The sequence below is a fragment of the Lontra canadensis genome, unplaced genomic scaffold, assembly GCF_010015895.1.
Source record: "Lontra canadensis isolate GAN:19392208 unplaced genomic scaffold, GSC_riverotter_1.0 scaffold115, whole genome shotgun sequence".
NCBI classification, from domain to species: domain Eukaryota; kingdom Metazoa; phylum Chordata; class Mammalia; order Carnivora; family Mustelidae; genus Lontra; species Lontra canadensis.
This window is the reverse complement of record NW_022631109.1, coordinates 227,068-371,246: the sequence shown is the minus strand read 5'-3', so window position 1 is coordinate 371,246 and position 144,179 is coordinate 227,068.

Below are 144,179 nucleotides of genomic sequence, written 5' to 3'. Positions count from 1 at the left end.
ATGCATACATGCACAGATATAGTTCTGTTGCCTTGCCAAACATTGCACATCAGCTAATCTTCTTTATAGAATATGGAATTAAAGCCATCAGTAAATGTTAGTAAGGCGCTAAACTTTAGCTTATGAATAACAATTTTAATAATCCTTCTTCTAAGTAACTAGTAAACTAGTAAACTTCTTCTAAGTAACTAAGTAAACTAGCAATAGCCAGAAGTTCAAGATACATATTTACAGTTTATGGAAATAATGGTTAGCAACAGTTAAGAGCCACTGGGGGTGGGGGGCTCAGTTTGGAGCCCATTTTGATGTCCTTCTACCTCTATGGAACCTCAGGTCATATTTGAGATTCAATTCATTTGGCAACCCAAACTTCAGAGACAATTTCAAACCAATGAACAGCAATTTCCACAAAAATTCCTTTCAAATGGCTCATTATTTTCTTTAGGTGCAAGGATATTTATTACTTCCCACCACTCTGCCACCATCTGATCCTTATCTCATTAGATACAATTTATCCTGTTGATTCACATCTCAGGATGACTGTGGCTGAAGAGACACAGAATAACTTGGGGTAGGAGAAACTTCCGATAATCCACAGAGTGTGTATATATACATATACATATACATATATGTATATGTATATGTATATATACACATAATATATATATATTAGAGGAATATTTTGCATGCTAATTTAAAGGTATTCTCCAACCTCTCCATGCTATTCTGAGTTATAGAGCCATTATCAGTTAAAATACTTGAAGCCAGAACTAGGTAGAATCAAACAGTATGCTCTGGCTTACTCCTTTTAAGATGATCACTTTCTGCTCTCTCCATTCAGGATCTCATATCGAGTCCTTGGGCATTTTGGTTGTCCTCCTTGGCTTCTCCCAATCTGTAGAGTGAAAATCTTATGCACCTATATTGCCACCCTTCTTTCTTTTTCATGAGTTCAATTAAATAATGAAATGAATTGATTTGAGTTTGAATCCCAATTATGTGACCTTGAGCCATATTCAAATTCTTCTATCCTTGATTTACTCACTTGTAAAATAAGAACAATACTTTCAGAGTTGTCAGTTTTTGTGTACCATGTTCCTTTCAAGACAACAGCCCCCAAAATTTTCTGTGAAAAGAGAGGGTCCAGATAGAACAAAGTTGGAAAATTCTAAATATTATGTCTTAATTTTTATGTATCAAAATCACATTAGCATATTAATGACTCTGAGAAATACTAAAGTAAGAAAACCTGTTTATATTAACTCAACATTTCCTAGAAATTTTGATTACATACGCTGGGTATTTATGATTTATTAACCTGGTACAGACTTTGAAGAATATGGAATGCCCTTTAGAAAAATGCTCTTTTAAGGACTAAAGAGTCTATTCTAGATCACTTTGCTAAATTTCAGGCTCCAGCTGCATATTTGATATCCTCACTTAGGTGTCAAGGACACAAGCTGTTCAGAACTGAAATCTTGGTTTTCTCCCTAAACCTACATTTTATGCAATCATTCTAAGCTCAGTAAACCTCAAATCTATCCTTTGACTCTGGTCAAAGACATTGAAGGTATTCTTGATTTCTTTCTGTCTCCTACCCTATATGATGATCATTAGGAAATCTTATTGGAAATGCACATGGAATCTGGCTGGTCACTTATTCCACCATTACCACCCTGGCCCAAGCCACTCTCTCACAGAGATGAAATAATATCCTTTATATTGGTTTCCATGCTCCTCCCCTGCCCTTGTACAGGCTTGTGTTAATATATAAATCATACTGTGTCCCCCTTCTACGCAAAATTGTCTAACACTTTTTAACTTACCAAGAGTAAAAGCTCAAGTTGTGTGAATCCCTCAAAAGTTCTTCAGGATTTGCCTCATTGCTTTAATTCTCAGACCTCATTTCCTACTACTTTGCCCTTTGTTCCTTCTCTTTAAGCTACCATGGTTTTTTGGTGATTTTCAAATAGAGGAGGCATGTTCCTGCCTTAAGGTCTTTGCACATGCTGTTCCCTCTCACTTGAATGCTCTTCCCCCAGATGGCTACATATATCTTGTCTTTCTCACATATAGAAAAATTATCTGCTGCAGTGCATTTTGGAAAATGCATTTCAGAACAGTAAATATTAATCTGGATATCTTCCAAGAATTCGTATACCTTTCCTGTTCATGGAAGAAATCCAGGCTAATATTTCAGTGAAAACTGTCATAACCATTCTATTAAACAATGCAGTTAAAAACAAGTCCCTTAACCGTGCAGTATCTTTTCCTATTTTTTAATTTATTTTTCCATAAAGTCCTCATCTATTACACCATAAATTTTACTTGTTTGCTATTTTCCATCTCTCTCCACCAGAATGTAAGTAATAGGAGGTCTCAACATTTAATCTCATCAATAAATAATGTATGATTTAATAAATAATATTTTATATAGAAACTTATAACTCTCTATTCTTATTAATTTTGATACTATTGATGCTATTAATTTTGTTACCCTCCGCAATGTCTTCCAATTGCTAATAAAATGTCTCTAAAGAAAACCTAAAATTTTAATTTGAGAGAAGTAGATCCAATATATTCTTAATTTTATAGAAGAGATATCTGGAATCTGTGTGTGTTGGTTCCCTTTAATAAGGAATGTTGTGATTATATTAACTACACCCAGATAACTAAGGAAGAGAGAGAGGAAGATAGATGGCTCCATCTGAGCATCACTGAGAATGCCTTCAACATCCATACGTGACATAAGTTTAATCCACCATGATCATTATTTCATTCTGAGCCTTCACGAAGGGTCTTCAACCTCTATATTTCTACTAACAGACTAGTCATGGCAATTTAGGCTCTTTGTGTGTGTGTGTGTGTGTGTGTGTGTGTGTGTAATTATAGCAAAGTTCTTCTAGGCCCTACCTATTAACCAATTTCAAAGCTATTTCCACACTTCTTTGGTATTGCAACAACAACACCCCACTTAGCACCAACATATAACAATATCTAGTTAATTTGTACATTAATATAGTCTTCAAATCAGCAATTCCATTTTGTTTATTCACTAATATGAATATGCATTAACTTTACTAAAAAACTAGAAAAAAATTGATTTCTCATCAAAAAGAGAACTCAATAATATCAGGAATATTCCTGTAATAATATACCATACATGGATTAGAATAAGTAAATTAAAGCTGCATGCTTCAATATGGACAGATCCTAGAAATTAGTTGTTTAAAAACACAAGGTAAAGTTACTATATATATATATATGTGTATATGTATATACATATATATGTATCAGAATATATGTATGCATAAAATACTACCTTGGCTAAAAATAATATTAAAACATTCAAACAATATAGATAAGAAAATTATAAAGGTATTCAGGTAATGATAAGCACTTAATTCAAGACTGAATTTCTCTGGGAGATGTGAAGAAGAAGTAATAAAGAGAGAGCACATAGTAAGGCTTCAGGTGCCGTGGAGAAGTTATGCAGATGTAGAATACATAAATTGTTTGAATTCTTAAATGTTATCTGGTAAAGTGAAACATGATTAGATGAAAGGGGATTTTATAGGGTTATATCATTTTGAAGAAAAAAACGAAGGCTGTAACTGGAGTGGAGTGTATTTAAAAAATATTAGCTACATCATCATTTTAAATTTCCCTCAGATTCAAGGAACATAATGCAAGAGAAAAGACTGGGTTGCCATCAGGCTGCTCTTTACCAACTGCTCTGTAAATAGTTATAAAAATTCTTAAAATACTCTCTCATTCTATTGGCATTGATCGTTTCTTTCTGGCATTTTGTAAAACACTTATTTACATGTTGCACTTATACTCTAGGGGCTAATTTTGTGAACTTCAGAACAAAATTAAATATGTTGGAAGATTATGTAAGCTCAAATGTTATATTTAAATGATTGAGAGCCACGAAGGCAAAATGTCAGCAGTATTCACAATGCTTTGCAAGGAAACTAGTTCCATATAATAGAAAATATAGCCTCAGACCCATATCCCATTAAAATGTAAATAGACAGGCATCCCAATGTGTTTCTTTCAAATTTTTTTTTCATACAAATCAAGCTGTACTTTATGCATGAGGCTGTAGCTAAAATTGTCTTGTTGTACATCTGCATTGTGATTACTGGAGGTTTTAGCATTTGATGCTGAAAGAGATGAAACTCATATCCAGAAATCCATCTGGAGAAAAGTGAGGGTAAGCTTTTATTCCTTGTATTGTGCATTGTGGATCACTGGATCAGATCCAGAAAGTTCACATTGGTTTGAACCAACTTGGAAAACCTATTGGAAGAAAGAAAGGAAGAGAGGAAGAAAGAAAGAAAAAGAAAGAAAGAAAGAAAGAAAGAAAGAAAGAAAGAAAGAAAGAAAGAAAGAAAAGGGCGCAGATTATTTTGTTACTGTGAGATGCTTTAGATGGTGTAGACAACACTCGCATTTTTGAAAGTTTCTTTATACCTGAAAGATGCTTCATAGTGAAGCATCTGCATAAATTTAGTGAAAAATGTCCTCTAGTCAGATATCATTATACTTTCTGAGGGTTAGGAGAAAGTGATGGTTCTTCTACACCAGCAGCTCAGAATAGTACGGCCTAGAGTAACTCTGTGCTCAGTCAGTCATAAACTATATGCAGACCAAGAAGTAAATTCCCTACCCTCTTGGAGTTCATTTTCATTCTCTGAAGTGGGAACAAGAATATCTACCTCGTGATATTTTGCACTGGTTAGATGACAGAAAGTACCTAGGATGATATCTTTGACGTGCTAGGAATGAAAAAGTCAGAGTTATTTTTAGCAATAGCCTTATTATTTTAAAGTGACCTAAAATTTAAAGAAGTACAAATTTTACCAAATCATAAATCTTTATTTTATATATAGATAAGATGTATTTATATTATATATCTATCATATTTGTAAATTACATATATTTAATTATAGATATAATTACATATATCTAACTATATATTATGTATAATATATATATATTTGCCATTATTGATTTTTTAGGGGAAAAAACCCTTTTTTTAAGGAAGTATTCACAGAGCCATCACCTCATATCTCATTCCAACTATCTGCCTGCATTCTCCCCTTTATTCTCTGAAGAAAGTCTTTTCTAGTCACAAAAAGTCTACAGAGTTATTTGAATAATCTTCACATTTTCCTAAGTGATGAAATCTCTTCCCATCTCTGAATTTCCCTATGTCAACTTTTTAAAACCGTTAACACTTTCTTATTTATATTATGGTTATTTGTATTTATTTATTTTTTACTCACAATGGTAGCTTCCAAACTCTTTTGACTGATATTTTCAGTTAAAAAAAAATATTTACAGAGTTATCCAGTGTATATATACTTATCTTTGCCTTTGTCATTCAAGCTGCTCTAATGAGTTTGCTTCTATTCTGTTGTATTCCATTCTAACCTTCCACCATTACCCTCTCTATTCTGTCCTATCCCAATCTCTTATTTTCTTCCACCTGTTTTGTCATATAACCCAGTATCTTAATATATCCTATCTTACTCTATTTTATATAAGGGTGTGTGTGTGTGTGTGTGTATTCTTTTTTTTTTTTTTTTTTTTTTTTTGAGAGAGAGCGAGCGAGAAAGAGTGTACATGGGGGTGGGAGGCAGAGGTAGAAGGAGAGAGAGAATCCCAAATAGGCCCCACAACACAGTGAAGAGTTCCACCCAGAGCTTGATCTCATGACCCTGAGATCATGACCTGAGACAAAATCAAGACTGGGATGCTTAACAGACTGAGCCATCAAGGTACCCTTATTTTGTATTTTTAAAATGCTAGACTGAACCTATAAATTGACTGCATGCTCAATAAAGTTGTGATCACAGTCTGAAAGCATTTCCTCCCCTCCTTGACTTAGGATCCATGTTGAACTCTCCTTGCATCTTCAGCATGATGATGCAAAGAGATTAGCATGATGTATCATATATATATGCACAGTAAAAAAAAAAAAAAAAATATATATATATATATATATATATATATATATATATATATATAAACATACATATATGTTTTTAACTTGGAACGCTGATCTACGCACAGAGAAGTTTACTAAATCTAAATCTAAAGTTAATCCCTAACTCAGAGCTTTGGGCAAAAGTATTATTCTCTATTAGAAACTTTACTAGGCTCTCTGTGGGATTTTCCAACATTAAGATATTATCTCAAATGTATAGAACTTATAATGGAAAAAAGTTTGAGAGGAAAAATTGGGATAACAAATGGTTATTCATATTGTATTGGCATAGCATCTGAGTTGAATTTAGTGAAAGAAGCTTGATTTCCTGGTTATGGATTGAAGCATATTTCTTTTGATTAGCCAAGATTTTAACCCGCTCTGCTTTATTAGGATGGGGGTAGGTAGGAATTGGGAAGAATAAGTGGAAGATATATGAGAATAAATTTGGACAATTTATAAATAATAGAGTCCAAAATTATATCAGTAAAGACTTTTTCTTTAACTTGTAGTAGTGGTATTTGAAACAGGATGTATATGATATTTACATGTTTTGTCTGAAAAGGAAAAATACATGCATTATCCCAAAGGATTAAAGAAACTGATTCACCATAGAAGTTGCAGTGCAGGTATGTCCCAGAATTCGAATTACATTTTAAGATTAGACTAACACCAAGATGATTTTAGAACGGAATATACATGTACACAGACAAAATAAAATTGTCCCAGCTTTATTTCTCTAGGATGCATTTAGAAGGTAAATAGAGGATACCATTGAGGATAGATCAACCAGAACAGTTTTATAAAAGCTATGTAAGTATTTTCTTCTTAGAATTTGTGGTAAAAAAATTATTAAGTAAAGGCCACTTCAAGTATAATGGAATCTATTTGCAAGATCTTCCGTTTTTGTTGTATAACAACCAAGAAAGTTAAAATCATATGCCATGAATCATGTAATTGGTGATATTACAGTGGAGTTATTTAAGGAGCTGAGTACTAAAGAAAGGAAAAAAAGAAAGAAAAATAACCTTAGATTAAGCCTTTTTTCCCCCTGTAATTCTCTCTTTGTAAAAATTGTATATGGGTGACTTCATAGTTGCTAAAGATAAGAGATTGTTTCAAATTTCACTTAGCTGCCAAACATCTGGGCAAAGCTGTGACCCATGAGGAATGATATTTAATGAAAGATGAGCTATGGATTTTATACTAATTTGGGTCCCACCAGTGCCAAGGTCAGCTCCTCAGGGTAACAGTACCGAACTATTCATCATGCTTTGTCTTCACAGGAGACCTTGTTCTCTGATGAAAATCTGCAGTTCAGTGGACATTGCTCATGACTGAGGGGCTCAAACTTAATCAGATGACAGGGACCAATTGACTTCATGTCTACATACAAAACACTCCCTTCAGAGAAACAAAATCAAAGAAGTGAATAAACTTACACATTCCTCTTAACAATTGTTTTCTTAATTCCAATTAGGTCCAAACATGGCATTCTAGTAACTCATGAAATTTTCTCTCAGGTGGATGAGCTTGAAAAATGTATTTTCAGAGACTCCTTTTTGAATTACCCACTACCCTTTGTATTTCAAACTAGAATTCTAGGAAAAAATTGCTCAGTGTAGTGCTCTAGGAAGAACTTTTGGCCACTCTGTACACTGTATTCCAATGGAGAATGCACTACAATAATAGATTCAGTGATAAAATTATGCCCTGACAATGAAAAGAAAAAAGAAAATTAGAAAATATCCTAAAAATATATATGTATGTATATATACACACACATATATATATTATTTAAGCAAAACTTTCTATCTTAAGAGAGGGAGATTTGAATATATGAGATTTTAATGAATTTTTACAAACATATTTACATTTCTCATTAACATTTTACAGAAGAACTAGAATGAGTTAAAATTTCATGTTTTACTGTCTACACATGCAATTGCAAAAGGCAACTATAATAAAGCTTGAGATAAAATGATTTCTTTTCAAAGCTAAAACTGATTATCTTCAAATAAGTCATTTAAGTTTGGGGGAGCTATGTTCTCTAATCTCTAAAGTATAATGCTGTCTTATAAGGTGATATTATTACAATTTCTCTCACTTTTGCCTTAGCCTACAACTATAATAGATGCCTACCTCAATGTAGTACTTTCTAGTCAATGTGGGGACAGGGTCCAAGGCTAGTGGTTACAAAGCTAATTCTGTACTAGCAGACAGGGTCTAGAATCCATTTGGGATAGAGTTTTCCTTTATCAGACAGCACACAGCCAATATTTCTTTTTTATTATAACATATGAGTTATTTTAAAAAATGAACTCAAATTATTTCATAGAAATAGATTATTAAAGTCTGCCCATATAGCTATGATTCCAAAACCAGGAAATACACATCCCACTATATAATTCCAAGCACAATTTAAAATGACATTATATATATATATATATATATATATATATATATATAATTATAGCAGATAAATCACATAGAATTGAATTTCAAATATTCACCACCAAAGATATATGATAAAACAGATAGAATCTGAATCTATGAAAATTTATATCTTATTTGCTATTTCTTTCCATGAATAGTGTTTTTGCATATTTCTAAGAATTATGTAAATGACACAGAAGTTGTGTTTTTCTTGACTTTCTGTTGCAAGTTCTCCATCTGTGAGACTTTATACAATAATGTTATTAATTTTACTGTAGGAGCAGATATGTATATGTAATTTCAGTCTTGAGTTACTCTAATGTGATTATAGGATTATAGAGCTGTAACACATCTACTGTAAAGAATTGAGGTAAAGAAAAAACTTTTTTGTATCATCCTCTTTTATCTTCTCTTTAGTTTTTAGGAGACAACATTCCATATTGTCAAATGGATAATATACAACTATGCTTAAAATGGATCTTTAAAATTAAATATTTTCTTCCAAATTATAGTTAACATCCAGATTGAGTTCTATGGCTAAACAGCTTTTTTTTTTTTTTTTTTTTTTTTTTTAATATCAGACAGTTCTCTATTCAACAAATAAAGACCTTTTTGTAGGAGTTGAAGAAGAGGCAGCTTACTAGTTACCTACATGTGAAAAAAATACCAGCAGTATTAAAAGGAATATTAAAAAGGCATACACAGATCTTTCCTGTCTACAGGTCATAGCCAAAGGCATCCAGAGAGTAGGACAGGCTGTGAATGTAACAAAAGATTTTGGGATCCAGGGACCAATCCAGCCCACTGGAGATGTCCATCTGATCAAAGTACTTGTGCACGTGGTGGTCAGGCAAGAGGTAGTACAGGGACCCCTGGTGGGGCTCCAAAATGACTGGGGCTGTCTCCTCCGCCGGGTTGCCCCCAAAGTATGTCCCAGCAAGATCTACCTTCCTGTCATTGACTCAGTTGTTTTTTTCTTGTCTTTATCTACTGTGCCCAGGATGACTACAGACCAATCTACCCAGTTCAAAGTGCAGAACTTTGTTCTAATGGTGGTGATCTACATCACCTCCTGGCTGGTGAAGGGCCACAGAACTGATGGGGCATCCACACTCACTTGCTGCACTCGTATGCTGAGCGAATCCCACTGGCAAACCTTTTTTGCAGGAATATCTGGGAAGAACAGAGAGTTGGACGCTACCTCCTGCATTGGAGATTCAAAGCACCAGCAGTTCTCTGGCAAAACTCAATCTTCGTGGAATACGTTGTCACAGGGGAGATCTTGGTGCTAGTGATCTTCGGAAAGCTGGCTCCTAGTTGGCTTTTGAATTCTCGTTTATGTGTTCTCGTAAGTCTTTGCTTTAACTTCCACTGTCCATCTTTTTGTACATGCCAGCAAATGAGGGTTGAACCCCCTAGCTGTATTATATAGTCCACAAACTGTTTCAATTCCATTACGTTTTCCTCTCCAATTGTTAGATTTCAGCAGGTAAGAAAGCTATTGAAATTTAAGGTCCTCTCAAACCTCTCTGCCTCGGTTAATTCTTCGAATCTGAGTTACAAAGGCTATTTACCAGGCTTTTCCTGTTACCTATATTTTTAGTCCCTTTTGGAAAATTCAGGATTAACTTCCCAATAATATGGGGATGTAATGGTAAGTGCTGGAGAAACTCCATTTTTACTTTAGAAGCAGAGAGCAAGTGAGCATTAATTTTGCACCCAAACAGCTTAAATGTTGTGTTCTATGACTGCCCTTCTTTGCTGACTGGGTAAATTTTGTGCTGGGAATTTTTTCCAGGAAAAAAAAAAAAAATTGAGAAGATGATACTTACCTGTTTGTAGTAGAAGAATGTAAGATATTCACGAATCACCAATGAGGAAGGCATTGAAAAAAATAACCAAGAGACTGACATATATATCCCAAACAATCTTGGGATCTATCTGCTTGGATCTATCCACTTAAAAACTTGCAACAAGTTTGGATCTTTTTAAAAACCTTTGTCCCTATGTGAATTCTTTCCTATGAAAGCCCTTTTATGTGGTTACCATGGGGATTACATTTTATAATTACCCAAGTATATACTGTTAAAAAAAATTCAACCAAGTAAATATTAAAGATGTAATTGACTTTATTAATCGATGCATGAATCAAGCAGCATCCCATCCAGCAAGTAGTGGGAAGCATCAAAGGGCTACAGAGAAGGAAAGTTTTTTAAAGGTAGAGAGTGTAAGGGCCTACTTAGCCAGAGCAATTCCATCTTGGATTAAACCGCCATTTTGTTGTTTATGCAGTAAAACTCAAACTGACCCTGCCTCCCCCCAGGGGACTTACTTAAAAGCAAGTCCGGGAAACCAGTAGAATATGGTCGACCAGTCCCTGATAACAGAGCCCAAATACAAGGGCGGGTCAGGCCAGGTGGAGATAACAGAGCCCAAATGCAGGGATGAGTCGGGCCAGGTGGAGACATCCAATCAGTGGGGTGCGCACACTGTCTCCCTAGCTACCAAGGAGTGTGGGCCCTGCCTTTTGGGTGCCTTTTGGGCCCAAATCTGACCAAGATGATAGGCTGGTTCAAATAGCTACTATAGTGTGAATTGTAATTCAATTGGCCACCCGTGTGTGACCTAGCATGACTATGCAACTTTCTCTGTGTTACAATCTCATTGGCCACCTGTGTGTGGCCAGGCTCAACCACGTGGCCTTTGCTCTATAAAAGTTAATCTGTGAGGCGGGGAGGGGTCGCCTTCTCTGTAAGAGGCGGCCCCAAACGGTTGGTTTGATTCTCGATGCTTGGCGGGAAATAAAGCTTTGCTTGACTTTCGCTTTGTAGCAGTCTCGCTCCTTTGATCACGGACCTATTATTGGGGGGCCTTTCAGAGAGGAAGTGAAAAAAGGAGTTTTTAGCAAAAAATGTGTTGTTTTAGGCACAGTTGCCCTCCTAAGGGGTTTATCAGTAATAATCAGTAATTTCCTAGGGCTGACCAGGAAATTCCCATGTTGACACATCAGAGGTCACATTTCTGGGAGGTTGAAACTGCAGTCAGGTTAGGTATGAAGTCTTGGTTTATTCACTTGGGATCTTAACTTAAGTCATGCCATTTTGGGCCTGTGTTTTTTGTTTAATTGTTCATGCATTCATTCATTCATTTATATTCTTCTAGGCTGGTGTTTGCAGAGGGAGTGGCTCTGCTGACCAGTGGAGTGGGGAATAATGGGTGACTATTATTGTGCTGAGCCTAAATTGCCCCAAATTAACCACTATTTACTAAGTCTTCCCTTGGAGGTTGCAAGCCTTTAATAGAGTCACGAGTTCCTTACATCAGACAGATTCTGCCATGTAATAATTTTTGTCTAGGTGGGGTGACAGATCTCTGGTGCTTCCTACTATACCCTCTTCCCAGAATCTTCTTTTGCATTTCTTTTTAACAAGTATATTTCGAAATGATTATAGCACAGGCATTACAACTAAATTTCTAGCAAGAATTTGATTGTAGAGGGGCACCTGGGTGGTTCAGTCAGTTAAGCAACTACCTTTGGCTCCATTCCTGATCCCAGAGTCATGGGATCAAGCCCTGCATCAGGATCTTTGCTCAGCAGGGAGTCTGCTTCTCCTTCTCCCTCTGCCTGCCGATTCCTCAGCTGGTGTGCTCTCTCTTGCTTGCTCACTTGCTCACTCTTTCTCTCTCTCTCTCTCAAATAATAAATAAAATCTTTTTAAAAAGGTTGACTGTAGAATATAGTTTAAATTATTTCTCTAATGTTCAGTTTTTAAGATTGCATCATCTTGAGAATGAGAAATTAATTTCTTTTTTTGAAATAGCAGGAAGGATGAAAGACACTGCTAAAAACGATAAAACCAGCTCCTAGACTGCTTAGATATGGTCTCTCAGGAAAGCAATGTGAGGCACAACTCTCTGTAGGATTGTTGTGGTTTTAGACCATAAACACAGAAAGCAGAAGAAGCAGCATACAATTAAAGATATGATGGGTATATTAAGCAAATGGGAAAAATCAATCACAATCTTGGGGAGTCTACAGAGGCTGAAGCTCCCTGTTTTCTCTCTACATCCAGGTTATGAACCATGCAGTTAAGTCCATGGACTATCTTCCCTTGGTCCTCTAGGAGAGCTGCCAGCCAATGGCTGCTCTTTGATGAATAAAAAGCAGCTGTTGTCTCAAGGATGGCTATTAATCTCCTCACAAGATGAAAGTAAGTGGGAAAGCTGAGAAATGCTTTGTAATTAGTGATTCATGCACTCCTTCCCTAAGAATAAAAAATCTTTGAAGCAGTTTCTTCTTGGAAGATGGATAAGCTTTAATTGATATATAGTTACCTTAAGAAATCAAGACATACCAAATGGAATCTAAACTCAAAAGCTTCTGATTTAGGGTAACTATTACTTAGAGACGTATATTTGTTTGGATTTCTTTTCGTGTTGGGTTATAGAAAAGAAAAATACAATCCAGTTTATTCTAGAAGGTGCCCACTAACTGAATTTTTTCTTCTTGGTAATTATTTAACTTAGCTTATGGCATCTACTCAGCTGTACTTTAGGGATAAAAGACTGCAACATAGCGATTTAGGTTTTAGGAAATGAATTTCTTGGACATTAAGAATGTAAAGTGATGTAATGAACACTCAGTCTTATATTAGACTGGGTATTATATAAGACTGATATATCACTGAGCTCTACCTCTGAAATGGTAATACATTATATGTTAATTAATTGAATTTAAATTTTTAAAAAAGTTTAAAAAATGAATTTCTTTGAAAGAAGTTGTATTTCTTTCATGTACCTCAAATTATAGCAGCCATTGGACAATTCTAGTACTTTCCAATATATTGAATATGAGATTCCTTTCTTTTTGTCATGCATATTATTTAAAGTCATTTATATTATTTTCATATCCATCAATAGAAAAATTAATGATCCAAAAGTTCTCTGAAACCACAGTTAGAAGAACATGTATTGTATTAACCAAAGTAACCATCTCTCTAAATGAATTAAGTTAATTATGTAACCATATAATAATGTATAGCACATGTTAATGGCACAATAAATATATATTTTTTTATTATTTGGTACTTGAAGAAATGGTAATATGGGTAAAATCATATTTAGTCCACAACTCTTGCCTATGAATCAATGATCATAGCTCTCTTCTAAAACCCATAATCAGAAACTCAGGGCCTCATATAGCAGAACTTGTAAGGGACAAGTATACAAATGTGTAAGTTAAGAAAGCATTTCCTCTAAGAATTTCAGACTACTTTATGAATCTGTGTCGATAGAAATCGTTTGGGATTAATTCACACTGGAATTTGGAATGCCTTTGTGTCCTTGTAATTGTATCAACTGTCTCTTTGGGTTATCCAAACTAGATTATAACAAAAATATTGATTAATTAAATCCCATATATGTTTAATGAGCAACTACTTTGTGCAAAGCACAGAAGTACTGTTACTACATTTGTGGAGCTTTTAATCCAATGTAAGTAGATAGAAGCTGAAATTATTAGTTGTTAGAATATAGATTTAAAGGAATCCGGGCACCTGGGTGGGTCAGTGGGTTAAGCCTCTGCCTTCGGCTCAGGTCATGATCTCAGGGACCTGGGATCGAGTCCCGCATTGGGCTCTCTGCTCATCAGGGAGCCTGCTTCCCACTCTCTCTCTGCCTCCTCTCTGTCTACTTGTGATCTCTGTCTGTCAAATGGATAAATAAAATCTTTAAAAATAAAAAAATAAAGGAATCCAATGGGAATGTAAGGAAAGGGGAGGTTAATTAATATGAATTCACGCAATAATTGGCATATGGTCCTTATTTTTACTATCATTTATAGCTAATCAAGAGACTAAAATTTTTGGAGGTGGAGTCAAGATGGTGGAGAAGTAGCAGGCTGAGACTACTTCAGGTTGCGGGAGATCAGCCAGATAGCTTATCTAAAGATTGCAAACACCTACAAATCCAACGGGAGATCGAAGAGAAGAAGAACAGCAATTCTAGAAAGAGAAAATCAACCACTTTCTGAAAGGTAGGACTGGCGGAGAAGTGAATCCAAAGCGACGGGAAGATAGACCGCGGGGGGAGGGGCCGGCTCCCGGCAAGCGGCGGAGCAACGGAGCACAAAATCAGGACTTTTAAAAGTCTGTTCCGCTGAGGGACATCGCTCCAGAGGCTTAACTGGGGTGAAGCCCACGAGGGGCCAGTGTGGCCTCAGGTCCCGAGGGTCACAGAAGGATCCGGGTGTCTGAGTGTCGCAGAGCTTGCAGGTATTAGAACCAGGAAGCCGGCTACAGAGACGGAGCCGAGGAGTAGCTCACAGCTTGGGGTTACCTTGAACCGGTCGCAGGCTTGGTGAGCTCGGAGCCCGGCTGGAGGCCAGGCAGACAGGAGTAATTGGGCGCTGTTCTCTGAGGGCGCACTGAGGAGTGGGGCCCCAGGCTCTCGGCTCCTCCGGGCCGGAGACTGGGAGGCCGCCATCTTCATTCCCATCCTCCGGAACTCTACGGAAAGCGCTCAGGGAACAAAAGCTCCCGAAAGCGAACCCGAGCAGATTACTCAGCCCGGCCCCGGGTAAGGGCGGTGCAACTGCACCTGGGGCAAAGACACTTGAGAATCACTACAATAGGCCCCTCCCCCAGAAGATCAACAAGAAACCCAGCCAGGACCAAGTTCACTTAGGAGGAGTGCAGTTTCAAAATCAAGGAGAGCCGCGGAATTCCAGAGGGGGAGAAAGCAAAGCACGGAACTCATGGCTTTCTCCCCATGATTCTTTAGCCTTGCAGTTAATTTAATTTTTTTTCTTTTTCAATTTTTTTCTCTTCTTCTGCTAAATTTTTCTTAACTTTTACCCTTTTCTTTTTTAACGTTTTTTTAGTTTATCTAATATATATATATTTTTTTCCATTTTATATTTTTTAATTATTGGTTTTCTTTTTTTATTTGTTTCTATTTTCTTTCTTTTTCTTTCTGAACCTCTTTTTATCCCCTTCTCCCCCCCCCGTCACGATTTGGGATCACTTCTGATTTGGCTAAAGCATATTTCCTGGGGTTGTTGCCACCCTTTTAGTATTTTACTTATTCCTTCATATACTCTTATCTGGACAAAATGACAAGGCGGAAAAATTCACCACAAAAAAAGAACAAGAGGCAGTACCAAAGGTTAGGGACCTAATCAATACAGACATTGGTAATATGTCAGATCTAGAGTTCAGAATGACGATTCTCAAGGTTCTAGCCGGGCTCGATAAAGGCATGGAGGATATTAGAGAAACCCTCTCGGGAGATATAAAAGCCCTTTCTGGAGAAATAAAAGAACTAAAATCTAATCAAGTTGAAATAAAAAAAGCTATTAATGAGGTGCAATCAAAAATGGAGGCTCTCACTGCTAGGATAAATGAGGCAGAAGAAAGAATTAGTGATATAGAAGACCAAATGCCAGAGAATAAAGAAGCTGAGCAAAAGAGGGACAAACAACTACTGGACCACGAGGGCAGAATTCGAGAGATAAGTGACACCATAAGATGAAACAACATTAGAATAATTGGGATTCCAGAAGAAGAAGAAAGAGAGAGGGGAGCAGAAGGTATATTGGAGAGAATTATTGGAGAGAATTTTCCCAATATGGCAAAGGGAACAAACATCAAAATCCAGGAGGTTCAGAGAACCCCACTCAAAATCAATAAGAATAGGTCCACACCCCGTCACCTAATAGTAAAATTTACAAGTCTTAGTGACAAAGAGAAAATCCTGAAAGCAGCCCGGGACAAGAAGTCTGTAACATACAATGATAAAAATATTAGATTGGCAGCAGACTTATCCATAGGGACCTGGCAGGCCAGAAAGAGCTGGCATGATATATTCAGAGTACTAAATGAGAAAAACATGCAGCCAAGAATACTATATCCAGCTAGGCTATCATTGAAAATAGAAGGAGAAATTAAAAGCTTCTAGGACAAACAAAAACTGAAAGAATTTGCAAACACCAAGCCAGCTCTACAGGAAATATTGAAAGGGGTCCTCTAAGCAAAGAGAGAGCCTAAAAGTAGTAGATTAGAAAGGAACAGAAACACTATACAATAACAGTCACCTTACAGGCAATACAATGGCACTAAATTCATATCTCTCAATAGTTACCCTGAATGTTAATGGGCTACATGCCCCAATCAAAAGACACAGGGTATCAGAATGGATAAAAAAACAAAACCCATCTATATGTTGCCTACAAGAAACTCATTTTAAACCCAAAGACACCTTCAGATTTAAGGTGAGAGGGTGGAAAAGAATTTACCATGCTAATGGACATCAGAAGAAAGCAGGAGTGGCAATCCTTATATCAGATCAATTAGATTTTAAACCAAAGACTATAATAGGAGATGAAGAAGGACACTATATCATACTCAAAGGATCTGTCCAACAAGAAGATCTAACAATTGTAAATATCTATGCCCCTAACGTGGAAGCAGCCAACTATATAAACCAATTAATAACAAAATCAAAGAAACACATAGACAATCATACAATAATAGTAGGGGACTTTAACACTCCCCTCACTGAAATGGACAGATCATCCAAGCAAAAGATCAACAAGGAAATAAAGGCCTTAAATGACACACTGGACCAGATGGACATCACAGATATATTCAGAACATTTCATCCCAAAGCAACAGAATACACATTCTTCTCTAGTGCACATGGAACATTCTCCAGAATAGATCACATCCTTGGTCCTAAATCAGGTCTCAAATGGTATCAAAAGATTGGGATCATTCCCTGAATATTTTCAGACCACAATGCTCTGAAGCTAGAACTCAATCACAAGAGGAAATTTGGAAAGAACCCAAATACATGGAGACGAAACAGCATCCTTCTAAAGAATGAATGGGTCAACCAGGAAATTAAAGAAGAATTGAAAAAATTCATGGAAACAAATGATAATGAAAACACAACGGTTCAAAATCTGTGGGACACAACAAAGGCAGTCCTGAGAGGAAAATATATAGCGGTACAAGCCTTTCTCAAGAAACAAGAAAGGTCTCAGGTACACAACATAACCCTACACCTAAAGGAGCTGGAGAAAGAACAAGAAAGAAACCCTAAACCCAGCAGGAGAAGAGAAATCATAAAGATCAGAGCAAAAATCAATGAAATAGAAACCAAAAAAAAAAAAAAAAAAAAAAAAAAAAAAAACAATAGAACAAATCAACGAAACTAGGAGCTGGTTCTTTGAAAGAATTAATAAGATTGATAAACCCCTGGCCAGACTTATCAAAAAGAAAAGAGAAAGGACCCAAATAAATAAAATCATGAACGAAAGAGGAGAGATCACAACTAACACCAAAGAAATACAGACAATCATAAGAACATATTATGAGAAACTCTATGCCAACAAGTTTGACAATCTGGAAGAAATGGATGCATTCCTAGAGACATATAAACTACCACAACTGAACCAGGAAGAAATCCTGAACAGACCCATAACCAGTAAGGAGATTGAAACAGTCATCAAAAATCTCCAAATAAACAAAAGCCCAGGGCCAGACGGCTTCCCGGGGGAATTCTACCAAACATTTAAGGAAGAACTAATTCCTATTCTCCTGAAACTGTACAAAAAATAGAAATGGAAGGAAAACTTCGAAACTCATTTTATGAGGCCAGCATCACCTTGATCCCAAAACCAGACAAGGATCCCATCAAAAAAGAGAACTACAGACCAATATCCTTGATAAACACAAATGCAAAAATTCTCACCAAAATACTAGCCGATAGGATTCAACAGTACATTAAAAGGATTATTCACCACGACCAAGTGGGATTTATTCCAGGGCTGCAAGGTTGGTTCAACACCCGCAAATCAATCAATGTGATAAAACACATTAATAAAAGAAAGAACAGGATCCATATGATACTCTCAATAGATGCTGAAAAAGCACTTGACAAAGTACAGCATCCCTTCCTGATCAAAACTCTTCAAAGTGTAGGGATAGAGGGCATATACCTCAATATTATCAAAGCCATCTATGAAAAACCCACTGCAAATATCATTCTCAATGGAGAAAAACTGAAAGCTTTTCCGCTAAGGTCAAAAACACGGCAGGGATGTCCGTTATCACCACTGCTATTCAACATAGTAATAGAAGTCCTAGCCTCAGCAATCAGACAACAAAAAGAAATTAAAGGCATCCAGATCAGCAAAGAAGAAGTCAAACTATCACTCTTCGCAGATGATATGATACTATATGTGGAAAACCCAAAAGACTCCACTCCAAAACTGCTAGAACTGGTACAGGAATTCAGTAAAGTGTCAGGATATAAAATCAATGCACAGAAATCAGTCCCATTTCTCTACACCAACAACAAGACAGAAGAAAGAGAAATTAAGGAGTCCATCCCATTTACAATTGCACCCAAAACTATAAGATACCTAGGAATAAACCTAACCAAAGAGACTAAGAATCTATACACAGAAAACTATAAAGTACTCATGAAAGAAATTGAGTAAGACACAAAGAAATGGAAAAATGTTCCATGCTCTTGGATTGGAAGAATAAATATTGTGAAAATGTCTATGCTACCTAAAGCAATCTACACATTTAATGCAATTCCTATCAAAGTACCATCCATTTTTTTCAAAGAAATGGAACCAATAATCCTAAAATTTATATGGAACCAGAAAAGACTGCAAATAGCCAAAGGAATATTGAAAAAGAAAGCCAAAGTTGGTGGCATCACAATTCCAGACTTCAAGCTCTATTACAAAGCTGTCATCATCAAGACAGCATGGTACTGGCACAAAAACAGACACATAGATCAATGGAACAGAATAGAGAGCCCAGAAATAGACCCTCAACTCTATGGTCAACTAATCGACAAAGCAGGAAAGAATGTCCAATGGAAAAAAGACAGCCTCTTCAATAAATGTTGTGGGAAAATTGGACAGCCACATGCAGAAAAATGAAATTGGACCATTTCCTTACAGCATACACAAAAATAGACTCAAAATGGATGAAGGACCTCAATGTGAGAAAGGAATCCATCAAAATCCTTGAGGAGAACACAGGCAGCAACCTCTTTGACCTCAGCCGCACCAACATCTTCCTAGGAACATCGCCAAAGGCAAGGGAAGCAAGGGCAAAAATGAACTATTGGGATTTTATCAAGATCAAAAGCTTTTGCACAGCAAAGGAAACAGTTCACAAAACCAAAAGACAACTGACAGAATGGGAGAAGATATTTGCAAACGACATATCAGATAAAGGGCTAGTGTCCAGAATCTATAAAGAACTTAGCAGACTCAATACCCAAAGAACAAATATTCCAATCAAGAAATGGGCAGAAGACATGAACAGACATTTCTGCAAAGAAGACATCCAGATGGCCAACAGACACATGAAAAAGTGCTCCATATCACTCGGCATCAGGGAAATACAAATCAAAACCACAATGAGATACCACCTCACACCAGTCAGAAGGGCTAAAATTAACAAGTCCGGAAATGACAGATGCTGGCGAGGATGCGGAGAAAGGGGAACCCTCCTACACTGTTGGTGGGAATGCAAGCTGGTGCAACCACTATGGAAAACAGCATGGAGGTTCCTCAAAATGTTGAAAATAGAACTACCCTATGACCCAGCTATTGCACTGCTGGGTATTTACCCTAAAGATACAAACATAGTGATCCGAAGGGGCACGTGCACCCGAATGTTTATAGCAGCAATGTCTAAAATAGCCAAACTACAGAAAGAACCTAGATGTCCATCAACAGACGAATGGATAAAGAAGATGTGGTATATATACACAATGGAATACTATGCAGCCATCAAAAGAAATGAAATCTTGCCATTTGCGACAACATGGATGGAACTAGAGGGTATCATGCTTAGCGAAATAAGTCAATCGGAGAAAGACAACTATCATATGATCTCCCTGATATGAGGGAGAGGAGATGCAACATGGGGGGTTAAGGGGGTAGGAGAAGAGTAAATGAAGCAAGATGGGATTGGGAGGGAGATAAACCATAAGTGACTCTTAATCTCACAAAACAAACTGAGGGTTGCTTGGGGGAGGGGGGATGGCAGGGGGGGTGGGGTTATGGACATTGGGTAGGGTATGTGCTTTGGTGAGTGCTGTGAAGTGTGTAAACCTGGAGAGTCACAGTCCTGTACCCCTGGTGGGAAAAAAAATATGTTTATAAAAAATAAAATTAAAAAAAGAAAAGACTAAAATTTTTAATTCCATGGATTTGATGGCTAGATAGCATTCTAGTGGATCAACTTCCAACAAGGTTTAAACAAAAAGTGGTACCAAAAAAAAAAAAAATTCCCTAGAAAGTACAACAAAAGCTTTAAAATCTGAGAGGTTTTGCCCTTCTTAAAAACAAAACAAAAACAAAAACATCTTAACAAAGTGCTTTGGCATCCAACCTAAAAAAAGAGCACTTATTTTTTTAAAAAAATAACAGATCATCTCATCATTTCAGCACACTGTTCCTCTTGGAGCTAGAAATACTTGTTTCCAAACCAAGTATAAGTGCAAAATTGCCAACAATTTGTGGGAAAATTAAATATCCATTTGGTATTGAGTGATCTTTTGTTTTTAAAGCCCTAAACTATTCTTTTCCAACATTTTGACAGTATTTACAATATTTCTGATGAAAAATATGTCTCATAATATATTAAGATGTTCCACTTAAAATTTTCTTATATAAGCCAAAATATAATGTTAGGTAAGTAGTTTGAATATAAGAATAATATTTTTCTCTTAATTCTATAGAGAATTCTACACTTTGTCTTATGAAATTGTATGTTTTTACTGATTACCTGTACATATGTGTGTGTGTACACTGTTGTTTTAGCTCATTGATGATATGACTCACTATTCTCCTCCAAAGTTTTGGACCAGTTGGTAAAAAGTTATAATTTTCATGAAATTAATATTGATAAATAAGGAGGCAACAGTGCTTCTGCACTGATTTTTATCATTCTTCTACACAGTCACTTTCATTTACCCTAATTACAAAAGGTAGAAGGGATTTTGTTTCTATAGTTTGGGGTACTGAGTATCAAGAATATTTTTAGGTTCAATAAGCTTTTGTCTATTACATAAATCTTCTAACATTTTATATATCTAAATGATATAGTTACTATTAAAGTACAATTTTACTTGAAAGGACTCCTAAACATCTAGTAGTTTTGGTCATTTTACATTTTCCAAAGTTAAAAAATGCTGAAATGTCTGTTGGGTACACATATGGAAAGCCATGAATGCTTTATAGTAAACAAATCCTTAACTATGCAAAGGATGGGACAATCATCCAAGTTTCTCTCTTGTAATGTCATTTTTCAAAGCTTTTAGGCAGCATGCGTGTTTATGGGGGAAAAGGAGGAGAGATCGGCTTATTCTTCATTCACTAGAATGTCCTTATCGATTCTTAAATTCCTGAGATTGGCACACAAATTAAATCCTTTCTAGAGGAATTGGACATTGATTTCATATGAAGCTATAGGACTCTAATCACAGGCCTGTCTTTACTATCGGTAAAATAGTAAAGAGAATGTGGATTATTGTATACTTTTGGAGGACATGTAAGATGTATTCTAGCTATTCTAATCAGGGCTACTCTTAATTTTAGAACTCTGTAATTTTACAACATATGCAACATGCCCTCTGTGATTGTTAGGATTGCAGTAATTAAACCTAAAAGCCCTGCCTGATGTAATTAGGAGGTTGGGTTTTTACTTTTTGTCTTGAAGTTCAGTTGCACAGTTTGGACTAATCATAATTATAAATTAACAACACAACATGCATGACACTCTCTTAAGATGACTTAATTATTTATATATATAAGATCATTTTTTAACATGCCATCCAAACCAAGAGCTAGACTATTGCAAGGTTTCTGTTATAAGAAAGGTTGGAAAAGCACAAAACTAAACTAAAAAAAAAAAAAAAAATTTACACATAAGGTGAAGGCAGCAAGTGCTTCTGGGGCATCTGAGACAGGAGGTGCCATAACTCTTGAAAGAGGGGAAATTTATTGAGATGAATGCAAACAACCCATCTCACTTTTCTCCTTAGGGCCCTTTTTAAGTCTGGCATGGCATAGAGTGATTGGCTAAAAAGTTTGGTAGAGGACAACCAATGTGATGCATACAAATGTGAAGCATTTGACAATTTCAGAAAACAGAGAAAAATGGAATTTGGCCAGGCTGCCTCAGCGGACAAAACCTGTGTAACCAAGATCCTCAAGAAAAGAGCTGTACAGAGAAGGTTGAACATGACATTGTCTGGCTTTCTCCTCGCATTATTTTCCAGTTCTTATTATACACTGAGACAGATGCTAAAAATCCTAGTGGAAAGTGGGTAAGGTGTTTAATGGGGATTTTGACAGTCTCACAATGTTGAATATTTAGATTTTCTGAAAATAAATTGGAGTTCAGGACCTGGCAAGTTGGAAAGGGTAAGCCTGAAATAGATCAAGCATTGATCCATATGACAAGCAGGCTCCAATTAACGAAGCTGATTGTGGACTAAGGTGATCTTCCCCTACTGCAGAAAGTAGCCTGAGACACGACTGGGTGAATGTTCTTGGGAGGAAGATATCCAAAGCCTCTATCATGTTTTATAACACAGTGTCCCACACATGGGGAAATGCTAACAGACAATCTAAGAGAAGGACTAGGAAAAACAATTGATAACAGAAACAGATTTAAGATGGCCCAGATACTGAATTTTTCAGCCATGAACTTTAAAATAAATGTAATTAATACATCAAGGAAAATTAATGACAAGATGGAGAAATTTACCAGATTACTGGAATATATATATTCCATATATAAAAATAATCAAACAGTAATTTTAGAACTGAATAAATGAATACTATGAAAATAAGAAATTATAGATGAGTTTAAGAGCATCCTGGAAAAACTGAAGAGCTGACTGGTAAACATGTTAGTAGAAATTATCCGGATTGAAACACAGAGAAAGAAAACAAATCAAAACAAAAAATGAAAGAAAGAAGAAAGAAAGAAAGATTAAGAGAGAAGTATAAGAGACATACAAGAAATTGTAAAATTTATAACTTAGCAAAAGAATTACCAGAAGAGAAAGAGAGAGAACTGATGTTCAAAAAGATAATGGCTACAATTTTTTTTTTACATTGAAAAAAGATGTCAAGCCCTAAGCCACATATTCAAGCAGCACAGCAAATTTCACTTAGAGTAAGTACAAAGAAAAGCAACAAAATAAAGAGATAAAATCTGTCACCAACAATCCCATACTAAAATAATACTAACATGAATTATTCAGGCATAAAAATTATGCCAGATTGATTCATGGAAATGTAGAAAGGAAGAGACAGTAATGATAACTATGGTAAATTTAATGGTAACTAATGGTAAATCTAAATAAATATTGACTGTAGAAAACAATAATCATAATGTACAATGGAGTTCAAAATAAATGTAGAAATAAAATGCATGAGAATAGTAACACCAAAGGTAGGAGGAAGAAAAAAAGAGGTATGTGTCCAAATGTATTAAAATTGGGATGCCTGAGTGTCTCAATCAGTTAAGCATTAAACTCTTGATTTTTGGCTCAGGTCATGATTTCAGAGTCATGGGATTGGGCCCTGCTTCAGCTCCATGCTGAACATGCCTGCTTAGGATTCTCTCTCTCCCTCTCCCTCTACCCCTCCACAGGTGCTTGTTTTCTCTCTCTCTCTCTCAAAACAAAACAAAGCGAAAAACAAAACAAAACAAAACAAAACAAAAAAAAAAGAAAAAGAAAAAGAAAAAGAAAGAAGTTATACAATTGTCTGGGAAGTAATAATAATACTTATTTTTAGGAGAAGCTAGTAAATCAAGAGTGCATATTGTACATTTTTAGGATTACCATTAAACAAATAGGAAAATATTTTATAACAACCTAATAGTTGAGAAAATGAGAAAATTATGATACTTTGGTAGAAAAAGGAAAGGAAAGAACGTAGAATATGTGAGAAAATAATAAGATGTTATTTATAAATGTAAATACATCAATTTATATTAAATGTAAACAACCAAAATACTCTATCATAAATTTAAAGATAAGGATATATCTTATGTGGAAGAAAGACATGTATTTTTTTTAATTTTTTAATTTTTATTTTAATTCCTGTATAGTTAACCTACAGTGTTGTACTAGTTTCAGGTGTACAACATAGTGATTCAACAATTCTATTCATTACTCAGTGCTCATCATTTTAAGTGTACTCTTAATCCCCTTCACCTATTTCACCCATTCCCTTGTCCACCTCTCCTCTGGTAATCATCAGTTTGTTCTCTGTAGTTAAGAGTCTTTTTCTTGGTTTTTGTCTCTTTTTCTTTGTTCATTTGTTTCTTAAATTCCACATATGACTAGATGCATATGGTATTTGTCTTTCTCTCCCTGACTTATTTCCCTTAGCATTATACCCTGTAGATCCATCTGTGTTGTTACAAATGACAAGACTTCATTCTTTTTTATGGCTGCATAATATTCCACGGTGTATGTACACACACACACATACACACACACACACGACTTTATCCATTTATCTTCAATGGACACTTAGGTTGCTTTCATATCTTGGATATTATAAATAATACTGCAATAAATATATGGGTGCATATATTTTTTCAAACTAGTCTTTTTGTATACTTTGGGTAAATACCTAGAAGTGAAATTGCTAGATCATATAGTAGTTCTGTTTTTAATTTTTCAAGGGACCTCCATACTGTTTTCCATAGTGGTTGCAAAAATTTACATTTTCACCAATAGGGCACAAGGGTTCTCTTTTCTCTACATCCTTGTCAACATGTGTGATTTTTTTGTCTTTTTGTTAATAGCCATTTTAACAGGTATGAGGTAATATCTCATCATGGTTTTGATTTGCATTCTCCTGATGATTAATGATGTCAAGAGTCTTATCATGCACCTATTGACTACCTGTATGTCTTCTTTGGAAACATGTCTGTTTAGATCTTCTGTTTAATTTTTTTTTTAATTTCTTTTCAGTGTAACAGTATTCATTGTTTTTGCACCACACCCAGTGCTCCATGCAATCCGTGCCCTCTCCAATACCCACCACCTGGTTCCCCTAACCTCCCACCCCCCACCCCTTCAAAACCCTCAGGTTGTTCTTCAGAGTCCATAGTCTCTCATGGTTCACCTCCCCTTCCAATTTCCCTCAACTCCCTTCTCCTCTCCATCTCCCCTTGTCCTCCATGCTATTTGTTATGTTCCACAAATAAGTGAAACCATATGATAATTGACTCTCTCTGCTTGTCTTATTTCACTCTGCATAATCTCTTCCAGTCCCATCCATGTTGCTACAAAAGTTGGGTATTCATCCTTTCTGATGGAGGCATAATACTCCATAGTGTATATGGACCACATCTTCCCTATCCATTCATCCATTGAAGGGCATCTTGGTTCTTTCCACAGTTTGGCGACCACGGCCATTGCTGCTATAAACATTGGGGTACAGATGGCCCTTCTTTTCACGACATCTGTATCTTTGGGGTAAATACCCAGTAGTGCAATTGCAGGGTCATAGGGAAGCTCTATTTTTAATTTCTCGAGGAATCTCCACACTGTTTTCCAAAGTGGCTGCACCAACTTGCATTCCCATCAACAGTGTAAGAGGGTTCCCCTTTCTCCACATCCTCTCCAACACATGTTGTTTCCTGTCTTGTTAATTTTGGCCATTCTAACTAGTGTAAGGTGGTATCTCAATGTGGTTTTAATTTGAATCTCCCTGATGGCTAGTGATAGTGAACATTTTTTCATGTGTCTGATAGCCATTTGTATGTCTTCATTGGAGAAGTGTCTGTTCATATCTTCTGCCCATTTTTTTAATAAGATTGTCTGTTTAATTTTTAATCAGAATGTCTTGTTTTTTTCTTTTGCCACTGAGTTATATGATTTTTTATATATTTTAATTATTATCCCTTTATTAGATATATGATTAGTAAATATTTTCTCCCATTCAGTAAGTTGCCTTTTTCATTTGTTGATTTCCTTTGCTGTATAAAATACTTTTAGTTTAACATAGTCCTAATTTCTTATTTTTGGTTTTGTTACTCTTGCTCTTGGTGTCAGATTAAAAAAATAATAATAATATTGCCAAAATTCTGTCAAACAGTTTATCACCTCTGTTTTCTTCTAAGAATTTTATGATGTCAAGTCTTAATTTCAAGTTTTTAACCCATTTTGAGTTAATTTTTGTGTACGTTATAAAATAGTGGTGGTTTCATTCTTTTGCATGTGGCTGTCTAATTTCCAATTTATTGAAGAGACTTTCTTTTCCTTTTGTATATACTTGGCTCCTTAGTCATAAATTAATTAACCATACATGCATGGGTTTATCTGTGGGCTCTCTATTCTGTTCTACATATCTGTTTTTATGCCAATACCCTACTTTTTCTATTACTATAGCTTTTTAATGTATTTTTAAATTAGGGAGCATAATGCCTCCAGCTTTGTTCATCTTTCCCAAGATTTTCTTTGTTATTCTGTTTTTTGTTTGTTTGTTTGTTTTATGGTTCCATACAAATTTTAGGATGTTCTACTTCTATAAAAAATGCCACTGGAATTTTGACAGGGATTGCATTAACTGTGTAGTATGGACATTTTAACAATATTGATTCTTCCAATTCATGAGCATAGAATATCTTTCCATTTATTTGTGTTTTCTTCAATTCCGTTCTTTAATGTCTTGCTGTTTTCAATGTACAGGTCTTTCATCTCCGTAATTAAATTTATTCCTACACTTTTTTTTTTCTCTTCAAAACAATTGTAAATGGGATTTTTTTTAATTAATTTCTCTTTCTGATAGTTTACTACTAATGTACAGAAATGCAGTAATTTTTCTTTTTCATGTTGATTTTGTATCCTGCAACTTTACTGAATTCATTTCTTAATTCTAACACTTTTTTGATGGAGTCTTTGTAGTTTTCTATGTATCATGTGATCTGCAAATAGTGATAGTTTTAGGACTTCCTTTCCATTCTAGATGCCTCTTATTTATTTTTCATCCCTTATTGCTCTGGCTAGGACTTCTAATAGTAGATTGAATAAAAGTAGAAAGAATGGGCATCTTTGGCTTTTTCTGGATTTAGAGGAAAAGCTTTTAGCTTTTCACTGTTGAATATGATGTGGGCTTGTCAAATATGGCCACAATGATGTGTAGGTACATTCCCTTTATACCCATTTTATTAAGACTTTTTTTTTAATCATAAATGGATGTTGAATTTTATCAATTTTTTCTGCATCTATTAAAATGCTTGTATCATTTTTATCTTTCATTTTATTAGTATGATGTATCACAATGACTGATTTATGAATGTTGAACTACTCTTGAGCATCCTTGAAATAAATTCTACTTGACCATGGTGTATGATCCTTTCAATGTATTGTTGAATTCAGTTTGCCAATATTTCATTGAATATATTTGTATCTATGTTCATTAATGATATTGGCCTATAATTCTTTTGTGTGTGTGTGTATGTGGCATCCTAGTTTGGCTTTAGTTTTGGGGTAATAATGGGCACATAAAATGAATTTGGAAGAGTTCCTCCCCTTCTATTTTTTTGAAAAGTTTGGGCAGGATTGGCATTTTAATTCTTCTTTGAATGTTTGTTAAAATTCACCAGGGAAGCCATCTGGTCCTGGACTTTTGTTTGTTGGGAGGTTTTGATTACTGATTCAATCTCTTTCCTAATAATTGGTCTGTTCAAATTTTCTATTTCATCATGATTCAGTTTTGGGGATTGTATGTTTCTAGGAATTTATTCATTTCTTCTAAGTTGTTCAATTTGTGTGTGTATAATTGTCCTAGTTGTGAGGATATAAGATCCTTTATGATCCTTTGTATGTGGTATGATTTGTAACATGCCCTCTTCCATTTCTGAAATCAGAAATAGAAGAGGAGTTTGTTTTTTTTTTTTATGTGAGTTCTTTAAAAAAGTAATTAATATTGTCTGTTGCAGACATTAAATTAAAAAGAGAATGAAGTTGTAGCATTGATGAAAAAGAGGAAAATTTTTCCTAGATAAATATACCTAATGCAATACTCAAAGCTATGAAATCTCAGATTGCTCTGAGCTCCTTTTTTTAATCTCCATTATTAATTAACTGCCTCAACTTATTTTTTCCTAGGAGAAAGTTGAAGAGGGGATAATCATACTAAGGTAAGAGCACAATTGTCTGGAAGTTTGTACTTTTTAAATCAAAGTTAAGATAAAAACTGGTATTTATCTAACTTTGGTTACCTAAACTTACAATTTGATTTTCTAACCTTTAGGCTTTTTTTTCAGTTGCTACCCTACCATATATTTAAAGTCATTGTAAACTATCATCAGAAACATTTAACTTCTAGCTGTGACACTGTGCTTTATTTTATTCAATATGATATCTATTCTAAGTGAAATATAAGACTAAAGTGTTTTCTTACCTTGAAATCAGATTTTCCTTATAAAGTTGACCTTTAAATGTCCCATTTTGTTAGGCAAACAACATTATTTGAAATTAGTCACAGGTTTCTTGTTTTGTGCAAGCAAAGCTTGATTACAAGCCTTTCTATAAAGCTTCTATTCAGTTTAATAATTCATACCTCTCTGCTTATCAGCTTTAGAATTCTAAAGGAGGAATTTGCCTATAAATCTTTCCCACTGCTGCATTTTATTTTAATGCACAGCAACATAACACTAACATAATTGGTGCAATCTGTTATTTACAGATATGTGGTGAGACGCAGGTGGCAAACTCTTTTTTAGTGTTGTAAGGAAAAGTAAGACCTTCTTCACAACTTGAGTTATGTGAAAAAAATTGTGGCTGGGTTAGGATAGCAGCCATTGTCACTATGGGTGTTCTCTAATTCCTGCAGTAAATCTTTTCCATATGGAATACTTTTCAATTCCACTCTACACCAGAATGCTTATTTTGTGTTAAGAACATTTATTTTCTTAAAAAGTAGATCATAAAGGAATATTGTTGTGTACAATCTTACTCAAGTGTCCAGAATAAATTGGCTTATGATTTTTGTTCTAATAAAAATCATCTATAAATTCTTTCTGAAATCTAAAACACATACCATACTTTTTGTGCATCAACCATAACCTCTAAGTTTAAAAGCTTCCAACAAATTTCAGTTTTAGAAAACACATAATCACAGAAAACAAAATTCAACAATATGGCTTCATTGACCGCATATCACCTCTATAGCTCCATTTATATATTTCCCTTTATATAAAACCTATGAATGGAATATTTAATATTTTCTATATCTATTTAATCAAGATCACCAATGATAACCATTTATCAAATTCAGTGATCAAATCTTAGTCCTTGTTTTACCTCTTAGTAGTATTCAATAAATTTGTTGACATTGTTCTTAATATACTTTTTTTTCACTTGGCTTACTCTATGCCTCTCTCCGATGCGTTTTTATCCTCCATCTTCCACTCCTTCTTCATCTTTTTTGTTAGAGTCTCTCTTGTTATCTGTAAATGCCAGAGTCGCTCATGCTTAGTTTTATAACTACCTTCCTTCTCTAGTTTGATCTTCCTTCTCTGCGATTCTGTTTGGCTTTATTACAGTTGATTCTCAAACATATAGCCTGATATGCTATAGGACCTTACAACTAAGAACTTGAAAATTAACCTTAATTGTCTGGGTTTTGTTTTTTTTTTTTTTCCCCTAAACTGGTCCAGTCTCCTTATGTAGCCATCAGAGTCATCTTCTAAAACATTAGAGAAGATCATACCACTTCCATAGTCAAAATTTTCTGGTGATTTCCATCACAGTTAGAAAAGAATCAGCTTCCTAATTCAGGTCTCAAGGCCTCATTGATTTAATATTAATCATGGATTCCTTCTGCTTCAGCTATTCTTACTCTGTTTGGATTACATGGAACTTCCTGCAATTCCTTAAAACACATCTAGTTCTTTCCTGCCTCAGAGATTTGCACTTGTGTTTCCTACACTAGAATGTTCTTCTTCCTCCCCACCTGACTTCCTTCTTTTCTTTGCCTCCTTCAGGGTTCCACTTAAATATCACCTCCTCACAGAGACCTTCCCTGACTACCTTAAACAAAATAGAAAACCCACCACAATTCCACCACTCTGTTTCCTTACTTTGCTTTGTTCTTTTCTTGTATCACTTATTATGACTTTAAATTAGCTGATATATTTATTCATCCAGAAGTGACTCCTGATCATCAGGGAGGATGTCCATACCTTGAGAGAGAAAAATATTCTGGAAAATGTTTTTGGAATATTTGCCATTAAAACTATCAGATCAGGGATGCCTGGGTGGCTCAGTCGGTTAAACATCTGCCTTTGGCTCAGGTCATGATCCCAGGGGCCTGGGATCGAGTCCCGTATCAGGCTCCTTGCTCAGTGGGGATCCTGCTTCTCCCTCCACCTGCCACTCCCCTGCTTATGCTCACACTCTCTTTCTCTCTCTGACAAATAAATAAATAAAATCATTAAAAAAAAAACTAGCAGATCAATAATATGAAGGATTAGCTGTGCCTTGACCAAGACATAGGGTGACATCAGCTTTCAGAACATACCTACTTTTTACTAACTGTATGTTGATTAAATATATATATATGAATAAATATAGTGTAAATATAAATATATATAGAATTATCATGAAATGTTCAGTGTTTTAAAGACGTATAGTTTCCTCAATTTTTATAACTTTACTATTGTGCATAAATGAACTAATTGTAACATTGTTGATTTCATTTCAATAGCTATTACACACCTCAAATGCCAAACAAGAGGATAGGTCTTAGAAGAAAAAATCAGGGGCACCTGGGTGGCTCAGTCATTAAGTTTCTACCTTGGGCTCAGGTCATGATCCCAGGGTCCTGGGATCAAGCCCCACATCAGGCTTCCTGCTCAACGAGAAGCGTGCTTTAACCCTCTCCCCCTTCCCCTGCTTGTTCCCTCTCTTGCTGTGTCTCTTTCTGTCAAATAAATAAATAAAATCGAAATAAAAAAAAAAAAAAAGAAAGAAAGAAAAAAACAGGCTCCTTCCCCTAGGGTGCTCTTAGGGGAATAGGAGAAAACCATTGAACACAACTGACAACTAATGATATGAACAGAGCTATAAGAAAACATATATATTTATATACAAATTTTAAAAGACTGTGATTGTGGAGACCTTGATGATTAGGTATAATGAGAACTCTTAATTGCAGGCTTAAAAAGGACTTGCAGTTTCTAAAAAAATAGTTCTCAATTTAGAATGAGAATTTTGAATTTAAATAGGAACATCTATTTATACTAAATTTTATAAGTATATGTGAACTTATATTTTCAAAACATATTAATTATGGCACAATTTCCCAGTAGTAGCCCAGAAATAATTATGATCTTTCATGGAAGAACTGCTCATTTTTGCAGGCCACATTCAGAACAACTTGGAACAATTGCCCTACTGCTTAAAATCAGGAAGTATCTTGAATTATCTATTGCAGGTCGGCATCTTTGCTGATGTCTATCATGGACAGAGAAGTGATCAAAGTACTTAACAACAGATAATTAACATTCTCTTGTTCTGTACAACTCACAGAAGAAAAGATATTATTTATATTTTAAGTCTATTTTGCAAAATGTGTTTTATGTATACAAGGTGCCATTGTAAGAACAGTCATGACCATAATAAGATACATCTTAAGGTTCTGCTATTATTCTCATACAACGGTTTCTTGGAAGAATCTGTTTTATTTCTCTAGTTCTTTCAAAAGCAAACAATGCCTGAGCAGTATGTCTGTATTTCTTCTATTGTGATACTTGTGTCTGTAAGAGTTGAATAGAGCTCCCCTTTCTGTAAAATAATTAGATAATGAAAAGTTTCAGATAAGTTCATATTCCAAAGAATGGAAGCTGACATTTTTACCCACCAAATTATTTTAGAACCAATTTGAATGGGTAACATTTAAAATAAATATGGATCATTAATGCAATTTCATCTTTTCACTTTGTCTTTGAGCAAATAAGTTATTAAAATAAGAACTATAAGTAAAAATAAGATCAAGCACAAGGAAAATAATGATAATTGCAGCTATTTAATAAAGCACTTTCTACGTGCCCAGCACTGAATTTGTGCTGTATATTCTCCTGTCCCCCCTTTAAGCCTTGTACCAATCTAGGATGTATCTATCATGTTTATCCCTTTTGGATGGGCTAGCAAACTGAGGCACAGAAAATTATGTAGATGCCCATAATCATTTAAGTAACAAGGGCTCTGGTAACAAATGCAGGCATGTGGGCACAAGAGCATGTGCACCCTTGTTAAATTCTCCTCTGTCCATTTACCTTTTCCTTTTGCTAAGAATGTAATTTTTTAAAAAAGAAAGAATGAGAGAATATAATTAAGACCATGCTTTCATGTTCAGATTGTCAACATGTCATTCTGTACACTGCCCCATTTTTAGCCATACTATTTTGGACAGATTACTTACCCTTTCTCTGCCTCAGTTCTTCCCACAAAATGGGTTTAGGAGAAGGAACATACTACAGGAATAAATAGTGCATGGCATAAAGAATTAGTAAATGAAGGATAATATTTTTCGCTTAAATGATTTTTTTTAAAGATTTTATTTATTTATGAGAGAGAGTGAGAGTGAGCACAAGTGAGGGGGATCGGCAGAGGAAGAGGGAGAATCTGGCTCAATTCCAGAACCCTGAAATCATGACCCGAGGCAGAGGCAGCTGCTTAACTGACTGAGCCACCCAGGCACCCCAGGAAATGTTTATTGAGCACCGACAAAGCACGTTGCTTATTACCGGACAGGATATAGCTCTCCTGTCTTTCTGCTTACTATAATCACAATTGTGTATTTATTAATGATCTATATTCTTTTTGCATGTTTTGATGCTTCTGTCTGTACTTATCATGTATTCAATAAAAATCTCCTGAGCACTTACTATGTGCTAGCTGCTAGGTACTGAAAGTTTAGAGATATGTATGTCGAAACCTACTATTAAGACATACCTAGTCATGTCTGGCAAACTGATGGAGTAAGTCTAATTCACATCAATTTGTATGAGATAAGGACATATCTAAAAGGAAAAATAATACTAAAACCTACTGAGTGTTTAATAATGCCTGTTTTAAATACTGCTCATGTAATCATGCTAGTCAATTTAATGGTACCATTGGTGGTACCATTATAATATTGATTTTAGGTATACGGAATGTGAGACCCATGGAGATTGAGTAATTTGCCAAAGATCATTCAACAATTATGTTGAGGAGCCAGTGTTGAAATACAGTCAGTAAGGCTGAGAACCTACACTCTGAACCACAATTCTGTATCATTTTGGACCTGGAACAAGATGTCATAATCCAGGGTTGAATAAAAGGTTTTTTAGATAGTATAGATAATTTGTTCTTTCATTATCAATGGCCCATAGACTTCTACTGAGTTCTAGTGAGAGGGGAGTATGAGTAAAAGCAAGGAGTTTTGTTTTGTTTTGTTTTTGTTTTTGTTTTTTTACTGAAAACTTTATAAGACTGGTATTCAGGGAGCAATTCTATGTTGCCTTTTTAATGAAATGTAGAAGCAAAATGAGAAGTGTATTCTACTTCCCGAACCACAGAATACCACTCAACCTTGACACGTAGAAGACAGCTGTTGGTGTAGTGTCTGGCCGGAGAGCGGTACATGGAATATAGAGCAATAGTGTCTAACACAGAGAGTGGCAGAGGGTTTGGGCCAATTCATCAACAGTGCCCAGGGTGGGGGGACTACTGCCCAAACCAAGCAGCGCCGGTGTCAGATATGTCAGTAAGAATCCATAGTGATGTGTGGAAATTTAGCAGAGTCAAGAGAAGGTGTGGTCCACAGGGAAAGAGGATCAAAGCCACACAAGTGAACAATAAATAAATTTGGCCTCATGGAAACTCAAGTGAGCCAGAAGTGTTAAGGAGCTCTTGCTAAGTGACTCCATATCCACTAGGAGTCTCAGAAACCCTGGAGGGATTATTTCAGCAAGACATAGAAGAGCCATTGCAATATGGATGATGACCATAATTTTGCCAACATCATTTATGTCTTGGCTTTGTATATACTCAGATTTTCTAAGTGAGGCATGGTCCCCTTTCTTAAGAAATCCATGGTCTCTTAAGTGAGACAGACAGGCAAAATACTTACTTAAAACAGGGCTCTGTGCTTGAGTTCTACACAAAGTTCACCTGGAACTCAATCAGTGACGAGGAGGTTACATTCCTCACTCTCAACACCCTACCTTTGTTCTGCTCTTTCCATCTCACCCCCAAATTTCCTTTTATTATTACTGTGGTTGCCATTATATAAATTAAGCTTAAGTCTTAGTTCATGATGGCAAGTTCATTCAACAAATCATTATTTGCTTACTCTGTTATTCTGTGCCATGCAGGAACATGCAGTCAATGAAATCAATATAGTCAATTTAAAAAACGTGTGATAGTTGTGATCTATAAAAGTCACTGCGAACAGTGACTCAGTGAATGCTGAGTCATTTATGCTAGGGAAGATACGGGATTAGTTTCCTGTGAGGCTCTGGTCATATTTTCATCAACCAAATAATATGTAACCTTATTTTGTATGTGTTTCTGCTTAAAGACCCTTATTTAATATGTGGTTGACTCATTAACGTTGAACCTAGAGCCAAGGGTGCTGTAACTCATGCCTGAACAAAGTGGATCCACATATTCATCTAGAAGGCACATCACAGACACCCTATGCTTGGAACAGTAGCTAGCTCCTCAGTGCTACACAGGAGGGCCACTTTAAACAACAAAATTACCAAGAGGAAGCACAAACAAGCAAAATACGTGGCAACAAATAAACAGCAAAATGACACTTGGTCACCCAGGAGAGCTGAAACAAGAGGGCAGAGCCTTGTTTGACCTCAGCTGGAAGCGCATTCCCCCCAGGGACAACTCAAAAGCTTCCTTACTCTGGGAACACTTGCAAGTGACTTGAGAGTAACTCATGTGTTCAGGGCGGCGGGTGTGGGGGTGGTGGGGAAGGGAGGGAAGTGTGAGTTCCACATAAATTTTAGTGAATAGATGAATTTGCAAATACAGAAATCACGAATAAGGAGGATTTACTACATTGGGCAAATAACATCACATAACTGATTTCCATAAAATCTTTTTCACTTAAAACGTGACTCTAATTGGGATCTTAATAATTAAGATCAAATATATTTTAATCCATTAAATGAGATTCTTTGTTTATAGCTGATAATACATTAGAAAACACACAAAACTCTTAAAAATCTCTTGTTTAGCATGATGTAATAATCACTCATATCTCCCCTAATATTTTACAATTAAGTATATATGCATTATATATGTATAATTGTATATATAAACCATACATATAAAATTTTATATGTAAAATTATATATATGTATATATAAAAATATATAAATATCAATGGCCAACCTATGAGTTTGGTACTTTTATCAAAAGGAAAACATACTCAGTCCTTTCTGAGGAAACTACCCCCAAATGTTTTTTTTTTTCTGAACAAATTACAATGACCTATCAGCTTCAATTAGTGAATTTGAAGCTACTGTTCTGGCCATAATTGATTATAGGAAGAATATATTTGTGAGTCAAAGGCAACCTGTTTAGACAGATCATAGTAAAAGCCAATAGCCTATGAGATGGCTTGGTATAAAACCATCTCTGATGAGGATGGTCCTACTGCATGGTGATAAACTTACCTCGCCACATCATATGTCTTGACAATATTAATAATAAGTATTAATAATAAGAATACTGGTTTCATCCTATGTGATGTTTAATTATTTTTCTATTCCTCTCACAGCTACCTCATTCTAGTTTTGAAACTCCAGAACTGGTGCTATTATAAAATTGCTAACACAGTTTCCCATTCCATGACATTTCACCACATAGCTTTATACTAAACTCCCATCATCAAAGAGAAACTGTGTCTGTCTGTTTCTGGCAACAGGAACATAGTTGATTATTGCCAAGGCATTTGAGGCTCGAAGCATTTGAGTGAACTGGCTAAGATCACACAGGTAGAGGTGACAGTAGTCACAAACCTAATAACTTACAGGACTTCTGTTCATGCATATCATACAACAGCTACTTACCCTATCAAGATGACAATTTTGGGACATGCTCCACCTGGCTTCAGTGACAGATTACAATTCCTTGCATGTTAAAAATCCACCCTAGAAAAAGAACTCAATTTCACTCTTAGATATGGACACCGAATATAAATTATTTTATCTTCATCTATAATTTTACTGAATTTATCTTGTTCATCTAATCCTTTTTAGTAGACGACTGTTAAATCTAAAGAGGTTTAGCATACTGGAATTTTCTTGTGGGAGAAAAGACCTTCCGTCTATAAATGAAGGATAAAATATTCACAGATAAAAGGAAAAATCATCTTTAACCTCAGGCTTACTAAGTAAAACCTTACAAGGACAAAACACTTGACTTGATATTAATCAAGAACCAGCCTCCCTAGGCAGGAGAGACCTGAACAGGTTGGACTCATGACATGATGCTTGTGAAGTGTCTCGAAATGCTGTCACCCCTGCTGAGACTCCTGATGCTGCCACTTCTAATGCCAGACCTGCTGTCTCTCCATGTTACCCTCTTGTTCGCACCACTTCATGCTCATGTCCAATGAGCCAAGGAACACACTCATAATCTACCTGTTCCAGGGGAATAAAAGAATTTTTAGCAACCAAATTATGGAATGCTGGGGCTAAAGATCAGTAACCATGATTGATTACACTCTAGCTCTTGCATCTGGAAAGGGGAATCCAGTAAAAATAGAAAGCCATGAATTTGGAGCTAACAGAAAGTCATTCTCTAAACCGTTAGTATAAAAGAACAATTGGAGCCTGGTGTCATATTTTAATGGTGGTCATCATTGTATAGATATTCATGAACGAGATTAGAATGAGAAATAGAAAAGTACATCTTATTTCAGATGGGTAAATATGTTTTAAATTGGTTTTTGCAACTTATTGATTTATACACGTAGAGATATGCCTATCATATTAAACATTTCTGAAATTTCCTTAACTTCACTAATATTTGCTATTTATGCTGTTATTGAAAAATCAACACTGCGATTATTTTGTGTGTATATTTATTATTTAAATGACTTATTCAGCCATCCTAGTTGAAACCAATTAAAGTTCTATATTTAGCACGTATTGTGGAACGTACACTGTATAAGACATTAATAATACAATGATGAACAAGACAGACACTACCCTGCTTTTGAAGAAGCTACCATTAAGAGGAAGGAGAATAGGATTCCTAGAAGAATGTATAGGGAAGGTATAGTATTAAGCATAGTAATAGGTGTAAGTACAAGGTATATGGGATTACCTAAGAGGCATACATTTAGTTTTTTTGAGAAATGGAAGCTTTCCTAGAAAAGGAAAAATCATCACTAAACCCGGGCCCATGAAACGATGTGCCTGAGTGAAGAAATGGAATGAGGAAGTACCAGGGACTGGGTTACCAGTGTGCACAAGTACCACCAGCTGGGAGTAGGGTGCATTCAGAGGAACGGCACGTTCTTGTGACTGGTTGTCGTGCAGAATGATAAAGTGAGAGGGATAGGGATAGAAGGAAAAGTGGGGAGAGAGGTTGCTGGTGTAGGAGGCTGGAGAGGGTCCAGTGAATTCATCAGCATTATGGTGTTTGGTCTTTGCCCTGTGAGCCATAGAAAAGCAAGAAGAGGTTTTGAGGAGGGGAGGAAGATACCCAGATTTGATCTTTAGGGTAACTACTCTGGTTTCAAATGTGAAACGGGCTGGAGGGCAGCAATGTTGGAAGTAATTAGGTTAGAAGAAAATTGGAGGATGTACTGGGGAAGCCCAAACCAAACTAGTAGCCATGGAGATGAAGGAAAGGAGACGTTATTTAAGAAATACTGAGGATACAGGGGCATTTGGGTGGCTCCATTGGTTAAGCAACTGACTCTTCGTTTTGGTTCAGGTCATGGTCTCAGGGTGTGAGATTGAGCCCTGTGTAGTGCTCTGCACAGAACATGGAGTCTGCTTAAAATTCTCTCTCTCTATTAAAAAAAAAAAAAAAAGAAGGAAAGGAAAAGAAAGAAAAAGAAAGAAAAGAAAAGGAAAGGAAAAGAAATACTTCAGACACAGATGAACAAAATTTGGTAATTGATTAAATTGGTTTGGTCTGGACGGTATTGGATGACTTAACCTTTTGAACTTCAGTTTCCTTATTTGTAGAATCCATATAATAACAGTACTATGCCATGGGATTACTATGAAGGTAAAATAGGAAAAATCAGACATTTCACATTCTATAACCAGAATGAGTTATACCAGGGTAACATCCGGTTGCCCAGTTTTGGCAAAGAGCTGGCACTTTCCTATAAAGGAGAAATTGCCAAGAGAGGAATGCATTATAATGGAAGATGTCTTGTTTTGTTTCACATTTCATCTCTGTTGTAGCCATTCCTGTCCAATATTCAACATTTTGATGTCCTAACTGATCTTGCCAGGTCTTCTTTTGTACTTTCAAAATACTACCCAGATTTTTTTTTTTTTTTTTAGATTTTATTTGTTTGACAGAGAGAGATCACAAGTAGGCAGAGAGGCAGGCAGAGAGAGAGAGAGGGAAGCAGGCTCCCCACTGAGCAGAGAGCCCGACGCGGGGCTTGATCCCAGGACCCTGAGATCATGACCTGAGCCAAAGGCAGAAGCTTTAACCCACTGAGCCACCCAGGCGCCCTAGACGGAATATTTTTAAATTAAGTATCAGACCATATTACTGCTGGGTTTTAAAACTGTTAAAAGGCTGGGGTGCCTGGGTGGCTCATTTGGTTAAGCATCTGCCTTGGGCTTAAGTCATGATCCCAGAGTCCTGGGATCTAGCCTGGCATCTGGCTGCCAGCTCAGTGGGAAGCCTGCTTGTCCCTCTGCCCCTCCCCACCACTCATGCTCTCTCTCTACCAAATAAATAAATAAAATCTTAAAAGAATTTTTTTAAAAAGTGTTAAATGGCCATCCTTAGGATCTTTTATATTTGTTTAGGATAAAATAATGCCCTAGGCCAAGGCATTGCTATAAGGCCTTTCTAAACTCTGCAGCTTCATCTCAGAATTCTCTTCTCTCTGCTCTATCTCCCACCATTCCAGCTTTCTTTCCATCTTTCAAAGATAACATGAATCCTACTACTCATGATTCCTAGGCCTATCAGAATTTTTGTGCTCTTGTATTTTTTAACTTTTTTTTATCCTTCAGATTAAACAACATTGACATTTAAAAGAAAAACAATGAATGCTTATTATGTGCAGAACATTTTTTCTAAGCTCTTTATATGAGATGCTTTATTTAATATTTATAAAACTCTATGTGATAATTATTATCTCTATTTTAAATATGTAGAAACTGAGGCAGTGAATTTAAGTAACTTATCCAATGTTATGCACATGCTAAGAGATGGAGATTTTGAGGAAAAATAGGATATTTGCATAGTCTCAAAATATCTTCTTCCAAGATATTTATTTCTTTTAAGATTTTATTTATTATTTTAGAGAAAGAGAGCACAAACAGGGGGAGGGGCAAAGGAAGAGGGAGAAGAAGATTCCCCTCTTAGCAGGGAGCCCAATGTTGGGCTCAATCCCAGGACTCCATGATCGTGACCTGAGTTGAAGGCAGAGGCTTAACTGACTGAGCCACCCAGCTGCCCCACTCCCAAGATATTTATTAATAAAAAAGGGAATATAGAAGCTTTCAGTGGAGAAACCCAGAAAACAATACTTTGATATACCAAATACTGAATGATAGTTTAGCGAAAAGATACTAAATGATCAAGCTTAACATCATGAGTAGTAAGACATCTGATATGATGTAGTGAAAAGGACGAAACATCACATCTTTTGTATTCTTATTCAAATGTGTAAAGCCAGTCTAATCATGAAAAGGACATCAGACAGACACAAATTGTGGAATAAATTCTACAATATAGAATTTGATATCTACCAGCGCTCTTCAAAAGCATCAGCGTCATTTGTGAAAGACAAGGAAAGCTGAAGTATTATCACAGATTGGGGTAGACCAAAGAGACATGAAAACTAAATGCAACGTGGGATCCTGAAATAACAAAGAAAGGAATTATTGGAAATACCAGGGAATTTTGAATAAGATCTGTAGTTTAGTCATGAGCAATACTGTACATTACTTTCCTAGTTTTGATCCTTGTACTACAGTTATGTAAATGCTAGCATTAGGGCAAACTGAGGGAAGCATTTGTAGAAACTCTGTTTTCATGAACTTTCCATATTTTAAAATTACTGGAATATTAAAAGGTGAGAGAGCGAGGAAAAGAAGTCAGAGCAGAAGCCCAATAGAAGATTAAGTGAAACCTTTCACATTGTACTCAAAGATGTAACAGAAGCATAAGTGTTCACATTGACAAACATTCCCTTAAGACATCTTAAAAATCCTTGTTAGTATTGACATGATTAACCAATATGGTAGCCTTCCTATATCTGGCAGTGCCAGAGGGAAAGGTATTCTACTTAAGTGCATTTTTCTGATAACGACAAACACCTAACAATTCCTTACTTCCTTTTTAAAAAGCTATAGTGCTCAAGGGATAGAGGCTCTGAAATTAGAAAAGTTGGGTGTTTGAAAAGTTGACCATCCTTTGTAGTTTTGAGACTTTAGCTAAATTTTTTAACCTCTTTGAAACTCAGTAAATTTGAGAATCAAAATTCTGTGCTAATAGAGTCTAATTAAATGCAATTTCCCTTACACATTTATATTAAGTTAATGTAAGGCTAACAACTGTTTGAACACATTTTTATATGAAAGTTTACCCTCACAATATATTGACATGTGAACACCTTTTTTGTCCTTGTACTAAGCACTAAGCACTCTGTTTGTTACATTCTTTGTGTCTTGTTCCTAATTTTAATTTTTTTTTGTCTCTGTTCTTTTGCTATCAGCTTTCTTTTTTCAGAATTGCCAATGTGCTTTTCATCAAAGAAAACATATTATTCAGTTTTCTATCAGTGACAGCACATGGTGAGCTCAAGATTTTGGCAAGTGACTGAGTGAATGAAGAAGCATATAAATGAATGAATGAATTAATACTCCTAATATTTCATGGATTGTGAAACTATTATGAAGAAAATTCAAAGTTCAATGAGACATTGAAAAATTTTCAGTTATGCTTTTTAGAGGGTTTTTGTGTTTTTTTGTGGATCTTTTATTTTATATCAGAATTTACCTTTGCTCAGTAAGGAATCACTATGATAACTAGCAAATATATTAATATTTAAAACTGAGGTTCAACATTATATTAAAGATATAAAAATTATGTCATTTAATTATAAGCATATCTTTGCACATTCTTAGTATCTACAATATACATGCAGAGATAAATTGTTGAGCTAAAATCAATCACATTAAGATTTACGGATATGTTTTTTGTGCTACAAAATAAATGATGTACAAGTATCTCTCTCTTTCTCAGAGATACAAAGTTAGAAAGTAGAAGACCAGATTTAGAACTATATGCAAGTCTTCTCATTGATTTTTTCCATTACATTTAGTAATTTCCAAAATATTGAAAGTCAGTAATATGAGAAATTTTTCAGTATGATTCTTGGCTCACACCTGTCTTCATGTGAGCTATCAGCTCCCTGCCCCCATGTTGTGATGGAATTCTTAGTGGAGTAGTCAGACACCTATCATCTGGAAATATGTAGGTTATTTGCTTTCAGTGAGAGGGAAAGGAGCAGGTGTGATCAAGAGTAGGGCCAAGGCAGCCCCTCTCCCACTACCCCCCATTTAAGAATATTTCAGCATTTGTTGGGGTACCTGGGTGGCTTCATCAGTTAAGCATCTGACTCTTGATTTTGGCTCAAGTCATGATCTCAAGGTCCTGAGATCGAGCCCTATGTCAGGCTCCGCGCTGGGTATAGAGCCTGCTTCAGATTCTCTCTCCCTCTCCCCTGCTGACTCACAAGCTCTTGCTCTCTCTCTGTCTCAAAAAAAAAAAAAAAAAAAAAAAGAATTCCAACATTTGTTACAGCTTTAAGCTCAGTGCAAGATTCAAAGGACCTGAAAATGGATTGTTTATGTATACCATGCCTCAGTGCAGCTTTTATCAACTCTCTTCTGGGCTGAAGGCTCACTTAGTTTACAGTGACTTTATTTTTAGAAAGAAACACTGAAATCTGATATTCTGAAATTAATATCTTTTTTTTTCTTAAAGATTTTTATTTATTTATTTGACAGACAGAGATCACAAGTAGGCAGAGAGGCAGGCAGAGAGAGAGGAGGAAGCAGGCTCCCTGCTGAGCAGAGAGCCCAATGCGGGGCTCGATCCCAGGACACTGGGATCATGACCTGAGCCAAAGGCAGAGGCTTTAACCCACTGAGCCACCCAGGCGCCCCTGAAATTAATATCTTTTATGGCATTTACTCAATTTCCCCCTCTTTTTTGTTCTCACTTCTCCCTTTTTGGATCTTTGCTTTCCTAGACTGAATACCAGGTGTCTACTGCATTATATAGTAATCATTTGTGTTTTGATGAAAAACCACTGCCATAGTCTGACTACTAAGAAGGACATTCTGTTGTTATTTCTACAAGTTAACGTTTGGATTGGCAGATGACGAGGAAAAGACTGCTTAGGGTGGGGTTGTATGATATATTGATTCCTTGAACTTCCCATGCAAGATTGTAAGACAAAAATAAAGATTATGAGACATGTTGCAATTATCATACCACACCCCCAATATTAGTTCTTAATACGGTAAAGCACTTTTTATAATTAACTCCATCTAAGCTGATGCCATGAGATTTGTATCTTATACAGGTTACCAAGCAACGCATTTTTTTCCATGAGCCATTGGAGTGAAGTGTAACCATGTGAGAGAGTCCTTAAGATTATTATTATTGTTGTTTTTTATGATACGCTCTATGGCCATTGTGATGGTTGTAAATAAGCCCAGTGTCGTCTTTAAGGCTAATGAGGTCATGCATAAGACTTAACTGGATGATTCCTTCCTTAAGCTCTTCTAAATACTGACAAAATCATCTTTCTAAAATGCAAATCTAATTCTGTTATTCCTTTCTTATATCAGGCAATGGTTTCCCATCACATTTAAGATTCAGCTGCCTTGGCAAGTCAGAGATATTTAGATTACCATTCTGGTTTTTCAGACTCAATTCCCAAGAGTCTACTTGGCTTTTATTCCCAAGCACACTAGTCCATAATAATTAATAATAATAGTAGTAGTAATAGTAATTTGCACTGCCTAAAATTACTTGGCTATTTAATTCTTTTGTTGATCCAGTTATGCAAAACAGTCTCCTAGGCATCTTCCTGGTGAAGTTCAGCAGAGCCTTCAAAATCATCTCCTTATAATTGCTTCTTTGAAGCTTTTTTTTTTTTTTTCTACTTTGAAGCTTTCATTGGGTTGTTTCTGCAGACAAAGCTTATAACAATTAGCTCTGTTTTACTTGGTTTTAAAACTATTTTTATCATTATACTGATTGTACTATATTAAAATTTTAAGTTTTTTTTTCAATTCCGTATAAATATGTTAATTGTAAGTATTTTCTCATATTAAACAGAAGAAATCTATTCTTTGATAATAGTTGTATCTTATTAACTTTCTATTTTGAATGCCTATTGCAGAGCCTGACACTTGGTGAGCTCCTAATAAAATATTTTTCCCTTTATTCAACTCTTAAAAATATATATTTTCCATCGAGTTGCCAAAATTTACATATTTGCCATGTTGATTTGCCTCAAGATTTCCAGGAATGGCCCTCAATCCCTGCGCTGATGGACGAAAGATTACCCTAAACTCTGCTGTGAAAGAGAGGAGGAGGCAAGGGGGTCAACGCTCAGAGATAAAGACCCTTTGCTCTTCTTTACTCCTACTTTTATTGGTCATTCAGGATAATCACAAATCCTTATCAGTGTTTCTCAGGCACCAGATGTGTGACAAGGGGTCTTACTAGAAATTAGGTCATCTGTTTATGAGAAGCTAAAATATACTAATCTCCATGTTCTACCAAACATAGCCTAAGGGACAATGCATATCTCTCTTAGATCACAGGGTGGCCCTTTGGGCTAAGAAAGTTTCTTTGGGAAGGAGTGGTCAGGCAGGCTCCAGCATTCCAAAGGCCTATGCCCTTCTCCAAAACCTTCCTCGCCCCCAGCAGCCTCCGAGTTACATTTTAGCAAGCCAGATACTATGGCTGATTTCATGCTCTCCATTAACCCCAATACGAGATTATCCAGATTTGGGGGAAAATATCTTAATGACTCTGTAAGCCACTATCTCATTAATATGGTAGGTGTTTATTTACCTAATACAGATGTTTACCTACTACAGTGATTTTTTTTTTTTCTTAAGAAAATTAACAATTAAAACTTGATCTCGAGGGACGCCTGGGTGGCTCAGTTGGCTAAGCCGCTGCCTTCGGCTCAGATCATGATCCCAGCGTCCTGGGATCGAGTTCCACATCGGGCTCCTTGCTCAGCGGGAAGCCTGCTTCTCCCTCTGCCTCTGCTGCCACTCTGCCTGCCTGTGCTCTCTCTCTCTCTCTCTCTCTCTGGCAAATAAATAAATAAAATCTTTAAAAAAAAAAACAAAACTTGATCTCGAAAACTCAATCTCCCCAGCTAAAGCATTCTACATTTGGTTAATAGAGTACGGTTCCTATTTATTACAGATTAGCCTATAATAAAAATACACAAATCATTTTTTCTTTATTTCATTATGGATTTTTAAAATTGTGTTTTAATTCCAGTGTAGTTAACATACAGTGTTCTACTAATTTCAGGTGTGCAATATAGTGATTCAACACTCCCATATATTACTCAGGGCTCATCAGGTAAGTGTACTGTTTGTGCCCTTCACCTATTAACCCATTCACCTTTGGTGACCATCTGTTTGTTCTCTATACCAAACTCCTGATTCTTTTAATAATTTTATCATCATTTCCATCCCATAGAGCACGTTGAGAAAATAGAAAAAGAGATTTTTGAGACAAAGTATTTACGAAAAATGGAATGACTGAAAATGTCTTCAAACTGTGTAATTCCATTGATTCAAGCTGCTACCTCACTACTTTTATATATCATTGTATAGGTCTATGTGTGTTTTTCTAGAAGATATAGTGTATGATGTTGATATATACCTGAAAGATTCTTTACCAATTATTATGAAATACTAGAAAAAGAACATATCTTTATAGATCTCATCATTTTGACCAATGAAAATGAATGTCTTTATTTCATTCAAATATAAGATAAATTAAATCCAGTCTTTTCACCAATTATCCAAAATGACTTTGTGCACATAAAAGTTATATTGTTATAGTGTTTTGTGATGAGTACAACTTATTAAAACAGCATATGCGTCCTCTTGAGTCAAAAAATATTTGTGCATATCACAAAGCCTCAAGATTTACCAAATTTTCTCCTATGACTTGAATTTCATCTTATAGCTAATTCAGAAAGTGATATTAAAAAAAGATCAATGTTTATATGTTAGTTTTAATATCTTTACTTTGTCCCTAGCCAAAAATTCTCATTTTAGCTGCCAACAATTCTAATAATTTTTATTCAAAATGTGTATATGTGATTTTTAAATGTCACTGCAGGAGAGATCACAAAAATTGGCGAGATTTAGACTCACTTGAATATTCTCAAATATAAAATCCATATCTAAAATAAGTAGACAGGTATATCCTAAGCTTTTGGAGTGACAGCTAGACTTAATACAGACTTATCTCTGGTGAATACCATCATTTCATTATCTAATCACTGTGTGGAGTCTCAGGGACAATGCCATGCCTATCAAAATTCTCCCTGCTTTCAGATTATTTTTTTTTGTTTTGTTTTGTTTAAGACTTACTTATTTATTTTTAGAGAATGAGCAGGGAAAGGGGCAGAGGAAGAGAAAGAATCTCAAGCAGACTCCCCACTGAGTGTGGAGCCCAAGCGGGACTCAGTCTCAGGGCTCTGAGATTATGGCCTGAGCCAAATTACAAGAGTCAGGCACTCAACAGACAGAGTCACTCTGGTGCCCCTGTTTTCTTTTCCTTTAAATTGGCTTCAAACTTACACTATTATCTTTCTGTTTTCTCTTCCCTTTGCTTTTCAGTGTTTCTAACTGAAATTAGAATTTAAGACATACTGCTCTATAAATGGTTAAATGAAGAATATTACAAAAATAAATAACTCCTAGAACTTATGTGTTTTTTTTTTTTTTTTTTTATCAAGGAATTCACTATGTTGGGAGATGGAGCTATATAGTTAGCCCCATCTTTGTAAGCCAATATTCAATCAAGCATTAGTTCAACAAGAAAATAAATTGGTTTCTGAGGAGCAGTAGATTTTGTGTAATAAATAATTAATAATTCACAGGTTAATAAGGTGACAAGCTAGATGAGCCTCTGAAACTGTTGAGGCACATTATCTTCTCTATGAGACATTAGCTCCAATGGGTTCCCCAAAGGCATAGAAGTACCAAATTTACCATTACTCATGATATATACAGACAACATCTATCCCACCATACCCTCCTTCTCCCCAAAAAAGAAGAAGAAAACTTGACTAGTTTCAACTCCTGATTTAATTTTAAGAGTACAGAAGTCCAGAATTTCATCACAGAATCATTGAAAATCTGATGTTCCCAGCTGATACTCCATATTGTAATTTAATGTTCCTTCTGGGGATGTTGCCCCAGTTTGAGATGCATGACATTAAACTATTGCCAAAATGTCTACTAATGTTCATAATATTTTGATGAGAATTGAAAAGTGCCACATTTGGTTGCTAGTATAGTTTTTTGTGTTTTTTGTTTTGTTTTGTTTTTGATTGATATTTCCATTTGTGCTTTCTTACATGTTTCCTCTCCAGGTTTGTTCACTAGCATTCAGGATTTAAACATGGGATATCTTTTGCAATGAGACACAGTATCTCTGTCTTTATAGGAACTTGAAATCAAGTAGTTTTATTAAAAGGGAGAAGCAGCTTGTGGCAGCAGTGTCACAACTGTGAACACAACACATTACTGATGTTACTTTGTTTCTCATTAGGCTGATCTAATTAGCTATCTTGATATTTTTTTTTTCACCTGATACATCTCCTATGAATCTGTAGTGTCACAGAAATATAAATCTGCAATAAACAAAGATCATTCAGTTCAGTCCCCTCAAACTGCAGGTGAAAAAGTTGACTCCTACAGGGGTCGAAATTAAAGCTATTTGCCCAAAGGCTCACACTACCCTGTAGAGGTACGATCAGGTCTATAAAAAAACCCCAGATACCCTGGTTCCAGTCTGTCAGTTCTCAAACTCAAAAGACCCATCTATCCCATGTATACCTTTGTCTCAGTAGAAAAATAAATTAGAAACATACATGAATTGTTAAATATGTATACTGTTAGAAAACTTGAATTCATATATTTACATGTAAACAATGCAATATAAACAACAACCACCTACTAATTTTATTAAACTTATATTTGTTGTAAGGTAACATAAGTTATATAGTGGGCTTTATATTATTTAAAACACAAAAATAATCATAAGCACTTAATTGACTGTGTTAGCTTAAGAATACTATATTTTAGCAACCATTAACTGTTTAGTTCACCAGAAGGTAGATCTTTGTAATATGATGAATGGATGACTGTAGAATTATGCATAATTTCCCAGTAAAAATGAAAAAGATATGCTTATTTATCCAATTGGAGTTTTATCAGGAGGGCATTTGAAGTCCACCTATGGGCCTTTATATTACTTTGAAAATCACTCTTTTTTTTTTTTTTCCCAGTGTTCCAAAATTCATTGTTTATGTGCCACACCCAGTGCTTCATGTAATACGTGTCCTTCTTAATACCCACTGCCAGACTCACCCATTCCTCCACCCCCATTCCCTCTAAAGCCCAGTTTGTTTCTCAGAGTCCACAATCTCTCATGGTTTGTCTCCCCCTCCAATTTTACCCAATTCACTTTTCCTTTCCTTCTCCTAATGTCCTCCATGTTATTCCTTATGTTCCACAAATTAAGTGAAACCATATGATAATTGACTTTCTCTGCTTGACTTATTTCACTCAGCATAATCTCCTCCAGTCCCGTCCATGTTGATACAAAAGTTGGGTATTCATCCTTTCTGATAGTTGTGTAATATTCCATTGTATATATGGACCACATCTTTATCCATTTGTCTGTTGAAAGGCATCTTGGCTCTTTTCCACAGTTTGGCAACTGTGGCCATTGCTGCTATGAACATTGGGGTCCAGATGGCCTTTCTTTTCATTACATCTGTATCATAGGGTAGATCTATTTTTAATTTTTTGGTACATCTGTTTTCCATAGTGGCTGCACCAACTTACATTCCCACCAACAGTGTAAGAGGGTTCCCCTTTCTCCACAACCTCTCCAACATTTGTTGTTCCCTGTCTTGTTAATTTTGGCCAGTCTAACTGGTGTAAGGTGGTATCTCAAAGTGGTTTTGATTTGAATTTCTCTGATGGCTAGTGATGTTGAACATCTTTTCATGTGTCTGTTAGCCATTTGTATGTCTTCTTTGGAGAAGTGTCTGTTCACGTCTTCTGCTCATTTTTTGACACATTATCTGTGTTTTGGGTGTTGAGTTTGGGGAGTTCTTTAAAGATCTTGGATATCACTCCTTTGTTTGTATTGTCATTTGCGAATATCTTCTCCCATTCCGTGGGCTGCCCCTTTGTTTTGTTGACTGTTTCCTTTGCTGTGCAGAAGCTTTTTATCTTGATAAAATCACAAAAGTTCATTTTTACTCTTATACGGGATTTCAAACTATTCTTAAATTCTTTCTTTTTCAGTGTCACTTTTCTCACTAAATTGACCAAATATTTAAGAAAATTGATTCCATACTTAGAGATCCAGGGAATGTAAAATTATAAAGGTGGATGTCAGTTTAAGAAATTATCATTCACAACCCCATGATTAGGTAGAAACAAGCTAATGTACATACACAAAAGTAACAATTCATTTTATATATGAATAGCAAGGAGACTCCACACCCACTTAATTATTTACACTAAATTTTTGAGACATATTTTTGTCACTTGAACCCCCTACCATGAATCTTAAGACCATTTTCATTTTCCTTTAACTTCAAATACAAGGAAACACAGGAAAGAAAAAGTGTTTGATGAGTATTCTATGATTCTATGGAACTTGTAATATTTTCTTGGAGTTACCAAATTCTATTATTATTATTGTTGTTGTTGTTGTTGTTGTTGTTGTTTTGCATCAGAGACTAAGTGCTTTTTTTTTCTGGAAGGAGGAGTCAAGGTGATTGTTGATGGTGAGATTTATAATCGTTCATAAATACTTCATAATGCCTACTGCTAATAAACACATGGGAAAGATGATTAAAATATTTTTCCCTATATTGTTAAATTTTCAGTGTTCCCAAACATGTTGAACATAATCTAATTAAACTTCAGATCTAAAATTCAGTTTATAAGAATCCCTACAGGTAGAAGGATATGATAAGTGATACCTAGAAGTTATGCTGAAAAGGAATCAGGCAAACTCAGGATATGGGTTTGGGGTAGAATTATATCCTCCACGTGTCCTCTTTTTCTCCTTATTTTTTGTTGAACAAAGTTGATCCACCTATGTTCATAGCTATCTATAAAATAATGTAGACCAGAGTGCCTGGATGGCTCAGTCTTTAAGCTTTGCCTTCAGTTCAGGTCATGACCCCTGGGTCCTGGGATCAAGACCCATGTAGGGACCCAGCCAGAAGCCTGCTTCTCTCTCCCACTCCCCTTGTCTGTGTCCCCTCTCTTGCTGTCTCTCTCTGTCAAATAAATAAATAAAATCTTTAAAAAAATAATAATAATGTTGGGGCACCTGGGTGGCTCAGTAGGTTAAAGCCTCTGCCTTCAGCTCAGGTCATGATCTCAGGGTCCTGGGATCGAGCCCCGCATCAGGCTCTCTGCCCAGCAGGGAACCTGCTTCCCTTCCTCTCTCTGCCTGCTTCTCTGCCTACCTGTGATCTCTGTCTGTCAAACAAATAAATAAAATCTTTAAAAAAAATTTTTTTTAAATAATAATAATGTAAACCATATTCCATGCCGTGCATGTATGTCACCTAACTTCACCATTAAAATAATGAAGCAGTTATTATTTAACCTATTTTATAGTTAATGAAAATTATTTAGAAAGGTCCCAAATCACATATATATTTTCTTAATTTTATCTTTTTTAAACATATATTTTTATTCCCAGGGGTACAGGTCTGTGAATTGCCAGGTTTACACATTTCACAGCACTCACCATAGCACATACCCTCCCCAATGTCCATAACTCCACCTCCCTCTTCCAACCCCCCTCCCCCCAGCAACCCTCCCAAATCACATATTTAATAGGTGGTGAAATCAAAGTTCAAAGGCAATCTGATCTCAAAGTTTATACCTTTATCAATGACACCATTTTTTCTCAGTATAGTTGATGGGAAAATGGCACCGAGAATGTTAAAGACTTTATTAAATAAAAGGCAGATTTTATGTTGAATTAAAATCTCTGGAGTTAGGGTACAGGTATTTGTCTTTGTTAAAGGCTATTCAGGTAGGTCTATATAGGATACAATTCTAGTGCCTTGATATGTTAGGATGCTGGAGCTGACTGAATTAAGAATATGCAATTATAATTAAAAACATTTTCAAAAAGGGAGGGGTTTGGTGCCTGGGTGGCTCAGGCAGTTAAATGTCTGTCTTTGGCTCAGTTTGATCCCAGAGTCTTGGGATTGAGCCCCTCATGGGGCTTCCTGCTCAGTGGGGCATCTGCTTCTCCTTCTCCCTTCACCCCTCCCCCTCGACTTGTGCTCTCCTTCTCCCTCTCAAATAAATAAATAGATAAACCTTAAAAAAAAAAGAATATGCAGATGATGAACAGCTGATTAAGTAGACACAAGCCATCCAGAGGTGATTGGCAGGTATCTTCCTCCGCATCTGAACTTCCACTCTAGAGAAGTGAAAACCCTGGGAGTCCTTTTGATTGAAGGCACAGTTTCAATACATCCGCAGACAGGAAGTAAAGTCACAAGTGTTATTACTTACGAATTACATAAATGGGGTTGGGTGGGGAGGAGTGAGCAGTGTCCTGGAAAAAGGGCAGTCCTCCATCCTAGGTCATGAGCCATCTGGAGATAGAGAGCAGGGTAGCAAGGATTTATTACCTCAAAGGTGGATGGGGTGGAGGTGATTAACTTTGTGTGGGTTTAACTCTAGGCAGCACCTCAGAAAAAACAAAAGTTGTCTTTCTCATCACAGATGGCACTGCACTATAGTGATTCTAACAAAAAAACAAACATCCCAAAAGAAAACACAACAAAACTTGTTCTATTTAGTTCAGCTTAAACACTTAAAATAGATCATAAGGCAATGGAAGAAATGAGCTTGAAAGACTTCAGCCATGTTTAAAACAGTTGGCTTTGATTTTATCCACATTCTATTTTTTTTTTTTTTTTGAAGTATTGCCTAGAATTCAACTGTTTTGACCATGACTTTGATACTTAGCTCTTCTTCCTCATTTAGGCTTGATGATTAGAGTGATGTTTTTAGTGTCAGAGTTCATGCATTCCCTTCCCAAATTCACTCAACCTCTGATTCTTTCCATTTTTAGCCACTTTTGGATAATGATTCCACCTAACTTAGACCCACAATCTAGAGTACAAACCTTAAAGCTCATGCTCCTGGCCCCTGTTCTGACCCAAACTGCCTGATAAAGGAAACTTACTACTCTAATTGTGTCTTCTGTGACAATTATACCTGCAAGTGGGGAAAATTATACCTGTAAGACTAGATAGAACATGCTGATAGAATTAAAAAGGAATGTGGATAACTACTACTGCAGAAAAAGTATTAAAATACTTTAGAGTTTTTCATCCACATATTCAAGAAATTCAACTGTGGTAATGCTATCTGATTATTTCAGACTCATAAGAGATGTGTAGCTTTCTTGAGTTCATTTATTTTTATATATCTAAAAATACACCATGGAAACCTTCTTCCTTTCCTTTGCTAATAATTTTCCCATATGAGTTTCCTCATTAATTTCTATTTTAGCCCATGCAGAAGTTAGCTAGAATCCTCGGCAGTGTCTCTTCAAATGCCTGGAAGCATCTGTACTCTGACTTGCTGCCGCCGTTTAGTTCTCACTTCCAGTGTTTATCAGGAAGAATGTCAGTGGTCAGCACTATCCTTTAGCATTACTAAGCTCGCATAAAGAAGTAGACATTCTTCTTCTACTCCACATATTTTTTTTTCTTCCTGAATCATGGTGTTTCTCTTTTCTGTTTTTTCCCTACACACTGTCTCTACATTTTCTTTTTTATTTAAATTCCAGTTAGTTAACTTACAGTCAAATACTAGTTTTAGGTGTATAACACAGTGATTCAAGACTTCTATACAACACCCATTTCTCATTACAAGTGCCCTCCATAATCCCCATCACCTATTTTTTCTCATCTCCCCAACCACCACCCCTCTGGTCACCATCAGTGTGTTTTCTATAGTCAAGAGTCCGGTTTCTTGATTTTTTTCTTTTTCTCTCTCTCTTTCCTTTGCTTATTTTTTTTTCCTTAAAATCACACTGTGTTTGTCTTTGTCTGACTTGCTTTGCTTAGCATGATACTGTCTTGCTCCATCCATATTATTGCAAAAGGCAAGACTTTTTTATGGCTGAGTAATATCATATAAATACATATATATGTGTATATATATGCCACTTCTTCTTTATATATGTGTGTGTGTGTGTGTGTGTGTGTATACCACTTCATATATATCTATATCTACATATAGATATAGATGATGATATAGATATAGATAGATATAGATATCTTCTTCTTTATCCCTTCATCGGTTCATGAACACTGGGGCTGGCCTCTACATCTTTTTTCTCATAACCTTTACATTAGAAGGTTACCTCACACATCTAATGAATCCTTAAGACCCAAAAAAGATACATTGAGGAAAATATAAGCAAAGATGCCATCTCCATGTTCTCATCTTTATCCCTGTTGCTATGTGTCATATAGTATATAGAAGTAAATGGCCGTTTGTCTTTCTGGCCAGAGAAAACAAATTTTAGATAAGAATTATGGCTAACATATTATTGAGTTTATGAAAATAGTTCCATTTTGCCTTTCAACCAACATTCTACTTGAGTGGGGGAAATTTAAACCCGCTGGCTTGGGGACACACTGTGAGGTTATGTAACACACATGACAACACAGGTGACTACTTTGATGTGGGATGGCGAAGCTGACACCACTCTCAACTTGTGAAGTATGAGGGAGTGTCAGTTGTAGTTAAGAACATCTGAACTCACAGATGTACTCCACCATGATTATCAGGGGGTATTGCCATTATCCTTCTGCCAAGACTCAACATTCAGAGAGAAAGAAAGAAATTCTTCTAAACAGCAGCTCACCATAAAGAACAGTACATTCTTAAGGAACTGTGCTGGGTCATTTGAAGAGCATGGGGATTTTGTTTCTATTTTATGATTTTTTTTTTTCAAAAAAAAAAAAATGATAGATGGGCAACAAACACCAAAACCTAAAAGGAAAACTTAAAAGCAAACACACTGTGTGGACACCCACAGTTTGGGTTGAGAATCTGAGTGTTTTTGTCTCCACCTGAGGACACACTAGAGCTCCTTGGATATCATCACATTGAACATTTTAACCCCCTGAGAGTTATGTCCATTCCTTATTTCTTTTCATTTGAATGAATCTCTTAACTTGTAAGGCACAATGAAAGCAAAACATAGTGTATGCCTCATTTTGTTTGAACTCTATAATGCTACTTTTATCTCCTCTGTGAAAAATACATTATTCTTTGAAAAAAATTAATTATTGCCATTTACCCAGACAGAAAAGTTGTTACTGTTGATACAGTATAGGAATACTCCCATTTAAAGATATTAATTATAATGGCTCAAAACACTTAACGTTTACATTTTACTGCTTAATCTTTGATCTAATTTTGATTTAACTCAAGTTCTGCAGGATGAACACCATTGCGATTATGTTTTTCATTTAAAATTTCCTGTATGTTGTACAACATGACTCTCATTGGTTTGACATATTTAAAAACATTTCGGATAGTAAATATTGTTCCCCAAATAACATAATAGCATGTAAAGCATAAAACACAAAACAACAGCTTAAGGACTTGTCTTGAAATGGAACAAATCTGGACCTGGGACAAAAGTTTTAAGTTTTTGACTCTGGCTTTAAGCAATTGATGTTCCAACTCATAGATAGTTCCCTTTGCTGTGAATCAAGGGCATGCAAAAAACTGATGTCATAGGTTGAACGTAATTTTTTTTTTTAAAGATTTTATTTATTTATTTGAGAGAGAGAGAGAGAGCACAAGAGGGGGGAAGGACAGAGGGACCAGCAGAGTCTCCCCTGAGCATGGAGACTGACATGGGGCTTGATCTCAGGACCCTGGGATCATGCCCTGAGCCAAAGTCAGATGATTAACCAACTGAGCCACCCAGATACCCTTCAATGTAATTCTAAAAAGAGTTTTTATTTTTATTATTTTTTTTAAGATTTTTTATTTATTTATTTGAGAGAGAGGCAGTGAGAGAGAGCATGAGCGAGGAGAAGGTCAGAGGGAGAAGCGGACTCCCCATGGAGCTGGGAGCCTGATGCGGGACTCGATCCCTGGACTCCGGGATCATGACCTGAGCCGAAGGCAGTCGTCCAACCAACTGAGCCACCCAGGCGTCCCAAGAGTTTTTGTTTTTTTAAGGATTTATTTATTTATTTGAGAGAGAGAGAAAGAGAGGGGTGGGGAGAGGAAAAGTGAGGTGAGAGAAACTTCAGCAGAGTCCTTGTTGAGCTTGGAGCTTGACACGGGGCTTGATCTCAGGACCCTGAGATCATGACCTGAGCTGAAACCAAGAGTTGGTCACTCAATCTATTGCACCACAGGGGACCCCTACAAAGAGTTTATATTTACATGTCCAATTATTTTTCCCTAATCTTTATTAAAACTCAATTTACCTTTCACCAATAACTTGATATGTTGATCAAAAAAATTTAAAATCATCGGTATTTCCTCAGAGGAGATCAATGCTTATTAAATAAAAGGATTCAATATGCTCACAATTTTTTAATTAATTAGTCATATATTTATGTCATCTTTTGCTCCAAAACAATATTTAGTGGCTTAAGAATAGTAATTTTTATTTAGATTGCAGTTCTGGGTTAGCGAGTGGGGCTGGCCTCAGCTGGGTTGTTGCCTGGATAGTTTCTTGGATGGGCTCAATCAAGTCTGGGGTCAGCCATCAGGTTAGATGGGGACTGGTTGGCCTAGGATGCACTTCTCCGAATGCTTTTCTCTGCTATACTTGGTTTCTCTAACATCAACCAGCAGGCTCTTCCAGGCTTATTTAGATGGCTTCCGGGCTCCCGGAAACATCAAGAACGAAAGCTGCAAAGCTTAAAAATAAAATGTATCAAGAGTGATGTTGTGTAAACCCAATGCAAGTCACAGACCAGGCAGTATAAGAAATGGGGAAACAAACAAAACTCTACTCTGCAACAGGAATAGTTGCAAAACATTGTTGCCAATTTGCAAACTTCCAGGACAGTTAGTAGGAGCGTTAAACATCCATATATCACCAGGATTTAGCATTAGTATATGGGCCGAGAAGTTCTGTTTTCTTTTCTCTTTTTTAGATTTTTATTTATATATTTGACAGAGATCACAAGTAGGCAGAGAGGCAGGCAGAGAGAGAGAAAGGGAAGCAGGCTCCCTGCTGAGCAGAGAGCCCAATGTGGGACTCGATCTCAGGACCCTGAGATCATTACCAGAGGCAGAGTCTTAACCCACTGAGCCATCCAGGTGCCCCTGTTTTCTTATGTTTCTATATTTTGCAGAGAATTTGGAGGGAGAATCAGTTCAAGTTAAGTGGCCAGGAATAATAGACTGTGCCATTGAAAACCTGTCACGTCTTCCCTAGTTACCCCAAAAAACAGCTTCAACTCCTTTTTTGTTATATTTAACTTAACTGTGTTTTTGTTATTGTTCAGTAAAGATGATTACCTCTAAATTATGTTACCCTTTGGGTCAAATTGTGTTTCCTAAAATTTATATGTTGAAGTCCTAACTCACAGTAATACTTCATCATGTGACTTTATTTGGCAATAGAACTTTTGAAGAGGTAACTAAGTTGAATGAGGTTACTTTTGTAACTAAGTTAAATGAGGTTTTATTTGACTCTAATCCAATATGACTGATGGCCTTATAAGAAAAGATTAGAACACAGGCACACACAGAGACCATGTGATGACACAGGGAGAAAATGGCCATCTACATACAAACTCAGGAGAAATGTCTCGGAAGACCTCAACTTTGCCACACCCAGATCTCAGATAGTTAGCTTCCAAAACTGTGAGAAAACACATTCTGTTTATTTTTATTAAACACAGAATAGTTTCTTTTCTTTTTTTGTTTTTCTTTGTTTTTGAGGTCTTATTTAAATTTTAGTTAACATACACTATAATATTAGTTCCTGGTGTATAATAGAGTGATTCAACACTTCCATACAACACCTGGTGCTCATCACAAGTACACTCAGTCCATAATTGTCATCACCTATTTCTCCCATCCACTTACCCACCTCTGCTCTGGTCATCAGTTTGTTCTCTGTAGCTAAGAGTCTGTTTCTTGGTTTACTTCCCTCTGTCTCTTTTTTCCCCTTTGTTCATTCGTTTTGTTTCTTAACTTTCATATATGAGTGAAAGCATGTGGTACTTGTCCTTTTCTGACTGGCTTATTTTGCTTAACATAATATTGTCTCACTCCATCCACATCATAGCTAATGGCAAGATTTCATTCTTTTTTTGTGCCTGAGTAATATTCCATTGTGTATATATATACCACCTCTTCTTTATCCATTCATCACCCGATGGACATTTGGGGTGTCCCCATAGTTTGGCTATTGTTAGATAATGCTGCTATAAACATTAAGGCGCATGCGTCCCTTTGAATTAGTCTTTTTTGTATTCTTTGAGTAAATAAATACTTGGGAGGGCAATTCCTGGGTCTTTTTTTTTTTTTTTTTTTAAATTTTGAGGAACCTCCATACTATTTTCCAGAGAAGCTGTACCAGTTTGCATTACCATCAACAGTGCAAGAGGGTTCCTCTCTCTGCACACCCTCCCCACTACCTGTTGTTTCTTATGTTGTTGATTTTAGCCATTTTTACATGAGGTGATATATGATTGTAGTTTTGATTTGTATTTCCCTGATGATGAGTGATGTTAGGCATCTTTTAATTTATCTGTTGGCCATCTGTATATCTTTTCTGGAAAAATGTCTATTTATGTCTTCTGCCCATTTTTCATTGGGTTATTTGTTTTTGGGGTGTTGAGTTTCATAAGTTCTTTATATATTTTGGATATTAACCCTTTATCAGGTAGGACATTTACAAATATGTTCTTCCATTTCAAAGTTATCTTTTAGTTTTGTTGATTGCTTCCTTCACTGGGCAGAAGTTCTTGTTTGTTTATTTTTGGTGAAGTCCCAATAGTTTATTTTTGCTTTTGTTTCCTTTGCCTCAGGAGATATATCTAGTAAGAAGTTGCTATGACCAATGTCAAAAAGGTTACTGCCTGTGTTCTCCTCTAGGATTTTAATGGTTTCCTATTTCACATTTAGGTCTTTCATCCATTTTAATTTATTTTTGTGGATAGTATAAGAAAGTGTTCCAGTTTCATTCTTTTGCATGTTGCTGTCCAGTTTTCCAGCAACATCTGTTGAAGAGGCTCTTTTTTCCATTGGATATTCATTCCAGCTGTGTCAAAGACCAAATAATTGTGGGTTCATTTATGGGCTTTCTGTTCCATTGATCTGTGTGTCTATTTATGTGCCAGTACCATACTGTCTTGATCACTACAGTTTTGTAATATAACTTGAAGTCTGGAATTGCGATGACTCCAGCATTGCTTTGCTCTTTCAAAATTGCTTTGACTATTTGGGGCCTTTTGTGGTTCCATGTATTTTTTTCTAGCTCTGTGAAGAACATTAGTGGTATTTTGATAGGGATTCCATTAAATGTGTAGATTGCCTGAGTAATATAGACATTTTAATAATGTTTGTTTTTCGAATCCATGAGCATGGAATGTCTTTCCATTTCTTTGTGTCTTCTTCAATTTCTTTCAACAGTATTGTACAGTTTTCAGTGTAGAGGTCTTTTACTTCTTTGGTTAGGTTTACTCTTAGGTATCTTACTGGTTTTGGTGCAATTGTAAATGGGATTGACTCCTTAATTTCTCTTTCTGCTGCTTCATTGTTGGTGGACAGAAATGTACCAGATTTCTGTACATTGATTTTTTATCCTATGACTTTACTAAATTTGTGTATTAGTTCTAGCAATTTTTGGCGGAGTCTTTGGGTTTTCTAGATAGAGTATCATGTCATCTGCAAGTAATAAAAGTTTGATTTCTTCCTTGCTGATTTGAATGCATTTTATTTCTTTGTATTTTCTGATTTTTATGGCTAGGGCTTCCAGTACTATGTTGAATAAAGTGGTGAGAGTGGACATCTTTGTCTTATTCCTAACTATAGGGGGGAAGCCTTCAGATTTTACCCATTAAGGATGATACTAACCGTGGGTTTTTCATATATGGCCTTTATTATGTTGAGCTATGTTCCTTCTAGCCCTTTTTAGAGGGTCTTTGTCATGAATGGATGTTGTACTTGGTCAAATGCTTTCTTTTTTTTTTTTAATCTATTGAAAACATCATATGGTTCTTATCCTTTCTCTTATTGATGTGACATATCACATTGATTGATTTGTGAATATTGAACCACTCTTGCAGGCTAGGAATAAATCCCACTTGATAGTGGTAAATAATTATTTTCATGTATTGGATTCCATTTGCCAGTATTTTATTTAAAAATTTTTCATCCATGTTCATCACGGATATTGCACTGTAGTTTTCTTTTTTAGTAGAGTTTTTACCTAGTTTTGGTATCAGGGTAGGCTGGCCTAATTTAATAAGTTTGGATGTTTCCCTTCCTTATTTTTTGGAATAGTTGAGAAGTTATTCAATGTTTGATAAAATTCACCTGTGGCACTATCTGATCCAGGACTTTTGTTTATTGGAAGATTTTTTATATTTAATTTCTTAATTTCTGATTTAATTTCTTTGCTGGTTATCAGTCTATTCAAGTTTTTATTTCTTCCTGTTTTGGTAGTTTATGTTTTGGTAGATTATGTTTCTAAGAATTTATCCATTTCTTTTCCACGTTGCCCTATCTGTTGGCATATAGCTTTTCATAATATTCTAACTGGTTTGTATTTCTGTGGTGTTGGTTGTTATTTTTCCTCTCTCATTTGTGATTTAATTTATTTGGGTCCTTTCTCTTGTTTTGTTTTGATAAGTCTGACTAAAGAATACCAATTTTATTTAATTTTCAATGAACCAGCTCCTAGTTTCATAGATCTGTTATATTGCTGTTTGTTTGTTTGTTTTTCTAAAGATTATTTATTATATATATATAGAAAGAAAGCATATGTGAGCAGGAGGAGGGGCAAAGGGAGGAAGAGTTAGAACGCTCAAGCAGACTCTCCACTGAACACAGAGTCTCATGTGGGGCTTGATCCCAGGACCCTAAGGTCATGATCTGAGCCAAAATCAAGAGTCTGCAGCTGAACTAGTAGAGCCACCCAGGTGTCCTTTTTTTTTACATTTCTGTGTCATTTATTTCTGTTCTACACTTTATTATTTTCCTTCTTCTGTTGTATTAGGCTTCATTTATTGTTCTTTCTCTAGCTTCTTTAAGTGCAAGTTTAGGTTGTGTATTTGGGATTTTTCTTGCTTTTTGAGATGGGTCTGTATTGCTATATACTTCCCTTTTAGGACCGATTTTGTTGCACCCCAAAGATTATGGACCATTGTGCTTTCATTTTCATCTGTTTCCGTGTGTGTGTGTGTTTGTTTGTTTGTTTGTTTTAATTTCTTCTCTGGTTTTCTGGTAGACCCATTCATTGTTGAGTAGCATGTTGTTTAACCTCCATGTATTTGTGGTCTTTCCAATTTTTTTCTTGTGGTTGACTTCATTTCATAGCATTGTGATCAGAAAATATGCATGGTGTGATCTCAATCTTTTTGTACTTGTTGAGGCCTGATTTGTCAAGACTTAATATGTGATCTATTCTGTTGAATGTCCCATGTGTTCTTGAAAAGAATGTGTATTCTGCTCCTTTAGGATGATATGTTCTGAGTACATCTTTTCAGTCCATCTGGTCTGTCATTCAAAGTCATTGCTTCCTTGTTGGTTTTCTGTTTAAATGATCTGCCTACTGATGTAATTGAGGTGTTGAAGTCCCCTACTATTATTGTATTATTATTAATTGTATTAATTCCTTTATGTTTGTCATTAATTGTTTTATATATTTGGGTGCTCCCATGTTGGATGCATAAATATTTATAATATTTCTATTTATATAAATATATTATATTATATATTATATATTATACATATTTATATATAATATATAGATATATTATATTATATTATTTATAATTATTAGACCTTCTTGGGTTGTTCCCTTTATTATTATTAATTATTATTATTATTATTCCCTTTATTATTAGTACCCTTCTTCATTTCTTGTTACAATCTTTGGCTTAAAGTCTAGTTTATCAAATATAAGTATTACTATTCTGGCTTTTTTTTGGACATAGATTTGCATGATAAATATTTCTCCAACCCCTTACTTTCAATCTGCAGATGTCCTTAGGTCTAAAGTGAGTCTTTCATAGGCAGCATATAGGTGGGTCTTGTTTTCTTATCTATTCTGACACCCTATGTCTTTTGATTGGAGCATTTAGTCCATTTACAGTCAGAGTTATCATTGATAGATGTATAGTTAGTGCCATTGTATTTCTTGTTTTGTTATTGTTTCTGCATATTTTCTCTGATCCTTTCTTGTCTTTGTTGCTTTTGGTCTCTTCTTTGTACCCCAAGAGTCCCCTTTAATATTCCTTGCAGGGTGGGTTTAATAGTCACAAACTCCTTATTTTTAGTTTGTCTGGGAAACTTTCTCTTTCCTTCTATTCTGAATAATAATTCTTGCTGGTTAGAGTATCTTTGGCTGCAGATTTTTCCCATTTATCAATTTTGAATATATCTTGCCACATTCTTCTGGCTTGCTAAATTTCTGTTAAGAAATCTCCAAATAGTCTTCTGGATCTTCCCTTGTAAGTTAAGGACTCCTTTTGTCTTTCTGCTTTTAAGATTTTTTTTTTTTCCTTTAACATTATACTTTGCAAATTTAATTACAATATGTCTTGGTCTTAGTTTGCCTTTGTTGATTTTGGGGAGTTCTCTGCCTCCTGGATCTGAATGTCTGTTTCCTTCCCCAGATTAGGGAATTTTTCTGCTATTATTTCTTGAAATAAATTTTCTGCTTCCTTTCTCTCTTTTTCTTCTGGGACTTCTATAATATGAATGTAATTACATTTCATGGTGTCACTGAGGTCCCTAAGTTTATTCTCTTTTTCCATAATTCTTGTTTCTTTCTTCTGTTCAGCATCATTATTTTCCATTATTTTGTCTTCTATATCACGTATTTGTTCCTCTGCTTCTTCCAGCACTGTGTTTATTGCATCAAGCCTGTTTCCAATCTCATTTATTGCATTTTTCATTTTTGACTGATTTTTTTTAACTCTTTTATCTCTGTGGCAAGTCTTTCTGAAGTCTTCCATTCTGTGTCAAGCTCAGTGAGTATACTTATGACTATTGCTTTAAATTCTCCATCATTCATTTTACTTATATCTGTTTTGCTTAGATTTCTGAGTGTGGCCTTATCTTGTTCTTTCATTTGGGATGAATTCCTCCTTCCTGGCATTTTTTCTAAGTCTCTGCATTCTTCTATTTTAGAAAAGCTCATTATGTTCCATGCTTCTGAGAGTAATGGATTTATGAAAAGGAGGGCCTGGTACTTCAAGGAGTATCTCTGGAGTGTGCTGCTTGTGCTCTACTCTTGTGTTTTGGGTGCTCTATCCTTCAGGCCAGTCTGCAGAGGTTCTCCTTACCAGCTCTGGGCAAGTGTTTGGTCTTTGGCCAGAATGTGGAGAGTTTTGACTAGGTGTGCTCTGATCCACTTGTGAAAAGAATCCTAGTACTACTTCCACTAGAACTGAAGTCCCTCAGAACTCTCCGGTCAGAAGATGTGGCATGGGTAGGAGTCTGTGCTGGTTTTCCAAGCAAAGGGCCCACTGCACTGGGGTTGAGGCAAGCCTGACTGAGGGTCAGTCCTGCCAGAGCACAGGGCAGTGGGACTTGGTGTAAGCAGGTTAGGCAGACAGTGTGGGTCCTGTGTTGCTTCCAGCAGGTGGCTTTGTGTTTATACTGAGAGAATGGGGGAGGGAAATGGCATTGGCCAGCTCCTTAGTCCCCAGAGAGGCATCTCCATGAATGTTGCCTCAACGGGAAGTGCTCCTAGAAGAGTGAGTAATCTCTCTCGTGTGCCCCAGGGGTTCTTATGTTAGCTGTTTCCACACTGTCTGCCCCTGGGTTGTTTGTCTGCCTTCTGTCCAAGAGTAAGGCCTTGCCATCAGGGCTCTAATGCAGCTCAGCCTGCTGAACTTAAAACTCCAACTCCTGCTGGTTGCAAAAACTCATAACAATTACTCCCTCTCATTTTCCAAGCCAGTGGTTTTGGGGAAATGTTCTCTTTGTGGATTGCCCTGTGTGTGCCCCTTTCTCTCACATTTCTCTGAGACCAGGGCTCCTTCCCCTCTGTAGCACCTCTTATCCATTTTTCCCCTAAAGTACATCTTACACTTCCCACCTTTTTCTTTTTCTTTTTTTTTTTTCAAGATTTTTTTTATTTATTTGACAGAGAGAGAGAGAGAGAGAGAGAGATCACAAGTAGGCAGTGAGGCAGGCAGAGAGAGAGGAAGCAGGCCCCCTACTGAGTAGAGAGCCTGATGTGGGGCTCGATCCCAGGACCCTGGGATCATGACCTGAGCCAAAGGCAGAGGCTTAACCCACTGAACCACCCAGGCATTCCTTCCTACCTTTTTCAATATGCTTTTTCCCTTCCTTTAGTTGTGTGATTAGTTTTGTCGGTCTTCAGGTTGATTTCTGGGGTGTATAGAATGATTTGATAGTTATCTAGTTGTGTTTGAAAATAGACAATCCCAGGGTCCTCCTATCCACCACCATCTTAGCTCCTCCATACATTTCTGTTTAAATCACTCAATGTATACATTTTGTTATGGCAGCCCTAACAAACTAATGCATGCTCTATGTAACTTATTTTCATTCTTTATTGTTGTTCATTGTTTGGAATACTTCAAAATTCATAATTTGTTTAATTTTAATCACTTGTAATAAAGGATACTGAAAAGCATAATGAAGGATGAAAAATAGTTAATGACAAGAAAATTAATATTTTGAGAAAAAAAATACTAGTGTTATTTTCAATTCAGTAAAGATAGCCATCTCAAAATTATAAAGTGTACCTAGGACTAATAATAGTATCCCATATACAAAATAATTTGCATACATTATTTTAATAACACAAATGAGTAATTAGACACTGTTGCAATTATATCTTGCTGCAGAACAAATTACCCAAAACTTGGTGGCTGAAAACAAAAATTTAGTATTAATATTTATAATTCTTTGGTTTGACTGGACTCAGCTGGATAGCTCTCTCTGGATTTCACATGCAGCTGCAATGGGAAAACAGCTATGGCTATGATTACTAAAGGCTCAACTGGTCTTAGTGGAAAGGTCCCTTTGTTCTTGCAGCTGACACATTGACTTTCCTTAGCTGCTCTTTTTCTCCATGTGGGATCTCATCTTGTGTATGTGGCTTGAGTTTCTCAGAGCAAAGTGATCCCAGGGTCATATTTTGTGCTGGTCTCAGCCTGCCGATAACCATTGTTATGGCTGGGCCAGCCCTTGTGGTTGCTATTATGATTATAACACATGATCAGCAATAACCATCAGGAAACTTGTGTGGGGGGGTTATTACTTACAAGTCCTAGAAATAATACAGCACACAAGGGGCTACACAGTGAGGTCACTGGGGAAAGAGAGAGAGAGACAAAGACAGAGGCAGAGACAGAGAGAGAGGGTACGCACCAGGCATTCTCCTTATTGGGGTAGAAGGTGGGGGCCTAGGGTTTTGTAGTCTTGCTCTTTATAGGTGGATTATAACATAAGAGTGGGAATATAAAGTGGAGAAAGAAGAAAAACAAGTTTTCAGTTATGGAAATAAACCAAGATCTTTAAAACAAAGGAATGTAGGGGTGGGGCATGGCCTGGCTCTTTATCTTGCATGCTGAGGCTGGGTATATGTTATCTGTGGCTGCCAATTAGCTTATTAGAAGTAGATATCTTTTGCAAGTGGATGCATCTACAATCAAAGCTTAGGTCAGTCACCCGCATCACAAAAAAGAAAAGCCAAGTGTCAGGGCTAATGCTACAGGTAATCATACTTCTGACACAGTGGTAGGCTTCTAAGAGGAAAAAGAAGTTTACCAGGCTAAATGAAGATTCCACCCAGAGCTGGCTATTTATAGAAGCAGTTATAAGGCCTACCCATTTTCAAAAGGGTGGAGAGGGATTCTGTTTTTCAGTGTGGGTGTGGCAGGTTACATTATAGAAAGCATATGGGATAGGAGAAAGTTTAGCCATCTCTAGAACACAAAATACAGCATAATCATCCATACCATTTTACTGATAAAGAGAGTGGATCTTAGAGTAGATGAACTGACCAATATGTTACAGCTAGTGGGTAGCAATTGCTGCTCAAATTCATGTCCGTCTAGTTCTAAGACCTACAGTTTCCTTAGAAACCATAAAAATTAATGGCTGTTATTTAAAATACACACACACACACACACACACACAGAATAAACAGCATTTGGGAAGTCTTATCTTTATGATGTAATTGTTAGAAATCTACTACACAAATTTTATCCACATATTTCCCTTGTGAATGTGAAAAAAAAAATAATTCCATAAGGATTTGGCTTACATTACATGCAATACTATAAGATTTTTAAAAAATAAGGTTAATATTTTGATCACAGTTTGATCATAAGTATTATTTTGATCTTATTCTGTACCTTGATAAACTAGTATGATTAACCATAATCTGTCTTTAAAAAATGAGGAAGAAGAGAGACATATCTAGCTTATTTGTCTTGGTCTATCAGCATATACTCAGTTTTATGTGACATGGTATTTAGTCAATGATTTGGGTACTTAATTAACCTGATTAACACACACACATACATTCAGAAAAATTGTTTGGTAAAATAGAGTTAATATTACCAAGTATTTTATTTATATTTTGGAAGACAGACTGGCCATTCTTATTAACAACCAAATGTAATTTTTATCTTGTTACAAAGGTGGCCTTAGTGTTCTCCTCAGCTTGACTAAACTTTAGACAGCTTTTTTTCTTTCTAGAGGCCCTGGCCACAGAACATTTACTTTAGAAAACTTGCAATTTTAAATTCTTTCCCTACCTCTTAAAAACATAAATCTTTCATGACCTAGCAATATTTTTCTCAAGGACCTGGGAGCCATTCCTTTGTAATGTAATCATCAGGAAAAACAGGGCCCCTATATCCTAGTCTCTGTGGGAGAGTAGGATCCCAACTTCCATAGTACCAGTTAGCAAATGCAAATGACATAATCACATTGGCCAACCCTACCCCTCAACTCCTCCAGTATTTTTCCACTAGCTTACCCCAGCACTTAAGAAACCTCCTGTCTTTCATTTCACAGGAATTGAGTTCAGTTTCTCACCCCTATTGCAATAATATTGAGCCCCACTGAAATTGTCTTGAGTAAAGTCTTCCGGTCCTATTTAACCCTGCCTGGTACAATTTTTTCCTTTGACCCTTGAAGTAAGTTTGCTGTTTGTAAGATATAAATTTAATTATACTGTTTTCACTAGTATCTCTTTGACTTCTGCAAATAGAGTCCTGGAAACTTGACATTAGTGTTCTTCTTTGATACCAAATAGAAGCAATTTTTCAGGTGCTTTGCAGATATGTAGAACATGATTTAAGTACTTCAGTAATAAAGATCGTAATGACCATGATGTTGATACTAGATAAGGAAAAGTATTTTTGATACTTGTATAAGGCATAAAATAGTAAACACATAAACATATTATGTTTAAGTTCAAATGTCCAACAGCTTACATTTTCTATGCTGCTATTTTGAGAGAGGTATAAAACCATGTATACTATAAAAAGAGATTAAAGTCACAGCAAATTGTTAGTCATATACCAATATGTTAATATTAAAAGATCACAGTGGTTCTATTTACTAAAAAAGTGAGTGGGTTTTTCTTTTCTGTTTTCTTATGAAAAAGCTTAATGAAATCTATACTATTAAGTAAAACTGGAGAAATCATCTGGATTCAAAGGATTTTATATCTTGGGGCTGATCTGGCAAGAGTGTGATTGACAGAAGAACTTACTTTTTTTTTTCATTTTTGTTTAATAAAAATTGATTGTGCTTATTACAGCTTCATGCCATCACTCTATTGCAGGAGCTGTGGAGGTATTTCTTGATAAGTCCTATTTGCAGCCACTTACAGGCTTCAAAAGTACATCAGCCTGAAATTCATCATCATTTTTCTCCTCACTCCTAAATGAGGATTTTCAGTGAAAATTTGGTGAAATTCCATTCTCCATTTTTTGAGGTACTGAAGCAATAAAATTAGATATTTTTCACCTGCACATTGTTTCAGGTATAATTTGGAGTATTTTTCTGGTGAAGGTCATTGAAGAAAATTCTGGTGTAAGCATAGTTCAAAAATTGGAAAAAAATTTATGATGTTATATATTTAAAACCTTCTCTATGTACATTGGATTTTGAAGTTAACATAAAGTAAAAATGTAGCAGTTTTGGTTGATTTTTTAATGAGAGTGTCTGTATTTGTCAATTCTCATATCCTGTTCCTTTTTCCCTTTTCTTATGTTATGTAAGATTCAGTAAGAATCATTTTATTTTTCCTATTATAATCTAGAATAAATGTTTCAACACTCTATTGGTTAAGCTACCTTAAAAGCAAAATTCTATATTAAAAGTAAATATGTTCATGTGATTTTTATAACTTTCCATATCAGTTAAACCACTGTAACAAAAAGGTCACATAACTTTATCTGAATTCCATTAGTTCTATTAACTAGTAGATTTGGATCTTGAATGTAAAGGGAATTCTTGAAAGTAAAAATGTTTTCTTTTATTAGAATTAGAAAGCTAACAGCCACTTAAAATTTGGGAAAATAATCAAATAAAAATAAATGAAAAAATAAAAATCCCCCAAATCCCTATACCTACACATAGCAATATAAATAAATAACATTTCAGGGCACCTGGGTGGCTCAGTGGGTTAAGCCTCTGCCTTCGGCTCAGGTCATGATCTCAGGGTCCTGGGATTGAGCCCCGCATCAGGCTCTCTGCCCAGTGGGGAACCTGCTTCCCCCTCTCTCTCTGCCTGCCTCTCTGCCTACTTGTGATCTCTCTCTCTGTCTAATGAATGGATGAAATCTTAAAACAAAAACAAAAACAAAAAAACAACAGATAGCATTTCTTAGAAGTATTTTAACTTACACACACACACACACACAAATACCATTTGTGGCAGGCTAAAAAAAGACTCCCCAAAATATAACCACATCCTTATCCCTTGGAGCTAGTGAATGTTACCTTACATGTCAACAAAAGAAGTACTTTACACATATGTTTAAATTAAGAATCTTTTGATGAGAAGATTATCCTTAGTTATCCAGATGGAACTTAAACACAATCACCTATATACCTTCTTGCACATGAAGAGGGAGGTGGGAGGAGTAGACACATAGAGAAGGTGATGTGACTATGAAAGCAGAGATTAGAGCAAAGTGACTACAAGATAAGGAAGGCTGATTACCACCAGAAAGTGTGAAAAGCAAGGAGCAAATTCAACCCTAGAGCTCCCAGAAGAAGCATGGCTCTGCTGACATCTTTATTTTGACCCAGTGAAACTGGTTTTGGACTTCTGACCTCCAGAACTCAGAAAATAAATTTCTGTTGTTTTAAGTTTGCAGTAATTTGCAGTAATCTAAGAATCTAATATAGCATATAATTATAAACACATTATATGTAAAATTTTGTTTTCTGCTATTGTCATTTTTTTACTTTATAGTCTCCTTTTCACTAGTGTGTAAGATTTATATATATTGCATTCTAGTCACTGGTAATTATAGATCCTTATGAATTTGTGATAAGAAATATATGAAATAATTAATAATTAATTATAAATATATAGTTAATTATTTTTTCACTTTAGATCGTTATTTGCTATTTCATGTTATAGAATATTTTTTAAAAGATTGTGGTCTTTTACAAATTTTTGCTATTCTTCATAGTGTTGTATTGAATATATTTATGCTTAATTTATTTCTTTATTTGTCATTGCTTTCCCTAGGATATTCAAGTCCTTTCGTGTCTGTACATAGTTTATTCATCTAGAAGAGGTAAAATTTAGACAAGATGACTCCTAAGATCACTTTCCACTACTGTATGTAAATTATTATTTTCTAAGAAATAGTGGGAGATGACAGAAGTTGGAAAGTAAAAAATACTCAGGATAGTTAAAAAAAAATGCATGCAGTCAGGACATGATTATTTGACCACTATGTATCCTTTTAGAAAAATATCTAGGAGTAAACACTGCAAGGTGATAGAGAGAATGCTAACAGGACCTAGTGATTTTGATGATGTTCTAAAGACTTTCAACTTTGAGTTAAATTAGCAATTTCATGGTTATTTTAGCACATTAGTTTGTGAAGTAAAATTATCATTTATTTCTCAAACCTTTCCTGCTGAAGTACTTGTGTTAAGAGATCTGGAAATCTAACCTGAGATGTGGCCCTTAGCTCCAAGTAAAGAATTCTTTTGAGGTCTCTGATAGATATATTTTTTTAATTCTCTGAAATTCTCATGAAACTGGTATTCTTGCCATGTCTTTGTCTTTTCCATCAGTCATACAAAATGTAGCAGTTCAGCTGTTGCTTCCAAAAGGAAGTAAAATATGGTGATATAGCCTTCAGATGTTGCATGTTTTCTCCCTGCAATTCTATATGTTGGTAATTCATATTGACTTAATAAGTCTTGCAGAGCAGAAGTCTCTCTCTGTGTGTCTCTCTAACTCTGTCTCTTTCTCTCTCTTTCTGTGTGCCTGTGATTTCTGCCAATTCACCAGCTGGTAGCTTTTCATGGGTCCTTAATCCAAAGTGATGTGATAGTGGTCCCTTTGTTGTTGAGTCTTGGAAACAAAGCATTATACTGATTTTTAAAGGTGTGCTGCCTCAATACAACCCAGCATCATTACAAGAATGAACCTAGGCTTGAATCTTGTGAAAGTGACCTAAACTCCTTAGAGGAAAAATATAGTATGGAAATATCATTAAGTAAATTTTAAATGTTATTGAGGTGACTTGAAATGCTTCATTTGCCTTTAGACCACTGCAATTATGAATGGACTCTAGATCTATGGCTTGAAGAAAATAAAAGATTAAGAAGTTCTCATTTTGCTTTTTCAGATGGAGAGAATCTGCAAACAGCTCACATTGATGCAACAGAAGGGGAAGCAGTGAGTACATTTCTTCCCCACCTTAAGTGATATGACAGATCTTTTTATTTAGGAATGAACTGCACTTTTAGCCATATAAAACCTCTCTGCTTGTCTTATTTTATAGCTGTAATTTATTTTTAGTAATTACACATGTTAAGCAATGAAACTATAGTGCCCAGAAATCTCTGACATTAAAAGGATTAATTTGAGACTTAGTATCATGCTGTCAAGCTAGCAAGCTTGCAGACCTGGTTCCTTAGTCTGGCTCTGCTAGCTTATTAGTTTTTGTGGTGGCAGGACATGGGGCACCTCATCCTTGTGAAAGAAGCAACACAATTCTCAAATGAATCTTCCATTTCTCCAGCTTGTACATATTTTGTTAGGATGTGTGTGTGTGTGTGTGAGAGAGAGAGAGATGGATGGAGGGAGAGCAAACCTCAAGGATGAATGCTTAAATGGCTAGCAGTGAGAGCCTGCTATTCCTGAATTTCTCTCCAAATGGGGCACGATTCAATACTAGCATTTTACGTGGCATTGCACTTTTCTTACACAAATGAAGTTACATTTAACCTTACAGATTGGAGCCATGGTAACTGTGTTTACAATTGTTATGAAGTCACACTTTTTTCTTTGGACAGTTGGGAATTCAAGGCAAGAAATACATGGGGCAGAGGAAGTATATTCATTTCCTGGGGCTGCCATAACAAAGTACCACAAACCAAGTGGTTTCAATAAACGGAATTTATTGTCTCACAGTTCTGGAGGCTGGAAGCCCAGGATGAATGCATCTGAGACTTGCTGCTGCTGATGATCCCGGGGACTATAGGGAGAATCTGTCCTGTTGCTCTCTCGTACTTTGGGTGGCCTGTTGGCAATTTTTGGCATTCTTTACCTTGCAGATCTCTGCTTTCACCTTTAAATAACGTTCTCCCTGTGCATGTATTTGTCTTCAGATTTCCCTCTTGTTTAAGGACACTTTGTCACTTGGACTAGAGAGTATTGTTACTCCAGTATAACCTGATCTTAATAAAGCACTTCTTTTTTTTTTTTTTTTTTTTTTAAGATTTTATTTATTTATTTGACAGACAGAGATCACAAGTAGGCAGAGAGGCAGGCAGAGAGAGGAGGAGGCAGGGGGAGAAGCAGGCTCCCGGTGAGCAGAGAGCTTGATGTGGGACACGATCCCAGGACCCCGGGATCATGACCTGAGCCGAAGGCAGCGGCTTAACCGACTGAGCCAGCCAGGTGCCCCTAATAAAGCACATCTGCAACAACCCTGTTTCCCAGGAAAAAAAGGTCAGGTTCTGATGCAGAAAATAATCAGACCCACGAGAGAGCAAGTGACATTTAGAGAAGTAGGAGAACTCAGATTTATTTTACGCTGGCGGACCCAGATGAGCTCGTGCTCGAAGTTCTGGGCCCTGGGCAATGGGTTTATAAGGCTTTTATAGGGGACTGCAGGCAGGCAGGTTCCAAGGGCTGTGCTGACTGCGGGTAGGCAGGATTAAACTGGGGGAGCGGGGGCTGCTTTAGGTGGAACAGTAGTGCAGGGAACCTATAGCAGGAAGCCTGTTTACCGAAGCAGAAATGTCTGGTTATCTCTTGCTCCCAGTAGGGCTTCTGGTTCTCTCTAGCTTATTGTCAGTAACTTCCCATCTTCTGGGACCTCCTGGCCTGAGCCAGGTAATTTTCTTCTTCTGGGTAATTTTCTTCTTCACTGGAGCACTGGGGGGTCAGACTTCACCATAATGAATTTGGGGGCAACACAATTTAACCTATAATGGAAGTATCTTCCCTGAGTTTAGACATCTTCTTTTTGAAGCTCCAGTGTAGGCAAACTCAACAAGATAAAGGAATAGAAAATATCACTGGTAGAATAGCAGATGTCTATGGGAAGTGACAATGATAACACTTTTGGAGACTATTTTCAAAGAAAAACTAAGAGGAAGACTATTTTCAAAGAAAAACTACAGAGACTTTCCATATGCCCTTGTCCCCCAGACATGCACAGTCTTTCCCATTATAAACATCTGCCACCAGAGGTGTATTCGTTGTAATTGATGAACCTACAAGACTCGTCATTATCACCCGAAGTCCATAGTTTACGCCTTCACTGTTTACTCTTGGTGCTGTGCATTCTGAGGGTTTGAACAAAAAGTAATGACATGTATCCATTGTTATAATATCATACGGAGTATTTTCCCTGCTCTAAACATCCTCTGTGTTCCACCTGTTCATTCCTCCCACTCCTCACCCATTGGCACTTACTAACCTTTTTACTGTTTCCATAGTTTTGTCTTTTCCAGAATGTTATATAACTGGAATCATAGAGTACAGAGTCTTTTCACATTGGATTCTTTCACTTAGTAATATGCATTTAAATTTCCCTTGTGTCTTTTCATGGCTTGAGAGTTCTCTCTCTCTCTCTTTCTTTCTCTCTCTCTCTCTTTTTTTTTTTCCCTCTCTGTCCAACTCAAACCTATGACCCAGAGATTAAGAGTCATTTCCTCTTCTGACTGAACCTGCCAGGTCCCCTGTGAGAATTCTTTCTTTTTTTTTTTTAAGTGCTGAATAACACAGATTTGTCCAGATGTACCATTTTTATTTACCCATTCAGGTACTGAAAGACACCTTGGTTGTTTCCACATTTTGGCAACTGTGAATAAACATCCATATTCAGGTTTTTACATGAATATAAGTTTTCAATTCCTTTGAGTACATATTGATGAGGGAACAGAAGTCTAGCTGAAGACAAAGCACAAGATGACACCCTTCTCCGCAACCCCCCCCCCCCCCCCCCCCGCCCACACACACACTCCTGGGTGGAATTTGTGTGACATTCCTCCAGGAAACTTCCAATTATCTTAATGTTAATGCCTTGTTAGAGGGAAAAACAAGCTTAGCTTGGCAATGGCAAGGCCTCTGGCTATCCGGTGAGTCTTTAACATATGAAAATCCTTTTGAAACCTCCCTTTTGCTTACTTTCCCCAACTCCCAAATATATAATCAGTCACCCCTCACAATCTGGGGGCAGCAGCTCTTTCTGCCCATGTGTACTGTCCCTGCTTTAATAAAACCACCACTTTGCACCAAAGACCTCTCAAGAATTCTTTCTTGGTCATTGGCTCCAGACTCCACCCCATCAAACCTCGCCTACATTCCAAAACTACATCAATATCAACTAGCATAATTGCTGCATCTTATCAGAAGAGTATGTTCAGTTTTATAAGCAAACACCAAACTGTCTTCCAAAATGGTTACCATTTTGCATTCTCACCAGCATCCATAATCTTGTCAGAATTCAGAGTTGTCAGTGTAAGGACCTATTTAGCAAGAGGCTTTCATTAAAGTTAAACTGTCCCTGCTCCCTTTCCCCCAGGGGATTTACTTGGAGACAAGTCTGGGAAACCAGCTCCAGGTAACAAAACCCAGATACAAGGGTGGGTCAGGCCAGGTGGAGACATCGATCAGTGGGGGTGTTGCATACTGTCTCCCTGGTTACCAAGGAGTATGGGCCCCGCCCTTTGGGAGCCTTTTGGGCGCCAATCCCAACCAAGGTGATAGGCTGGGTCAAATGTCTACTAGGGTAAATTGTAACTCAATTGGTCACCTAGGATCACTGTGGAGTTTCCTGTGTGTGTTACAATCTCATTGGTCACCTGTGCGTGGCCAGGCCCAACCGCATGGCCTTTGCCCTTAAAAACTAGTCTGTGAAACAGAGAAGGGTCGCCCTCTCTTGTAAGAGGTGCGTCCCTGAACGTTCGGTTAGATTCTTGATGCTTGGTGCGGAATAAAGCTTTGCTTGACCTTCGCTTTATATCAGTCTCACTCCTTTAATCACGGACCCATTATTGGGGCATAACAGTCAGCATTCCAGATTTTGGGCATTCTAATAGGTGTGTAGTAGTATTTCATTGTTGCTTTAATTTGCGTTTTCCTGACGACCTATGATTTGGAGCCTTTTTTTCATATGCTTGTTATCTGTATATCTTCATGGTGAGGTGCTTGTTAAGGTCTTTGGATCATATTTAAATCATGGTTTAAACTTTCTTTTTGGGGCACATGGGTGGCTCAGTGGGTTAAGCCTCTGCCTTCAGCTCAGGTCATGATCCCAGGGTCCTGGGATTGAGCCCCACATCGGACTCTCTGCTCTGAAGGGAGTCTGCTTCCTGACCCCCACCTCCGCCTGCTTCTCTGCCTACTTGAGATCTCTGTCTGTCAAATAAATAAATAAATAAAATCTTAAAAAAAAAAAAAAAAAAGAAAAGAAAAGCTTTCTTTTTGTATTTTAAGAGTTGTTGGAATATTTTGGGTAGCATTCTATAGGGGCCCAGGCAGGCTGCCCCAAAGTGGGCCACTTTGGCATAAATATTATTACTATTTTTTTAAAGATTTTTTTTATTTATTTGAGACAGAGAGAGAACAGAAGCAGGGGGAAGGGCAGAGGGGGAGAGGGTAACAGACTCCCCACTGATCAGGGAGACTGATGTGGGACTCAATCCCAGGACTCTGTGATCATGAAGGGAGCTAAAGGCAGACACTTAGCCAACTGAGCCACCCAAGCACCCTGGTATAAAGATTATTTTGAGTTGAAAGTAACAAAAACCCAAACACATACAGGAAAATTTTGCCTCCCCAACAGCTGCCTAAATTTACACAGGAAAAGACAGCCTATAACAGGAAGAGAGCTATTAATAGAGATTCCCCTTTACCTAAGGAACTTACTTGAATAATAGGGCAAGCTTTGTTTCCCCAAACATCATCTCCTTTCACGTTCTTGCTCCTATTTGTGTCTTCAGGCCCCTACCCTTCCCCTTAGCCCCTATAAGCTGCATGTTGCTTTACTATCTTTGGAATCTCATGTCTATGTGGATATCCTGGGCATAGACTTATTAAATTTTATTTTCTCCTCTTAATCTGTCTCATGTCAATTTGGTTCTAAGCGTAGTAGAAGGATCACAGGGCAGAGAAGGGTCTTTCTCCCTGACAACTCCCTTATCTATCAACTAAGTCTTTTGCAAATATTTTCTTCAAGTCTGTGTCTTGTCTTCACAGTCCCTTGACATTGTCTTTTGCTGAGCAGTCTTTAATTTTAATAAGCCCAGGGTCATCTTGATTTTCTCTTATGCTATCTCCTAGGAATTTTTCAATTTGCATTTCACATTCAGATCTATAATCGTTTGAGCTTATTTTTGTGAAGGGTGTAACATCAGTGTCTAGATTCCTCTTTTTTTTTTTTGCATGTGAAAACGTTCAGTTTTGTAGCACCATTTGTTGAAAACACTAACTTTTTTCTGCTGCATTGCTTGTGCTCCTTTGTCAAAATCAGTTGACCATATTTATATGAATGTTTTTCTATTATGTTCCATTATCTATTTTTCTTTTATTTTGTCTTTCTTTTTTTGACAAAATCACATTGCCTTAGTTATTATAGCTTTATAGTAAGTGGTGCAGTTGGATAGTATCAATTTCCAACTGTGGTTTTCTCCTTTAATATTGTATTGCCTATTTTGGTCTTTTGACTTTCCATATAAATTTTAGAATCAGCTTGTCTGTATCTACAAGATAACTTGCTGCTATTTTGATTGAGATTGCACTGAATCTAAGAGCAAGCTGGGAAGAATTGTCATCCTGACAACACTGAGTATTCTTATTCATGAAACTCTCCATTTACATAGTTCTTCTTTGATTTCTTCATCAAAATTTTGCAGTATTCCTCACATAGATCTTGTACATATTTTGTTAGATTTATATCTACATATTTCATATTATTCGGATGCTAATGTAAATGACATTGTATTTTTTAAATTTTTATTTATTTTTTTAAATTTCTTCTCAGTGTTCCAGAATTCATTGCTTATGCACCACACCCAGTGCTCCATGCAATACGTGCCCTCCATAATACCCACGACATTGTATTTTTAATTTCAAATTCCATTTGTTCATTGCTGGTATACGGTAAAGTGATTGCCTTTTGTAAATTAACCTTGTGTTCTGCAAACTTTTTTGTATTATTGAATGTTGCAGAGTTCGCATATATTCCTCCCTCAGCCCTCCAGGTAATAGTTAAAATTCAGGACAGGTATGCTATTACCAACTTCATTTATAAAATTAATTAATATATGTCAATTTAATTCAGGACTGGCATTTGAAATAAATTCTCCTTACTTTGATGCTATCATTCCTGATTTTGTGTGTGGTTATATGTGTGTGTGTGTATGTGTGTGTGTTTGTAGCTTTTGTGGCTTAATCCCCCCCCCACCCTTTTTTCTTTCCCATTTACATGGCTTTGCCTATAGCACATTTTCTTTCTTGATGTTAGGTCTTTTATTTTTATTCTTCTGAGACCAGTCACCAAATTGCACATCTTTCTCCTGAAAACCTAGATTCTCATTTAGTGAAATTCCCCAAGGAAAGAGAACTTTAGTTACTTATTTATTTATTTCTATTTGTGAAACTGCTTTCAAGATTTCACTGATTCTATTCCTTTAGTCAAAGTTTCACATAATAATTCTCAAAGTTCCTTTGACCTTGTCATATTTTGAAACCCTTCAATTTTTATAACATGCCTGAGAAGATAAAAATGCCTAATGAAGGATCACAATAGTCTTCATCACTACGCCTTTCTTTGGAATTGACCTTTTCCCTTCCATGGCTTAAGACTTCAGGAGTCAAGGTTTTCCTACATACCACTAAATGAAATTTGCTTTTACATGAAGGAAACTTCTTAAGCAAAATTCAAACCATTTTTCTTGGTATTTTCTGCCATGCATGACCATGAGTCTTCTTTTGGTTGTTTATTGTAGAATTACAGTATGTTTGCCTTTGTCCTGTAATTGAAAACAATACTATCGTCACTGTCAACATTGCTGTATGATAGAACATACCACCCTGAACTTCATTTACTTAAGTTTTCTGAAGGGCTTGGTATATAATGCTTCACTAGTGAACAGATAGAGGAAGTCCTAAGAAACACAAGTAAACAATCTGAGGTAGACAGTTTGTCCCAAATTGCTCTCACTTATTATGCACATTTAACTGTCCCTCTAAGAAACATGAAATTAAATATTCTGAATTATTACTAACATTTTCAGTCACTTTTTTAGAGTAGCTATTGTAAATACTAATAAAGTTTCCAGTGAAGTAAAATATTTTTGTTAGTTTGTATATCTCTCGGTTCTATTAAAGTCTAAGAGCCACATAGCACAACAAACTTGGTTCTTATTCCATGACTTCTATTGTCATTCACAACTCTCACTAGACTTAGAAGAGTTAAAATGTTTGAGTTCTAGAACTATAAGCTTGTATAGAGGCCACTTCCACAGCTAATTTCCCTCAGTCTTTGATAAACTCTTATTGAGCCTCTTAAAATATGTCTATAAATTCCCCTGGGCCCTACTCTATGCCTTTTGCAGATTAAGTAGGGAAGGTGGTATGTTTGTTTTGAGTGTTCTTTTTTCTACATATTTAAGTTCTACTCTTCTCAAATATAAACTAGCTATTTTGATTGTGTGTCAAATTGTCATTTATCACATCTTCAATTCAATTCCATTTTATATCTCTTCCCTGGTCTGTAAAATTATTGCTTATGACACCACTTATATCTGGAAAGTTATTTCTACAGACATAAAAGTGAGCAATCTAGAGTACAATTTAGTTGTTTTATTTGCGGTAGGAATAAGTTGGATAGTCAACTCTGAAATTTACGCCCCATACAATTCCTAGAAGTGTTCATATTTATTATTTTATTTGTAAAAATACAGCCTTTCGGTATTAAAAAATATACCTAAAGTAAGAATAATTTGCATAATTTTAAGATTTGTTTCCCCAAGTTGAGTTGATCTTATTTATTTTTAAGGAGTCTGAAGAAAACTAACCTCCAATTTAATTCAGATAAAAGTATTTTACTTCAATGATCAACAGTCATCTAAGCATCTAGTTCCCCCTTTTCAAATAAACATTACATGTATCTTCTATAAAACATTTCATTCATTCTTCCAGTCTTTCAAAGACCTTAATTTCATTTCTGAGTTTTTTTACTATCATTTTCCATCACCCACTATATCCCTAAACTTTCGGAAATAGTTTTTCTCCCACTTTAGCTTTCATAATTTAGTTTGTAGGAAATTTTCAAAGGGTCTTGAGAAGTTGTGGTTATTTTTGAATTGTAGCTCCAAATATTCAGTTAATTTCAACCCACATAAGTGTTGCAGAATCTTTAAACACAACAGTCAAGAAAGAATCCTTGAAACCTTTTACAGTTTAACTTGGTAAGTTTATGTAAATAGCATGGGGACAGGCCCTGTGGGCAGAAAGTAAACTTTTAGTGGATGAACTTGGTGATTTATATGCTTAGTGCTCAGGAGGAAGAGGATGTGCAGGGAGTATTAGATCATAAGTGTTTCTTCATATTTTATACTTGTAAAACTACTTTTGCAAGATTTCTCTGGTGCTTATCATTCAGTTCAGTATTAGCTGTAGGTGAGATTTATAGACAGTCATGAGACCCTTTAAGTAATGTAGCAACCAGTGTGCATTTGATCCTTATTGAGACTATGCAGATTCTAGGTCAACCTTCTAGACTAAAAGTGAACCTTTTCTGCTTCTATCCTTCATCAGAAGTAGAAGTAGAAAATATAGCTATTGGGTATGCTTTGTGCTTCTTTTTCATCTTTTCCCTACCATGATGATATCTAGAGTGAATATCACAAACAAAAAAAGGGGAGGGGAGACAAGTGTATCCTAAATAGGTATATTAATTAGGTGTACTAACTCGTGTGTTATATTCACTTTCCTAATAAAGTTCTAGAATGCTCATTTTTTTAAAGAAAATTATCTAAATCTAAGAGACAAGAACATTAGAAGCAAATGTGAAATAGTTTCTATTGGCAGGGATTCAGGAAAGGGATGCCAATGTTTCTTAACCTTGATTGTAATAAAAAAAAAGATAAACAATCATTTACACAAAGAATTTAACAGAAGGAGTAGCATATTGTGTGTGCCCAATCCTTATGGCATAAGCTAAAATTATTTGCCAAAATCATAAACTTTGAAAGTCAAGCCTTTAGATAAGAAGATATTCTTGATGAGCTCTCCATAATATGTTTATGACAGACCCCTTAAAATAAAATGACATACTATGGTCACAAAATGAAAAGATGCTCCTGAGACTAAATATAAGAATAAATTCTGACTAGAAATGTTAGCTGAAAAATTAAGAATTTTGGAATTAAAAATTATTTTAATCATAACCATATAATGTCTGGAAAGCACAGAAAAGAAAAAAAAATCATGGTTCCACATTCCACAGATAAACATTGTTAACATTTTGATACAGTTTTAGAGTTTTTTAAAAAATTATAATATATTGTATATAAAATTCTAAGTCCTATTTTTATTATGTTTTTAAGCTCTAAAGCACAGGGGCATCTGGTTGGCTCAGTCAGTTAAGGATTTGACTCTAGGTTTTGGCTCAGGTCATGATCTTACAGGGAGTGCGAGTGAGCCCTGCATAGGGCTTTATACTCATTGCAGTGTTTACCTCAGATTCTCTCCTCTTTTTCCCTCCTGCTCACTCTCTCTCTCTCTCTCTCTCTCAAATAAATAAAATCTTAAAAAAAAAAACACTAAAGCACATTTTATTCTTTAAAAATGATGGATTTGGGATAAATTATGTTGAAGTAGGCTTTTGTGTGAGAACTTCAAGGTTCTCCTATGGTTGGCTACTTAATGAAGTTTCCATTTTTTATTCATTATAAATAACTTCCTCAAACACAATTTGAATATAAATATTTTTTTCCTAGATCTAGACTATTTTTTAGAATAGTGTTTATGTGATGAAGTTAATAGCTCAAGTCTCTAAGTTAGATAATGCCAAATTGCTTTCCAGAGTAGTTATACTTAATTTACCTTCCACTGTGATGCAAGACTTTACATCAACTGAATATCTTTATTTTTAATTATAGATAATTTCTATGAAAGAAATTATTGTTATATTTTAGCATGTATTTCATTTTTGGTAAAATTTCTCATATTCTTTTTTCTCTAATAATAGTTATTGCATTTTAGACAAGCATGATCTCAAATTTTTCTTATAATTTCTCTCATTACCTTTATTTTATAAGTTTCTTTTCCATTTTTGTTAGAAAGGATTCTGAACATACAGAATATATGTAGTAGGCCACCCACCACTTGACTTTGTAAGACTTTAATGTTTTATCATATTTACTTTGTGTTTGTTTTGTCAACAAGAACATTTTTACCTGAAGCATACTTCAGAATATGTGGTTCTAAAAAAAAAGTACACACTTTCTTTAAGTTAAATCAAATAAAAAGAGACATAACAAGTATTACAAATTTAAGAAGACTAAAATTATGCCATGTATATTTTCCAGTCACGTTGGTATAAAATTAAAGATCAAAAATAAAACAAAGCTGGGAAAACTTCAATGTAAATATTAAATATTTAATATGCAAATATTAAAAAACACACTATTGCACAAACAGTGGACCAAATAAGAAATAAAATGGCAAATCAAAATGTGTCTCTAAACAAAAGAAAAAGAAAGTACAGTATTCCAGAACCTATAGGATACAACAAAAAGCAGATTTTAGAGTGAAATTTATGCTATAAATGCATGTGTTAAGGAATAAAATTCAAATAAACAACTTAGAAAAACTAGAAAAAGAAGAAACTTAGCTGAAATTTGGTGGAGAAAGGAAATAACAAAGAAAAATCAGAAATAAATTTATACAGACAAGAATAAACAGTAACATAACATTGAAAGTAATGAACAATTAAAAAAAAAAAAACCCAAAAATCCAAATTGGCAATGCTTTAACTACATTAACTAAGAAAAAAAGAGAAAACTCAAAAACCAAAATGAGAAATGGAAGAGAGAACAATACAACAGATTGCCATTGAAATATGTAATGTGGTAACAGATTATGATAATTATGTACTCACAAATCAAATAACAGGGAAAAAAAAAAGATTATTCCTAAAAATGCACAAGTCACCACAATTAAATCATGAATTTTGAATATAAGAAATAGGAAATCTTCTTAGACCAATAAAAAGAATCAAAGTTGAATTAGGAATCAAAAATCTCCCAGTACAGAAAAGTCTAAAACCACACGGTTTCATTGGTGAATTCTACCAAACATTTAAAGAAATGATTAATGACAATGTTTATCAAAATATTACAAATAATGGAATAGAGGTAATACATTCAAAATTATCCTACAAAGCCAGGACTACCCTGATACCACAGCAGATTAAAAACAATAAAACAAAAGGTCTAGTTTGTCCCATGTGAGTATTGCTACTCCTACTTTCTTTTGCCATCCATTTGATTCTCCAAACCCTCACGTTCAATCTGCAGACGTCTTTAGCTCTAAATGAATCTCTTGTAGGCAACATATAAATAGGTCTTATTTTTTTTTATCCATTCTTTGACACCTTGTGTCTTTTGTTTGGAGCATTCAGTCCATTTACATTTAGAGTTATTATTGATAGATCTGTATTTAGTGTCATTTTATTACTTGTTTTGTCATTTCTGAAGATTTTCTCTGATCCTTTCTTGTCTTTGTTTTTTTGGTCTCTCCTTTGCACTCAAAGACATCCTTTTAATATTTTTCACAGGACAGGTGTAGTGGTCACAAACTCCTTTTGTTTTTCTTTGTCTGGGAAACTCTCCTTCTATTCTGAATGATAGCTTCGCTAGCTAGAATATTTTTGGCCGCAGGTTTTTCCTATTCAGCATTTTGAATATATCATGCCACATTCTTCTGGCTTGACAAGTTTCTGTTGAGAAATCTCCAGCTAGCCTTAAAATATTTCCTTGCTTACAAAGTAAGATTTGTCTTGCTGCTTTCAAGGTTGTTTCTTTATCACTATATTTTGGAAATTTAATTATAGTATGTCTTGTCGTTGAATTTCTTTTGTTGATTTTGATGGGAGTTCTCTCTGCCTCCTGGATTTGCATGTCTATTTCCTTTCCCAGATTAAGGAAGTTTTCTGCTATTATTTCTTGAAATAACTTTTCTGCCCCCTTTCTCTCTTTCTTCTGGGACTTCTATAATATGATTATTATTATATTTCATGGAGTCACTGAGTTTCCTAAGTCTATTTTCATGTTGCATAATTCTTTCTCTCTTTTGTTCAGCTTTATTATTTTCCATTACTTTGCCCTTTAGGTCACTTATCCCTTCCTCTGCTTCCAACATTGTGATCATTGCATCAAGCCTGTTTCCAATCTCATTTGTTACATTTTTCATTTTTGACTGACTCTTTTTTAATGTTTTATCTCTGTGGTAAAGGTCTTCCTGAAGTATTCTATTCTTTTGTCAAGCTCAGTGAGTATCCTTATGATATTGCTTTAAATTCTCCACCAGGCATGTTACTTAGATCTTTTTGCTTAGATCTCTGTCTGTGGTCTTATCTTGCTCTTTCATTTGGGATGAATTCCTCCATCTTGGCATTTTATCTATGTCTATGTCTTCTGTGTATCAGAAAAGCCAGTCCTTATGAAGATGTCACGTTGTACCCAGGGTCTGGTGCTTCTGGGAGTGTCTCTGGTGTTTTATGCTGCATATGTTCTGCTGTTGTGTTTTGGCTGCTCTATCCTTCAGGCCAGTCTGCAGAGGTTCTCCTTGCCTGCTGTGGGTCATGTTTGGTCCCTGGACTGAATGTGGCACGTTTTCACTAGGTGTGCTCTGGTCTGCTTATGAAATGACCTGATGCTAGCTCCACCAGAATTGAGGTCCTGCAGAACTCTCTGGTAATGAGATGTAGTGTGGACAGGGGTTTGTGCTGGTCTTCTGGAGAAGGGGCCCACCATACTGGTAATGAGACAAGCTTGACTGAGAAGAGCAGTCCAACCAGAGCACAGGGGTTGGGGCTTGGTGTAAGCAAGTTAGGCAGCCAGTGTCTGCACTGAGCTGTTTCCTTCAGGTGGCTCCAACTTTATGCTGAGGAATGGGGGAAAGATATGGCACCAGCCAGCAGCTTTGTTCCCAGAGAATCTCTGTGAATGCTGCCTCTCAGAGAAACGTTTCTAGAATAGTGAATAGTCTCCCCACTCTGTCTTGCAGGCATTTTACAGATTGCTGTTCCCTTGCTGTCTCCCCCGAGTTGTTTGCCTGCCTTCTCTCCAGCAGCAGCACAGTTCCCTCCAGGCTGTATCCCAGCCACACCTGCTGAACTATAGAACTCCAGGGTTTTTTGTTTTTGTTCTTGTTTTTGTTTTGATGGCTGCATAACATTCCATTGTATATACATATACCACATCTTCTTTATCCATTCATCTGTTGATGGACATCTGTGCCCTTTCCATAGTCTGGCTATTATGGACATTGCTGCTATAAACATTCAGGAGCATATGCCCCTTCAGATCACTACATTTGTATCTTTGAGGTAAATACCCAGTAATGCAACTGAAGGGTTGTAGGGTAGCTGTATTTTCAACTTTTTGAGGAAACTCCATACTGTTTTCCAGAGTGGCTGTACTAGTTTGTTTTCCTACCAACAGTGTAGGAGCGTTCCCCTTTCTCTGCATCCTCACCAACACCAGTTGTTTCCTGACTTGTTAATTTTAGTTATTCTGACTGGTGTGAGATGGTATCTCATTGTGGTTTTGATTTGTATTTCCCTGCTGCTGAGTGATGTTGAGCACTTTTCATTTCTGTTGGCCATTTATATGTCTTTTTTTGCAGAAATGTCTGTTCATGTCTTCTACTCATTTCTTGATTCAATTATTTGTTTTTTGGGTGTTGATTTTGATAAGTTGTTTCTGGATTTTGGATACTAGTCCTTTATCTGATATGTCATTTGCAAATAGCTTCCCCATTTTGTTGGTTGTCTTTTGGTTTTGTGCAAAAGATTTTTATCTTGATGAAGTCCTAATAGTTCATTTTTTCTTTGTTTCTCTTGCCTTTGGAGATGTGTCTAGCAAGAATTTGTTGCATCCAAGGTTGAAGAGGTTGCTGCTTATGTTCTCTTTAAGGATTTTGATGGGTACATCTCTCACATTTAGGTCTTTCATCCATTTTGAGTCTATTTTTGTGTATGGTGTAAGGAAATGAAATCTTTCCATTTGCAATGACATGGATTTAACTAGAAGGTATTATGCTAGCAAAATAAGTCAGTCAAAGAAAGACAATTATCATATGTTCTCACCGATATGCAGAAGTTAGGAAACAAGGCAGAAGATCATATGGGAAGATAGAAAAAAATGAAACAAGATGAAACCAGAGAGGAAGACAAGCCATAAGAGACTCTTAATCTTAGGAAACAAACTGACAGTTGCTGGAGAGGAGGGGAATGGAGAGTATGGGGTGGCTGGGTGATGGACATTGGGAAGGTTACGTGTTGTGGTGAGATCTGGGTGTTGTGTAAGACCGATGAATCACAGACTTATACCCCTGAAACAAATAGTACATTATATGTTTAAAAATATTTAATTGACCAAAACAAAACAAAACCAAAACAAACAAATAAAAACCTCTAGCCTTTAAGCTCCACTGGTTACAAGAACTCATAAAATTCAGCCCCTCTCATTTTCTGAGCCAATAGTTTTGGTGAGATGTTTTTCTGTGCATTCCCTGTGTGCTCCTCTCTTACCCTTTTCTTTAACCACAGCTCTCTCCCCTCCATAGCACCCACAATCCCTTTCTCTCTTAAGCCAGTCCCAGTACCTCCTACCCTCTTCAATGTGGCCTCTTCCTTCCCTTAAGTTGTGGAGTTTGTTCTGTCAGTCTTCAGGCTGATTTCTGGGGTCTTTCTGATAATTTGATAGTTATTTGGTTGTGTTCATGGGACCAGAGGAGCCTAGGTACTTTAATTCCTCTGCCATATTTGCTCCTCTCCACCCTCATAACTTTTAAATTTAAGCCAGTTTCCTCTAGATATTTCATAATTACTCAAATATTTCTACATTTCAAAGTTTTATAGTTTCTGATTTACCTCTTTATTTAGAATTGATTTTTGATGAAATATAATGTCTCATCTTTAAAATAAATATTTACAGAAAAACCTTTTTCCCTAAATATCTGAAATATTTTTAAAACCTATCACATTAGAGAATTTTATATAATATGATTTGTTTCAAATCTATTCATTTCTTCCTATAATTTTATGCCAGTATTTCTTTTAAATTATCTAATTTTATAAATTTTGATAATATTAGAGCTTATCTATCCTGCATCTCTATCTCAAGCCAAAATAGTATTTCTTTCATTTCTTTTTCTTTAATGACTGTGTCATATCTATACTGTTGGTGAATATAGATAAATTGTATAGTTAACTTTTTGTGTTTCTCCCACAGCTATGCCCCAGATATAAGAATGTTTTACATTAAAAATATGTTAGAATTTCATAATTAGTTGAAATGTATCCTGGCATCTTGTAGTCTTCCTACTCATGAACACTTATAGCTTTTATTTTATCTGTATTGTACATTATTAGAAAACCATGGAGCAGTAAAAATTGTATCATTTGATGCTCTATTGTTCTTCTATAGTTGCATAGTTGTCCATATAATTTATTCAACTATGTTCCATTTGATTGTCATTGATTACATTTTCTTTTTAAATGTCAAATTTTGCAAAATATAAGTACAATTTTTATTTTAATACGCATATATTTCTCATACAGCTTTATACTTTTTAAACTGTTATTCATTATTCTGAAAAGATTCTTAGAATAAAGAGAGTTGTTAGAAAAAAGAAAGAGAAAAGTATTGTCAAGTCAAAGAATATGGATATTTAAACAATTCTAATTTGTATTTTTGCATTATTTCCACAACAATGACTTAACCAATCTACATCGCCAGAGATATGAAAGTATCCATTTTCCTACATTTTCAGACATTGGCTTTTATCACTTTTAAAATATTTTTGCTAAAGTGCTCAGTGAAAAATTATCTTTTATTGACCTTCTATATTTCCTTTCTTTTTACTCACTTAATAAATATTTATTGATTGCCTGTCATTTGCTACTCACTAATTTATACATGAATGGTGAATAAACAAATGTGATTTTCTTGGAGCTTACATTTAGTTGAGAAAGACAGATAATGTATAAGTACTGTCATAAATTAGATGATTTTAGTTAGAAAAAATATTGTAAAACAAAAACAAAAACAAAAAAACCCAAACATTTGATGAGACTGAAAGACTGTGAGCTACTTGGACAATTTTAGATAATAGGGACTGAAGAGGTAACTTTGATCCTACTCATTAAAAAAGCCAGGCAAACTGGTCCAAGACAAGGAAAGAGAATGTTAAAAAGCACTATTAAAAACTAGATTTTCATAATAGACCATATGCTCAACTTCCAGTGCAGAGACTTACTAATTAGAAATTTTTATTAGTGATTACCAGCTGGGTCTCTGGAATTAGTTGGTCATAGGTTTAATTCTTAATCCCTGATCTTCAGTTTCTTTATTTTCTAAACCGAAGTAATGTTTTATATCTGAGTCATTATATAAATTAGATACAGAATATATAAAAGGTGTAGTAAATAGTCTTTTCATTCAGTAACAATTATTATTATTATTCTATGGTTGTTAAGTAGAGAAAACAGACACAAATGATTTTGACTAGGGATTTATATTTAGAAGATATGGGCTGGATTTACATAACATAATAGCTGTATGGCCAACTTAACTTGCTAAGGTTCAGTTTATTTCATTTATAAAAATAAGTTTCATCTATCTTCCTTTATTTCTGGAGCACTGCTTGATACCCAATTTCTTCCCACTTTAAGTTTCTGCCTTTCTGAGCACATTAATTAACTCATATATTACTCATTGTGCCATTAGATCTCCAACATCAAAAATCTCTGCTTAAAATCTCCTCAATCTTTGTCTGTACCATAGTGCTAGAATATTCCCTTTGTCCTCTCTAACAGAGTCCTATCCACTAACCAGAATTTCTGCCTGCAGCAATGTCAAGATAGTCTATGTTGCCAGAAACTTGTTTTATATACAGGCCCTGCCTATTTCTAAACTTGTCCATTTGCCCAACAAGCTACCATATTAACCCCTATGAATGCAAAAATATAATGTGTAAATATGTTATCCACTCAACAACTGAGCCAATGAGATTAAAATAAGTTTTGCTTTTTCTTTGTAGATCTAGAAGTTTTATATATAGTATGAGTTTTGATATCAGTGTTTCTTTTAAATACGTACTTTTGAACAAAAACCTTTTAAAAATAACAAGCTATAATGAAATTATGAGGAAAGGTATAAAGAAATTAACTTTAGCTAAAGTAAGTCCTATTTGTAAGATTACTCTATGAAATTACATATCTGTAATTATTGTCTCAATTTTTCTTGCATTTTCTAAAAGGTTTTCAGAAAAAAAATCATCAATTACTTGACACAATTTAATAATAACAGAATGTGATGGTAAAAACTCACATGTATTTGCTGAAAGGGATTTTATTCAGTAAAGCAAGGAGAGTAGGATATAAGCTTACCAATTGAGATATCACCCATAAGTAAATGAGGCTAATTGCCACAGCTGGCTTCATTTTAAACTGACAATGCAGTAATCAACAAATGACAGACAAGGGAAACCTATGACAGTAGAATACTAAACCATTTCAATAAATTATAAAAACATTTGACTGACAGTTATTTTTATATTTAATGTAACATTATCTATTTTCCCAGGGAAAATCAACCACATTGGTAGAGACTTTTCTCCCAGTTTATTTCTCAATTTAAACCTTATGGTGAATAACTTTTGGAAAGTATGCCCCCCCCCCCCCCGAAGGTAATACCAGATGAAACTCGGTAAAACTCTAATTCCTACAAACAAGGAGAGAGAAAATTTATCTGTTCTTCCACCTCCCTCCCTCAGTGATTTCTATTTGTTCAATGCAGATCAACTTTTCCCCAATTTCAAAGGCATGATGGATGACCAACATTCTCGACACCCACAATGCAATTATGACTTCTCATGGATCCATATTTTAGTCTAGTTCCCATGTGAATGGTAAACTTTGGGTCTTTGACATGTTTTAAGTATTAGATCCATTGTGCCTGAGACCCCAATTCTTGTTTGCTTACATTTGCATCATATTTTAATCCTCGTTTCCCTGAATGGCAGTTATGTTCCAAACTCAGAATCTGGTGATAAATGGGAATAATTGATGCTTTCCTTAAGAGATGAAAATGCACTCATTTCTTCATCATATTCATGAAGTATTAGACATATTTAGTCTTAGAGGGGACAGGATGTATTAGAATGGTTCTAATTTTTTTTCTTGAAAATATAAAAATCAAGCCTATTCTGAAATTAATAGAGTGCTATTTGGATCATTCTATGTCAATGTGGAAAACTTGTTGTTCTTTAAGAAAAAAAAAAGAGAGAGAGAGAGAGAGAGAGAGAGGAAGAGAGAGAAAGGTAGCAAAAGGGGAAATGAGGCAAAAGACACAGGCTCCAGTTAAATACTGTATATGCATAGTTTTAGAAACATGTCTTATGAATAGCTAATTTTAAAAAAATTAAAAGACTTTTAAAACACTAGTAATGAGTTGCCTGGGTGGCTTATTGGGTTAAGTGTCTGCTTTCAACTCAGGTCATGATATCAGGGTCCTGAGATTGAGTTCCACATTGGGCTCCCTGATCAGTGGGGAGCCTGCTGCTCCCTTTCTCTCTGCCTGCCTCTTCCCCTACTTGTGCTCTCTCTATATATCAAATAAATAAATTTAAAAAAAAGAAAACTGCATCTGGAACAATTGGAGACACCTCTGCCCAAGGATCTCCAGTGTATCTGAAGGTGTGCCCAAGGACATTTTAAGGACATGTGTTTCTACTGCCAAGTTTTGCTCTGAGGCCTCAAGTTAAAATGCCTATAACTGAGTTTTAGCTATTTAGAAATCCACTGCTGGACAATTTACTAGCAAAGAAGAGATATACAGATTATTCTGAAAGGCAGAAAAGACTGAAAAAAAACATTAGTAAAACACCAGCTGGCAGACAAGATAGAAGGGCAAAAAAGGGAAAAGACAGGTGACGGAGACAGATGGAGAAACCAGGATGGAAAAATGGTATTAATACAAGTATGTCAGGGGCACAAATCCTGTAATTTATGAGCAGAACCTGCAAGTTAGGTATGGAGGGTATTAAAATTATTACAAAGCAGTAAAGATTATATTGCTTAGTAACTGACAGTGCAAAGAGAAGCAGGCAGATATTAGCAAATACAGGAAATGTAGATATAAACAGAATGGAGGAAAATTAGATAAACATAAAAATAGAATGGTGCATAAGCTTTATGTTTCCTTACTAGAAGGGACATATCTAAAACAGGATAAATAGAACCTGATGCATGGAGAGTGTCCTCTATGCAACAGCATTTAGATAAATAAGTCTTATCCCATTTAGATAGGACTGAACATTTTCTGTTAGAACTGAGATTAAAGCAGTTTTAAACCTATGAAGGGACAGTTCTATTCTGCTTAAACCTTATCTGAATGTATAGACAGTGTTGCTATGAAAGCCAATTTGTAAGCCCCTAAGTCTCAGGGAAGTGCTAAAAATAACATTGTCCATGTCCCCAAGAAACTAACCATTCAAATATTTACTGAGTACTGAGGATTGAATTAGAAAAAGGTGTGGTCTTTATTCTCATGCAGCAATAGCATAGTGAAGGGGAAATAAATTAAACAAACAATTCCAAAAATTAGTGTGCTTTATATGTTGTGATAAAATCTGTGCAGAAATAATACATATTTTCAGGTGAATCTATAGCAAGGGAGTATGTAATGTTAGATTTGGGACCATAAGGAAGGCTGCCCTGAAACATGTACTTTGATCCAAGATCTAAAGGAGAAGTAGGGTTCCTCTAGGAGTGAGGGAAGAAATAGTAAGGTGATGAGGGTTGGGGGAAAGCAAAGCAAAGGCTAGACATGAAGGCCTGTCTTGGAGGATGGGAAAGGAATTAGTAGGTTGGGATTCGATAGAGTGAATGGATGTAGGGTCTAAGAGAAGACTGGAAGAATAGGCAGTGGTAGATCATGAAGACTTTGTAGGCCATGTTTCAACAATTAAGGCAATGACATTTAAAAATTACAATGCAAATTAAAAAAGAGTATTCAAAGTAAAAATAAAAAAGAATGTTCATAAAAGGCACTAATGGAGTGTCCTCAGGAAGGAGTGCACAAGGAGAGATCATTCTTACTGATAGTTTATTGAAGGATTCTTGGGGGGAAGTTCACATCTTTGTGGGACCTTGATGGAGAAATAGCATTTTAATTGGAGAACTGAGATGAGATAGACAGGGGAAACAAACAATTGTTACAAAAGCACAGAGGAGAGTAGAGCGTGGATGAGGAATGAAGAGTCTATTTGAAAGGATATAAGTGGAGACGTTGCTGAAATCATGTATTGGAACAAAATCATGAAGGATAACTCTGGTTACATGAAAAAATTTTTACTTTATTTTATCTAACTCTGTAAGTAGTGAGAAATCTATCATACTACTTAGACCATGAGCTTTGGGTTTGAGTTCCAGCTTTGTCACTTGCCAGTTGTTTGAATTTGGGCAATTTGACATGTCTTTGCCTGTTTTTTCAAATACAGCATCTTTGGGATGATACAAGGAGAAATAAAGATTCATAAGATGAGGTGTATAAAGGCTTAGTTCAATGGTTTATAAATAAAAGTTTAGTGAATGGCGGATATTTTTACTGTTACTATTAATAAAATAATTCACATTGGCCCAGAGGATATTTTGAGATAGGATACTTGGTAGAGAGATCCTTGGGCTAGGGATTAAGGCCATTGTAGAAATTAAGATATGCAGTGATGAGAATTTGAACTAAGAATGGTGTCTGCAGTGGAAAGGATGGAAATGATGCCATATGGACAATACATAGAAATCAGCAATATGGCTATGAACCGTTTAACAACATAAGGACAAAATACAAAAGTCAGAAGTGACTGAGGTTAGGTGGATGGGTTAGGGACATGGTGTTCGCCATGCATTGAAATCAGAGCATTAAGAGAAAAAAAAAAAAAAAAAAAACTTTCTGAGGAATCAATGTGTGAGTGTGAATATCATTCCCTGACTAGTGAAATGAGACATGTCTGATAAGAGACAATATACATTACCCATGACTCAAATTTAATTCACTCATTTATCTCTTTAAGAACTGTCCAAAATAAAAACATGCTGGTTGAAATTTACCTCATGATTTCTTGGAACCTGCTCATGCAATAGTTTGATATAAACTATACAACACACACACACACACACACACACACACTGAAGTGTTTAAGTAGAATGTGATGTTATGTACCTAACTTTTCATTTTTTGTGAAGTACAGTGCATGACAAAAATGTATGAAACATAAATGTACCACTTAACAGGTTATAAAGAGAATGCTCAGGTAATCACATCCAAGACAAAGAATATTACTTGTATCTCCGAAGCCTCTTTCCATGCCCCTTTTCTTCCTCCATATCCTTAATTTTATATTATTTCCTTCCCCTCTGTTTTTATAATTTTACTGCCTAACTATTCACCCTTAGACCCATTCTTTAAGTTTTTCCTATTTTTAAAGTTTATGCAAATGATATGAATGATCTTATGGATTCTCTTTGGCCTGTCTTCTTTTCTTCAAACTTCTTTTTTTTTATAAGATTTATCTTTTGGGTTGTTTATGATTATAGCTCTACAAGTATTTACCTGGATGGATAAGCCACTATTTATTTGTTAATTATATTATTCAGGTGTATTTGCATTGTTTCTATTCATGGGCTAGTATAAATAATATGGTTTGAGTATTTCTATTTATGCCTGATTGTACAAAAATGGATCAATTTCTATAGGTTACCCATATTATAATAGAGTTAGAAGAGTATAGCATATTTGCCATATAAATGGCAAGCTATTTCCCCCAAATAATTAGTACAATTACACTTCCATCAGTCATGGATGAGTGTTTGTGTTGTTACATATCATAACCTACATTTAGCATTGTTATTTAAAAGGTGAGTACTGGGGAGGCGAGTCAAGATGGCGGAGAAGTAGCAGGCTGAGACGACATCAGGTGGCAGGAAATCAGCTAGATAGCTTATCTAACCATTGTGAACACCTACAAATTCAACAGGAAATTGAAGAGAAGAAGAGCAACAATTCTAGAAACAGAAAATCGATCACTTTCTGAAAGGTAGGACCTGTGGAGAAGTGAATCCAAAGTGACGGTAAGATAGACCGCGGCGGGGAGGGGCCGGCTCCCGGCAAGCGGCAGAGCAACGGAGCACAAAATCAGGACTTTTAAAAGTCTGCTCCATGGAGGGACATCGCTCCAGAGGCTAAACCGGGGGGAAGCTCAAGCAGGGGCAGCGTAACCCCAGGTCCCGCGGGGTCACAAAAGGTCCCAGGGTGTCTGAGTGTCACAGAGCTCACAGGTATTAGAGTGGGGAAGCCAGTAACAGTGACAAAGCCGAGGAGTGAGCTCTCAACTCGGGCTTACCTTGAACTGGTCACAGGCTGGGTGAGCTCGGAGGGTGGCCGGAGGCCACGGAGACAGAAGCAACTGGGCGCTTTTCTCCAAGTGCGAGCAATTGAGCACTTTCCTCCAAGCACAGCCAGAGGCCAGGGAGACAGGGACGGTTGGGCGCTTTTCTCTGATGGCGCACTGAGGAGCAGGACCCCGAGCTCTCGGCTCCTCCGGGCCAGAGATTGGGAGGCCGCCATCTTCATTCCCGTCCTCCAGAACTCTACAGAAAGCGCTCAAGGAACAAAAGCTCCGGAAAGCAAACCCGAGTGGATTACTTAGCCCAGCCCCTGGTAATGGCGGTGCAATTCCGCCTGGGGCAAAGACACTTCAGAATCATTACAAGAGGCCCATCCCCCAGAAGAGCAACAAGAAATCCGTTCAAGACCAACTTCACTCTCAAGGAAAACAGCAGAATTCCAGAGGAGGAGAAAGCAAATCTTATCTGGACAAAATGACAAGGCGGAAAAACTCACCACAAAAAAAAGAGCAAGAGGCAGTACCAAAGACTGGGGACCTAATCAATACAGACATTGGTAATATGACAGATGTAGAGTTCAGAATGACGATTCTCAAGGTTCTAGCCGGGGTCAAAAAAGGCATAGAAGATATTAGAGAAATGTTCTCCAGAGAGATAAAAGCCCTTTCTGGAGAAATAACTAAAATCTAACCAAGTTGAAATTAAAAAAGCTATTAATGAGGTGCAATCAAAAATGAAAGCTCTTACTGTTAGGATAAATGAGGCAGAGAAAGAATTAGTGACATAGAAGACGAAATGACAGAGAATAAAGAAGCTGAGCAAAAGAGAGACAAACAAACACTGGACCACGAGTAGAGAACTTGAGAGATAAGTGACACCATAAGACGACACAACATTAGAATAATTGGGATTCCAGAAGAAGAAGAAAGAGAGAGGGGAGCAGAAGGTATAGGGGAGAGTATTATTGTAGAGAATTTCCCTAATATGGCAAAGGGAACAAACATCAAAATCCAGGAGACGCTAAGAACGCCCCTCAAAATCAATAAAAATAGGTCCACACCTCATCACCTGATAGTAAAATTTACAAGTCTTAGTGACAAAGAGAAAATCCTGAAAGCAGCCCAGGAAAAGAAGTCTGTAACATACAAGGGTAAAAACATTAGATTGGCAGTGGACCTATCCACAGAGACCTGGCAGGCCAGAAAGAACTGGCATGATATATTCAGAGCACTAAACGAGAAAAACATGCAGCCGAGAATACTATATCTAGCTAGGCTATCATTGAAAATAGAAGGAGAGATTAAAAGCTTCCAGGACAAACAAAAACTGAAAGAATTTGCAAACACCAAACCAGCTCTACAGGAAATATTGAAAGGGATCCTCTAAGCAAAGAGAGAGTCTAAAGTAGTATATCAGAAAGAAACAGAGACAATATACAGTAATAGTCACCTTACAGGCAATACAATGGCATTGAATTCATATCTCTCAATAGTTACCCTGAACGTTAATGGGCTAGTGCCCCAATCAAAAGACACAGAGTATCAGAACAGATAAAAAAACAAAACCCATCAATATGCTGCCTACAAGAAATGCATTTTAGACCTGAAGATACCTCCAGATTTAAAGTGAGGGGGTGGAAAACAATTTACCATGCTAATGGACATCAAAAGAAAGCTGGGGTAGCAATCCTTAGATCAATTAGATTTTAAGCCAAAGACTATAATAAAAGATGAGGAAGGACACTATATCATACTCAAAGGAGCTGTCTACAAGAAAACCTAACAATTTTAAATATCTATGCCCCTAACGTGGGAGCAGCCAACTATATAAACCAATTAATAACAAAATCAAAGAAAAACATTGACAATAATACAATAATAGTAGGGGACTTTAACACTCCCCTCACTGAAATGGACAGATCATCTAAGCAAAAGATCAACAAGGAAATAAGGGCCATAAATGACACACTGGACCAGATGGACATCACAGATATATTCAGAACATTCCATCCCAAAGCAATAGAATATACATTCTTCTCTAGTGCACATGGAACATTCTCCAGAATAGACCACATCCTGGGTCCTAAGTCAGGTCTCAACCGGTATCAAAAGATTGGGATCATTCCCTGCATATTTTCAGACCACAATGCTCTGAAGCTAGAACTCAATCACAAGAGGAAATTTGGAAAGAACCCAAATACATGGAAACTAAATAGCATCCTTCTAAAAAACGAATGGGTCAACCAGGAAATTAAAGAAGAATTGAAAAAATTCATGGAAACAAATGATAATGAAAACACAACGGTTCAAAATCTGTGGGACACAACAAAGGCAGTCCTGGGAGGAAAATATATAGCGGTACAAGCCTTTCTCAAGAAACAAGAAAGGTCTCAGGTACACAACCTAACTCTACACCTAAAGGAGTGGAGAAAGAACAAGAAAGAAACCCTAAACCCAGCAGGAGAAGAGAAATCATAAAGATCAGAGCAGAAATCAATGAAATAGAAACCAAAATAACAATAGAACAAATCAAGGAAACTAGGAGCTGGTTCTTTGAAAGAATTAATAAATTGATAAACCCCTGGCCAGATTTATCAAAAAGAAAAGAGAAAGGACCCAAATAAATAAAATCAGGAATGAAAGAGGAGAGATCACAACTAACACCAAAGAAATACAAACAATTATAAGAGCATACTCTGAGCAACTCTACACAAACAAATTTGACAATCTGGAAGAAATGGATACATTCCTAGAGACATATAAACTACCACAACTGAACCAGGAAGAAATAGAAGGCCTGAACAGACCCATAACCAGTAAGGAGATTGAAACAGTCATCAAAAATCTCCAAACAAACAAAAGCCCAGGGCCAGACGGCTTCCCAGAGGAATTCTACCAAATATTTAAAAAAGAACTAATTCCTATTCTCCTGAAACTGTTCCAAAAAATAGAAATGGAAGGAAAACTCCCAAATTCATTTTATGAGGCCAGCATCACCTTGATCCCAAAACCAGACAAGGATCCCATCAAAAAAGAGAACTACAGACCAATATCCTTGATGAACACAGATGCGAAAATTCTCACCAAAATACTAGCCAATAGAATCCAACAGCACATTAAAAGGATTATTCACCACGACCAAGTGGGATTTATTCCAGGGGTGCAAGGTTGGTTCAACATCCACAAATCAATCAATGTGATATAATACATTAATAAAAGAAAGAACAAGAACCATATGATACTCTCAGTAGATGCTGAAAAAGCATTTGACAAAGTGCAGCATCCCTTCCTGATTAAATCTCTTCAAAGTGTAGGGATAGAGGGCACATACCTCAATATTATCAAAGCCATCTATGAAAAACCCACTGCAAATATTCTCAATGGAGAAAAACTGAAAGCTTTTCCACTAAGGTCAGGAACACGGCAATGATGTCTGTTATCACCACTGCTGTTCAACATAGTACTAGAAGTCCTAGCCTCAGCAATCAGTCAACAAAAAGAAATTAAAGACATCCAAATTGGCAAAGAAGAAGTCAAACTATCAATCTTCACAGATGATATGATACTATATGTGGAAAACCCAAAAGGCTTCACTCCAATACCGCCAGAACGTGTACAGGAATTCAGTAAAGTGTCAGGATATAAAGTCAGTGCACAGAAATCAGTTACATTTCTTTACACTAACAACAAGACAGAAGAAAGAGAAATTAAGGAGTCAGTCCCATTTACAATTGCACCCAAAACCATAAGATACCTAGGAATAAACCTAACCAAAGAGGCAAAGAATCTATACTCAGAAAACTATAAAGTACCAATGAAAGAAATTGAGGAAGACACAAAGAAATGGAAAAATGTTCCATGCTCATGGATTGGAAGTACAAATATTGTGAAAATGTCTATTCTACCTAAAGCAATCTACACATTTAATGCAATCCCTATCAAAATCCCATCCATTTTTTTCAAAGAAATAGAACAAACAATCCTAAAATTTATATGGAACCAGAAAAGACCTCGAATAGCCAAAGGAATATTGAAAAAGAAAGCCAAAGTTGGTGGCATCACAATTCCGGACTTCAAGCTCTATTACAAAGCTGTCATCATCAAAACAGTATGGTACTGGCACAAAAACAGACACATAGATCAATGGAACAGAATAGAGAGCCCAGAAATAGACCCTCAACTCTTTGGTCAACTAATCTTCGACAAAGCAGGAAGGAATGTCCAATGGAAAAAAGACAGTCTCTTCAACAAATTGTGTTGGGAAAATTGGAAAGCCACATGCAGAAAAATGAAATTGGACTATTTCCTTACACCACACACAAAAATAGACTCAAAATGGATGAAGAAACTCAATGTGAGAAAGGAATCCATCAAAATTCTTGAGGAGAACACAGGCAGCAACCTCTTTGACCTCAACCACAGCAACTTCTTCCTCGGAACATCGCCAAAGACAACAGAAGCAAGGGCAAAAATGAACTATTGGGATTTCATCAAGATCAAAAGCTTTTGCACAGCAAAGGAAACAGTTAACAAAACCAAAAGACAATGGACAGAATGGGAGAAGATATTTGCAAATGACATATCAGATAAAGGGCTAGTATCCAAAATCTATAAAGAGCTTAGCAAACTCAACACCCAAAGAACAAATAATCCAATCAAGAAATGGGCAGAGGGGGTGCCTGAGTGGCTCAGTGGGTTAAAGCCTCTGCCTTCGGCTCAGGTCATGATCCCAGGGTCCTGGGATCCAGCCCCGCATCAGGCTCTCTGCTCAGCAGGGAGCCTGCTTCCTCCTCTCTCTCTGCCTGCCTCTCTGCCTACTTGTGATCTCTGAGTGTCAAATAAATAAATGAAATCTTAAAAAAAAAAAAAAAGAAATGGGCAGAGGACATGAACAGACATTTCTGCAAAGAAGACATCCAGATGGCCAACAGACACATGAAAAAATGCTCCACATCACTCGGCATCAGGGAAATACAAATGAAAACCACAATGAGATACCACTTCACACCAGTCAGAATGGCTAAAATTAACAAGTCAAGAAATGACAGATGCTGGCAAGGATGCGGAGAGAGGAGAACCCTCCTACACTGTTGGTGGGAATGTGAGCTGGTGCAACCACTCTGGAAAACAATGTGGATATCTCTCAAAAATCTGAAAATAGAGCTACCCTATGACCCAGCAATTGCACTACTGGTTATATATCCTAACATACAAACGTGGTGCTCCAAAGGGGCACATGTGCACCCAAATGTTTATAGCAGCAATGTCCACCATAGCCAAACTATGGAAAGAACCTAGATGTCCATCAACAGATGAATGGATAAAGAAAATGTGGTATATATACACAATGGAATACTATGCAGCCATCAAAAGAAATGAAATCTTGCCATTTGCGACGACATGGATGGAACTAGAGGGTATTATGCTTAGCGAAATAAGTCAATCTGAGAAAGACAACTATCATATGATCTCCCTGATATGAGGAAGTGGAGATGCAATGTGGGGGGGTTGGTGGGTAAGAAAAGAAAAAATGAAAGAAGATGGGATTGGGAGGGAGACAAACCATAAAAGACTCAATCTCAAAAAATAGACTGAGGGTTGCTGGGGAGAGGGGGACGGGAGAGGGTGGTGGGGATATGGACATTGGGGAGGGTATGTGCTATGTTGAGTGCTGTGAAATGTGTAAACCTGGTGATTAACAGACCTGTACCCCTGGGGATAAAAATATGTTATACGTTTATTTTTTTAAAAATTAATTAATTAATTTAAAAAAAAAAAAAAGATGAGTAGTGGGGACGCCTGGGTGGCTCAGTTGGTTGGATGACTGCCTTCGGCTCAGGTCATGATCCCAGAGTCCTGGGATCGAGTGCCGCATCCAGCTCTCAGCTCCACGGGGAGTCTGCTTCTCTCTCTGACCTTCTCCTCACTCATGCTCTCTCTCTCACTGTCTCTCAAATAAATAAATAAAATCTTTAAGAAAATGTTAAAAAATAAAAGGTGAGTAGTGGTATATCATTGTGACTTCAATTTTGACTTTTATGAGAACTTTTTGGTTATCTTTATTGACCATTGTTTTCTTGGTAAGTGCCTAAGTCTGCTGCTCAGTTTTCTATTGTTTTCCATCTTTTCCTCAAAGGATAAACAAAAAAATTTATGTAATGTTGTTATGATTTCTTTATTAGCTACATGTTGTAACTATCTTCTCCCAGTCTTAAAAGAAATTGTAATAATTCTAATGGTGCCATTTTAGAGAGCTAATTCTTAATATTTAACCAAATTTATCAAATTTTTCTTTATAGGTAGTACTTTCTCATCCTACTTAATAAAATTATTTTTATATTATTAAAACTAATATCTATATCTATATATATTTAGGTTTACTTACACAGCCATATCATCTGAAGTTAGTGACGGAAATATAATTTATGTATTCTTTCTGAAATATAATTTATGTATTCTTTCTGAAATAAAGTAGCTCTATTCTATTTATAATTGCTATAAGATTTTTCCCTATTTATTATGTATGTTCATAATTTTTCCTTTATTCTGTTAATGTGGGGATTCTGATAAGGGAAAATCTATACTGTAAGATGGCTGACCAAAGCAGCAAGGGAATTCCAGTCCCTATCTCAAAGCCCTTCTAGGTTCTTCTTCCCTACCCCATTTCCTGCCCATGCCAAAAGTACCAAGTATGTGGAAGTAGAAAGGTATAAATTACCCTCCCTGCTCAGACCTTTGGAGAACACTCTCCTCTGAGCCCACCAGTGTTAGATAAACCTCCAATCCTCCAAAGTCTCTGAATGTCACTTAGTTCTTCCATCAGGATCCAGTCCATGTTCCATAATAATTCTGTTCACTGCTTCCCTAATATTAACTAAAACATGTGTTCCTGTGATAACCCTATCCTGGTCCTGATGCATTTTCTCTTATGTTGTAGTCCTATTTACATAGTGATATTTTAGTTGGGAATTTTACATCTAATTTTCTGAGTGACGTTCCAATGTAATCTCTATATTTTATAGTCATTGTGGGTTTTAGGATCAAGGTTATTATAGCACGTAAATGATGGGGGAAGATATCTGGTTGTTGTTCTCTTTTCTGGGAGAATCTGTAAGATCAGTATTATTGGCATTACTTATTCCTAAATATTAGAAAGAATGCAACAGTGAAGCTATCCAAGTTTTCACTGTGGCAAGATTTTTAGTTACAGAAAATTATAAAAATACTTATAAGACTATTTTATATACATATATTTTTATTGCAGTACAATATTATAAATATTGCCATACTAATCATTTCAAGTGTACAATTCAGTGACATTAACCACATTCACAATGTTGTGCAACATCAACTACTATTTCCAATACTTTTTCATCAATCTGAACAGGAACTCTGTAACCATTAAGCAATGACTTACTTCCCTTTTTTCCCTTCCTCCTAGTCCCTGGTAAGTTCTAATCTATTTTATGTCTCTATGAATCCACCCATTCTAGATATTTCATATAACTGAGATTATGTCATATTTTTTCCTTTCGTATCTGGCTTAATACCCTCCCTCATGAATTGTTTTCACTTTTATGCATTTATTTGCACAAAATTTGCAAAAGCCTGACTTCACTCACCAACACAAAACACAACCAGGACACATACAGAAGGCCTTGGGGAAGGCTCTCAGGTACTTTGAAGGACAGAAGGGAATGAACACAGTGGAGTGGGCATTTGGTATCAATTGCAGGGGTCTAAGGAGACCTCTAGTCCCTCACAGAAGAAGTAGAGGTATGAGAGACAATAAATAGAACTCTGGGTCCAGCCTGCTTTGGTCCATGGTGGGTGCATCCTTGAACACCTGTCCTGTTCCTGACCCTTCACCAACAGCTGGAGACATGTCCCCTCCAAACAACCCCCAGGGCTCCTGCAGGGCACAAAGTGAGACTAGGCCAGCCTCCACAGATGCTAGCTGTCACTGTCTGAGAGCACAGTTTTTTTGTTTGTTTGTTTGTTTGTTTTTTTACCTCATCCACACTTTCAGGGAGCACACGATGCCATCCTGCACCAGGGCCTCCTTCTGACCACCTGTGGGCTCTGGCTACAGCTCCAAGGCTACTTTTGGCCAGGCTGGTGTCTGGTTGCTGGAGGACTGCCTCTGTATCTGACCAACACTCCCATTCCGGGTCACTGTCCTTCAGGCCTTCTGCCCAGTACCCACTAGGGAGCCTGATTTGGGATTTCTCTAGCTTCATTTTGATGGTTTATGTGTAGTCACCCTATGTGGCATCATAAAATTTCTTGAAACAGTGGACTGATACTATCTGTACATTTTGGAAAATTCTCAGATGCTACCTCCTATATTACTTGTGTCTCATTAATATGCTTTTCCATGTTTGAGACTCTAATTAAACATATGTCACAACTTCTCCTATATCCTTTTTGTTTTCTCCTGGATAAAATTCTCCAAATTTCTGTCTCTAAGTGTTGCATCTAGCTTTGCTTTTTTGGTGTACAATTTCCAATTCATCATTTCTATTTCACTTCATATAATGTGTTATTCAGTATGTCCATTGATCCCTTGTTTTATTATTCACTGCGCTAAATTCTACAAAAATTTTTTCTTCAGTATGCTAAGTCTCTATTGTTTCTAGTATTCTGCAGGAGCGTAGCTTTTATCTTCTTTACTGCATAAATATATACTATCCTCAGTCTGAGCCTGATAATTCCAATATTTTCAATTTCTATGTATTTGTATTTAAAATATCGTGTATTTATTTTTTCATATTTCTGAAGTTTCTTGCATATGTCATCTTGCCACCTTTTTCTTTTCCTTGCATGATTCATTTAATTGTGTGTGCAGTATATTGTCATTGAAAAAGTATTTATAGAAGAAATTTGAGGATGAGGATCATGTTACCTATGATAGTATTTTACTCCAGAAAAGAATTCTCATTAACTTCTGGTTGTTATCTGTGGGTTTTAGCAATCCTTATTTAACTTAATGCAATTGCACAGTTTGAAATTTTCTGCACTATTCATAGTATTCCAAACTGGCCTTCATTATGCATGATCATTATTCCATTCAACTTTTGAGTGAACCTTTGGAGGTCCAGAAGGGAAATGGTATACTGAAGTTTGTTTCCTTTGTTCACCTTTGCCTCTACTTGTGTTGTTTTAGTTCTATGAGGTTGTATGTTATAGATTGGATGTTTGTGTCCTTTCCAAATTTGTATGTTGAAGTCTTAACTGCAACATGATGGTATTTAGGAGGTGGGACCTTTGCAAAATAATTAGGTCATGAAGGTACAGTCTTCATGATATTGGGATTAATGACCTTAGAAAAAGATACTAGAGAGCTTACTTTTCCTATTTTTCTTCTCTGTCATATAGAGCATAATGAGAAGACAGTTATCTATGACCCAGGAAGTGGACACAGACCAGACATTGGATCTGCCAGCACTTTGACCTTGGACTTCCCTTCCTCCAGAACTGGGAGAGATAAAATGGTTACTGTTTAATCCACTCAGTCTGTGGTAATTTGTATGGCATCCCAAATGGAATAAGACATCATCAAAAATAGAGTTCATCTCCACTGCTCTTTAGAATCAGCAGTACCCAGGACAAGTGTAATCTTTTTTTGAATTTATTGATATATTTGAGAGAGAGAACCAGAGAGAGAGAGAGAGAGAGAGCAGGGGAAAGGCAGAGGAAGAGGGAAAAAAAATCCCAAGCAGACTCCCTGCTGAGTGCAGAGACCCTGCATAGCTCGATCTCAGGACCCTGAAACCATGACCTGAGCCGAAATCAAGTTGGACACTTAACTGACTAAGCCACCAGGCTCCCCCAGGAGAAGCTAAAATGCTCTACTTATTGCTCTCAATTCTCCTTCTCTCTTTATTTGAAGCTAACAAATACCTCACTATTTTGTTAACTCTTTGCTTTATTTTATTAAAGAAGACTTAATTATCTGCTATGAAGTAATTAGAAGTGGAAGTTCTATGGTATTTTTAAATTAATAGCTCTTTGATGAATTTCTAACTCAATAACTATCTTTATAGAAATATCTTCCTTTCTTATCCCTCAGTAAGACTGACTTCAATGTTACTCTCGTCATTTTATTTCTGATTCAAATTATCTCTATGTATTTGAATTGTAAGCTCTTTTCTGTTAAATATGAACCTGTGTATTCCAAATGAATTAAATTTATAGAAAGTTTGTGCATTTTTTTTCCAGAAAGCAAACCAAAAGATAATTTCCCAGGCTTAAGAATTATATAAATATGGAATATCTTAAAGTTATATATTATTCCTTCATTATTTTTTACATAGTACAATATAGCTTTAATATTTGCATAAAACAACAATGTTTTATCATAATCAGAATCTTTGCAATCATTTATAGTCTTTGCCCCTTCTGTGGTAGGTGCTCTACTAGGGTCTGTTTGCATTATCTACAAACTCATATTACATAACTGAAATTTAAATGTTGGGGGTTTAATTCCCTTAACCCTGCAGGTTAAGATAAGTGAGACCTCAAAAGGGCAACCAATTTGTCCTTTGTGCACACAGTATTAAATAAGTAGGGTAAAATTAAAAAATTCTTTCTTTCTGACCCCAAATCCTTTTTATTTCTGTAGCTTCATTAGAAACTGGCATGTGGTTAAATAATTAAATTATTGAAGAATATTTTTAGTTGCTATTGGGTGAAAGGGAGGACCCAAAGTTGAATTGCACTTAGTAATTGTGATTTTTTTTAAAGAAGGTTCATTTTAGGGGCTCCTGAGTGACTCAGTCGCTTGAGCATCTGACTCTTGATCTCAGCTCAGGTCTTGATCTCAGCTCAGGTCTTGATCTCAGGGTTGTGAGTTCAAGTCCCACCATGGGCTCCAGGTGGGGTGTGGAGCCTACTTAAAAAAAGGTAAAGAAGAATGTTTATTTTATCCTTTACCTTAAATAACAGCATGACTATATTTAAGAAACTTTTAATCTAATATGTTCTTCTTAAAAAATATAATAGGGTAAACTTTCTGGAAACAAAGTTATTTAAAAATTTTGCTTTATAATAATTTTTCAGCAGAAATATTCACTGAATCAAGTCTACACAGTCATATCAGTGATAGGAGATATGGTTAAGAGACATAGAAATCAGATGACCTTTTTCTACTTCAAGGTCAGAATTTGAATTCTAATTTTATTTGAATTAGAACATACTATCACTTTTAAGAAAAAGAAAATACTATCCTTTTACAGATCTAAAATAAATTAAAAGATGGAAGAAAATCATTCATTTGCTTACTAGCTCTGTATTAATCTCTGCCTAAGTTGGTTCACATGCATTATCTCAATTATATTTCACAGTGGATATTTCATTCATTTTATAATCATATATTTTTTTTTCTAGTGTAGCTTAGAAATGTTAAAAAACAAAAAACAAAAATAAAACAAACAAACAAACAAAAAACCTTGTTCTAAATCGCAAGGTGAATCCCCGGGCCAATTTTCCTATTCCTCAACTTCTACCATTGTGTCTCTCAAATATGGGCTGGCAACCTGTTCAAAAAGGCAGAAAAATTTAGTGTGCCTCAGTGGCTCAGTCGTTAAGTGGCTGCCTTGGGCTCAGGTCATGATCCTAGGACCCTGGGATCGAGGTGCACATTGGACTCCCTTGCTCTGAGGGAAGCCTGCTTCTCCCTCTCTCTCTGCCACTCCCCCTGCTTATGTTCCCTCTCTCTCTGTGTCTCTCTCTGTCAAATAAATAAGTAAAATCCTTAAAAAAAAAAACTTAAAAAAGCAAAAAAAAATTAAAAAATTAAATTTAATGTAGCAGCAATTTTTACTTTCTGCCCCACGTGTAACTATTCTTTATAGCCCTTCAATCATAATTTTTCTTCATCTCTTGATCAAATCCTTTATGTAAGATTTATATAAATTATCAAAGAAGTAGGTTTATATTCTATGTTTTATATGGAAACTGTTTCTCAAAGATAAGAAGTTACTTAGTGAAGGCAACAGCTGTAAAAAAAACGATAATAGTTAGAATTGAGTTCTCCAAAACCTGTTTTTTTCCTACCTTATGTAGATCAGGGTGATTATGAAGATGAGACTAATTCTTGATCTGACATGAGGCATGAATGATGGATATGGATTATTATGATGCTTATTGGCAGGAGGTAGATATCTTCTAATCAAAAAAATCCCAAACATACTTTATTACAAAGCAGATGTCATCACATGACTCAAGCAATATCTCTTCCATCTACTGATAAAATTACCCTTCTTGGTTACCAATAGCAAAGAATATTTAACATTTACTCTGTTCATTTATGGAAGGAATATTTTACCTAAATAACTAAGCAAACACACATTCCTTTTGTGTGTCAGACTAATTATGCTTATTGGTGAAAACTTATGAGCACTTTGTGTGTTTGAATTTCATAAGGAGTCAACCAGGCTTAGACAAAAGCACAGTGTTGCCAACAAATATTTATCTTTACTTTGTGCCATGTACTGAGGATAAAATGCAGAGGTGGATGTAGTCTTCATTCTTTAGGATATCTTACTCTGTTAGAGAGGTTTTCATTTTTTAAAAATAAGGATGGTAATAATTTTTATCTTAGAATAAGTCTTTGCTTTATTAAACAAATATATAACTATGCTAGACAACAGAATTTTATTAATTCGTTAGTTTTTATTTCCTGCTATGAACATTAACAATAACATTAACAAAAGCATATACACAGTAGAATTAAGTTTTGATGCTAAATTGTATCTCAAAGCAATATAACTGAATGCATTCTGCCCAGCGTTGAAGAGACCTAAGTTTTTGTTTTAGCTATGTTAATAACTGTGTGATTGTGGAAAGTTATTGGATCTCATTCCAATTCATAAAATAAGGAACATAAAATGGATATTACTTAAAGATTTATTATGAATTCAAGGTGAATAATAAAAATATTATAATTTCTTATTTAAATATTTATCAAAGCCCACCTAATTCAAGTACATTCTCATTGTTATTTCCTCACATAAATTATATTTCTTAGAGGGTAGGGTTATGTTTTCTATGGGCTTTGTTGTTGTTCATTGTTACAATGCCTAGCACATTTTTGATTGCAGAATCTGTGAAAAAGGCAAAACTATATCCTTTTTTTGTACAAATAGAAAAGCTGACATCTTCAAAGAAAGAACAAAAGATGTCTGACATAATTTTCTCTGAACTTAATGACTTCATTTTTAAAATCTGAAAAAAAGTTAAAATCCAAGTAAGCATTTTCAGTGTAATTGGGCTATTTTTCTGACTAAACAGAAACAACTTAATCAAAGTTTGATTAGAAATTTGCAAAAATATGTCTGAGTGGTTGCAGTGTTAGTAGTAATGAAGTTGTTAGTTTTCTTTTAATCATTCTTAAAAGATACTTTACAGTGATTGAAAGGATAATGATTTTCATATCTTATCTAAAAGTATACAGTATCCAATATTTGTTGATATAGCAAAAAGTGTTTTTTGATATAAGTATGTATATATAGTGGTGTAGATATGTACCTATATTGAGATAGTGGGTGTCTATTTTTGGTTAATGGATAAAATCTAAATCGAACAACTCTATATGTCACAAATAAAAAGAAAATATAGTATTTGAAAGAAGAAAACCTCTCTGAGAACACAGAACTGACATAATCAGAGTGTTTAGGCACATTAAGTTTCTTCTGGTAATCTCTACGGTATGTGGAAGATGAATGTAAGTTTGAATGGAAAAGAATATAATTAAACTGAATCTATTAAGATTTTTTTTGTAAAAATGAATGATGGTCTTAATTAAGTTATTTTAAAATAATAGATCAAAGTGTCAATTTATTTTCACTGAGTTAATGGGGGAAGAGGTTAAGTATTAAATATACAGGGGAAAAATAAGAAAATCTTTATATGGAGAAAATGACAGAGAATTTAAGAAAAATAGAACTTCAATAGCTATTACTATTAATAAGTAAGTTTATTTTCCAAAGAATATCAAATTAATTTAATGAACCCACATGAAATTAAATATCTACTTTAATAATAATTTAAGTCAGAATGTTAGCAAGAATACTTTAATGGTAATTACTAACAATTCAGGACATCATGTTTACTGTGAAAGACTTGCCTTCAAAGGGCAAAAACTGGAACTTACAATTTCCAGCTTATGTGGGGGTCTTTTTTTTTTTTTTTTTGAAGAACTAACCTTGTTTTCTCTCTTTTTTTTTAAGATCTTATTTTATTTGACAGAGAGATAGAAAGAGCACAAGTAGGCAGAATGGCAGACAGGTAGAGAGAGAAGCAGGCTCTCCACCGATCATCTCTGCCAAGCAGGGAGCCAGATATGGGACTTGATCCCAGGACCCTGGGATCAGGACCTGAGCTGAGGGCAGCCACATAACTGACTGAGCCTCCCAGGTGCCCCTATCCTTGTTTTCTTTAAAAAAATATTAGTATTAGAAAAAAAGTAATAGCTAAATAAGTTTCTGATATCAATAAACACTAAGTGGGATAGTAACACAATTAGCATTAATATTTTTAAATTACATTCACTATGTAAGTTTTTACATAATAACAAAATGTATTTTATATTTACATCCTCCAATGTAATAAATTTGATAAGAAGTTGGGTGGATAATCTCCCTATAATACCTGTGTTTCTATTATCAAACTCTGATTGTTTTATTATTTTAAAAAATGATTTTCATATCAAATGATAACAAATGTTGCTTCATAAACTCTAAAGATTTTATTTTCTCTGAAAATATTTTCAATAGAAAGTCAGCTTTATGATATATTTTTCCCACAATATATGAACATCTATGTCAAGTGGTAAATAACAGAATTATTCAGAATCCAGTCTTGCCCTTTCTTTGAATGACACCATGAAGATCAAAAGGAAAAAAATAACCATAGCTCAAAGTTTAATTTTGCTAGGGCTATCAACTGAAAAACATTACATTTCTTTATAATTTGAGGCTTATACTTTCAGAGATCTTATAAAGTGACATGCTACTCTTTCAAGACATAGGTGGGATTTTTTGCATAGTTTAAATATGTCTCCCTTCTCTGTGTGCGTGGGCATTTGTGCCAGGGGTGGAAGTTAATTTAGTCTCAAAAAAGATACGAGGATTAGAAAAAGAGAAGAAAAATACCTAAAACATATATCCATTTCCTTCCACTACACTCACTAAATATTTTTGTCAAAGCAAACTCCCATTGCATGTGTGTATCTACATCTATTTCATATATAAATGTCTATTTGTGTAGTACATGTATGTATGTGGAATATGGGGATGAATTTGAAGCAAATTAAGGGGTGCACTATAACACATGACAAACGAGTCTCGATAAAGTGTAATGTACATTGAGGCACCCTCTTATCTATCACTGACATCACAGTTATTTTTGAATAACTCCTGCATTTTCTCATTTTTTGTCTTCTAATACAATTTTAAGATTTATTAAGTCATAGTCCAGACTGTATCAATTATTTTGTGGGGTCACCTGCAAGCGATTCGCTTATTCAAGATAAGTAATGCATTTGTCTGGATAACATGGTAATTTCTGTCCATGTCTGTGTTAATCAGGGAACTATTATTCCTGAATGAAAGAGATCCTGTCTTATTCTCCTGAGTATTTCCTACTCAATCAAACCATATCGTTTGAACCAAGTGAAACTTTCACACACTTGAAGATAACATGAAACATTTCCTTAACTTTGTATTTTGAAAAAAGGAAATTAATCTTAAACAAGTTATGAGATGTTGGAGAAAAGCATTAAGAGGACATGATCCTCAGTTGACCTGTGAGCTGGACCATGGCAATCAGAGACTCCTTGCCCCTTCCCCTGTCCTTGGACGGTGTGCTCCGCTTACCCTATGCAAGCTGCCCAAGAAAACAGGCCTGAGATAATAACATGGTGTTGAGACCAGCTGTGCAGTCTACATGACAGAGACCAATTAAAGCGTCTGCATAAACTTTCGAGATTTAACATGTGGGTGTGGAGACTTGCATGTCTTGTGACCATCCAAGACAAGCCTTTTATATAAGTTCCCTAGCTTATTAAACCTACCACCTACCAGATGGAAGTAGCCTCTTTCTCTGGTCTCTCCCTACCCCTCATATATGAACCGGTTTCAGATTACACTTTAGAAGCTTCTAAGGTTGTGAACCAATAATTAGCAGCATCTGTGAGGCATCTGTGAGGGAATCCCCAGTTGGACATCAACCTCTGTGTGAGGAAGGGTGGCCTATATGTTAGCTGTATATGGACTGCCTTGTGAATATGTGGACTCCTAGAAAACCCCTACTGGTCTAATGCATTTATGTGAGGAACTGCGCAGAGTGCACTGTAGCAAAGAAGGGAAACCCATGGCTGTCACAGTGGGCCTCTACTGTGGGCGGTTCATCTGGACACCAATGCCCAGCTAAATCTGGGTCAGAAAGTTGGAAGCAGAGCTTAGGTTAGAGAAGGATGTGTGGGAGTCCTCCACTCCTCTACTGGCTTTGATGGGGGGCAGAGAGCTGGATAATAAATTGTAGACCTTAGTGTGCCATTTTGCAAAGCTAGGAGGATTGTAAGATCCCATGGATTAAGGTCCCAGGGTGTGTGACATTTTGATTGGGACATTCAGAGATAGAATCCCCAGGACAAGAAAGATGTAGTGGAGACTGACAATGAAATGGATTCAACACTCTGCCTTCTGACCTGCCCTCCAAAAAAGGAAAGCAAAAACACTGCAGCAACAACCTCAGCCAGCAGAACAGTCCCCGGTGCAGGAAACATTCATGATGAGAGAATATACTCCCACTGAGTTTATTGGTACAGCTGCCAAGTTCCAGCAAAAGGCCAGGGCAAGAATCCAGGCATGGTCAGTGCAGCTTACAGGATTCAGGGGGATGACATTTCTCTGACTGGGCAAGAAACAGAGAAAATGAGTGATATCAATGGATTTCCAACCTAAGGGAAGCTTGGCTCAATGAGGGAGACATCCCTGAGCTGGTGGGACTGCTCTATAGAGGAAATATAACAAACTCTTAGGGAATTTGGATTGAGATGGGCAATCTACATCCATCTTTGAAGGCCCTGATTGGGTCACATTCACTGCAGGAATGAAAGTTGAGATTCTGTGGTCTTCCCCCAGCACCTGATGGAACACTGATAACCACACAGAGCCCACTTGTGGGGCAAGATATTTATGATGTTAGATAATGCATTGCTGTTCTCGGGTAAACTGACAAATCCCAGGAGTGGGTATGGGAAAACTGGAAACAGAAAGAACCACAAGGTCTTCCAACCACTGTAAAGGGTCTGGGAAAAATAACCTGGAAACAAATGTGGTTTGACATCATTGCTACAGGGACCCCACCTGAACAGATAGGTCAAGAAACCAGTGCTGTGTTGGTTGGCCAGTGGAAGGCTTTAAAACCTGAACAATAGTTCAGTCCTGCCCCATCTATTCCTACCATCCCTGATGCCCTACCTGGCCCAGCAGAAGCCTCAGGAAAACAGTTCAATTCAGAGAGGGTGGATCCCATGCCTCGCATGTAAGATGAAACCAAGATTGCCCTCAGATGAGGCTACTGGAGGTGATTGGAGGCCTCAAAATGAGCTATCAACTGGTCCTCCAGAAATAGTCAAAAGGTGATAGTTCTGATGGATACCAGAGACAAATGTAGTTTAATATGTGGTAACACTCAAAAATTTTCTTGTTCCCTCCATACCTTCAGTGGGTTACAGAGAACAAATATTTATGGTCAGGAAGACCCTCTTAATACAGCAAGTTGGGGATTCTCCCCCTTCCCCCCCAAAATATAAGGTTTTTATCAAACACCAGAGAATATATTAGACTTTGATATCCTACAAGGTCAAACTCAGATGATGTCTCATCAATGAAGTTCACCTCAGGGTTAGAGTAATCAAACCAGGACTGAGGGAAAACACACTTGGGGGCCAGCAAGCCTGTATCCTTCTGAAGAACGGTAACCATCAAACAATACGAATTGCATGGAGGACATAAGGAGATAAGAGAAACTACCAAGAACTGCACCAAGTGGGTATTGTATGCCCTGACCGTAGTACCTTAAATAGCTCAGCCTAAACAAAAAAATGCCAGGTTGCTCATGGTGGATGACAGTGGGCTACAGAGAATTGAACAAGGTAGTGCTCCTCCCCCCATTCATGTGGTTGTGCCCAAACTGACACCATCTTAGAGACTTGGCCGTGGACCTAAGAACGTGCATTGCTACGCTGGACTTAGTAAGTACCTTTTTCAGTATAACCCTTACCACTGAGTCACAAGATCAATTTGCCTTCATGTAGGAAGGACAACAATGGACCTTTCACGTACTTGCCAATGTTGGCCTGCACAGTCCCACCACATATTATGGGATGATAACCCTAGATCTGTCCCTTTTCTGCTTCCCTGCATCAATAAAATAGGATCAGTTCATTGATGATATAATGTTTACCCATGAAGACTTCCCTCTGCTATAGGATTTGCTGGAACATCAGTAAAGGAGAAGATAGACAATGAACCAAAAGGAAATTCAAGGCCCAGGCACCACCATAAAGTTTTTGGGAGTCATTTCATATGGCCGGGGAGATGTATGTTATCTTAGAAGCTGTGATTGACAAGGTGCATTTCTGTCCAACGCCTAAGAAGGTGAAAGAGGTGTAAGCTTTTGTAGGAATTTTAGTTTTGGAGGATTTTTTTTTTTTTGGAAGACTTTTATTCCCCACTTGGTATAGTGCCTTCATCCCTTCCTTATACTACGTGGTAAGGAAAGGCCACATGTGGGATTGGGGATCAGAGCAGCAAGTTACCTTAAAGAAGACAAAAATATTAGTAAAGCAGATTAAAGCTCCAGGTATCTCTCCAGCAGGGCTACCATTTAGGTTAAATGTATCTGTGACTCCAGCAGTAATAATTGGGCACTGGTGCAGAGACAATAGAAGAGAATACTCCCAGGATTTTGGTCCCAGTTTTGGAAAGGAATAGGAACCCAACATATCCCCACAGAGCAACAGCTCCTCGCAGAAGAGCCTTTAGGAAAGAACATCATCAAGGTAATAACTTCTTTCCATCAAGGGATAGGTTGGATTATGTTCATGTCCATGAACTTCTGTCATGGCTCACCCCCACTTTGACTATGTGGCATGCATATTTGCAGTAAAGGAATACCCTGCCCCCTAACCCACTCTGTCTAAACCTACAGGTGCTATTAGATCCTCCAGTTGCCCCACCTCCATTCTTGTGGTCCCTGAGGCCTATAGAGTGGAAGGAGAGGAAATACCTCCCCTTGGGTCTGATTTATAGATGGGTCTAATGGAGGAAATTGATGCACAAGAACTGCAGTCACTATTTGGCCCAACACTAACACCATCCAGACAGAAAAAGGAATGAACTTCAGCTGCTAGTGGGCTGAACTAAGAGCTATTTGACTGGTGATCACACATGAGCCCTAGCCTCTAACTTTTGCACTGACCATTGATTGGGCTGTTTGAAAGAGATTAACATGACTGGGACAATGGCAAACTGAGGGATGGATGATTACCAAAAAGCCCTTTTAGGGTCAGGATATGTGGAAAGGCATTTGGGATTGCCTGAAAGAGCTTGAGGCAGTTCTAAGAGTCTTCCAAGTCCTAACTCATGAGACACTGACACTTCTTGGCAATCAGGAAGCTAATACTCCAGCTCAGACAAGTCCTAGCAACTGACTCTTCAACAGATACTGAAGATTAGCTGCATAGAAAGAGTGGCCACTATAGTGGTGGAATGGCAAATTGCCAAGGATGCCTGATGGTTTCTGAAATACAGTGACTTGGTTAATGCAGTAACATTGTGCTTTATGTGTTCCAAACAATGCCCGAGGAGCTGGTGAAGGAGTCTGGGGCCATCCACCAGAGTTCCCAATCAATGAGTGATTGGCAAATTGATTATATTGACCCCCCTCTCCCTGTGATGTGAGGGGTCTAAATATGCCTTGGATTGTGTGAACACTTCACCTGGACTGATTCAAGCTTTCTCCTGTCACCAAGCAAACCAGGCTTCCATCATTAGGAGATTAGAGAAGCTAAGTATGGTCACTCTCATTGAACAGACAGCAATTGGTGGTCACGTTTCAAAGCTCATGATATACAAGACTAGGCAAAAGAACATGACATTGAATGGAGGTGTCATCTCCCGTATAACCTGGGAAGACCATGGTCAGTAAAAAGGGAAATAGAATATTAAAGCATCAGATGAAATGACTGACAAGTAACACCACCTTGATTAGAATAACTGAAGTATCATCCCAGGTTCTAATAATTTGAATGATGAACAAGTAGGGCTATTGCCCTATATGCCAGACTGGGGACTTCTGCTGAGGTCCCCAATACTGTAAAGGTATAGAAGTTGTGGGAAACAACCATTGCCCTGACTCTCACTATAAATCAACTTGATGTGCTGTTGAGAACACCAAACCCCATCATGCTGGGGAAAGGAATTTCCTACTGGAATTCACAATTAGATGTCCTACGAGGATCGGTGGGTTACTTCATACTCATAGTTGACGTGGAACTACTCAGTCTGCACTGGGGTCCCATTGCCTGTTGAAAGCTGGATCTGCTGAAAGCTGGATCTGTTGAAATGCATTATACCTGGAATGGAACATGAACCACTAAAAGAGGAGAGAAGATGGGGGTTCTGGTCTAGCATATTCCTCCACCAGTCTATCTCCTCACTCCTGATAGTGCTGTCTTCCCTGGCCAACAGGAATGGTATGCACAGCCTGCAGTCACATTGACATCTAAGCATCAGTCCACAAGTGCAAATTTCACAGAAGAGGAAACCCTTCCCATCCATACAAGTTCCTACTAAATAACTGTCTTTTGACCCTAGATTTCAGCTGCTCCTGTGGTGGCCATTCATGGGATGGGCACCTAGTGGAAGTACCTTTCTACAGTGGGCCTACCTGTGTGCCCAGCAAAGAGATTAATCCACCTGTTGGATATGTGGGCCAGTGTTCTTCTCCAGCTCATTAGGATTACCATGGTGGGTATCACCACTCCAGTAAGAGGATTGGGAAGCCTTAAAGCAGTACATTAAGGAAGAACAAGCTAGAATGAGTACTATTAATTCATCTGATCCAGAAATCTGGCCTGTGGCACAGACAATCAGTAACACTGGACATAGTATTCTTTTTATGACAATCAAACCACATAGGCATCTCCTCAAACTGCTGACCAGAGAGGTCCTAGAAATACCACCATCAGAGCCATGGATGGCTATGCTCAGATTTGGGATGGGTTTATGTGTCTTACTCGGGTTATGGACATTTAAACACCCAGGCATCCCCATGTTGGGAACAACAACAACAAAAATCACTCTAAACAGAGCCAACCCAATTGAACTAGAAATATGGAGTGGCTATCACTGGAACTGTGTTGTCATTCTGTCACATTAAAGGATAGCGGCTGGTTTGACACTGACTGGTATGCTGCCCAGATATTTATTGGGTTGCCCCAAATGAAACCCAAAGTAGTTCATGGCATGAATCTTTGGTTGTGTTTTCCACCTGGGTGGTTGGGCTACTGCATCTGGGGTTTTTAAAGGGCACAGGCAAGAATCTGCTTCATGATAACAATTGCCAACTTCACTCTTTTCAAGGCCAGATGGGCATGCTCTGTTCTCCATTGATATGATCACTTGGCCATCATATTTGTTCCCTCCATTGGCCTGGAGGATATTATAGCACACATATAAATATAGCTATTGTTGCTGTGGCATCTGCTTCCTGTGCAGCCAGACAGCTGCCAAAGGAGTCATCTGCAACCTTCTAAAACCTTTTGCTGACCAGGCAGGGCACATTTCCAAAGGCGGGGTGGGCATATGAGATAGTAAGAGCTGGTCACAGAGGAGAAATGTCAGAGAAGGTCACTGAGAGGATAGGGTAGCTGGTTGGCCTGTAAGCCAGACCCTGGCAATTGGAGGCTCCTTACCTTTGACCCTGGCTTTGGAATGTACATTCTGCTTACCCAGGACATACCTTTGAGATAGCGATAAGGTATTGAACCTATCTGGATGATACACGTAACAGCCCAGTTAAGGCCCCTGTATAAGGATTTAGTGGGCAGGTACAGACATCTATGTTTGTGGCACCCCCAAGACAAGCCTGGTAAGTTCCCTTGCTTATTAAACCTGCCCCTACTGATCTGTCTGGAGTGGCCTAGCTCTTTCTCCAGTTTTAACTTGCTCTCCACATATGGGGGATGGTTTCAGATTACACCCAGGAAGCTCCTAAGGTTTCAAACTAACACAAAAATACAATGAGCATTTATGTACCTACCATCTATATAATTCTCTCTCCTTCTTGTTGACATTTACTATTACTGCTTTCTCTCTCCCTCCTTTCCTTCCTCCTTCTCTCTTTCCATAAGTATGTGTGAATGTGTGTGTGTGTGTTGACACACATTATTTTTCCTAAGATAGTAGAACATTCAAGTTTATAGTGAAACATGTCATCAATGAACAAGTATATTCTCCAACATAAAAGAATATAGTGAACACAATCAGTAAGATTAACGTATATATAGTACTTTTTATTAATCCATAACCCAAGTCTGATTTCCCCAATTATCTGAATAATATACTATATATAACTGTTATTTTTATGGCCCAGAATCATAAGCTGAATAATTTGTTACTTTTACTTGTCATGGATTTAATTCTCTTTTAATGTAGAATAATTCCCCAAGAATTTTTTTGCCTTTCATTTCATTGAAGTCTTGCATAAGTATGTAATTGAGCCCTCAGAATCTGCTTTTCCCACAGAAGCATGGGGTTTTTTTGTTTGTTTCCTACAAGTGGGAATGTGTATGTAAATATAGTATATAAATTAGAATGATAAAAGCTTAGCTAGCTCTTTCTAGTTTGTGCCCAATTCAGCAGATAACTACATTAAAAATAATAGCACTGTTTTTTATTTTCCTCAGAAATCTCATTTGTGCCTTATAATACAGTTTACTTAAATGTAAAAGGTAATATGCACAGTAATATTTAAAAAGAAACATAAACTCTTATCACATTCTCTGTCTCCACCATTAAATTTCCACAAAAATTAAGCCAGTTGATTTCATCTGAAAAGTAATAAAGGTTTTATTTTGAAGCAATTTCACTAAATATATATCAATGTTGAAACTGGTTAGTGGGATTTATTGTATACTTTCCTAAAATGCAATAAAATATAATTATTGGATTTTCTGGACTGTGCCTTAGTATGTAAAAATTGGCATGCATTTATCTACCCTGTAACTTCATGGTGTTACAATGTTATTACTCAATAATGACTTAACAATTACTCTATAATTACCCCATCACTGAATAGTAATTATCACATAATTAGAGGATCAATTTCCAAAGATTGGGAAAAAATACAGCAATTTGGGCCCTGTAAACAGTGATTGTAAACTTACATGTATTCATAAGATTATTGCTTGCATATAAAATGAAACCAATAAACATAATTTAGAATCCTATAACTAGATCACAAGACAAGTTGAGGATTAAGTTCGTGAGAAATAAATAGTAGTGTGCTTATATTAATGGAACAATTATTCACTTCTCATTAAAAACCTATTAGTAAACCATTGTTATTATTTATATAATAAATAATGTGTACACTTGGAAAACAGTTGGTATTAGGAATTAGTAAGTGATAGTTTTTATTAGTGGGAAAACGATAAATGAAATGCAGCTGAATAGGGCTCCCTCCCTATGCCATTATACAAAAATATACAGGCATTAAATATGGTATCAATTTGAATAAAAATAAAAATAAGAATATATAAAACGAGATAAAATTCCCTGATTTTGTTGTTTTTTGCTTCTGATGCATGGTGCTGCTAGTAAATAATTAGTGATGTTATTTCTCTTTAAATTAAAATTCTGAAGGAAATAAATTTCATTTAAATCTAGATAAAATACTACAGATGCCCAGATTAATTATTAACTCTAGAATATTACACTTTTATTTTTGCTTTGTACACTAGAAATTTCCTCCTCCTCAACCATCTATAAAGTGTTTCCTGGGAGGATTGATGAGTCTTTTGTATCTGCCTCAGATAAGGAACTTTAATACTTTCTTCTTTTCATCTTGAAATTCTCTGGCAAGATGAACTTTTGAAAGTATATTAGTGCAGTGATAGCACAGGCAACAGGTGCAAACAGAGAACCAGATGGACTCTTATACATCCTAACATCAGCAGACTCATTGCACTGAATGTCACAGGTGTGGAGCTTATGAATAAGAACATGGTCCCTACTTTTAAGACTTCCACTGTCATCATTCCCTCCCTCGAATCTTCCACCTATCCCCACATTAAAGATATAGATATAGATCCAGATATTTATCTATATTTTTTTAGAGACTGTGCATGCAAGAGGGGATAGTGGGGAGAGTCAGAAGGAGAGAGAGACAATCAAGGAGACTCCCAACTGTGTGTGAAGCCAGCCACAGAGCTTCATCCCAACCATGAGATCATGACCTGAGCTGAATCCAAGAGTCAGACACTTAAACTACTGAGCCCTTCAGGTACCCCAAAGGTATTTTCTTAAAAGCCAGGTCATCATCTTTTTTTTTTTTTTTTTTTAAGATTTTTATTTATTTATTTGACAGAGACAGAGATCACAAGTAGGCAGAGAGGCAGGCAGAGAGAGAGGGTCCCTGCTGAGCAGAGAGCCTGATGCGGGGCTCGATCTGAGGATCCTGAGATCATGACCTGAGCCAAAGGTAGAGGTTTAACCCACTGAGCTACCCAGACGCCCCTGGGTCATCTCTTTTATTTATGGTTTTATTTTCAGCTAATGCATTATTGTTTAAAAACTGTTCCCTTGATTAAACTCCTTAACACTGATTCCAGCTACTTTTGAATGCAGACTTTGAGATAGTCTGTAAGTAGTCTAAAAGCAGGTCTTGTTTTTTAAGTACAGAAATGGTATTTCTAGAAAATTGCTTTCAACTCACCTATTAACTCTCAATTTACCTATTTGCATTGTAGGTTCTTGGAAATTTGCTATAGATGTTACCAGGTAAAACTGTCTGGTAGATATGGGAACAGGTATTCAGAGCCTCTAAGTCAAATAGAAAATCAGTAGAGGTCAAACATCCCGTGGAATTGGTCAAAGTAAATTAAGAAAGGATGAATCCTAAGAATGATAAGGTCACATTGTTGGCAGCATCAGGTCTTACATGTTAACCTTGAAGACCAGAGATACTTAACCCCACCTAGCAGTGTTGTGGTGGCTGAGAAAACTGTCAGTTTTCATCTGCATGGAGGATCTCATTCATGGGACCCATACTGTTGGAAAACAGTGACAGCTCCAGTGCATGGTGGGGAGGGGTCGTGAGGGGTGACATCCCCTCCCAGCACCTCTCCCTTTGCCACACACTCCAATGGTCCTCTTGACGATCCCAGGGGGACAGGGGAGCAGGATGACTGGCCTCCTTTTACACTTGGGGAAATGCCAATTTTAAGATGCCAATTTTCTCCAAATTGATCTACAGATTCAATGCAGGAGAAATCATTTCCCCCCAAAATGCCTTATCCACATTAAAAGATCTTATATCTTACAATTTTACCTTATGATGTCACCCACTCAATCACATAATCATTTCATTGTGACAACCATGCAGTCAATAGTGGTGCTTTCATGTATGCATCCTTGTGTATTATCATCTTTTAAAATAGGTATTTTATATCTTTTAATAAATAGGAAGCATTGTTAAAATTAGGGATGGGTTTTTATAACCCTATCTTCAGGGTCTTGGATGGTGAGGTGTACAGAGTTGGTGTTCAATAATTAGAGCTATGAGCCTTAGTGAGTTATGGAGAGTAAGATCAGAATTATGTTTCCTCCCAGCTTTATTGAAGCATAATTGACAAAAATTATAATATACCTAAAGTGTACAATGTGATGATTTGATGATTTGATATGTGTATACTTGTGAAATCCTTCCCACAATCAAGTTAATTAACATTAACTCACATAGCTACTTTTTTTATGAGAATGTTTGAGACCTACTCTCAACAATTTTCTAGTATACAATACACTGGTATTAACTATATTCACCATGTTGGTACACTAGACCCTGAGAACTTATTCATCTTATAACTGAAATTTGTATATCCTTTAACCAGCTTCTCCCCCATTCCTTCCACTCCTCAGCCCCTGGAAGCCATCATCCTATGTTTTAATGAGTTTAGCTTTTCTGTTTTTGTTTTTCCTTAGATTTTCATATTAGTGATATCATGCAGCATTTGTCTTTCTCCATCTTGCTTATTCCACTTAGCATAATGCCCTCTAGTTTCATTCATGTTGTTGCAAGTAGCAAAGTTTCTTTTATATGGCTGAGTAATATTCCATTGTGTCCATATCCATTTTTATATATCATACTTTCTTTATTCATTAATCTTCAAGGACACTTGGCTGTTTCCATATTTTGTCTGCTGTGAATAATGTTGCAATGAACATATGAATACAGATAACTCTTCAAGATATTAATTTTGTTTCTTTTTTATATATAACCAGAAGTGGGATTGTTGGATTATATGATTGTCTTGGCAATGATTTATTTTAAATATAATGGCAAAAGCACAGGCAACAAATGCTGAAATAAACAAGTAGGATTATATCAAACTATAAAAACCTCCTGCACAGAAAGGAAACGATCAGGAAAACGAAAAGGCAACCTACGGAATGGGAGAAAATATTTGCAAACCACATATCTGATAAGGAGTTAAAATCCAAAATATATAAAGAACTCATACAACTCAGAGGAGGGGAAAGATGGTGGAGAAGTAGGAGACCCTGTTTCAACCAGTCCCCTAAAGTGAGCTAATTATCTACAGAACACACTGAACATCCATGAAACCAGCCTGAGGTGTAGGATTATACACTTCTGGATCTCTATGGGGGCAAAAGATGCCAGTGGACAAGTAAAGCATACTGGGAATGATCAGACTGATATCAGAGGATAAACAGAAGAGGGAGGGAGCCACCAGAAACAACCCATTGAAAAGTAACACCCCAATATGGAAGTGTTCTGTGATTGGGGACCAGCATTGACTTGGAATCTAGTTAAAAGCACTCAAAAAGAGCAAAAGACCTTAAGGAACAACTGATGGAATTGGGAGGTCATGGGCATGGGCCTAAGCCCACGGACCCAGGATGGCCACTGCTGGCGACCACCTGTGCCAGAGACAGTGCTGCGACGGAACCTCCAGTTCCTGGTCCTGCAGTCCCCAGGGTTGTGCAGCTTGAGGGTGTCTGGTGGGTGCTCTCTAGAACCACAGCCTTTTGCACTCCTCACTTACTGCATGACTGGGGTCTGAACAACACTCCCCACAGTGCCCGAGAGTGGTCCATGCAGGTGTTAGCTGGCAGTCTCTAGGACCAGCCAAGAGTCTGAACACTCTCTGCCCAGACTTGAAGAAACTACCCCAGACAGCAGTCCTGGCAGAGGCAACCACCATAAGCAGGCTCCCTGAACCATTATCACTCATGGTTTTGGCACAAGGGTGCAGGGACAGGTGGGTGCTTCAGGCAACCCCTCAGACGATGGCTGGGGACATGCACTACCTATGGGAGGTTGCATGGCTCAGCAGAGATTGCAGAGAGAGAGTCTGTGTGTTCTGGACCACCCAGAGGGGAGCAGAGTGAGGCTTCTCTCTGACATGGAGGTCTGGGTTCAGTTTGCTTTCTACTAAACCTCTGAAAAGCTGAAGAGCTACAAAAAGCCACCAAGGATCAAAAACCTCCAGAGAACAAATGCCTGAAAAACAGGTTTCCACAGAGCCCAGGCCTTTGATGGGGAGCAGAAGGACTCAACCCAAGCAAGAATGACTGAAAAACAACATGGCAGGCCCTTCCCCCAGAAAGCCAGAAAAAAGAAAGAGAGGACAACCACTACAGTATCCCCATATAACTGTAAAACCCCAATATCAGGGGAAAACAATATATTAAGTTCTCGGTATTGCACTAAAACCTGTATATTTCATAGATACAACTTTTATTTTTAATTTGTTCTCACTATTCTTGTTCTTTGTAAATTTTTTAACCTACTTACCATTACAACTAGAGGTTTAATACAACATATTCCACAATAACCTTTTAACTTAAACTTTTTTCATACATATACCTGTATTTTTCTTTTTCTTTTCTATTTTTTTAATATACATATAGATATAAGCTTCAAGGTAATCCCCTTTCCCTAATCAATACTATCTCTATATATAAACAAGTCTTAATCTCCCATTATCTCTGGAAAGTTGAGTCCTTTAACAACAATATCAGGTTACACCCAGGAAGAATCAAAATAACCTTCCTTGCATCAAGGATTTATAACAACCCTCCCATATTTTTCTTCTGTTAGTGTTTCTGTGTATTTGTTTTTGTTCTGGTATTATAAAAATCTCATCCTTGGGTTCATTTTAGCTGTTTTTTTTTTTTTTTTCCTCTTTTTTTTTTTTTTTTTTTTTTTTTGTCATTTTGTTTGTCCAATTTTGTTTGTATGCCTTATAAATCTTACCTTTGGGACCCTTTCTAGTGGGGTCTTCTGTTTTTTTTTTGTTTGTTTGTTTGTTTTGTTTTATTTTGTTTGTTTTTTGTTTTTCTGTCTCTCTCTCTCTTTTTTCTCTTTTCTTTCTTTTTGGTGGTGACTTCTGATTGTTCAGAAGCATTCCAGGGTGCACATTGCCTGGATCATGGTTAATATATTCAGCTACACATCCCCTCAACCACCTCCCACCAAAATGACTAGGAGGAGGAGCACCCAACAAAGGAAAAATTCAGAGACTGTGCCCTCTCCATCAGAGCTATTGGATATGGACATAAACTGTATGTCGGAAAGAGAATTCAGGGTAACAATTATCCAGGCAACGGCTAGGTAGGAGAAAACCATTCGTGACAACATGGAATCGATTAGGGCAGAAGTAAAAGCTGACCAGGAAAAAGTTAAAAATGCTATCAATGAGATCCAATCTAATCTAAATACTCTAACAGCTAGGGTAACTGAGGCAGAATTAGTGATCTAGAGGACAAACTGATAGAGAAAAAGGATCAGATGGAGGACTGAAACAGCTTAGAAGCCATGAAAACAGAATTAGGGAAACAAATGACACCATGAAACGTTCCAACATCAGAATTATTGGGATCCCTGAAGGGGAGGAGAAAGAAAGAAGACTAGAAGATATAGTTGAAGAAATTCACCGTGAAAATTTTCCCAATCTGGGGAATGGAAACAGCGTTTATGTCCTAGAGGTAGAAAGATCACCCCAAAAATGAAAGAATTTAGAAAGACCTCAAGGTACCTGATTGCAAGACTGATGACTCATAATTTTAGACAAGAGCTTTTGAGAGTAGCTAGGGGGAAATCTTCCTTATGTACAGAGGAAGGTCCATCAGAATAATGTCAGAACTCTCCACAGAAACCTGGCAAGCCAGAAAGCTCTGGCAAGACATATTCAGGGCACTAAATGAGAAGAACATGCAGCCAAGAATACTTTATCCAGCAAGGCTGATATTCAAAATGGATGGAGAAATAAAGAGCTTCCAAGACCGACAAGGTTTAAAAGAGTATATGACCACCAAGCTGGCACTACAAGAAATATTAAGGGGGGGTTCTATAAAAGAAGAAAGAATCCAAGAGTGTCATAGAAAAGAAGTTTACAGAGATAGTCTATAGAAACAAGTACTTCACAGGCAACATGATGTCAATAAAAACATATCTTTCAATAATCACTCTCAATGTAAACAGCCCAAACCCTCCCATAAAATGGCACAGGGTTACAAATTGGATAAAACGATAGGACCTGTTCATATGTTGTCTAAAAGAGACCCATTTGGAACCTAAAGATACATCCAGATTGAAAGTGAAGGGATGGAGAAGCATCTTTCATGCCAGTGGGCCTCAAAAGAAAGCTGGGCTAGCGATTCTCATATCAAATAAATTAGATTTTAAGCTAAAGACTGTAGTCAGAGATAAAGACGGATACTACATCATTCTTAAAGTGTCTATCCACCAAGAAGATCTAATAATTGTAAATGTTTATGTCCCCAATACGGGAGCAGCCAACTACATAAGACAACTGTTAATCAAGACAAAGAGTCATATTGATATGAATACATTAATAGTAGGGGATCTTAACATGCCACTCTCAGTAATAGATCATCCAAGCAGAAAATCCATAAGGAAACAAGGGTATTGAATGACACATTGGATCAGATGGACATCACAGATATATACAGAACATTCCACCCTAAAACAACAGAATACTCATTTTTCTAGAGCACACATGGAACTTCCTCCAGAATAGACCACATACTGGGTCACGAATCAGGGCTCAACCGATATCAAAAGATTGAAATTATTCTTTGCATATTTTCAGGCCACAATGCTTTGAAACTGGAACTCAACAACAAGAAAAAGTTTGGAAAGAATTCAAACACTTGGAAGCTAAAGACCATCTTGCTTAAGAATGTTTGGATTAACCGGGAAATCAAAGAACTCAAACAATTCATGGAAACCAATGAGAATGAAGATACTTTAATCCAAAACCTGTTGGAAATGGCAAAGGTGGTCCTAAGGGGTAAATACATAGCCATCCAAGCCTCCTTCAAAAAAATTGAAAAATCCAGAATACACCAGCTGTCTCAATACACACCTTAAAGAACTGGAGAATCAACAACAAATTAAGCCAACCTCACACACAAGGAGGGAAATAATCAAGATTAGAGAAATGATCAATGAGATAGAAACTAAGGATACAGTAGAACACATCAATGACACTAGAAGCTGTTGTTGTTGTTGTTTTTTAAACCAATAAGATTGATAAACCATTGGCCAAATTAATCCAAAAGAAAAGAGAGAGGACCCAAATTAATAAAATTATAAATGAAAAGGGAGGGATCACAACTAACACCGAGGAAATAGAAACAATCATCAAAAATTATTATCAACAGTTATATGCCAATAAGGTAAGCAACCTAGACGAAATGGATGCATACCTAGAAACCTATATGTTTCCAAAACTGAATCAGGAAGAAATTGACAACCCGAATAAACCAATATCTAGTAACGAGAGTGAAGCAGTGATCAAAAACCTCCCAAAAAAATAAGAGCCCAGGACCTGATGGATTCCCTGGAGAATTTTACCAAACATTCAAAGAAGAAATAATACCTATTCTCCTGAAGCTGTTTCAATAAATAGAAACAGAAGGAAAACTTCCAGACTCTTTCTATGAAGCCAGTATTATTACCCTGATCCCCAAACTAGGCAAAGGCCCCACCAAAAAGGAGAATTTCAGACCAATATCCCTGATGAATATGGATGCCAAGATTCTCAACAAGATCCTAGCTAATAGAATCTAACAGTACATTAAAAAGATTATCCACCATGACTAGGTGGGATTTATCCATGGGATGCAAAGGTGGTTCAACATGCACAAGTCAATCAATGTGAGAACAAATCAATAAGAGAAGAGAGAAGAACCACATGGTCCTCTCTATTGATGCAGAAAAAGCATTTGACAAGATACAACATCTGTTTCTTATTAAAATGATTCAAAGTATAGGGATAGAACATTCCTCAACTTCATAAAATCTATCTATGAAAAACCCACAGCAAATATCATCCTCAATGGCAAAAAGATGGGTGTGGTGCATAAACAATGAATTTTGGAACACTGAAAAAAAATAAAATTATATTAAGTTTTAAGAAAAGAACTCATTCAACTCAATAAGAAAACAAACAAAACAAAACAAAACCCAAAAAGAAATGAAATAAAATAATTCCATTAAAAATAAGCAAAGGACTGGAGTGAACCTTTTTCCAAAGAAGATATACACATGGTCAGCAGGTACATGAAAACATTCTAAATATTACTGATTATTAGGAAAATTCAAGTCAAAACCACAATGAGATATCACTTCACACCTATTGGAATGACTTCTCTAAAAAAGACAAGTGATACAAGTGCTATTGAGGATGTGGAGAAAAGGGGACCTTTGAGCACCCTTGGTGGGAATGTAAGCTGGTACAGTCACTATGGAAAACATTATGAAGTTTCCTCAAGAATTAAAAATAGAACTACCATCTGATCCATCAATCCCATTTCTGAGTATAAATCCAAAGGACATAAATATCACTATTTCAGGGAAATCTGTACTCTCATGTTCATGACAGCATTATTCATAATGGCCATGATACAGAAATAACCTCAAAATTAAATTTGAAAAATCCACTTATGGCTTTATTACATCATGACTTGCCGGTCTTGATTCTTGCTTCTGAAAAGCAGCATACCCTAAGAGGAGAATGCGATTCTCTGTTTAAATAGATAATTTGTTTTGCCGCATATTCAAAAACAACTTAAGCAGTTATTTGCAGTTATTTTGGAACTCCAAGTAAATGGAACATTTTGGGTTCTCTCCATATTGGTCCAGATGGTCATTAACACTTCTCCAGACCAGATGCATCTGGGAGACAGGTGCACCCAGCCCTGCCTGGCCTTCACAGGGCTGCAGTCCTGCTGACGCTGTGTGACTGACCAGCTGCTCTGAGCCTTGATTTGAGCCAACTGTGAAAAGGTTCTGAAGTCACTCATGTTAGTTTTGCACTTTCCTTGGGAGTATTACTTGAATCTATTTTGAACTGCAGAAAACACTAAAGATGAATAGAAAAAGTCAGGCAAATGTCACTGCTCCCTAACTTTAGGTAGGATACAAGATAATTGAGTTCTGTACCTCAGGAAGGAAGAGATATATGATATTCATAGACCGACAAACATGACATTGTTAAGATGTCAATTTCTACAGATTGATCTACAGATTCATGCAAGAAAAAATCATTTTCCTTAAAAACTATTTACTAAAAGCTGAAAATCTGATTTTAAATTGTATATACAAAGGGAAAAGCATATTATATACAAAGCAATCTTACAAAAGAAGAGAAGAGTTTGAGTTCAAGATTTACTAAAAAGATATATAATAATTAAGAAAGTATGGTATTGGTATTAGGATGAGTACATAGATAAATGGAACCTAGGAGAAAGCCTTGAAATAGACCCAAACTAAAATGGCTATTTGATTTTTGATCATGCACCATAACCATCCAACAGGGAAAGGAAATATTTCTATAAATAATCTTGGAAGAATGGGCTATCTATGAACAAAAAAACTACACCTCTATTCCTACCTCACATCTTCAACAAAAAAGATAATATGCATGGACAATAACCTGGACAAATCTCCAATATCATTATTCATGATGGAAATGTAAATGAAACCAGAAAGATGCTGCTACACACCTCTCAGGGTGTCATATGCACAAAATGTAAAAATCTAATAATAACACCAAATGTGGAGCAACTTAAACTCATATGTATTGGAATTGAACACTTAGGTATCCAATGGAAATGAAAATGTATATTCATAAAAGAAGACCTATATAAAATGACCATTGCAGCCAAAAATTTGAAATACCCCAAATGGTAACTAATAAAGGATGAGCAAAGGGTGGTATCGTCACAAAATGAAATATTACTCACCATGATGAAGGTGCAGACTTCTGGGTTTGGTCAACATGAATGAATCTAATCTAATTTATCAATCTAAGTAGAACAAACCTGGCACAAAAGAGTGCATATTCTCTTTTTTCTTTCATTTTTTTTTTTTCTGAAGCTCTAGAAAAGTCAAATGAAATCAATGGTTAAAAAGAGAGTGATATTGTTACATGTGGGGACAAGATGGTGGGAACTGACTGGAAAGGGACAATGTGAAACTTTCCTGGAACATGGTAATATTCCATATCTTGACAGGCATTTTGTTTACAATAGGTGTATGTATTTCTTGAAACTAAGCAAATGCAATAAGATCCGTGCATTTCAATGTATGTAAATTTTGCACAGAATTGGTAAGTAAATATTGGACATTAGGTAACAATACACATACTGAAGTATTTAGGGAAAGTATGCAGAGGTCTGCAACTTATCTGAAATAGAAACAAAAAAACACTGACTCTGATTTCTGACTTCATACTGTTCACACAAAAATAGAGAATCTACAAGATTGAAGAAAATATTTGGAAAGTATACATCTGGTAAGGGTCAATATTTACAACATATGGGGAGTTCCTAAGAGTCAACAACAACAACAACATCCAATTTAAAAATGGGCCAATAAATTGAATAGACATTTTTTTAAAGATAATACTCAAGTAGCCTGCAAGTTCAAGAAAAGTAGCCAATAAGCCCAAGAAAAGATGCTTAAGATCACTAATTAATAAGGAAAAGCAAATTAAAACCAACCACAGTGAGGGTGCCTGGGTGGTTCAGTCGGTTAAGGATCTGCCTTTGGCTCAGGTCATGATCCCGGGGTCCTGGGAGCAAGTCCCACATTGGGCTCCCTACTCAGTGGGGAATCTGCTTTTCCCTCTCCCTCTACCTCTCCCACCTTCACTCTCTCTCTCTCTCAAATATATAAATAAAATCTTAAAAAAATAAAACCACAATGAAACTGTATTACATACTCATTAGGATGGCTACTTTTTAAAATATGCATAGAATTACCATATGCTTTAGTAATTCCACTTAGAGGTACATACTCAAAATAATTAAAAGCAGGGATGGTTTAAACACGTACTTGTACACCAGTGTTCATACCAACATTATTCACAATACCCCAAAACTAAAAACAATGCAAATGTCCAGGAGAATCTGAATGAACAAAATGTGGAATATACAAACAATAGAATATTAACTCACTTTAAAAAGGAATGGAATTTTAATACGTGTTATAAAATGAATGAAACTTGAAAACATTATGCCAAGTGAAATTAGCCAGACATCTAAGTAAAAATATTGTATAATTCTACATATGTGAGTTATCTAGAATAAACAAGTTCCTAATATAGAAAATAGAATCAAAGTTACTAGGGTTGATATGAGGAGAGAATGGAGGCTTACTCTTTATTTTTTAAATTTCTATTTATTTTGTTTTATTTTATTTTTAGAGAGAGAGAGTGTGTGTGTGCACAAGTCTGGGGTTGAAGTTGGAGGCACAAGGGACAGGGAGAAAGAGACTCTTAAACAAGCTCCATGTCCAACACAGAGCCTGATGTGTTTTGGTCTTATGACCCTGAGATCATGACCTGAGCCAAAATTAAGAATCAGACAATTAACTGAGTCACTCAGGTGCCCCAAGAGTTATTTAAGGAGTAGAAAATTTATGTGTGGGATGATGAAAATGTTCTGGAAATAGATAGTGGTGATGACTATACAGCATTATGAATGTACTTAATGTCATTCATAGACATTAAGTACATAGAATACCGTTAAGTTCTAGAATAGAACTTAATGATATTCACCATATAGAATAACATTAGGTTCTAGAATAGAACTACTATCTGATCCATCAATGGATCACTTGTCACACTTGGATGGATCACAATGGATCACAATGTCACACTTAGAAAGGATACATTTTAAAAAAAGGTGTACACTTAAGTGTATATTTATACAAAAAAACTCAAAATGGATTACAAACAAAACTTTAATATCTGAAACTAAAATTTCTAGAATCAAATGTAAGACAAAATTTTCCTACCCTTGGTTAGACCTTAGAGCAAAAATAGCAGATTTTAAAAAAATAGTAATTTAAAAATTGGACTTCATCAAGAGTAAATACCATCAATAATAAAATAAGGCAATCCACAGGCTGAAAGAAAATATTCAAAACCCATAAATCATACAAAGGAAATGAATTCAGAATAGATGAAAACCTCTTACAACTGAATAATAAGAGAACTAGCTCAATTAAATAACTGGCAAAAGGTTTGCTCAGCTACCTCACAAAAGAAGATATACAAATGGCCAATATGCACATGAAAAGACACACAACACTATTAAAGAAATGCAGTTAAAATAACAAAGATGATTTTTTCCAAAAGGAGAAAAATCAATGTTAAACAAATAAACAAATCTGAAAAAAAAAAAAAAAACACATACACACACACAAAAGAAGATATGGGTGTACATTCATTATAAAGTTAAAAATTTTTAAAAGACAATACCAAGTGTTTACAAGGGAGCCCCATTTATCATTGCTGTAAAATGGTTTCAATACTTAAAAAAAAAATTGGAGTTTCTTAAAAGTTACACATTCATATATCATATGATATATCATATGCTATTTTATTCCAAGACATGCCTCCACAAATAAAAAACACATATACACATAAAACAAAACAAAACAAAACAAAACAAAACAAAACAAAAAAAAACTTGTATGCAGAGGTGCCTGGGTGGCTCAGTCAGTTAAGCAACTGATCTTTTATTTCAGCTCAAGTCATGATCTCGGGGATGTGAGATCAAGCCCCATGTTGCCCTCCATGTTGAGTGTGGAACCTGCTAAGATTGTTCCTCTCCCTCTTCCTCTGCCCTTCATCCCCCCCAAAAGCTTGTGTGCAAATATTCATGCATCATCATTTGTATTAGGAATTTTTTTTTTTTTTGGTGCCATGACTCGGATTGTTTTAGGAAAATTTAAAACAAGTCAATATTCATTAAAATGTACATGAATATACAAACTTTTTACATACCTAAAATGGAATAATAATCTGCATAATAATGAAGTATTGACTCAGAAAACCTCATGGATAAATCTCAAAAGTATTATGAACAATGAATATAATCAGGAAAAAATACATACATATACTATGAATTTATTTATATAAATTTTCAGGAAATTCAAGCTAATGTATAACAGCAAAAATCAAATATTTTTTTTGCTTGCTGACAAGGGTGGTTGTAGATCTAGATTTCAACAGAGCAAAAGAAAAATTGGAGGGTGATAGAAGTGTTTATTTGATTGTTTTCATGGTTTCATATTTCTTGAGTGTTTGTGTGTGGTGTACACATATATATGTAAAAGTTCATAAAATAGCACAATTTTAATATGTGTAGCTTATTGTATATCAATTATACATCAGCAAAGATATTTTAAAAGGCCTTGTTAAAGTTGAAAAGGCAAGACAGATACTAGATGAAACTTTGTAAAGTCATGTATCTCATATATAAATTATTCTGGAATATATAAAGAGCTCAGACAGTTCAATAACAAACAAAGAAGACAAACACTCAATAAAAAAATGGGTAAGCATTTGAAAACTTACTCAAAGTAGACGCAAATCTAAGAAACTGGTACTCAAAAAGATGAACACGATCCTTAGTCACCAAAGAAATACAAATGAATTCTATAATGAGATACCTCAACACATATTAGAAAGACTAAAAGTAAAAGGACTGACAATGACAAGTATTAGTGTGAATATGGACCAAGTAGAACTATCATAAACAACTAATTGATAAACAGCTCAGCATTATACTAGAAAGTTAAACACATGTTTAGTATTTTACCCATCAATTCCACTCCTTTGTATTTTCCCGCAATGATACATGTCTACACAAAGGCTTGTATGCAAATGTTCGCAGCAGTTGTATTCTTAATAGTCAAAAATGGAAAGACATCAATCTTCTGTGAACAAGAGTAAACATATTTTGGTATAACCATCAATTTATAAATTGGTAAAGAAATTGTGTTATACTCAGACAATAGAATAATATAGACAATAAAAGATAATAAAGACAAAAAAAAGGATGCAGCCACCTTAATGAATCTCAAAAGTTTTATATTAAATGAAAGAAGCCAGACACAATAGGTTACATATTGTATTATCTCACTTACATGAAATTTGGGGAACGTCCATACTGATAGAATTAGTGGCTGCCTGAAGCTGGGATGGGGGAATGTGGTTGAATTTAAAGGGGAAAGTTTTTTGTGGTTACAGAAATGTTACATATCTTTTGTGGTGGTGGTGATTATCTGACCATATATTTGTAAAATCTATTTAATTGCACACTTAACTTGGAAAAAATTACTTATATAAAGTATAACTCAATATAGTGGATCAAAATGAAAACAAAATAATACAAAATAACTAAGTCATAATGGCATAGCATTGTCAACAGTACACATTTAGAGTTTTGCACCAAGTCTAGATACATCTTCTGCTCTGTCATAAGATGCAGAAGGGATTTGGACATAAAATTGTATTATTAAATCAATGACAAATAATGACTGGGCACAATGAGTAGGAAGTGATTAGCCTATGAAAAGCCTTAGTAAAATACATGGACCCTAGAGAATGGAATATAATCTCCATCATTAGCTAGGAACCTGCAACATAACTAAAGTTTTTAGCAGTCCAATTACTAAGAGCATGTTGGGATATCCCCTATAAATTGGGAAAATTTCCTGAATTCTGCATCCCATGCCACAATGAGGGAAGCAAAATCCCTGGGAATATATGTGCCACAGCTAGGAATTTTGTTCCAACCCATATATTAGTTGACATTGAAAGAATTTTGCATCAGGCCCAGGCAGAAGTGAAAAGACTCTTGTCCAATAAATCTCCTGTATGTCTAATCCTATCCTGGCATCTGTTTCTCAGAAATACCTAAACTAATAGAGCATGACTCTTCTCACAGGAATTCTTTGCACAGGTACTTCCCATTGAGGCTCTCCCAGCCTAATTTTGCTTTATTTCCTTTCTCCTTTGCAAGCTCTGGATCTGCACTACCATCTTCCATGATCCTCTGACCCAACCAACCCTTTATATTTCACAGGTTTTACCTCTCATTATAGTGTTTGCACTCCAAACTCCATCTCAGCCTCTACTTACTGGAATACCTGAACTGTAAAACATGTCCATACAAGATTCATTAATGAATGCTCAGAGCTGTTTCAGTCATAATAACCCCAAAGTGGAAGCAGCTTAGTCTCTTGAAAAGATAGACAAAAGTAGAATATTGGCACAATGGAATACCAGTAAACAATAAAAAGTAATGAATAACATATGCACAAAAGTGCAGATACATTTCAAGAATATTATGCTGATTGAAAGACTGAACATAGAACTCCTACTGTAGGATTCCATTTATCATGATTTTTCTAAAAAAGAAAAATATAATCCGTATAGGCACATAATCAGTGGTGGCATGCAACCAGGCATAGGGTAGGGATTACCTGGAAAGTGCCACCCAGAATGTTTTGAAGAAATGGAAATGTTCTATCTATTAATTATGGTGATGGATGTATGAGTGTATGTATTTTAAAAAATTCATTAAAATATTCACTTAGAGAGTTATGATATGTAAATTATACTTAAACTTTTTTGTAGAGTATTTGTCAAGACAAACTAGTTCACAATGGCCATAAAACACGCATGTATGCATGATACAGTGGACCTTTGAAAAGCACAGATTTGAATGCAGATTCACTTATAAATGGAAGTTTTGTTGTAAACACAGTACAGTACTATAAATGTATTTTTTCTTCCTTATACCTTTCATAACATTTTCTTTCTCTTGGCTTACTTTATTGTAAGAATATGGTATATAATACATATACAGAATAGGTGTTAATTGACTGTTTATGTTATCAGTAAGGCTTCTAGTGAATTGTAGGCTATTAGTGGGTAAGTCTGTGCTGGAGTCAGAAGCTATATGTAGATTTTGGCTCCATGAGGGGAAGGTAGTGCCCCAAACCTTTCATTGTTCAAGGGTCAACTGTATATACATAAGCACGTATATAAATAAATGGTTTATCTGCCCCCAATTCCTTAAAGATATACAATATGACAGAGATAAATGAACAGTTCTTGTCTGTTAATTATATATCAAGGACAAATCACTATCCTGGGCCCTTCACTTGCTTATCACTTTAACAATCATATGGGGTAGGATATCATTCATATTTTTTTTTTAAAGAAGCAGCTTAAACTCAGATAATCCCTTACATTGAAAATCCAAGATCACACAACAGCAAGAACCAAAGAATGATTCAGATGTAGGTCAGCCTGACTGAAACCCTACATTTGCTCCATTGTAACCATACTATTGCTCTGTTACTCTCTAGAATTAGACATTCTCAAACCTGGTCAATGCAATAAAAGTGAAAGGGTCTACTATCCAGTGATTACCATTACTAGAGTCTTTTAGAATTATTCTGAACCGGTGCCTTGAATCAGGCCATGCTTTTTAGTTAAAAGGTCACTTACCCAGCATCTCACATGTAATGGACACAGGAGTTGGAAGTACATAAGACTGATGGCTAGGAAAAAGTATTTTTAAAAGAGGGGCCCTTTCTGTTATTAAATGAAATATACAAAAATAAAAGAATTTCAAATTCTTGTTGAAAAGATATAAGATTCAAGAAGTCTCTGTTACTGGAAATTATCTTTTTTTATGGTTTTGGTGATCTGGAATATTAGCTATCTGCAAACATTTCTAATTACCCCCCCTATAAAATTAAATGAACACAAATCTCATTATAAAGCTTGATTAATCACTACGTAAGCTTCCTTGTTGTATTTGCCCCTCAGTTTCTTGAGAGTCATTAGCCATCAAATCCAGTGATTAAACAAGAAACATCCCAATAGCCAATATCTCTAACAGGTATTACAATAGCCTTAAAAACCTAAGGCTTATTGATTTTGTTCGAATATGATGGATATTGGAAGCTTCATTAATTCTTTAAAGGCCAGTGGAAAAATGTATTATTGCTTTTAGGTACATAGGAACTGAAAGTGTTCAAATACCAGTGAGCTTCAGAATATATATTAAGATAAAAATCAATGTCTTTCAGGTTAATCTTCATTATACATTTACAGTAGTGAGTGGTTTTCTAAGTGTGCCCCAAACTTTCCAATTCAGACTAAAAAGCATTATTTTCAGTCTAGTAAACTCATTCATAAGAGTTAAATTATACAATGTATTGAATTTAGCTCTGAAATGAGAACACAAAATTGGTTGGAAGGCTGCCTTATCAGGAAAGATTAAAGGGAATACATATTTATAGCTAAACTGAAGGGGGGATAGGTTAATTTGTACATATATTTGAAGAAAGCAAATGTCAGGGCAAAAGAGGAATTATTTATTTTTGTATTTATTTTTGTATGAGGTCTTATACAATTTTGAAATTAAATTAATTGCAAAATTGTACTCTGCATTCCCTAAAAGAGGACTTACACAGTTGGGAGTGTCAGGGTGAAATATAAAAATGGGGATATTTGGTGAAATTTGAACGATAAGCTGTATGCAGTCCTTGTGGGAAAGTAGTAAAACTAAAATGGACTGACATCATTCTAAGAAATGTGTTGAACTTAATAAGTGGCAGAAACTGGATGTTTTATGTTCTCATTGCTACTGTTTTCATGACAAGTTTTTGTGTGGGTGGAGAGGTGTAGTTATTTCAAGAATTTCTGGAGATCTGTTCATGCTAGATTTTTAAATATCTATTTATTTTTTTAATTTTTTTAAAGATATTTTATTCTTAAGTAACCTTTACACCCAATGAGGGACTCGAACTCACAACCCTAAGACCAGGAGTCACATGCTCTACAGACTGGGTCAGCCAGGCACCCCTGTTCATTCAAGATTTTAAGATGCATCCTCCACATAAACAAGAATAATATTATTACTTAATATAATATTAAGTTATTAATATAATCCATGGATCATGGATGATCCATGATAGGTCATTGAATTGTAGTAGAACTGCATTAATTAAACTGTATTAAATACTTCAGCATAAAGAATTCCAATATTTGGGATTTAAATTAATTTCAAAATTGTACTCTGCATTCCCTAAAAGAGAAAAGCAACAAACAAAAAAATACTACCACCACACCAACAACAGCAATGATGATAACAATAGAAAAAATAATTTTAAATCCATTATGTCCAGGAATGTAAAGTGTGAATTGCACCTTCATTAAACTCGGTTCATGGACCTCCCACAGAATGAGCCACACTGCACTCTATGCTAGTCTTGTATTAAAAATAAGTTTTTATACGGTGCAATCTAAATACAAGCCAAAGGTAGCATCTGGTGCTTGACCAAAGAAAGCTCTCTTTATTTAGACATGCTTAAGGAATTTGGTAAGGTGACTTTGGTCTATAGAGAAGTAAGCCCTAAGTATTGACTTTACAACTTAAATCCTGTATGGGATGCAACTCCATTCCATTCAAATTAACTCCTTTGGTTCTCACACTATTATACAGACACTTTCATTGACCCTTATGAAAAGGAAATGAATGAATACAGAAGTAATGTAACTTGCCCAAGACCAAAGATGTAAAGTGGGAAGTGGCAGACACCTTATCCAACAAACTCAAATATGTCTGCTGTCCACACCTGTCCTGTTACCTACTTCCCTGTAGTTCACCTTAGTGCTTTTAAAACTGTAGTGTGCATCGACATCATCTACAGGCAGTGGTGTAAATGACTTCCCAGCTCTGTACTCAGTAACGTTGCATTTATATCTTGAAACTGGCTGTGGTGTGAGTTTCTATGCCACCGAAATAGACAAATATTATAAATCAGGGTCTTTTTCTTTTCTTAAAGAAAGATTTCTGGGACCCACCTCAAAGTTTCTGACTCAACAGGTGTTGAGTTGATTCCAATAATTTGCACTTCTCACAGGTTTGTAGGTGATGCTGTTGCTTATGGTCTGAGACCAAACTTTGAGAACCACTAATATCAATCATATTTTCCTCCATATGTTGATAGGTTTCTTAAAGAGGTTGAATAATACATTAAGGCAGTATGTATTTATAAAATTATATTTATCTTTGCTTTTAATTAGACCCAATGATGTTAAATTAATCTTTCATCAAATTTTAGGAGAATATAGATAACTAAACTAGTAAAGGGGAAAATATAAAACTTTATGTATTTATTTATTTTAGAGAGGGAGAGAGAGGAGGGCAGGGGGAAGGTGCAATGGAAGAGGGAGAGAGAATCTTAAGCAGGTTCCATGCCCAGTTTGGAGCCCACTGAGGGGCTTGATCTCACAACCCTGAGACCATGACCAGATCTGAAATCAAGAGTGAGACCCTTAACTGACTAAGCCACCAAGGTACCCCCCAAAATATAAAATAAAACTTTATTAATGGTATGGGGAAAAATTAAATACAGCTTTATTAGGTGATTAGGTTGCTTAGTTAGGTGAAATATACAGTCTCTTTTTTAATGTAACAATTTTTATATATTTAAATTGGACTAAGCATTTACTTAATACTGGAAAAAAATAACCTGTATTTTTCTATAGACTGGAAAAAACATGGCAAGTTAATACCTGAACTTACACACTAGTTCCTAAGAGTTGTAAGAGAAATAAAGTTAATATATAGTCTCAGCAGTTTTAATACCCATAAGAATTACATTCTTCTTTTAAAAAGATTTTATTTCTGGGGTGCCTGGGTGGGTCAGTGGGTTAAAGCCTCTGCCTTCGGCTCAGGTCATGACCCCAGGGTCCTGGGATCAAGCCCCGCATTGGGCTCTCTGCTCAGCAGAGAGCCTGCTTCCCTCTTTCTCTGCCTACTTGTGATCTCTTTCTCTCTGTCAAATAAAGAAATAAAATCTTAAAAAAAAAAAAAGATTTTATTTCTTTATTTGAAAGAGAGAGAGAACAAGCAGTGAGAGGCGCAGATGGAGAGAAAGAAGCAGACTCCCCGCTGAGTAGGAAGCCCAATGTGGAGCTCAAACCCAGGACCCTGAGTTCATGACCTGAGCTAAACACAGACGTTTAACTGACTGAGCCACCCAGGTGCCCCATAAGAGTTACATTCCTGAGTGTATATATAATGTTACTGTCCTTATTTGTTTCAATTTTAATTCTTCCAAATTTCAGTGATTCATTCCCATACAATGTTCTTAAGACTATCCTTAAATTATTTTTCTCAAAATTATTTATTTATACCAAAAGTCAAAAGAGGGGAAATCTAGTGGTGTGAATGATATTAAAGTATAATAAAAATTAAGTGTTAAACATCTGAGTGAATTTACAAATATATTTTTTAAATGTAATAATTTATAACTGTCATTAAAATTTTGGATCAATTATTTTTTTTCTATTGCTCGACGATAACAATATATCGAATACAACTGGAAGCATCTTAAAGGAGTAACTCTCTAAGAAAATATTTGAAAATTTAAAAAATTATAAAATGGCAACTTACATTACATTTATGATACTATAAACAGAAACTCTACTGGCCCTGTTCCCTAGGTTGGAATGCACACAGGATGCTTGGTTCTCTAGATAGATAGATTGAATTAGATAGATAGATAAATAGATAATAAATAGATAATAAATAAATAGATGATAGATATAAAAATAGAGATAGAGATATAGAAGTATAGGTATAAAGATATAAAGATACAAATTTATCTATTTCATACCTGTATCTATACACTTACACCTACACACACATACATATATGTAATTTATACAGATACAGAGAGAGAGGATGTCTGAGAGAGTGTGTATCTTTAAAAGCCAAAATATTTAGGAAAAAGTTTTTTATCCTGTCTTCTGTGCATTACAACTACCCCATTGCTAAACTCCAAGGTAGTAATAGTGTGCTCGCAAGCAGTACACAATATACTGGCAAACATGGTCGCCCTGTTGTGTATTTGTGTATTAGGTACAGTTACTGGAACTGGTCCTAGAAGAAAGTTATGATTGTTAAAGCTGCATGTGTGTCAAATACATTTTCATTCTTAAAGTTAGCTCTGTCATTCTCAGAGGCACAGGATGCTGAACACCATATACCTGTCTTGGATCCATGCTTATTGTTACATTATAGATACACTACCTATATCCATATGACCTCAAGTCTTAGGTCATTGGGATGTTGGAACTATGGTCTAGCTTGGGATTTACATACTCCAACTGCCTAATTGTTTTCTTCTTGATTAGTAAGTTTTATAGAATTTGTTTTTCCGGGGCTATTAAGTGAAACATTCCTTTTACAAATAGGGCATCTTCAGGTAACTTGATAAACTATGTCAAGACTTCACGGTCAAATCATGTATAATGCTTCTTTGAGCTTTGCCAATCACCTGCACTGAAATGCATCATTAAACAGTTAAGCTTCTTTTGGTGATAAGAGAGGAATAAAATATCTTAGCTCTTGGTTCCAAATGTACAACATGATATGAGTTGGAAAGGAAGGCAGACTCATGCTTTTTGGCTCCAGATCTCTTCATTGCTGGCTGCTGTGAAAGATGTATGTTTTCAGCAGGCAGAAATTGACAGGAATACATAAGCTGTTTTGGCAAACAGGTTTGCATTTGGCCTTTTCCAGCTGATGTACCAAGATGATGAAAGGCCCCAAATAAATTAATGATCTTTTTAAATTTTATTTCTTTCCCACCTTAAAGTCAATGAAAATATAGGGAGGACTGAAAAGAGATTAAAAAATGGAAACAAACAACAACAAAAAGGGATAGCTGAGAGAACAAGAAGAGCATTGAAGCAAATTAATTTCTACCTGTTACACTGGAAAAATAATTTAACCCTTACTTACTAAATGTTGGACATTGAGCTGACAGTTTGAATACAGAACTTTTGTTCAAATGGAGAGACAGGACATATTAGCAAGCACTTGTAATATGATGAACACTGTATTAAAAGCATGAATAACAAGAAAAAGGAGTACATTAAACCTGTTTAGTTCCTTAGTTCCTCTTTTTATCTGCTTTGCTCTGTATCTTTCTTTGGGTAAGACATTTTTTTCCCCTAGTTTTTACCATTTATTGAATGGTAAAATGACTCTCTATGTCATGATGGCCACAAACTTCCCACCTCTACTACTCTTTCCAGTACATTTTGGAGGGGGAAAAAAAAAATCTCATAATCTAAAAACCCATAACAATAAAACAATGTTGGAAACTGCCATGAAAACACAAGGTGAATGAAAAAAAAATTTTTTTTCTAAGAGTCAATAAGACAGGACAATAAGATCAGGAAGTACACCAAAGAGTAAAAATGAATCAAATTCATCAAATTATGTATATTAAGTATACAGCTTTTTGTATGTTAATCATAACTAATTTGAGTGGTTTTATAAAAAGAATCATGCCAAAGAAAATCATGATTTTTGGCTCAATCTTGATTTAAGACTATTAACAAAAATTTGCTTGCAATGCATGTAGTCTGCTATATACAATAGATGATTTTATATACAGATTTAAAAACCAATATATTTTGTATTTATGATTCAGAAGCACCTTTAAGCATTTTTAAGTAGCAGAATCATACATAATAGTTTTAAGCAGAAATAATCCCTGCAAAATATCCCGTGTTTTTACTGCAAAAACACACAAATAACAGTCTCAGGTTATTAAGAAAATGTCAAAAAGTGTTTTTTTTGTATATTAAGAGTATGTTTTGGGGAGTGAGGAAAGAATAACAGCTTTCCTTTTGGTCTAAAATACTCAACATTTTAAAAAACAAAATAAATAAAATACTCAACATTTTGAAGTCATGAAAATGAGAAGGTAGCAGCCTCTAGAGGAGTCAGAATCCCTAGAGAAGGGAAATCCAGCACATAAGCACGCCTGGGTTTTGTCCTCCACTCCTCCACGATGCTCAGCTCAGGCTCCCTCTTCAAAAGAACTGTTAAGGTCACTTCTATTTCAGAAGCATAAACATTTGGTAGTAGGAATGATGTTTTTATCTTGTTAAGTGGAATGAATGGTAATTTCTATAATGTTTTGCAATTTCAGACATAAGAGCCTCTGGGGGTTTCTGGATGGCTCAGTGGGTTAAGTCTCCACCTTCAGCTCAGGTCATGATCTCAGGATTCTGGGATGGAGCCCCACATTGGGCTCTCTGCTCAGGGGGAGCCTGCTTCTCGCTCTCTCTCTGCCTGACTCTCTGGTTACTTGTGATCTCTCTCTCTGTCAAATAAATAAAATCTTAAGGGGAAAAAAAAAAAAAAGAGCCTCTGAATCGAAACCCATGAAGCTGCAGGCCATGTTAGGGGTGTGAGGGTAACATCTGGATCCGCCAGCCTGTGTGCCCCGTAAGCAGGATGTGTGGAAGGTGTGGGCAGCCTGCCGACCAGCTGTCAATGATGTTGCGGAATTGAATGTAGTTCCCTTTCTACCATGAATTATAATCACAGTTGTACCCTTTTTCTTGTTACTATAATCTCATTGGAGGCTTTTCATTAACACCTTATTCTTCCAAACACATTTGGGGCACAGCATATTGTGTTCCAGGTGCAGAAGGGAGGGAGCACAAGGAAAATCACAGGCAAGAAGCAAAAAGGGTACACACACTCTCCTCTGTTTTTCAGGCACCCAGGCTAGTCCTGCATGAAATTGCAGGTGGACCCAATGCTTATTCTCTGCAGGGACTGTGCACTGCCTGAGCCCATAGACTTCCTGTGGTGATTCCCCTGTTTCCATCTTCCCTGTCCTGGCTGCAATTCTGGACCTGGAAGCAAAAGCAGCCTCTGGAGCTGAAGCTGTCACAACATTATCAACTCTCTTTAGGAGATCATTAGACCCAACAAGGGCGGACACCCTCCATCCTCAGGGGGAGCAGCCACTTCCTGACGGTATCTCCATCAGAAGATACCCTTTTCCCCCAGAAACTTTCCAGGGACATTTCCCCATTATCCATTTTTGGTCTCCTTTGTGACCCTGTGACAATCCTGGCCTCCTTTGCAGTGACAGGAATGTTCATCTTTCGATCAGGGTAAGCATATCCGCAGAGTCATTTAACTGCATCTCATTTCTGATCTGTGGTGCTTTGGTTCTTGGTACCAGACCAAAAGATGCCTCGGTGAAGCAGATTGGCTGGTAGTAGTTTGGAAGGTACTAGAGGAATCAGTGTCTTCTTCTGGAGGAATCAGTATCTTCTTCTTTGATTGCCTTATGTTGTCTTTTCTGAATAGGAAGTTTTGTCTTCTTACATAGATCTTTTCCGTTTGGTCCCATTCTCCAAGGTTCTTTGTTAACTTTGGTTTACTAGAAGCCTGCTGTTTCTCTTTTACTTTTCCTGACACAGGTTGGGGTTTGCAAGTTAGATGTTCTTCCTATGACTTCTTTGTGGGGTTCTTTTTGTCTTTTTCTTTCTTCATATACAAAGAGAAGTCAAAGTTGACAAAAAGGAAATTCTTATTTCTGAAATGTGGGCAAGACATTTCTTATCTCTGTCCCACTAAACGGCGACTAGAAGAGAACATAAAACTCTAAGTGTAGTTGTGTAGTTGAGTGAAATACTTACCTCTATTCTGTACTCTAAAAATTGGTACAGGGGTGCCTGGGTGGCTCAGTAGGTTAAGCCTCTGCCTTCAGCTCGGGTCATGATCCCAGGGTCCTGAGATCGAGCCCCACATCCGGTTCTCCGCTCAGCAGGGAGCCCGTTTCCTCCTCTCTCTCTCCGCCTGCCTCTCTGCCTACTTGTGATCTCTGTCAAATAAATAAATAAAATCTTTAAATAAATAAATAAATACAAATAAAAATTGGTACAGAATAGTCATCAAATTAAGCACCCACACTGGTCAGAAAGAAAATAAGTAAAATGAAATGGGTATTCATTGATGGGTAGTACTGCTCAAATGGAGAATATATGTGCCCATCTGAACGAATTGAAACCGGAAAAGAAAAAACAAAAGTGTCCCTGTAGTCCAGAAGCAGGAGATAAACATGTCCCAAAACAAAGAAGCCAAAAAGGACGGTTATCAATTAAGTCTCATGTGAATTTTACGGAATAAATTATGTAGGGAGAAAGAGACAGAAATGACTGAAAAGTCACGAGGTGTCATAACAGAGGTAGAACTTTGTTCAACTTTGACAGATCAGTATCTAGAAGGTTATAGAGGAACAGGGGATATTTTTATGTGAAAGCCGTGGCAGATATTGTGCTTTAATGCAGGTATTGGACTATTCAGGGTTTTTGTTTTATTTTGTTTTGTTTTTTTTCCCCCCCAGAGGAGTTTGAGTAGATTGGAGAGTAGGGTCCAGATAAAGTAGCTTGAAACGAGCGAAAAATATACATTAGGTGGAACTTTTATTGAAACTATCAATATAAAATTTAAATTATTGGGAAATATTGAGGATGTGGGAGATGGGTGTAATGTAGTTTTATAAAAGTAACAACTTAGGTATAAAAATGTATTATTTGACCAGGTATTCTCCTTATATTAAATTAAATATTGAATTAAATATCTTTTTCAAAAAAATCAAAGCCAGTTAAAGAGATTTAGTATTCTATTATTCTGTACGTGGCTATTACAGGCATGAGAGGGCTTGAGCTATGGTAGAAAATGGCTCGAAGAAAGTTCTACCTCAAAGAAAGGAGCTGGAGTAGAAACACTTAAAGCTATTTTAGATCTCCAAATGCATGACTTTTGTTCTTTTGCATGAAAATATGTATTTTATATGCATAGCCCATATTTCTTCCATATATAATGGGGATTTCCATCTTCTAAAATTAAAAGTTAGAAATGGACCATTGATGTGCATTTAAAAAGGTAGAATTATGTACAGTAATACTGATATATAAAATTTGTTCCACTAATGTGATCTCCTGTTAAATGTTTCATGATCGAGATTTTAGAGATGTATTTAGAAATTTTTGTTAAAGGAAAAATTAAAAATTCACAAATAACTTTCTTGGTCATATTTCCAATTTTAGTCAGTTTGTCGAAATAACTTATTCAGCAAATTGGTCTCCAACATTGGAAGAACTGCCAAATTCACTATATTTAATTTATATGAAAGAAAATTATGTTTTTAAAAATTATGGTCCTCCTTTTCTAGTGCCATGCTCAGAAGTTAAAGTATAAATAGTCTCAGATTTACTGATTTACTACTATCCAGATGTATTTTTTTTTCCTCCAACCTGGTCAATGCTGTTGCTGATTAAATGAAAAACAAGTAAATTATATTAATTAGGAATCAATACTAATGGAAGGGATACATTAGAATCTAAAATTGTAATATCAAGAGCAAATGCTTGCAGAGGTTCAATTTAATGAAAGACTTAAGAGTCAAGAAATGAATCCATTCTGAATGTTGATTACACAGCTCTATCTCTATTATTACCACCTGGACTATGCAAATAGCTCCTTAAAAGTTCTGATGGTTGCCTTATTTGTTCTTCTGCCATCCATTTCCTACACAGCTGTGCGTCAGCCACAGGACTTTCCATTACTTCAACGTGCAACTCTCCTTTGGGCACACTGTCTGCAAGTCCTTTGCTGGGGTGCCCTGCTATCCCCTCTTAGCCTTGGTTGCTTCTTGTCATCTGGTCTCTGCTCATAGGTCAACACCTCGGCAAGCCATACTTACCATTCTGTTTTAATTGTTCCTAATCTAATTCACACTCTGTCACACTGTTCGTAATCCTTGTAAGATTTAATTTTTTAAGTAGATCTTTTTTATTCTGAAAAAGAAAAAAAAAAACCCACAAAATACAAAATGTTTTCCAACTGCACACAGGAATATGGGTAGGGAGAATGTATCTGTTCATCCAGCCCCAGCCCCCAGCCCATGTGGTTTTGGCAGCAATAAGGGATTTGGGTAATGACCCCCCCACAAAAAATGTGTATGTATGTGTGTGGGAAGGAGAGGGGTGCAAAAGCAATGGGGAGTCACGGGGGGAAAGGGACAGATGAGGTCAGCACTGGGAATGCCTAGGTGGGAGGTCATTTTATAAGATTTCTTGTTCATACCGCCCTGGATATCTTCTTTGCCCATCAGCAGGACTCCTGTCTTGGCAGGCATGGCGACAGTGATGCTGAAAGTGGGAACTCCTCCCGTTCTCTCGGTATGAAGATCCTTAGTCAATTCTCCATCCTGTAGCAGTGAGTCCCAGACTGCAGAACACTTCTGGCTCCCAAATCAACCCATGCATGATTTGCCTACTGGGACACCAACCTCAGAGGGCATGATGCTAATGAAGGTTTTTCTCGGGATGGAGGTTCAGATGGAGGGCAAGTCTTCTAGCCCACGATGGTCACGTCCTGACAGTGTCCTCTGCCCTGAGGTTGTGGATGTAGACTTTCCACCAGGTGGGCCAGTGCTGCTGGGGCCCCAGGCTCACCTGGGGGCAGCAGGCTGCAGATGGGGAAGGGGGACAACTGGGGGCACACACTGTCCTGGGGTGGGGGCACACTGCCCTGGGGACTGCACATCTGCCCTCTGTATAGCCAGCCCCCCTCCCAACAATTCTTTATGTCTGCTTTCCCTTCAGTAAATATAAGCGACATGAGGGCAGAGTTTTCCCTGTATTATTCACTGTTATGGTTACAGAGTTGAATAAGTTACTGGCATATTAGTAGGCTTTCAAAAACATTTTCTAAATACAAGAATAAGCTTTTGGAAAAAAATCATAGGAAAGTGAGTTTTCTGTGAGATTTAATAGTTTATTATTTCTGAGAATTATTAACCAAAATCTTAAATTTAGAAGATACAAAACACAACTAAAGCTCTCTTTCATCACTGCTTTGACCTTAGGATGTGCAGAAACATAAAAAAATATTAATAATGGTGATTATCATTAACACATCAAATAACTTAAAAATGTAATTGGAGTGTTATGAAT